This window comes from Argiope bruennichi, chromosome 7, assembly GCF_947563725.1.
Source record: "Argiope bruennichi chromosome 7, qqArgBrue1.1, whole genome shotgun sequence".
Lineage (NCBI taxonomy): Eukaryota > Metazoa > Arthropoda > Arachnida > Araneae > Araneidae > Argiope > Argiope bruennichi.
Window position 1 is genome coordinate 15919270 of NC_079157.1, and position 144179 is coordinate 16063448.

Sequence of the window (144179 nt, forward strand, 5' to 3'; positions counted from 1 at the left end):
GAATCCAAATACTGTGGATATAGAAACTTCGGATTCCAACTTTGAAAAGAGTAAGAGTGAGAGTGATATTGACAATGAAGATAATGACAATGTAATTGTAGAAGAAGATATTGCTAATGAGGATGAAATATTAACCCATCAAGAATTGCTTCCTATAATTTATAAAGTTCGAAAAATTGTTAAGATATTTAAACTTTCCCCTACAAAAAATGCCATATTACAAAAATATATACTAACTGAAAATAATATATGTTAATAATATATTCTAAGACACGTTGGAACAGTTTACTCCTAATGATGGAACGGTTTTTGAAATTTAGAAATCCAATCCAAAAAGCAATAATCGACTTAAACCTGCAAATTAATTTTTCAGACAGTGAATTCGACTTAATATCCAGAACTATATCAGCTCTACTTCCAATAAAACTGGCTGTTGTGGCATTAAGTCGGAGAGATTTTAATTTATTAACAGCTAATGCAACAATAAATTTCATATTGCAGTCACTAAAAGAACAGCACACATCACTATCTGAAGAATTACATATTACATTGAAAAATCGCACAGAAGAAAGGCATACCGAAATAGAAAATCTCTTACGGTATTTACATAATTATAATGATTTTAAAAATGAAAATAAAAATGAAAAAGAAGAAAAGAAAATAATCAATTCAAATCTGATTAAATTTATAGTAAATTTTCTTACAACTTTTTACCCACAAACCTATCCACATTCAGAAGAATTCGGTTCAGTTATCGAAGATTATGATGACACTAATGTCAATAGTGAAAAGGAATTGTCTCTTGAACAAAAATTAGAATTAGCGACAAATAAAAATAATTCAACGAACCAAAATACAATACAGAAATCAGCTATATCCAAAACCATCCGACGAGAAATCGATTTATTTGAAGATGAAGGATTTAGAGGGAAATACTTGGAAAATGTATATCGCGCATTGCTAACAGTATCACCCAACTAGCGTAGATGCCGAAAGAGCGTTTTCGAAAGCTGGCCATTTTTACAAAAAATTACTTTTCAGGCTTAATGACAGTACAATTGATGCATTAGGTTTTTTAAGATCACATTTCAAAAATTTGTGATAGTACCACAGACTGAATAGTGATATTTACACTTTTTTTGTGATTCAAATAAATAAGTTGTCCCTTTACTTTTTTGTGATTCTTTATATACTGTTATAATTTCTAAATTCCATATTATTTTTTGTGATATTTACACTCTCTTATAAAACTGGCAAATAAAACAAAGAAACACCTTGTTTTCTTCCAAAATTTCAAATACCGGTATTAAAACCGGTATCCCGGTATTGAGATCTAAAAAATACCGGTATTGAAATTTTGGTCCGGTATTGCAATCCCTAACTGCAACATTATATGAAGAGATACTTACATTTAACTATAGAGTGAATTCAGATTATTTGCGGAATAAGGAGGCCTAATACCAGTACATCTTTCTGCGTACCCCTCCTCCCCCCCTTTCCCTGACGAAATGCAAGAATCGAAAAGAGTTAGTATAGGGATCCCGAAATGGAACAGTATTTCTTATTTTATAATGCCGGAATCCTGTTTTGGAAGTTCAGAATTCTCATGAAAAGAAATTGTTGTATGGATTGTGAAACGGTCTTGATAACAGTAAAAAGCATTTATCATTTACGGAATGACTGGTAAAAAAAAACTCAAAAATGCAAAAAAAAAGAAAAAAAAATTGCCGTTTCTAGAAAATTTAAGCACTCTAGCTCTTCCGCTCGAAGGTTATCAATTAAATGATAACGTCAAACCCGAGTTGTTATCATCTTTTTTTAATGGAAGAAACGCATACGCTGCCAAAACATTTAAAAATAAACAAAGTATACACAAATAACTTATTTTTGTTTTTCAGATAAAATAAACTTTATCAGTAACTGAGATGGATAATTCCTTAAAAGAAAGAGATCTCCATTTGCTTTTAAAATTCCATTAAATCTCTGTATAAACTTGTCTTGATTATCAATATATTTTAGGAATTTGGGCTTTATCAATTTTTTTAAAAAAATATTAGTCTTGTGAGATAGAAAGCATTACATTGATCATAGAAACGTATAATGTATATACGTTTCGAAAGCTGAAAGCTTATACAATAACATCTAAAAATTCTGTTAACAGAAATCTTTATGACAGAAATATACAATTTTTTTGCACTTTTTAGAAAGCTTGCTTTTTTTTTTTATTTTCTCATATACGTAGTATAGAGAAAGCATTATAATCTTCAAAAAGTTCGAATTCGAAACTGATGAATCGCCTCATTTTAGGTCTCCCTGACTTCGAAAAACACATTTTTGAAAAATGTCCGTCCTTCTGTCTGTGACAGAGATAACTCGAAAACGCTTTGAGCTAGACGGAGAAAATTTGGTATACAAATTTTTTCTGGCAAATTTTGAGTAAACTCTGATCAAAGTAAATCCGTCTGTCCGGCCACGTATGGGAGAAAATAAAAACTATTAAAATTATAGTATTGTTACGAACCTGTGATGCGACTTCCCAGCATAGTGGGTTCCATAGGACATCCCAGAGCTTGGCAACAAACTTGGCGACTTTCCGACGAATTTGGCGACTTTGGCGCCAAAATAAATTATACCCAAAAAATCGAGAATTTTCCCGATCCGTCCGGTAGGAACGGAGATACGCCTCGAACGTTCCTGATTGGTTGAGAGGCTTCTATCCCAGCCTCCTAAGACCTATAAAAGGAGCTGCAGCTGCCGGGGAGTCGACGGTGAATTGAGTCGTGGACCAGTCGAGTCGAAGAGTAGTCGGAAGCGAAAGAGTAGTAGTCGTCGTCGTGAACCGGTGGTGAATTGGTCGTCGTAGTCGGAACCGACGGAAAAGAACTGGCCTTCCAGAGATAAGCGGAGCAGCGAATGAGTAAAGCTAGTGCTGAACTTAGCTGTGTGCTACTGTCTGCAGTAGAATCTGTTGTATGCTGCTGTTTTGTATGCTGCACGTCTCGGCTGAAGATAATCGTCTTCTGTGCTGTATATAGTTGTCGTCTTTGTGCTGTCCTGTGTGTCTTCGTGTAAATAAACGTCGTTGTTTTATTTTCTACTGCCTTCTGCTGATTGAGCGTTCTCCACACCATATAACTCCCACTATCCAAACGAACCCCGGAAATTCCGCAACAGTATCTAAAACTTTAATGTAATCCCAAAACGATAACAGTCAGTTTTCGGATCCTATTTCTTGCTAAAAACATCTTGCTCAAGGAAAAACCCACTTAATTTGTTTGATTTAAACAAGCGTTTTGTTCTTTTCAATGCAGGAAGCTGAGTGATATTTCAAAAATATTAAATGACTATGTTGTATTATCACCAAAATCAACACACAAGAAGAAAGAGAAATCGAGTTTTACGTCTAAAAGTTGGAAAATTTCTCCATCGCACATCCTGGCGGCAATCTAACTGTTTGTTTTGTTTGACTTTATGGTATTCTTTGCTATTTATTTTCATACTTTTCGATTCATTTCGAATTAATAATGCAAAACAACAATTTATGAATAGAAAATAAATTTTTCATCTTTCCAATAAAAAAACACTTATCATTCTTTGTTAGATTCAAATATAAATATAAAGTTATGATCTATTTCTTATTAATTTTTACTTTCTTGTTTGCGTAGTATACAGAAAGTATAATCGTAAGAATATATAACAATTCCAAATCAAGACTTTCACGAATTCCCATGTTTCAGACCACCCCCCGAGTTAAAAAAAAACACATTTTTGGAAAATATCCGCCCGCTTGGTTGTGACAAAGATAACTCAAAAACGCTTTGAGCTAGATAGTTGAAATTTGGCATACAGTCTTTATAACAAATTTGTAGATTTCTGTCAAATTTTATGTAAAATCTATTCAGAGGCAGTTCGTCTGTCCTGCTGTTCGAATATAAGTTAACACCATAACTTCAAAACGTAGACAGATAGACAGATAAAATTTGGTACACGGATTTAACATCTTTAGAATAAACGTCTACCAAATTTTGAGCGAAATCCAACAAGGGGTTGACAGTCTGTCGATTTGTATTTTCAGAAACATGTAAAAGCAAAAACTCAAAAATTAATTTCCACACATTAGATCTCCCTGGGTTAAAAAAAATTGGCATTAAGTATGTCTATTCGTCCATGTGTTTGTCTGTATACTGCATGGCAAAGATAGCTAAAAAATTCGATTAAACTGCTGAATTCACGTCAGAAAATCATAGTTATTTTACGCAAATGCCATGGAATCTAGTAGGGTTTGACGGTTTTTCAAATCCGGTTTTTAAAAAACCGGTTTCTTAAAGTAAATTTATCACATTTGAAAACCGGTTTTCCAGAACGTCTGGATATTCCCCTTCTTCAAAATAAATAAATTAAAATATTTTGTATTTTATCGATTGGGACCGATTCGTCTAGCAGCTGAAGATTTAGGGCGACGATATGTCAATTATTAACAAGTGAAGGTATATTTGAATTTCTGTTAAATGATCTAAAAAATTTAAACACTGAAATAAGTTTGAAACTATATACTTTAAAAAAACTAATTCAAGAAAGAAGATAATTAGAATTAGCAACTCCTTTGCTATTTTTGCAAAATCCACAAAACATTTCTAGTTCAGGGAAGAAATCTAGTGTAATTTCTTTAGCTTCAAAAACGAAATTATTAAAGTTATCTGAAAAGATATTGTCTGGAATATTTCCAAATTCTTATGTGGAAACCGATTCTGATGAAGAGCAAATCGAAGAAACTACTTATCAGAGAAATGCTTTTTTTAAAAGAAGCGATGGAAAAATCAATTCATAAGTTTCTTGAAGATCCTGAAGAAAAACTTACAAATCCAAAGACACTGAAATCTGAATTTTTATTATTTGAGACAACGAATAAAAGAACAAAAAACTTATATTTGTTATTTGATGCCATGAAAACTATAAAACCAAGCTCAGTAGCTAGTGAACGAGTATTTTTAATTTCAGGGAATATTATGCCCAAAATAAAAACAAGACTTAGCCACCGTTCAGTGGATATTTTATGTTTTTTAAAATCCCATTTTCTTAGGAGAAATTAAAATGAGTGAAAATAATATAAATATTATTTGAAATTTTCGTTTGAGTTTTCGTTATTTTGTGTAAGTATATGTAATCCTTAATTTTTAAAAAATATATTTTGACTTTGATATTGAATTCGTTTTTTGTTATTTTATATAAATTAAATTAAATATTTTTTTTCCTATTCTATTTTTTGACAAAAATTCGAAAAACTGCTGAAACCGGTTTTTTGTGTGGAAATATTGAATTTGAAAACCGGTTTTTCAAAAAATCGGTTTTTGTATAAACCCTAGAATCTAGAATACGATCTTTATACTAAATTCGTAGATTTCAATTAAATATCGAACAAACTCCGTTCAGAGGAAGTCTGTCTGTCCGACTGTTCAAATATAAATTAACATGATAACTATAAAATGAAGAGAGCTAAATAGATGATGATGTCCTGTCTTCGTTGCCACGGAAAGAGGCTGCAATAGCTTCTGAAGGTAAAGACCCCTGAGCACCCGAGGGCAGAAGTCTGACTTCTAGCTCATATAAAGATGAAACTTACACATTCGCTTGCACAACCCCTTTTTACAGGGGGGCACATTCACACACCTCACAGATAGAACACAGATGAAGAACAACCATGCCCGAACCGGGATTCGAACCAGGGACACCCAGATAGCAGGGAAGATGCGCTACCCCTATGCAAGGACGCCGGCAGCTAAATAGATAAAATTTGGCATACAGAATTAATTATCTATATATCAAATTTTGAACTAAATCCGACGAGGGGTTCACCTTCTGTTGTTCTGTATCATCAAAAGCCTGTAAACGCAACGACCTAAATATATCAGATTTCGTATGGGGTTTTATGACTACAAGTGCAGTTTTGTGTCAAATCTTAGTTTCGTAATTGTTTGGGAGAAACGCTCATTATGAAATTTCTCTTTTAATAAGACAGTTAATTCTGCTCACATTTCAGCTCATTTTTAAAATGACAATGATCTATTTTAGGTTTAAAATAAAGATAAATTTTATGGATTTAATCTGGAAGGATTTAATTTTTTTAAATTTGATATTATATATCTGCTTTTATTTATTCGTTATTACTCCTGACTTCTTGGCATCCATGTTTGTGTATTTTTCATTCTCGGATTCGAAAAGCCTTTGCGCTTCTGCACAAGCGCCATGAAGAGTTTATTTCGTCAAAAAACGGGATGAGAGGAAAAATTAAAGGGCGAGATGTTTACATTTAGCAGATAGGAAGAATTCGGATTATTCGCAGAAATAAAAGACGTAACAACTGTTACGTAAGCATGTTGCCCCGCCACTCACTTGTAACGCCCTCTAGCGGTATATGTAAAAAACGATCAGTCTTTGTAACATCATCGACGTAGCAGCACGCCGAAAGGCAAAGCTCAAACCAACTCCCGAAAGCGGAGAAACAATAAAATCTTTAAAAAACCAAAAAAAGGTCCGTCATCATTATTGAACCTCTCCAACAACTGCTCATCTTTTTTTGTGTACTACCCCTTAGTGAAGTACAATCGTAGAAAAATGATAGTTCTGGAATCCCGAAACAAATAATAATAATAATTGGTTTTATAAATATTCTAATGATTAACTGAACTTAATGACAACATATAGGAACCTGACCAATTATATTTGACAAATGTTAATTTATCCTAATATTTTATTATTAGAATTCATATTTTTTACAAACTTATTTATTTGGTAATTAAGAAAATGAAATTTTTAATTGGTGACCTGCATGCGGCTACTTCTCAGAAGAGCATTCCTAGGATGCTGCCTAGTTGGAAATGCACCACTAATATGATATAAGCTTATTTTAGATTTAAAAAAAATTATTATGCTATTGAACATTTAAGCAATTGTTCTGACATACGCTATTTTTTAAGATTTTTTTTTTTTTTACGTTCTCGATTTTCTGTTTGATTTTTTTCCCTTTGTATAATTACGATAATACTGGGATGATTAATTCTTCCAGATAGTTCGAAGGAGACAATCAGATTATTAAAAAAAAGGACCGCACGTGTTATTCGAGAAATAGAATGTTTTTTGTTTGGTTGAAAAATGGAAAAGTGTTATGTAGTGTATATACACACTTATTAAAAATTAAATAATAATAGTAGAAAAATTTTCTTATTTAAATTTAGAAAGGAAATGCACATTTTTTCAAAAAAATAAATTAGTTTTTCTTTCTGAAATTAGATGTAAAGACAGTTTAAATCGGAAAAACTCTTATAGGATAACATAATCATAGAAAAATTTTCATATTTAAAATTAGAAAGAATATTAACTTTAAAAAAAGTTAATTTCTCAACGTGAAATTTGATGTGCAGACAATTTAAATCGAAAAATGCTTAAGGGATAATATAATCATAGAAAAAATTTCATATTTAAATTTAAAAAGAATATTCTATTTTTTCAAAAATAAATTAGTTTTTTTGTGTGAAATTTGACGTACAGGCAGTTTGAATTGAAAAGCGTTTATGGGATAAATGATATATTAGGGGAAAATATGGGATAAATGATATGTTATGGAAAAATGCTTATGGTATAAATGATACATTGTCCGAGTGAAAGGATAAAGAGTTAAGTGTTAAGTTAACTTAATGTGTTAAGTTATATCTTAATATACTTTCCAAAATGGAAATACCAAAAGTGGAAAAGTGTTATTCTTTATTAGTGACTTTTTTTGAAGTCAATGAAGCCTCTGATCTAATGGTATAAATATCGATTGCATGGGAATTTATTATAATGAAAAGGTTAACAGTGCTTTTCATTTAACATTAGAAGAAAGCGACGAAATTTTCAATGAGTGTAATTCACAACTGATAGGAGGTATTAAATTAAAAAAAAACATTCGTATATGTCAACTTAATTATTAGAGATTATTAATAAAAGGGCTAAAAAAGCTCTTCCGCTTTTAAAATAAAAATTTCCTCAAGAAAAATAAAGCATATGGAAAAAAATGTTGGTTTAAAACAGAAATATGAATAAAATTGATTTCAAAATTAAACCTAAGGAACTTATTCAACGATTTTTTTAAAAAAAAAATTAGTATCTTATAAAGAAAATAATAATACAGATTTAAAAATTTAATTTTGAAACTTTTATCATATATCGAGCATTATACTGCTAATAATAAAAAATGAATATTTTCAGGGGTACTCATTTAAAGTTATAGGCATTTTCTGCTAAAAAATATGAATAAAAATATTTAATCGATTATATGGTGCTCAAATATGACCATACATCTGCTTGTTTTCAAAATTATTAAAGTTTTCAATAAAAAAAAGTTTTTTTAGTGAAACATAAAAGTGTTAATAACAAAATTAATTAATTAATAACGAAAAATACCAAAAATCATTACGAATATATTTAGTTCATTATGCGGCATGTGTTTTTCTTCTTGCATTATCAAATATCAATCATCTGTTTCTACTCAAAAAACACCAAAAAATCCCAAGACATACTATGATTAAGCTGTACTAATATGTACTCAATTTCACACTTTCAGAAAATGTGAGAAAAACCTTTCGCACATTTCCCCCGAAAAGAACGCCACAACAAATTCTTAAGAACATTTAATGTTTTTCCGGCCAATCGGTAAACGATTTTCCGTTCGTTTGGAATTCTTCCGTTGCGCAGAACAGCGCGAAAACGTAATCTGCGAGTCAGATGACCAGATCATCTGTTAGTCACAAGCGGCGATCGAAGCGAGGTAAACGGGTCACGTGTTGTTTTATCACTCATTTTATGCTTACATAAGCCTATAAAGAGCTTTGGAGATCAGCGTTTGTTTATTCCCGGTGTGTTCTTTCTGAAGTTAGTTTTTTCTTCTATTCTGTTCGCTCTCAGTTCCTTTTATTCAAAAAAATCGTTTGTGAAAAGTTAAAAAGTAAGTGATATTTTCTGTTCTTATCCTGTTTTGTCTATTTTCATTCAATTAATCAATTCTTGTGCATTCGCATTTATTTCTTCTTTATATTATCGTTTGCACTTATGGTCTAGTTGTGTTATAAACTGTTCCTTAATTCCTACTATTAGTTCACACTCTCCTTATATTTATTTATATATCTTGTTCAAATTTTCAGTCGTTAATAAAATACTTTTTATTCATCCATTCAAATTCAAATATATTTTTTAAAAATTTTAGTGGATGACACTTGATGTTAATACAGTTTTTTCAAATATTAGTTCATTAATCATTAAACTTAATTAATTTTTAATACTTTAAATAGAGTTTTAGCAGTTTGTAAAGAAAATTGCAGTCAACAGGCAGTAGCTCAATCGGTAAAATGCAAGGATTTTGGTTTTTTTTCTCTTGAAGGTGAAGGATGCGAGTTCAATTCTTGCGAAACTAGGAATTGACTTAAATTTTTTTTTTATATTACTTGTTTAATTTTTGGCATTGAATTTATTTCAGCATGAGAAATTCTTGTGAATATCAAGATTTGTTTTGTTAGAGTATCATCATGGTATTAAAGCGTGGAAAATATTGATTTTCTTAAACGTTATTTTAATATTTGGAAAAAGATTGCTTTAAACTTAACAATGTACCATATTTTATGTAATTTTGCAGTTCTTAATAAGAGTGAGGACTGAATTTTTGCACGCATAACAACATATCAGTACTTGAATGTAATATTTGGAATAATTTATATCAACGCTGAAAAAAATTTGCTTTAAACTTAAGAATGCACTAACACTACATCTTATATAATTTTAGAGTTGTTAGAAATTGTAACGACTCAATTTTTTGATTGCATTGTACTGTGTTTAATGAAAAAAAGTATGTAAAAAATTTATTTATGGAAAAGTGAAAAATTGCTTTCAAATTTCTTACAATTTGAGATTTTATTAAATCTATTGAAGCTTAAGATGTATTATGAGCTAATCTCGCTAAAAATATCAAAAAATAAAAGGAGTTTTAATATGTAACTGCCGAAATTTCCATATGATAACTATGATATAATTATCATTTATGTATGATGTGGGCAGTACAATTATATAAAAAAATTCTTATTAGTTAGAATTATAGAACTGTATATAAATTCGCCAAACCGACTTTGAGATCAAAGCTTATTCTTATTTTCAATATCAATGCAGAATTAAACAAAGAATTCGAGAAATTTTTTATGAGTAATTTTAATCACCCATTTTAAATTAAAAGTGAAATTACACGATTCATGTCAGAATAATTTTTAATATATATTGCTACAGAAAAGCATCTTGTGTGAAACAATATTATATTTTTTTCAGTTGAGACCTAGAATATTCAAGCTTCATACACATGATGTATTAACTGAAGGCAATAACAAAATAAAGAAAAGAGCTAAATTAATTCGGAGAAATCAAAATCATTTGCTCTTTTACTTAAAAATTCTGATGTGGATAATTAACAAAAATAATAAGATATTCAGAAAGAATATATTTGGAATAAAATATTTTTTAACGATAGGTAATTAGATTACTGAATTTTTAGTTTGACCTCATACCGGGTTATTATAAGCTAAAGAAATCGCTCCAATATCTTGATGAACGAGATCGCCTTTCTTTGTCTGATCTTTCAAAAGATAAAACTATTATGCCCGTATCGTATAACATTCGATATATTTTAAGTTTTCGATAGAAGATAAGGAATGTTTGCACTTCTTACTTGTCTTATCTTACAGCATAAGATTGCTTTCCTCTTGTATGCGATCATACTTCTTTATAATTGCTTTATCTATTTATCATATCTACAATTTCAAATTTTAGCTGAGGTAAATGATGCCACTCAGATAAAAAATTGTATATAAACTATTGCTTGTCGTCATTGTTAGCTGTGCGTCCAAAAATTCTATCGTTCCTATAAGTGGATTCCGCTCATAAGTACGTTATTTTATTCATCGTTAAATTAATTTTTTTAGGTTTAAGTCAGTTAAAAAAAAATCCTTTTGATCATTTTCAGGATTAAATAAATAAGTAATGGATATTTTTTAATTTAATAATAAGAAGTTTAAATAATCATTTTAATATAAATAGAAAAATAAATAAAACTCGGAATATATAAAAAATCTAATTTTAAAATTTATGGATTTGAGTAGAAGCAGGTATTTAATATACTGTGTAGGGAAAAATAAAAATGCTAATTTTTGGAATAGAATATTGTAGTTTTAGCTCTTCATTTAGTTTTAGAATATTATAGATTTAAGCTATCGTTGTAGGCTAAGATTCCATGGTAACGCAATGATTCTTTAGTACTAGTACTATATGGTGGATGTTTTTGCATTTTAAACACAATTCTCGAAGCTTAGCAATAAATGACTGCCAAAGAGCAATATAATTAATAAGATTTGTTATTAAACATTTTTATGTTTTTGCCAAAAAATTAGAATTACCATCTTCATAACTGAAATTTTATTGTTCTTAAATGATAAATTTTTTAACACCATATTAAATCAATCGAGCATAAGATAAATGCATGCAGTCATCTAAAATATACGGTATTGATGTTATGGGAATTGCAGCATTCTCGATAGTGAAAATTATTGAAATTTCAGTTGTAAATATAAGGGAATTTTTCGCAAGTAAAATTTAATATTTGATAGAAAATATAGAGACATATAGAAAGAATGATTTATTTTAATTATAAAACAATTATTATTGTTATAAAATAATGATAACTGTATAATTAAATCATATTACTGTATAATTAAATCATATTACTGTATAATTAAATCATATTACTGTATAATAAAATAATAATAATTGTATAATTAAAAATCAAACACTTAAGAAACTGATATTTTAATAATTACATTAACTGTTTTATAATTAAATTTGAAAACAGTTATCATTGTTTGAAAATAATAACTTTAATTATAAAAATATTAGCTTCTTAAAATATTTCTTTTTTAATTGCTAATCGGATATATGTTGTGATGCAATATTTTATAAGTGTATAACCACAAATCGGTACACTCAGAAAAAAATTATTGTTCTTAATATCGCTCCAAAATTAGCATAATGTGTGAGTATTCATTTAATAATTACAATGAACTTATTTTCGTTTAAATATACTATTAATAAAAAGTTCAAATAAAAAGTTTTTCATGATAAATAGCCTCTAAATAATACTATTGCGTAGGGAATAAAAATCAAAACTGTTTAACAGATAGATAATGTTTGTAAATATTATTGTATTACATTTCATTCGATTGTAATGACCAGAATACATTCTATGCATACCGAAATTTGAAGAAACCGTGTTTCAAGAAAAATGCAAATTACTTTCTTTCTATCACAGTAGCTCCTGTAAGATTCGTTGTTAAAGAATAATTTATAAACTTTTTACTTTTCAAATCTATATAAATTATACATTTTTATAATCAGTGAAATACCCCTATTTTATTACATTAAAATTGAAAAATCGTGTTTTTAAGGTCTTATTTCCCATGATGTTTAATTTGTATATATAGTATTGTCGTAAAAGAATATTTTAGGTTCGTGATCATTCTTTTTATTTATGAATGTTTGATTTTGGTGACTCTAATTAATATTTTATTCTTTGTAGGATGAAGGTCCTTCTAGTATTCGCGTTGGTACTAGTTGCTGTGTCAGCTAGATCCCAACCTTACAAACACATCCATCCTCTTTCTCAGAAAATGATAGATTATGTAAATTTCCTGAACACCACATGGAAGGTGAGTGGAGAAATTATTTCTTGGAATTTGTTTAATTTTTTTTTTAAATTACGCGATGTTTTTTAAATAATCCGCAGCACTATTGCATTGTATAAAGACATTTTTTAAAAAGTATGTTTAAAATATGTCACAGTATTTTTCATAAATATATTCGCATATTTTAATATATTACAGCGCACAGAAAAATATTATAATATTTTAGTAAAGATAAATATGCATAAATAATATCTTCAGACGCAATTAGAATCTGTATAAACTTCAGAATAAAAGAATCCATATCAGAATCTAAGAATATTTATTTCATAAATTCAGAAATCATTTTTTTTTTCATTTATATGACAAAAACCTATGGCTTGTTATTATAATTTTTGTGATAAATTATTCAGCTATTAATTCATATTTAAATCAAATTTTTTTTTTCATATTTTATAACATTGAAATAATATTATAAAATATTATTTGTCAAAAAATTAATAAAAATTACGAAATTTTTACATTAATAATATTAATAAGAATTCCGAATATTTTACATTAATAAAATTAATAAGAATTACGAATTTTTTACATTAATAAAATTAATCACACTTTATTGACATACACTTATTGGCGTAGGATTTTTATTACGGATATTTTATAAATTTCTGTGTCATTTATATACCATGCCTAATTAGTGAATAGGCTAATAATTAACAGAACGTTGAAAATTAAGAGTTTTAAAGATTCATAAAAACAAATGGAATTCTTTGAGGCCAAACGATTATGTAAAGAGAAAAATTAATTAACATTTCATGTATAAGTTAAATTATTTCAGTTTTTATCAGATTTGCTATGGAAAAATTTGTCATATTTAAATTTAAAAGCTTAAAAAAGTATTTAATAAATATGTGGATCTACAGTTTTGTTCATTACGGACACGATTAAAAAAAAAATATCGTTTCTTTGAAATTTTATTTTGTATGCGAACATAGTTATGCAAATATGTAGAATAGAGAGCAACTATTATTTTGTGAATATCGGATTGACTATTGAAAATTGTATCTGAATTAATTTAGCTAGATATTAAATATCGGATTAACTGCAATTTGTTGTACAACATATTATTAACAATGAACTACTTAATTTTGGAACTATGTAGTAATAGAATATTTTTTTGCAATGTGAATACAATTACATATCAAAATGTTGCTGTGAAATTCTTCATTATGCTTAATTATGCTCTTGTGTAGTATGTTTTTAACAAAAAATATTAGTAATCTAAAACAATACTCTAATTTATTATACTTCAAAGATTGTTTTTTCGAATTCCGTGTTAAAATTGTAATATTTTTTGTCTTATTTGAAGTTTTTATAACTTTTATTCTAATTACCCGAATAATATTTTTATTGAAAGATTTTTTAAAAACATTTCAGTGGATATAAAATATTTGAAATTGCTTATTACTATTTCAATGTCAATAATTAGATAAAATCATTTTATTTTGGATATTTTAATTTTTTTTTGTCAATATACTGGTAGTCTATTCAACTTCATAAATTTCGAACAAAATCTCTTTCGAAAATTTATATTAAATTTTCTCTAATGTTTTTCCTTAATCAAGATTAATATATATATATATATATATTCCTGTTTCTTTCAGGCCGGAAGGAACTTCCATGAAGGAGTGACCATGAAGCACATCAAAGGCCTTCTCGGTGTCCACAAGGACAATCACAAGTACAGGTTGCCATCCATCAGGCATGCTGTTCCTGGTGATCTTCCTGACTCTTTCGATGCTCGGGAGCAATGGCCACACTGCCACACAATCAGCGAGATCAGAGACCAGGGTTCCTGTGGATCTTGCTGGGTAATTTTACATTTCTTGATATTCAATTATTGTGTCAAAATTGGTCTACAACTGACTTCTTGATCTACAGTTTAGTCTGAAATTCGATAAGATTAGTGATAATTAAAAAGTATTATCCATGTTTTAATAGAATTGGATAGTCAATAACAAATCTGTTTGAAAGAGCATGGAATTCCTCAATTTAACACGATGTGTGGATATTGATAAGTGTTTCTACATATTTTAATGTTTTAGGAAGACCGTTGTGAAATTAAACAACTTCCGTTTTAAATATGGATTCTTATTCCACAATTCAATTTTAGCGATAGTCAATATTATCTATGCTTGGTTTCCATATTCAATTATATTCCATATTCAATAATAATCTCACTGAGAGAGCGTAGAAATCCTCAAATGAAATTAAATCCTCATGTGAAATTAAACATCTTCGTTTTCTATCGATTCTTATCTCGCAAAATATCTTTAAAATGAAATTAAGTTTAAATGGGTCAGTTTCTCATTAAAAATTACTTATATTAGAGAATTATAATAAGCTTTATAATACGTTGTAGAACATAAGAAATTTATATTAACAAACGATTTATAACTATATTGCAGTTTTATTGTGTTTTCCATGGAATACATTTATTTTAATAGTTTATATAGGAAAAGTGTTCTGGTAAAGGTTGTACTCTTTAGGCTTGTTGAATCAAGTAATTAAAATAAAACTCAATATAATTTTTCCTAATTGTAATGAATAGTAATTTTCAATGCATTTAATTGTTGTTGTATATGGAAAATTTTGTGAGTAGGAAAAATAAGCCCAGGTTTTTAATTATTCAAGTTTTATTAAAAAAAAAACATGTTATGAAATATCAATGCAAGCAAATAGAGAAAAAGAAAGAAAGAAATGTTAATAATCGTAAACTCGCTAGTCTGATATTATTAGAAGTATTCTTGTTTATATATCAGTTATATAAACAAACACAATATAAAACTACTATAATATAAAATAACTTTTACCATATAAAATAATAATTATTAAAAATAATGATCTATGCAAGCTGATTTAAAAGAAAATGTAAAGATATTCGAATGTCTAGTTCGAAACATCATTGGATGGCAATGCTTTGGGATTGATTCTTTCGATATTAATGTTATCTTTAAATATTTACTCTGTATATAGCGACGATAACGTACTTAACACACAAATGTATTTAACCCTTTAAAGCGCCGTTTTTTTCTAGTCATATTATGTTAAAATATTTTTGGGCTTGAAATTAGAATAAGAAAAGGGATTCCTTTAGCTTATTAGATAAATTTAATTTGATTAATTAATTAATTTGGCTCATTAATAATTAAGTAACAAATCAAGACACATCATTTTGTCTGAGATAAAGAACTGAAGCCTCTAAGTTTCTGACTTGCTAAAAAAATTTGTCAGAACTTACGCCAACCTACATCATTTCATACAAAGATTGATAAATTTGGTGGGAAGTATACTTCCCACGGCCCTAGAAAGGGTTAATATAGTCGAAACACGAATGTGTATAAATGCAGTTTTGTAGCAATAAAACATGATTTTATCAAATATCATGAAAAATTTATTAAAATTGGAGAAGAGAATTATTTGATAGTAAAAATTATATTAATAAAAAATAATTTTTCGTTTATTTTTAATTAAAATTTTGAAAAAAAAAAAACTTTTCTTAGTAATCACCTGCTATTCTAGTTTTTTCATGTCGAAATTGGCAACTCGTAAATCTAATGTTTAGTCCTGTAGAGTGTTTTAAATATTTTTTATACCATAAATGACAAATGACATAATTTATAGATATTGTCCCAACTTTTAAACATAATCATATCGGAAAAAATGTGTATATAATTTTTTTCTTGCAGGCCTTTGGAGCTGCCGAGGCTATGTCCGACAGACACTGCATTCACAGTAATGGAAAAGTAGATGTTGAAATCTCTGCTGAAGATCTGTTGTCTTGCTGCGACAGTTGTGGAATGGGGTATGTATCTGTTGACTAAATATTTATGCACGTTTCCTGTCTTTTTAACTTTCTCATAAACAAAGTATAGCGAAGGTACTGTAATCGTCACAAAATTTCAACTCGAGATTTTGACGAAATCTCCACGTTTTTGTCCTCTCTGAATTCTAAAAACACATTTTGGGGAAATGTCCCTCTGTCTGTCTATGGCAAGGATAAATCAAAACCCTTTGAACTAGATGGTTGAAATTTGGTACGTGCTGGTTCAATAATTGTAGATTTCTGCCAAATAATGAACAAGATTTATTCAGAAGAAGTCTGTCTGTCCAGCTATTCGAATATGTTAACACGATAACCAGGAAACGAAGAGAGCTTGAGGGATACAATTCGGTACATCTACAGTATAGTCACCTATCAGTTGTTGAGTCAAATTAAACGTCTGTCAGTCTGTTTTTTTTTAAATATGTTTATATTCTTAAATATTCAGCATTGGACCATGGTGTATCAAAAACAAAAATATTTGTCAGATTTTTACGAATATTTAAATTATTTTTTAAGAACACATGCAAGTAGGCTTAAATCCAAAAATTGTTTTTCGGAAGAATTTGAAAGCCTAAGCACTGAAATTCAGCAAAATCTCGGAAGACGGAATTTATACCGATTACAATATTTCCTTTGTGTAAGGGACAGTAAAAAGTCAAAAATTCCTTGTTGAATTTAAAATTTTCATTCTATTTTCATCTACCTTATTGAACTACTGACAATATTAATTTTTCTACTTTCAGATGCAACGGTGGTTTCCCCGGATCTGCCTGGGAATATTGGGTCGACAAAGGTCTAGTCACTGGAGGTCTATACAACTCTCATGTGGGTTGCCAGCCCTACACCATCGCCTCCTGTGAACACCACAGCAAAGGAAAACTCCCACCATGCGGTGACATTGTCGACACACCACAGTGCGTCCACATGTGCGAGAAAGGTTACAACGTCAGCTACCGTGCAGACAAACACTATGGTAAGTCGAATTGTTTAGTTAAATTAATGATGTAGGCTTGCCTCTAATTTGAGATATGTTCGATTTACATTAAAGCAATGTTCACACCAGGCGGATTACAGCGGCATAATAAAAACCACGTCTATCTCAGGCAGATCAGTTGACTCTGATGGGACAATGGTAAATAATTGTCTCGACTACATTGTCCCAATTGCTCACATTTGGACAATATCTGGACCACTGCTGAAAGATAGCTGTTGCGAGCAATAGTTTGGATCGTGTGAACACATTTTGAATCAATTATACATTTAAATAGGATCACGCATGTGCAGAAAAAAAATTGCGTATGCGCTGTGAGAACGAATAATTACAAGTGCTTGCCTCGCTGTAACAAGTACTTGTTACTGTTTTCTCCCTACGCATGTGTGGTCTTACTAGATAGACTGGTGTTGTTGTTTCTAATGGCATTTGTCATAGACAAGCCCACTGACTTTAGAATTCAGTGATTTTAGACCAAGGGTGCGCCTCTTGTTTTTTCAGTAGCGCCATCTAGAGCCAAGAGTACGACTTAGCTACACACACGTTATAACTCTTTTTACGGGGCGGACTTTATTCATGCATTTCATTCACTTATCCACAGACCGTAATTTAGACCTGAATCAGAGAACGATCACCCGTGATCTAGTACCCCCAGTGGTATTACTCTCGGCATGGAGGACTTTGTGACTACAACAGATTTATTCGTGCGCCAGCCACCGCACACACGGGGAACCTTCGGCCGGCGGGGTTTGAAATCGCAATCCAAAGGACTCGAATCCAACTTCCTACCAACCAGACTATCCCGGCCTCACAAGATTGACTGGTGTTGGCCGAGTGTTAACTATTTATGTCTTTTTATTCCCACTTAAATAACCTTCTACTGATAATGTTTATATCTAAATCTGATGGTCATTATGTTAAACTCGTAAAGATGACCATATGATCGTGGGAACAATGAATGTCACATCGCAACATCGTTTTATGTTTTATTTACTTACATTGATTGTAAACGTGTAAAGACATAATTTATGAAATCAACAGGGGGGGGATTCTTGTTTCGGCTTATACCAATTCATAATGGCGCGTCCTGTGTCTGTATAATGGGTAAAACTAGTATTCATATTATATGCATTTTCTTTACCCGATAGGGTCAAATTCTGAAATATATCTATAGCTGCGGTGACAGAACTATATATATTCTTAGTTTATTGCGTTTTTCGAATGTATTTATTCATATGATTTAATCAAATAGCAGTGGTTTGTTTATAACAAATATTAATCAGTAATTAATTAAACTAAAGTTCGTGATTAACTTTTAAGTATTAAAAATTTTTGAATGCTTAGATAGATACATAACAATAAAGAAAAGCTTTTGAAAATCTGTAATTAATTAAAATTTACGAGATTTTTCTCATCAAACGTTTTGTTCGAAACAAAAATGGTTTAAATAACGAAACACCCAAGAAAAGTTTTTCCCATGTTTTTTTATCGGATGTATATTTATTGATGTTTTTTTAAAATGGAATTGAAAACACAAGCTGTTTCAAAATTATTTCAAATATCCCTTTTTATTTGGACAAAGAATATTGTTGGAACTGCTGTTATGTTTAAGAGCATCAACATTTGCTTATTTGATATGTCAAATATGTCTCGCTAATTTAATTTTGGAATCGATGAACATCTCTCTGAAGAAAATAGGAATAACTTCTTAACATATATGAAACACTATCCAGATTGATGGATATGTCCAATAATATCCCTTAAAATGGTGAAGATGTCGATTGACGCTATGACAATTTAATACAGTAAGCTGAAGGATTTTCCAATATTTATTATATCTGTCTCGTACATGTTATAAAAATGAAGTATTTTCAGATTCTTAAGATAGAATACATATACCCAAATGAATCGTTTTCTTGATGTATATATATATATATATATATATATGTATGTATGTATGTGTGTGTGTGTGTGTGTGTGTGTGTGTGTGTGTGTGTGTGTGTGTGTGTGTGTGTGTGTGTGTGTGTGTGTGTGTGTGTGTGTGTGTGTGTGTGTGTGTGTGTGTGTGTAAGCATTATTTTGTTTGAAGCAGAAGGCAGGTTTGAAGACTTTGAAGAGACATTTAAAATTTTTAAATTAATTTTAATATCCATTCCGGGAAAGCATAATTTTTTACAAGCTGAGACGCGGACAAGGCACGTCCGCCACAGTGCGACACAAAAGTAGAAGTAGGGAAGAGGAAAAGAGAGAAATAAATTATATATATTATTACTTATGTAACCTGAAAAAATTGATAGGAAAAATATTTCTTCATAGTGCTAATGTATAATGAGATATCGACAGGGATCTTCGTTACACGGGCCGGCAAGGCAGGGGAAACACAGGGAGGTTTTAAAAAAGAATTTGTCTCGTCAGCGGTATTTTGTCCCTTCACGCGGAGTGTGGGAAAGTTACGCTTTTAGCCGATTCAGCAATTTTACATAGCTTTTCTTGAATTAATTAAGTAGAGACAGTGGAATTGGATCAAGAAATAACAGAATATTTTTAGAATGAAGTTACTATGGGCTAAATTAAGATAAAATCTTGGAAATTAATTAAATTGAAATTAGAATTTAAATATCATTACAAATATATATTTATCATGGTACTAATTAATATCTGTGTTTTCTATCAAGGCAAGAAATCTTATTCCGTTGATGAACAGGAAGACCAAATTAAGACCGAAATCTACAAGAACGGCCCTGTTGAAGCTGCTTTCACAGTCTACGCTGACTTCGTTACGTACAAATCCGGTGAGTGTAAATTTCATTCTCTCTTCTTCTCTGTTTTTATTTTCTCGTAAACGTAGTTTAAGGAAAGTCATTTGCGCTTTGAAATATCGTTCGATTTTTTACAATTCATTATGATTTCTTACGCAGGTGTTTACAAACACGTGACCGGTGAAGAAATGGGAGGTCATGCCATTCGTATCCTTGGATGGGGAGTTGAAAATGGAACCCCCTACTGGCTTGTGGCTAACTCATGGAACACTGACTGGGGTGATAAAGGTAAGATGAAGCCAGAATTTCTTTTTTGAGAACAATTTCTTTAAAAATTCGAAAATGAGATAAGTAAGAAAAAATACAAAAATTGTTGAAGCAGAAATGATTTTTTTTTAGAATTTCTTTGTAAAAGTCCGCTGTATAATGTGAATTGCATCTATATAATTTTTTAAAATATATTTTAGTATATACACCTTTCTGTAATTTTAGTAATTTAAATTCTATCTCGTAATTTGAGCGTTAACTAATGACTTAAAAATATCTTTTATATAGATAATTACTTTTTTCTGTAATTTAATAGCAAATCCATCTGTTTAAATAATACATCATGTCTCTGAAAATACAGGGTGTTTATAAAGGCCTGGACCCATTTTGATGTTTAATAACTCATAAAATCATAAAGATAGATTTAAATTAATAACATAAATGGTTAAATAGACTCAAAAAGTTTCATGACCCTTGTCAATGAACTTCCACGTGTGCCCCCTTCGTCGCACGGAGAATATCAAGTCGATAGTCGATTTCACGCCAGGTAGCGACAAGCATGTCGGCATCCACAGAGCCATTTGCGCACATTATGACGATTAACAATGCCAGAAACATGAAAGGATGCTTCATCGGAGAACATTATGCTCTTCAGAAAATCAGCAGCATCTTCTATCCTCCTTAGCATATCTGTTGCAAAGGCCATCCTCCTAGGCCTATCGTTCGATTCCAAAACTTGAACAATTTGAACTTTGTATGCATGCAGTCTTAATTTTTTCTTAATAACCTTGTACACCGTCGAAATTGGCATATCCAATTCTGTTGCCGCTGATCTCACAGATATTCTAGGATTGTGTAAAAATGTCTCTCTGACACGCTCAACATCAAAATCACGTGTGCAAGGACGTCTGGAACGTTTCTTATCTTCGATACTTCCAATTTCTAGAAAATTCTTTTTCCACCGCTAGATGCTGTTTTTGGATGGAGGATCTTTTTGGTAAATTCTTCTGAAATTTCTCTGTGCTTACACTATCGATTTCATTTCTATGAACCACCATAAAATCTGTGCTTTCTCTTGTGGTGTATGCATTCTCCTTAATATCCGCTCGAATAAAACATCACATACAAAAGTACTACATAGAACAAACACATCAAAAGTAAACATAACATTGCAATAGTTGCCAAAAACAAAAGAGAGAAAAATGCAATTAATAAGCAGACAATATTTAGAAAAGTACAGATATTTAGACTGGAAAATGAAATTATCTGAAATTAACCACACGCGCAGACGATATTTACAAAAGTAAAAATATTCAAACCTGAAAAGGAAAATATACGAGTTATCCCATCAATAAATGCCATAAGTGTGTTTATATCTTTATTATTTTATGAGTTATTAAACATCAAAATGGGTCCGGGACTTTATAAACAACCTGTACATTAAAGCGGAAAAATTTAGAAAGTATTTAAATTAGCAAAATAGAATCAAAATTTCAAAACATGATATTGGATGTATAAAAAGAAGTTAGACATTTTAAGCTGGTTTAAAACTTTAAAAATTAAATTCAGCCCGTTTCTTTTTAATATCTCTTAGGCTATTAGGCCTAATTTCAGCACATTTGTAAATCGCTTACCTTTCTCTGATTTTAGTATTTTAAATTCTGTCTCGTAATTTGAGCGAATTAAAATCTAAAAAAAAACAACGAAAATAATAGAACATGAATTTTTAACTAATGACGTAAAAATATCTTTTATATAGATAATTACTTTTTTTCTGTAATTTAATAGCAAATCCATCTGTTTAAATAATACATCATGTCTCTGAAAATACATTAAAGCGGAAAAATTTAGAAAGTATTTAAATTAGCAAAATAGAATCAAAATTTCAAAACATGATATTGGATGTATAAAAAGAAGTTAGACATTTTAAGCTGGTTTAAAACTTTAAAAATTAAATTCAGCCCGTTTCTTTTTAATATCTCTTTGGCAATTAGGCCTAATTTCAGCACATTTGTAAATCGCTTCTTAATGAGATGATTCAGCTGGAAAAAAAACCACAACACATCCTTTAAAATATTTATGCTTGTATAACATATTTGAAAACACGGCTCTACAATTGAATTCTCTCATCTTTTACGAATTTTTCAGTCGTTATATCGATTGTTACAAATGTTATTAGATAAATAGATTATTACGTTTATCGATTGTTTTAAATAAAAATTTTATTTATATTTTTCTTTTCCTTTATAAAAATAATTTTAAAAATAGCGACTAAGTGATTTAAACTCTGCTGTGTTGTAATTTTAGAATCATTTAAATTTCAAAATATTATTCGATAATGCAGTCATATTTTAAATAAAATTATATTTTATTGCTGATGAAAAATTCACTAAATTTTTTGAAATCTATCTGAAATTGGACAAGGTTTGAAGACATTGACTTTCTTCGTTAAATTCATTTTAAAGTTTTTGGAAGAGGCTTCTTAGAAATTAATCTAACATTAAATGAAAGCACAGATTAAGTTTATGAGATTAAAAATACATTTTAAAGAAAATCCTCTATATTCGACACATGAAAATAAATTTCAATTCTCGACGCATTAGATTTTCATGTACAAATTATCAAAATTCTTAAAACAAATCTTCAATTTTTATTAATTATTGGTTATGTTTCCTTTCTAGGTTACTTCAAAATCCTTCGTGGATCTGATGAGTGTGGAATCGAAAGTTCTGTTGTAGCTGGTTTGCCCAAAGTTTAAACTATTTCGCTTATTTTGCGTTGTGAACTTTAATTTATGTTTACGTTTTGTTGCTGTGGCACTCACCATCAAGAACTTAATGTTTTGTACAATTTTTTTTACTTCTTTTCATTTAATTGTTTAATAAAGTATTTTTTATAATTTTTAGATTTGGATGCAATTCTTTTGAATTTGCTTACTTTATTATCTGTTAACAGTTTTTTATTTTTGAAATATTAAAATTTTAATGTTTCATTTTCAAAAAATAATTCGAAGAGTGAATATACAGTAAAATTAAGCTTTAACTACACATTAAACTAATGAATTAATTATAAGCTCAATAATCAAAACTTAATTATTACATTTTTTTGGAGTAATGGAAATTCATTTTTATTTAAAAAAATATATTTAATACAATTTCATAGTAATATTTTTTTTAAAGCATATTACCGAGATACATTTTAAAAATATTTATTTGCAATGCATTCTTTTCGTACCTCTTTAGTTAGCAAAATAATTGTTTCTAAAAATAATATATTAAGATTTTTCAAAATTTAAAACTTTAACAATTCAATTCTGTTTCTCTTCAAAACGATTTAAAATCTTCTATATTTTTGCAAATTTTTTAAAATGAATTCTTAAAATTTATGCTGGAACTATTATTTTTACTGATTTTTCAAAGAATTCCTTGTTAGGATGGACACTTATTTTTCAAAGAATTCCTAAAGTTAGGATGGACACTGATTTTTTCAAAGAATTCCTTAAGCTTGATGGACTCTGATTTTTTCAAAGAATTCCTTAAATTTAATGAACGCTGAATTTTCAAAAAATTCCTTAAGTTTGATGGACACTGAATTTTCAAAGAATTCCTAAAGTTAGGATGGAATTCTGTTTCAAAAATTGCCTTAATAGTAATTTTATTTTTTCCTCAGTGGAAAGTGACGTTTTATCCCTTCAAAATAAGTACCATGTTAAAGTGAAAGGGCCAATTAATAAAAACGATTTGACACTGAAATTAATTTTGGCAGTTACGTAATTGTATTTCTGGCTTTAACTCTGTATTCTCATTGTGACGTCTGACTTAAATTAAGACCTTTGTTCCAAAAATAAACCGATGCGACCTATAAAAAAAATTGCGTAGTAATGAATAAAACAAATAATGCCTTTACTCTAAATATAAATAATTAAATATCACTCACTAAACGATATAAAAGTAATATAACTTTTTGCGTCATACAAAATAAATAAAACAAAAAAAAAAAAAAAAAGAGACGCCATTCCTAAAATCAACAACTTTTAGAGCATAAATTCGAAAAATAAAACACTAAATTTCTAAAAAAAAATCCCTTTAATTGTTACATAAATTTGTCAATTTCAAAAAGTAATTTCAAGAACAAGGTAGACTATAACAATAAGCTCATTGACAAAGAATAAAGTAAAATAAAAAGAATATACAATTCAAATTTAATAGAATAAAAATTAACTATCATATAATATAATTATATGAAATTTAGCCGCCCTTGGAGACCAGATTGCTGTATCAGATTACTGACTTGTTAGGCAGTAAAAGAATAATACGGAATGCATTTTTTTAAAATGTTCAACGTGTTGTTTGATGGAATACGAATTCAATTGAATCACTCTATTACCAATTTTAATGTGAAAATAGAAAAATGAAGGTACTACGAAATAAAAGCAGAACCGAAATCCTCATTAGGAAGTATTGTCCAAAGAAGGCATTTTTTGAAATATTTATTTTTATATTGGTAAAAGCATGCGATTGAGCGTTTTGATGGAAGAATTTGAATTTCATCCTAACATTGCTTCTGATTCAAACCAAACTAATATTTTAAAAATAAAGATAAAAATTGAACGTAGATGAAGCTAATACCATTATATAAGCATTTTTTTTAAATTTTAAGATAATGTAAAAATAACTTTTATAAGATAACAGTTTTGGAAGACATGAATATTAGTGGCAACGAATTTCCATCTGGTGTCAGTTAAGCCTACTTTCGCGTTCGATTAAATATTACTCGATGTTTGTTTCTAACATCTTGATTTCTTTTACATATTCTATCCTCTGACTGAAAGAAGATTATAGCCTACTACTGAGAAATCCTAATAATAATTTGCATTTCGATTAATTAGAAAAACGAAATGTTGAATTATGTGCAGCTGAAAAATGTTCAATGAATATTCTTTGACACTTTGTTTACATTTAATATTGTCATCCGGCAATAAGTAATAAATGCGATTTCTGTCCCATAGACTTTATATGCATAAATGATATGCGGAGTGTGTAATGCTTTGAATTGTAGGATCTTTAACATTAAGTTATTCTGGAGACCTCTGTTTTGTCGATGTGGTGTTCTATTTGCCATTTTATTTGTATAGACTTGTAATCCATGTAAATGTTATTTTGTACTCTTGTAAATTTGTGGTTGTCTAAAACCTGTGATATATACTTTTTCCTTTACTTATTTCACTGGCAAAATACCATTTGTAGTTGTCACTCTTTGGGTTTGTTATTCCATGCTCTTTTTCTCCAAAAGTTGCATTGAATTCAAGAGGAAATTTCATTCTTTAATATTTTTTGTAGACTGTAATATATGGTTTTATGAAAAGAAACATATTTTTGTTATAAAGATGAACTGATACAATAGTAGTCTTTTAGGCTTCATTTAAATTAGACTTCATGAAAATGAAAATTTAAAACAATTAAAAATATAATGAAGCGATTATATACAAAATAACTAATAATAATGGTCCAATAACTAATTTGCAAAGAGAAATATATTTCAAACCGGGGAAAATACTTTTAATGTAAGGTTGAATTATATTTTATGTTGTGTATGAGTCAATAAATGTATTTCTGAAAAATTTCGAACTCTAACTTTCTATGCTGTTTCCCAGTCCTATGAATCATATTTAGTAAATAAATGACAGTCTGAAACAAATCATATAACACCCATTGTTTTATGATAAAAATTGCCCAAGTTATAACAGTTTAAATTAAAAAGGGAAGCACATAAAAATTTATTTTAAAAGTCAATTTGGAAAAGTTAAATGCTTGAAATAAATTAAAAATGTTACTGTAATGGTTTTATTGGTTTATATATTCAACAGAAAAGTACAAAATAAGATTACAGCTTATATATAAATAATAATGCAGCTTTTTCGATAAAAAAGATGACTTAAAAATTAAATCATAACATGTTGTTTCAAGCAGATGAAATTTTGTATCAGAGAATAATTTTAATTTCCGTTTGCTCATTGACAGCTGGTGTATGATCTATTAGGAATAATTATCATTTGCATTTAGAAGCATAAATATTTCTGTTTCGCGTTTTTCCTTTTCTCTTTATCCAATGCCAATTATACAATGAGAAAGTAATGTAATGATGATTTCTCGTGATTTTAAACTCCACTTTTCAAACCGAAAAATTCATTTTTGGAATTAAGTCTCTCTGTCTATCTATCTAGGAACCGATAACTCAAAAATGCCTAGAACTAGAGGAATAAAATATGCTACATAATCTTACCGCCAAATGTATAGATTTCTATGTACAAATTTTTCTATTTCTATTTCGAACGAAATCCATTCAGAAAAAATTTGTTTGTCCGGCTGTCTGATTAAAATGAGCACGTTAAATATGAAACGAAGAAAGTTAGATGATTAAAATTTGGCACAAAGATACAAAATTCTGAAGTGTAAGCACATATCGAACTTGGAGCCAAATCCGTTAAGTGTTTGACTATTTATCGGTCTGTTCTGTCAGAAACATGTAAACGCGTTAATTGAAAATTCTGAGTGTAAAAATCTTATAATGGCTTCATTTTAAAAAGTGCTTTTAGATTACAATTCTTTCTTAGTGTATTTGATACACAACAGTGAAAAGCCTCAAGGCATTAGCAAGGTCGCATCTGATTGTATACAATTTTTGCCATTTTACAGCTCTTTATTTTTCTTTAATTAGTAATATCTAAACAGTTTATAGATAGCTAACTGTCTGAAAGAAGATTAAAGATTGCATCTGTAAATGTGTTTTTTTAAGCTCAACCTGCACTCACAATTCTTTTTTCTTAAATTTTTTCGATTATTTTGTTAAAGGTTTAATTATAACTGTCTGGGATATGGTTTCGATGCTGTTTCCTCTGAAGATCCCGTCCCCGTATTATCCTTATTAAATTGATTAGATGATTTCAGACGCAGGATAGTATTATATTTTTTAGACAATTTTATATTAATGATTGAAATGAAAGAGTGTTTTTGTGTTGAAATGAGAAAAATGAAAAGTGTTTTAGTGCTGTACGCATAAAGCCAGAAGCATTTTTTTTCAATAAACTATTAAAACAAAAGAAAAAAAAGGCAAATTAATGTTTGGGAGAAAGGGATAAGTCAGCCATCTGACTCTCCGACCCACCACGAAGGCACACGGATTTAAACCATAAAACTGAATGACCGGACCGCCGCAACAGCAACACTGGCGGGAACTGTGGTTGAGTCCTAAAGGCCATCACCGGCCACGGTACAACCCTCCCGAAGGAAGTACGTCCCGTCATCGATGGGAGGAGTCAGATCCCTCACCTATTTAAGTTCCTTCCAGGGTGGCGAGATCAAACCACCATGCCGGAAGCATCTCATCCTCATTTCGAGGTGCCCTCCCCCGGGGGTTGGAAGAAAGGGATAAAGAAAAGGTGCCAGCTCGTGATTTTGTATATGATCAGGAATATGCAAGTTTCAAAAAGCTCCTAGAAGATCGTTTCTCCCTAATTGCAGAGTCCCATGAACAGAAAAAAATCTCGATGTCCGCATATTCTCCTATTGATGGAAGTCTAAGTTGTTCACCAAATCATCGAAAGAAGTGGCTTAAAAGTTTTGATTGGCAAGCCGAATAACGCCCAGCAAAAAAGTAGTTCTTAGTTCCCAAACATAGAGCCTAAGGGATCATGACCTGCGGAAGGACAATCCGACCCACCAAACGACTCAAATTAAAACTTGCACTTACTCTTTGAAGAGTTACTGTTATTCATTGATGAAAGCTGATATACAGTGATTTTAATTTCTGAACGCTCTTATGTTCAAGGAAATCATAAAAGGATTTCTTGACTTAACTGGGATTATACAAGTTTATTATGCGATCGGTCAAAATCATGGATCATCAAAGAGAAAATTCCGATAAATGTTACAACAAATAAATAACGTCTTAAGGGAGCGCTGTAGGTCTGCAACCCCTACGAACGAGTCACCACAATCCAACACGTGTGACCTCTTGTTCTCCCTGCTGTATGATTGGCCTAATCGCCAGCTCAAAATGACCGTGGAGATTCGAATACAGATCCAAAAGGTTTTCCTGGTAAGAACAGTAGAATATTATGCAAGACCTTTGGAATTTACAGGGGCTGAATGTTGTAAATAAACAAGGAGTGTGATTGACAATGTCATAAACATATCACAAGACATTTGACACGAAAGAAGATAACAATTGATAACTGGACATTCCAAAAAAAAATGGACAAGATGAGAAAAAGTTTTTGATTAAAATACAGACATTTGATAGAGAAAAATAAATATATAATAATTCAAAACAAAAAAAAGACATAACAAAGAATGAATATGCAATATTAAATGCCCCTCCCTCCCCCAAGAAAAATACTATAAATCTCTCAGAAGATACCGAAAAACTGCAAAATAAAAAAGACAGAAAAATTACTGACAATTATGTGTGGTAAGAAGAAATGAGCCAACTTCAAAAATAAGGCTAAAATAGAGCAGCAATGTGATGCATCATGAGCGAAATAGCATAGGCACAATGGTGAATTCAGATAATCGCGAGTGGTCTCTCCGAAACTTTCTCACGTATTTTCTAATAAAGATATTATCCCTCCCCCTCCATAAAATTGTGGATCTTGGGTAAGGCCTTGAATGCTACGAGGGGTCAGTGTATTTCATTCTCAGAATCCCACACATGACAGTTGTGTGCTTCATAGTATAATAAACCGGAGGCAGAGGTCTCCCCAGAACTCTCTCGCATACTCTATAGAAACTTGTCATGTCAGTTGTTGTTTCTTATGTCACTTGCCATGGATAAGCCCGCTGTTTTGAAGGCAGCGATTTTAAGCCGGTGGGGGAGCCTCTCCTACTTTTATAGTAGCGCCATCTAGGGCCAAGAGAACGACTTAGCTACACACACTCACAACTCTTTTTACGGGGCGGACTTCATCCATGCATTTTCATTCACTCATCCACAGATCGTAATTTAGACCTGAATCAGGGAACGATCACCCCTGATCCAGTACCCCCAATGATATTACTCTTGGCATGAAGAACTTTGCGACGACGACAGATTCATACGCGCGTCAGCCACCAAGCACGCGGTCAATCTTCGGCCGACGGGACTCGAACTCGCAACCTAAGGGACATGAATCTAAAGCTCTTCCAACAAGGTTATCCCGACCATGTCATGTCTGTAAACGCCGTGTATGGCATTGGCGTACAATAGTTATTTTTTTTAATATTATTTTTTGGAGTAAATTTGGGTGTTTTTACTGAATCTATTGTGTCATCCTTGGCGAGTGTTTTGGCGATTAATCACCGGAATGGGGTTAATAGTATCCGAAAATCAAATTTTTGTTTTAGACACGTTTTTTTTCAACCGATTGAAACAAAAATTCTGCATTTGTTGTCACAAATTCCCATACCAACTTTGATCTATTTAAGTCATTGCGCTTTTGAGTTCTCGCGTTTACATGTTTCTGAAAGTACAGACCTAAAGACAGTCATCCCGTTGTTAGATTTAGTTCAAAATTTGAGAATTGCCTACACTATACATGTTAATTTTGGATACCGAAATTCACCTATGTAGCTCTCTTCATTTTATAGTTATCGCATTATATTATATTCGAACAAACGAACTTCCTCGGAACAGATTTTGCTCAAAATTTGATAGAAATATGAAAATTTGCTGTAAAGACCAAATTTCATCCGTCTAGATCAAAGCGTTTTTGAGTTATCTTTGTCACAGACAGACAGACATATATTTTCCAAAAAGGAGTTTTTCAAAATCAGGGAGGTTTAAAAGTAACGATTTGTCAAAATCTCGATTTTTTTGACGATTACTGTATTTTCTCTATATAATGTACAAGAGAAAGTAAAAAAGCCGTTACTTCTGTTAATTGCCTGACACTAAGTAACGATAGTTACAAAATACAGATTATTGATATAATTTTTTTGATCTCGTGTGCTATCTTTGACTATTTTTGGGGGACGATTAATCACTCGCATGTGGTTAATACACAAATACACAAAAAAAAAAATCAAATATTTAATTTGGATGGCTTTTTCTCCAAAAATTGCAACCAAAATTTGCTGTTGAATTGAAATTATAATCATAAGATCCGAAGCCAAATTTCATTTATTTAAATTATTGCATTTTTGAGCTATCGTGTTTGCATGCATGTGAAAGTTTAGACGGATAGACAATTCACAGTTTGACGGATTTGGTTTCAAACCTAATAAGAATCTACATTTTGGATGGACATTTTATCTAAATAAATTTTTGCTTTTTGTTATCATCGTGCTCACTTGTACTCGGGCAGATAGATAGAAAGTCCTCAACGAATTTAAGTTAAAATTTTATGGAAATGCACACATTTGATGTTAAATCAGTACACCAGATTTCATCCAGCTAGCTCAATGCCTTTTGGAATAATCGTGTTTATAAACAGGTAGAGAAACAAGCATAATTTCAAAAGATTCCACCCGGAAAACTGGAAGGTAGAGGTAGATTCCTTTACATCTGAGTTACTTTCTGGGGTGACAAACTGTGGATGTTAGAAACACTCAAAATTAGATCTTGAAAATTACTTTTCATCCCTTAACTTCTAAGATATTTCAGTTATCGGAAAACTTTAAATGCATAAGTTGTTCGTCTTAATGAGGCCCTAATTTGACTGATTTGATTTATTTTTCTATCTTCAATATAAAAAAAGTTACTGCGAAATGATAATTTCAACTCCTCACCATAACTACTCCTTTTATATATATATATGTAAACTTATTTTGGTTGAAGCAGAATGCAGGTCCGAAGACACTGAAGAGACATTTTACATTTTTTAAATTACTTTTAATATCCATTCCAGGAAAGCATAATCTATACTTATAATAAAGCTCAATGTGTGTGTGTGTGTGTGTTTTGGCGCTCTACAGGCCAGGTCATTTGACATACAGCTATCAAATTTGGTACATGTATACCTTAGAGGTCGGGAATGTGCACCTGGGGTCCCTTTTTTTGAAATTTTAATTATTAATTAAAAACTAACTTTCCAGTCCAAAAAAATCTTCCATTTTCCCAACCGCCGACTTTTCCGCCAAAAAAATCTTCCATTTCCCCCACCGCCGATGAGTAAGGCTTCAGTTATTTTTTTCTCCCAACAGTAATGAGGCTAGGGTTAATATTTTTTGGCGGATTATTTTAAACGATTCTGTTTATTTTCTTAATGTTTTATGCAATTAAAATTAAACATTGTTAATTAATCCATGTTTCAGATTCATTCTGAAGTACTTTTGAATTAAAATAACACAGAATAAAGGAAATTAAAAATGTCTAATCTGCATAGCGTTACCCCAACTGGCGTAGAAAAGTCCACGCATTTGCGTTACCGTAAGTGGCGAAGAAAATTCATGCATGCGCATTCTGATTGTTGCCATGACAACCGTTATCAACGGATGATTTAAATTATTTTTAGGTTAGTTGCATGCTTTTGTAAGTAAATTGTATTTATGTTAGTTATATATTTTTTTGTATATGCTTATAGTTTTAAGTACATCGTTTTTTATGTAGTTTTTTTAAACCTTTTTTCGACCTATTATTTTAAACGATTCATTTTATTTTCTTAGTGTTTGATGCATTTAAAATGAAACATTGTTAATGAATCGATCTGTTCATGATGAATGTGAGAAATTTTTGTTGACAAATTCTTGAGATATTACATAAATTAAGAAAGATATTCTTCAGTGACCATAAAGTTTAAACGCTCAGTGACTCTATTATCAGTAATCATATTATTAAAAAAAATGCTTTTTTCAGTAAAAAATATTATTATATTAATTGCAGATTAATCATTTACACTTTAATTTAAAGCATAATTTCTACGAGGGGTAACAGGAAATTAGAGAGATACATACCACGCTATGACTGAAGGCCTTTATAATATTATGAGTGAATTAATTATATGACTATCAAAATTTGAAGTTTTAAAATATTTTGCTGAAGAATCTATTAAAGTTGGAATTGCGTAAAATATTTAATGGTACCACCGGAGTATTCCGGTTCAAAATATTTAATTATTAAAATTTAAACGAACATTTAGATTGGCGAACCGGCTGGTCGCCAAAGGCGGCTAGTTATTAATAAGCAGAGACGCGGACAAGGCAAGTCCGCCACAGCGCGACACAAAAGTAGAAGTAAGGAAGGGAAGGGGCGAAATAAATGATCGCTAGTCTTATATAATATGGGATTTCTGGCCACGTGGCAATTGAATACATATGTTGACCTTTGACAAGGGCAACGGAGGGATCATTTTCACTTGACACGCGAAACTGATGTCGCAATAATTTTTACACCACTTCATACGTGGAATGGGATCAGGAAACAAGAGAACACTTTAGAATGACCACAACATGGGCCGAATTAGGCAAAAAATTTAGGAAATTAATTTGGATTGAATTAGATATTAAAATATCATTACATATATGAAGAAATTTTCTAGAAGTCTTGTCATGAGAACCATTGCAATAGGTAGTCTTCCTATAGGAATCTACCTAAAACGTGTTCTTTCGATTCAGGGTGGTAAAAAATTTAGGCAATTGTCAAAATCTTGAGTTCGAGTGTTTTGAGAATTTCAATACTTAATAGGTTGAAACTGCTGCAAAATAGAAATGAAATAACATAGAAGTGGTGCTTATAGAAATACGCGGCCTTTAAAGCAGAGCTATGTTCATATATAGAATATTTTGGAACTAGAAAACCTATTAAAAGGTTAGTACGAAATAAGAAAAGAATACAAAAACGGAAAATATAGAAACCAAGTGACATAGTGAAAAATGGACGGAAAGAATTGTAAGCTACTGTAAAGTAGCTGACTTAAACAAACAAACAAAAAAAAAATCGCAGAACTTGGAAAGACTTCTACAACTACGCAACATCACACCCCTGTTGGGAGTTTTCCACATTAATTTGAGACATATCTTAGTGGAAAGGAAAAGTTCAGAAGGGTTTTTAATTTCCCGCATATATAGTATATAGAATCGTTAAAAAAATCGAACGTTGAATCTTTAAAATCGTAAAAATCCTTAAAAAACTCGAACTCGGGACTTTGTTGAATATACACGTCTTAGTTCTCCCTCAGTTTCAAAAACACATTTCTGAAAAAAGTCAGTCAGTCTGTCTGTGACATGGATAATTCAAAAACCCTTTGAGCTAGACGGCTGAAATTTGCAGCTTTCTATCGCATTTTGAGTAAAATCTGTTCAGAGCTAGTCCGTCCATCCGGCTGTTCGAGTAAAAGTTAATACGATAATTAAAAAACGAAGAGAGCTAGATAGTTTTAACATTTTTAACAAACAGTTTTAAAATTTATTGTATAGACATCTGTCAAATTTTGAGCAAAAACTACGGGTTTGGCTGTTTGTTGGTCTGTACTTTCAGAAACATGTAAATGCGATAATTCAAATACGAAGTGACTACTAGTACAGTTTTTTAAAAAATTTTCAATTGATTGGGAAAACGTGTCTAAAACGTAAATTTGATTCTCGTATATTATTAACACACGCCAGGTATTAATCGCCAAATAACTCGCCAAGGATGATACGATGGATTCATTAAAAATGCCAAATTCACTCCAAAAACACACGCCAGATATTAATCGCCAAATAATTCGCCAAGGATGCGATAGATTCATTAAAAATGCTAAATTCACTCCAAAAGTTAATATATCGTAACTATTGGACACCAATACCAGGGTTGCCTCGTTCTCTGGCGTGACAAGTTTATTAGAGAGTATGCGAGAAAGTTTTGGGGAAACCGCACCTACTGGTTTCTTTAAAGAAATTTACGAGTGGAGAATAAGAGAAATGCATTTGGAAATAAAATTTAGAAGAATGTAATTACTTTTATAATATGCAAGTTATGAAAATTTTAACAGCAAATTACAGCTGAACTAACATTTTGCATCCTCTGGTAATTATCGTAGTGTTACGAATCTGTAATGCTGCTTCCCAGCATAGTTAGTTCCACCATCGGAAAGAATGTTTTACAGTCATCTGTATTGGACGGAGTCCGGTGTCGCGTCGGAGGTTCCAGTGCTTGGCGACAAACTTGGCTACCATTTGGCGACTTTGGCGCCAAAATAGATTATACCCGAAACATCGAGAATTTTTCCGATCCGTCCAGTAGGAACCGAAATACGCCTCGAACGTTCCTGATTGGTTGAGAAGCTTCTAGTCCCGCCTCCTGAGACCTATAAAAGGAGGCGGCGGCAGCTGCTAGGGAGAGTAGTATGGCCTCACTCCTGTGGTGTCATCTTAATAATCTCTCATCATCTACTAGTACCTTCAAACTAATAAGAACATTTTTATTCACCCCAAAGTTTTATTTCTTGTTAGATTTACGGATGGTGGGGCCTGCGGCCCCAATGAGCCGTAATCCCTCTCAACAAGGAAGAAGGGAGAGTAGTCGGAAGCGACAGAGAAGAGTAGTCGGAATCGAACTGGTGAAGAACTGGTCCTCCATGGATTAGCGGAGCAGCGACGGAGTGAAGCTAGTGCTGAACTAAGCTGTGCGCTACTGTCTGCAGTAGAGTCTTGTTGTGCGCTGCTGTTTGCACGTCTCGCGGCTGAAGATAATTGTCTTCTCTTTGCTGTATATAGTTCTCGTCTTTGTGCTGTCCTGTGTGTCTTCGTGTAAATAAACGTCGTTGTTTCTTTTTCTACTGCCGCCTGCTGATTGAGCGTTCTCCACACCATATAACTTCCACTATCCAAACGAACCCTGGAAATTTCGTAACAGTAGATTGCTGCCAAAATATGGGCAAGTGCAGCATCATGTAGAATTGTGTTTTTGAGGATTGAGAAGTTTAAAAGTGTAATATATGCAAAGATGGCAGGACGGTCATCATCTTTCACTACAGATAACATCATTCAACACGTTCGAGTGATGATTGCAATTCGAGTGATGACAGTCTGCAATTATTTCTGAATTGCTGACACAATCTGATTGGAGGAATAGGATCACTGATCATTATTTAGGAGGATAAGATGATAGGAGGAGCTATGATCTATTTGCGACAAAAGGAAGAAAAATGGAGTAATAAAGATGGAGTTATCATAGCATTATCACTGGTATACAAAAATAAGCTCGGACAGAAATAAGTGTGCAGAATGTAAAAATAACAGTGCTTGTGGTCTCTCTCAAACTAGCTCGCATACTCTCTAATATAAGTGAATATGTGTTTCAAATGCATTTTTTATCTACCAGTTGAAAGTAAAATTTCTCACTGAAGTTACAAAATCCATATCGAATTTGATATTGTTACGGAATTTCCGGGGTTCGTTTGGATAGTGGGAGTTATATGATGTGGAGAACGCTCAATCACCAGGCGGCAGTAGAAAATAAAACAACGACGTTTATTTACACGAAGGCACGCAGGACAACACAAAGACGGCAACTATATACAGCACAGAAGACGATTATCTTCAGCAGAGACGTGCAGCATACAACAGCATACACAGCAGCATACAACAGACTCTACTGCAGACAGTAGCGCACAGCTTAGTTCAGCACTAGCTTCACTCCGTCGCTGCTCCGCTTATCTCTGGAAGGCCAGTTCTTCACTGTCGATCCCGACTACTCTTCGACTCCACTGGCTCGCGACTCAATTCACAGTCGGTTCACCACTACTCGGCAGCGGCAGGACTGCTTCCTTTTATAGGCATCAGGAGGCGGGGCTAGAAGCCTCTCAACCAAGCAGGAACGTTCGAGGTGTAACTCGGTTCCTGCTGGACGGATCGGGAAAATTCTCGATGTGTCGGGTATAATCTATTTTAACGCCAAAGTCGCCAAATTCGTCGCCAAATCACCAAATGGTCGCCAAGTTTGTCGCCAAGCTCCGGGACCCTCCGACGCGACACCGGACTCCATCCAATACCGATGACTGTAAAACATTCTTTCCGATGGTGGAACCAACTATGCTGGGAAGCAGCATTACAGATTCGTAACAATATATTTCAGTCATTGCGTTTTTATCGCATTTACATGTAATTGACTGATTGTGACATGTGATTGAATGTAAGGACTGACAGATAGTCAACGCTTCGTTGGCTTTGGCTCACAATTTAATGGATGATTACATTACGGATGTTAAATATGCGCACCGAATTTCATCTATCTAGCTCTTTTCGTTTTGTAGTTACTATGTCTACAAATTTGGTGTAGAGACCATATAACAAATTTTCTCTGTCTGGTTGAATTCGGTTTTGAATTATATTTATCACATGCAGACTGACTGATTGACAGAAATATATTTTCCAAAAAGGTGTTTTTCGAATGCAGGGATGTCTAAAAGGTAGAGATTCGTCAAAATCTCGAATTCGAATGTTTTAATGATCACAATATTTTCTCTATACAGTACACTCCCGATTATCCGTGGATAACAAAAATCGCTGATAATCCGAAAAAAGCTAAAAACGGGTATAGCAAAAGAGAAAACAGTCATTCCAACTTTGATACATCGTTTTATGTACAATAAAACGTAAAATGAACAGCAGGAAATGTTTAACTAACGCTTACTATTTTAGTAAATCACTTAAAACTAACCTAAAAGGCATTTTGTTAATGAAAAAAGAAAAAGTGCTTTGTACTTATGAGAGGCGTCAAGGATGCACAGAAAAATTAATACATATGTACTGTTTTAATGCTGTAATGTATTATGTAATTACAAAAACATGACTGTAAAACTGTACCTTTTTGAAAAAATCAGTCATTTGTGTTTGCTTCTTGTTTTGGAAGCATTTTCTCTTTGCTTGGAAGAAAAAGAAAAAAAATTTAGTGCGGCAGGCGCGGATAACCAGCCCGCGGACAATCGGGAGTCTACTGTATTTCGTATATGAGAAATTAAAATGCCATGTCATAAGTACTGACAATTCTTGATTTACCTTTATATTTATTATTTAAATTTGCAAGGTTTAACATTTCATACGACACCACACCTCCGTTTCCAGAGCTCATGCGCCTCTTTTCGATTTGGTATAGATGTAGGTGGTTTTTGTTTAAAAAAAAATCGGAAATTACATTGCAATCTGTTGGAAAGAAACATACAAATGGCAAAATATGAAAACATATAACATAGAAAATGATGTTAGAATTTTGGGAGATTTTGGATTTCGAAATTCAACGAAAAATGTACCATAAGGTCACCGTAATATTCATTTAAATTTTGGTGCACTGTATGAAACTGAAATCTGCCTTTCCAGAAATGAGCTAAATTTTAAATCCAGAATCATCGGAGTTCTGTTCCTCTGACGTGCGAAACTACGCCAATTCCAACCCATTGCACAACGCATTACTGATTAAATTGCAACATTTCGATGTTTCCTGACAAGTTTGACGAAAACAGTTGTATCTCTAACTGATCTATATACAAATGTGGCAATCCATTTCATGTCTATTTGTCAGAAATTTATCTTCACACATACCTTGGCATGACAATATGCAGCATGAAAAGAGAAATCCTGATACTGGCATATGAAAAAAAATGTTACAAAATAACATAAGTGACTTTATTTTTGAAATAACAAAAATACTATCACAGCGGTTACAGAAAATATGCACACACACAAACAAAGATTAAAATGCAGAACGTCTGCTATAATCATGACCTAAAGGCTAATTTCTTAGCTATTAAATATATGCACATAGTTTCATCTGGAAGAGTGCCTTAAATGAGCGGGCAAACCACGCTTCTTCTGGGAAAAGATACGAAATCTTAATTTTTGTGCTGCTCATCTAAAATATTCTTGACACTCTAACACTTTTTAATAAAATGTATTCAACCCCTCTACGTCAAAAACAGACCGAATTATAGAAATCGGCCGAATACTATTATTTTAGTCGAAAGGGAACAATCAAGAGAAGATAGTTTTACTGATAAAGGAAGATTCCAGAAACAAGAAGAATCTTAAGTATATCTACATTAATACGTGAGTTATGCCGATATTTCTGGAACATTCGCTGCTCTATGATGTAATACATAAATAACCAAAGGGACAAAGCTGGAAGTGAATCAGTGGTCTGTCGGCAGTTGAGTTTAATTGAAACTGTTTAGGGTAGCAGACGAATTTAGAGGAGTGAAATAAGTGCTTAAGTGAAGTCTCTCTCCTACGAGTTTTTTCTAAGCTTCTTTTGTTGTTACGGCTGTATGTTGTTATTTATTACAAGTGCTATTCTTGCTTACATTTTTGTTGCATTTTGTTGCTAATGTGTTCCAATTTTCGTGTTGACTTCAACGCCGTTATTTGTTATTGAGTCTGTTTAACTCTGTTCACTATACAACAACAATAAAGAACTCTAATAATTTTTTTTCAATAATTAGAAAAAAACGTCAAAAATGCATACTTTTTGTAATTTACTATGAAAGCACAAAACGCTCATGTATCCAATATTCTGAAAATAGAAATATGGCTGCTTTGCCCAAGAACTACAACATTTATATCTTGGATGTGGTGACAGAACTCATTGCGAGAAAAGTTGAAACAGTTGCGAATATTTGAGCCGTTTAATTAAAAATTGCTGTCAATTTGCTATTCATATTATCGGAATCTCAATGTCATCTCTGAAACTGGAGGGGTGGTCTCGTAATTTTGGCGCATACTCGTTTATAAATGATTTTATGTATATTGTTACAAGTCTGTATAGTTGCTTCCCAGCACGGTTAGTTCTATCACCGGAAAGACCGATTTACAATCATTTGTATTGGATGCTGCTCGGGTGCTGAGCCAGTAATCCCAGAGCTTGACGACCATTTGGCAACTTGGAGACGAATTTGATAATGCTGGAATGATAGACGAAAATAGATAATGCTGGAAACTTAGATAATTTTAATGAACCATCCAATAGGAACTGAGATACGCCTGACTGGCCCAGAAGATTCTCGGCCCACTTCCCGGGAACTATAAAAGGACGGCAGTCTCAAGCTGCAGTGAATTGATTCGTAGTCGGAATCGTAGACAAGTAACGAGTCGTTGAGAGTATAAAGAAACAACAGCGGAATACTCCAGGGTTGTGTGGAGCTCAAGCGACTGCCGAACTGCTGTGTGCTCAGTCCTATTGTCTATCGTAGAAGCAGCGTCGAGTCGTGTGTGGAGTAGCCAGTCATGTGTTAGCGAGTTGGCAATTGGATACATCTAAAGAGAGAAGAGACAGCAAGAAGTTCAGTCGTTGGAGAGACCGTAGAGCGAAGCTCCGAGGATCCCCTCTCTTGCTGAATTCTGTCTAACCGCTTTGTGTGCTGTGGTCGATTACTACTTGCGGGCTACTGTTTGCTGTAGTGTGCTGTCCTGTGCTCGTTTCGGCTGGGTAATTGGTGTCTTATATTAATGTCTTGTTGTTAAATAAACGTCGTTGTTGTTTTCTACTGAGGCCTGCTGATTGTTTTCACACTATACACCCACTGCAGGCGAATCTGGTGACTTTACGAACTTAATAGTAGTGGTGAAATCCGTAACAATATTATTAACCGCATGCCTTTAATGAACAATAATGACAAAACAGCCTATTAGAGTGCGATCTTACGCAATTTTTTTTTGGCGATTAACCGCTAAGATGTGTTTAAAATACAAGCAACAGAAAACCAAAAGTGTATTTTGTGCGCTTTTTTCCTACCAACTGGAACAAAAATTTGACACATAAATCGAATTGCAGTTGCAATGTGACATGTTGAATTCCATGCATTTACGTCATTGCGTTTATTGAATTTTCCCTTTTACTTTTTTTAATTACAGCAGTCTCTCCGTTACCATAGAAACAAGCCGTATAAACAGAGATTATTGTGAATGGCTGTTATGCTCATTAACTATCCGTCTGTTATATAAGAAAACAATGGCTAACAAAAGTTCAAAGAGTTTTCAATCTTTTGTTCAAAGGCTAGAAATCTTTTCACTTATATTTTTTAAAAAAATATTTTTAAATTTTTAGGATATTTTAATATTACTTTAAAATTATTAATATCCAGAATGAGTCTTCCTCTAACTTCATCGAGTTTAATACATTCTGTCATGTAGTGCTGAACCGAGCCTATTTCCCAACATGTGTTGCCTTGCATCCTTCCGAATCTGCACACGTATCTTCTATGTTCTGATATAGTTTGCACTATCATTGAGGGAAATATTCTTTTTTATAATTTTTCGTTATTCCAGGGGGGGGGGCACCTCGAAAAGAGGATGAGATGCTTCCTGTATGGGGGTTGGATCTCGCCAACCTGGTGGGTACACAAAAAGGTGGTGCTCCTCCCATTGATGACGAGACTTACTTCCTTCGGGAAGGGTTGTACCGGGGCCGGTGATGACCCTTAGGACTCAACCAAAGTTCCCGCCAGTGTTGCTGTTGCGGCGGTCCGGTCATTCAGTTTTTTATATCCGTGTGCCTTCGGGAGGGTCGGAGAGTCAGTGATATGACTTTTATAATTTTTGGTTCCGGTTTGAATTTATATGTTATGCGTACTTTATACGACATTATCCATCTATTCTGCATAATAATCTCTCTTCTAATTACCTTCTTTAACATTTGGAATAATATTGGGTTGGTTGGTTAATGGAGTTTATTGGTGCAAGAACCATTTTTGATTAAACTGCGCCAAACATACAGGAATAATATTGGGACTACAATATCTATTTGATCTTTCTGTGCAGCCTTTTTCGCATATTCATCTGCTCTGTTGTTTCCATCTATTCCGATGTGAGCCTTAATCCAATTTAATCTAATATATTTGGTCTCTTGCTGGTGAAAGTACAGACAAACAGACGGTCAATCTCTTCGTTTACAGACAAATAGATAATTTGGTCACAAATTTTATACTGGTTATCCATTCTTTAGATGCTAAATCTATACGCAAAATTTTTACCATGTAGCTCTCTTTCTTTTGTAATTATCGTGAAATTATTATGGAATCAATCAGCCAATTATCATGAAATTATTTGTCAATTATTCAGATTGACAAATTACTTCTAGATGAATTTCGTTGGCAAAGTGCTTGAAATGTACAGATTCGAAATGAAGACCATATACGAAATTTCATCAATTCATATCAAAGCGTTTTCGAATGATCATGTTCACGAACAGATAGATACGCGTGGTTCCAAAAATACATTTACTGTCCAAGGGCAGATTTCAAAAGTGGAAATTCGTCGAAATCTTGTGTTCGAATTGTTAGACAAATATAGTAATTTTTTTTTCTCTGTCTATTACGTGTGTGAGAAAGAAAAAAAAACAATGTGAGTAACAGTGCAAATTTAAAAATTGCTTGTATTTCTTTTATCTTTGCAATCTTTTTTAGAAATTTGTTATTTCCATTGTTTTTGATTTTGTTTCTTGGGAAATGTGTGCAACTTCTGTCTCTCTCTTTTTTATGATATCTATCTGCATCATCTCAAAGTTGAAGTTCACAAAATATAGTTGCTTCCGATAACGCTTTTAGATAATTTCTGGCATATAAAAAACGGTTAGGCCTTACGATTTTCACCTTTCATTTGAGAATTCTATCATCACCGTTCGTGGTTTCTGCTTAGAAGTATGTAATTTTTCTCATTGTTACATTAATATTTAATGCTAAGCTATATAAAATATTTATCGCTTTATATATTCTTGGATTCTTTTAAATTAAAATAAAAAAATTGCTAAAATATTCATGAGAATATATCGAGTAAAATAAAGCGTTAATAATAATCCATTCACTTTTAGAGAGCAACTTGTTCACTCAAATTATTGTCGTTTTAGGCTGTTAAATATGCATATATATAAAACGCTAAAGTGGCACAGAAATCTCTCTTATTACTTATTGCGGAATGGCAACAATGAAATTCAAATGTATCGATATACGAAAGTTTCAGCAGACTGCTTTATTCAGCGTTTTTCCAGCTGCACTTAATTCAGAACTTTCTAATTAAATATAATTATTATATTATAATTATTATATTATAAATGCTGCTCGCCGTGTTAAGCCCTTCATTCAGTCAAAAGATTTTTTTAAAAAAATTAAGATATAAACTTTAATAATCGAGAGAGAAAATAGGCTTAACCATCACTATGGATATTCGATGTGATTTGCCTTCTGGAAATAGATGACTTCCAAAACTATTAATCTCCCCAAAAGGTTTTTGTATTATCTAAAATCTCAAAAAATTACTTTTTTAATGATATTGATTTCATTTCTGTATTCATTTTCTTTACTTTTAATAAATTCTTCAAGTTTTGATTTACAATGTTATGATGCTTTTAATGTTAGGTTTGGTCTGAAAAGAGCTTTTTAAGAGTAATGCACACTTCAATTGCTTTTTTAATATTATAAAATTCAAATCTCCATCAAAATATTCAATCGTGTGAAATACACTTTAAAATTTGCCCATGATAATTATTTGCAGAATGATCCAGTTTAAGTTCTATTTTTAAGTTCTATTACAAACTGAAATTTGAAAAAATGCATGCCATATTGATCTATAATAACCTAAAAAGTCAACAATCTCGGTGAGCAAGCTAATCGCCAAAAGCGGCTAATTAATACGAAATGCATATTTTTAAAGAAATTTCTTTGGATTATTTGATAAAACCGAGAAACATGAATTTAACTGAATAATAATTGTAATAGTAATTAATTGAAATAATAGAAATAGTAATCAATTAACTGTGTTAATTAACTTGGTTAATCAATTTGGTTAATCAATCACAACTACAAATTCTAGAATTTTCGATCATGAGTAAGAAGTTTAAATCAGTTGCTCTAAGAAAATTCCGCAAATATCTCGTCTTTGTAGTGTAAATCATTAGCAATTATATCCGTGGAACATATACTAAAGTTTGTGGCCAGTCATCAAGTTACTTTCTCTTATACATACTACAAAACAATATCCTCTTCAAAGATTTTTCTCCTTAGCACGGAAAGGAGTCTCGTGGCCTGTGATTTGCTAAATAATCACGTTTTCCGCCAAGTGAATTGATGAAGACTGTCACTTTGAAGACCGATTCTTGATTCATCTATGATAAGGAGGTAGATTTAATCGTTTGATCTGCTTAAGACAGGACCACAAACAAGATGGGAAAAAGACGCATTACTGACCTAACATATACTCACAAATTTATTTAAAATATCTATTGATAATTTGATGAATTATGTTTACCGTAGTGGACCCCCGAGCCATGAAAATCACGAGCAGAAGATATTCAATGTTTCTTCATAATGCGATCGGCCAGTTATAAGACAGTCAATAGGAGCTCATACGTAGGAAGGGACCAATTTATGTTTGCCACAATTTCATAAGATAGATTCAGGCATTCCATGCTTGGCTATAAATTTCCATTTTGGCGTCAATGAATTTTTCTTTTCCACTGCGTACCTTATTAAAATGATGGATATTTACACAAAAAAACATGGTAAAAAAATAAAGGTCAACATATCTAAATTTGGAAAATTGTAGAAAAAAATGGCAAACAAAATGAAAAAAAAAAACCCTCACATCATAAAGAAGAAAGAGCAAAAAATGGAATTGATCTACGATAATTGATCAATTTTTTCACTGGAAAAAACCCCCGCCAAACGCTACGAACTCATGCGCAGTAAGGAAAAAACACAATGCGGCATGCTGTTGTTTCGTCGGCATAAGTACTTACTATGGAACGAATAGCGATTTTCAGAATTTCTACGCATGCGCTGTCCACTGGCCGTCTTATAACTGGCCGAGTGTAAACCCGGCATAAATAATAGTAAGTTACTGAAAAAAAGTTACGGTTGTTTATCTCTTATGCCATTGGCCTACTTTCGTGGATGTATCATCAATCTAAATGTTTTGTTGACGTGCTGGAGATAACTTGTGAATTCACTATCATATTGTCCAGATTTCAGATGACCTTTTAATCTCTAGAGAAATGGCTGCATTTGTCATGCCAGTTCACTAAACTAAACTAAACTATTTTTATTTTCAACAACAGCACAGTCTGAAAATGATAACATTTGAACTTTAACCTTTTTCCTTTCGACTGTCTGAGTTAGATAAAATCCATTTCCGGTGGATTTGTAAGCAAAATTTTTCTTTTATATTTTTCGTATGCGTTACGATGAAATGATGCCACTTTAGGAATCTTATTTTTCGGTTTAAAATAACATATTAAATGATTAAAAACTCGAATTTTCAACATATTTATATAATATTATTACGAGCTGTTTATTCTACGCTTTGCTGTTTATTTCACTTCATGGAACATTTTCTGGTACTTATTTGTTAGCTTTTGAAAATTGTTCCATGTGATAACTAAGTTGTTGTTTTTTCCTTCTCATTTCAGTATGAAGCTTCTTGTAGTATTCTCGGTGGTTCTAGTAATTGTGTCTGCTAGATCCCCTATTTTTAGGCCGATCCACCCTCTTTCTCAGAAAATGATAGATTTTATAAATTACATGAACACCACTTGGAAGGTAAGTGATACATTTCAAAACATTTGTTCGGTTTTTTAATATTGATTGATGTATATGGCGCCAGAACTTTCATCAAATAAATCTAAATGTAATCGCGCCATTCTAATTCTATTATGTGGTTTTAATTATTTAGGATCTACATCTAAAATCTATTTCTAACTTTCAATGAATCGGGGATATCATAAAACACAGAATAACATTTATTGACGAACGCGAATTTGAACAAAAAAGATACATCTGTTCGGTAAATATAATCTAAATCTGTTAATAGACATTTAGCAGACGATTCCTTTTCAGACATTTTATAACTGCTACTATTTTTATTTTGTTGAAATATTATTAAAAAATAAAAGCAAACGATTTTTTTACTTTGATAAGCATATTTTGTTAATATTATTTCGTTTATCTTTTGTATAATAGCTGATGATCAGTTGTAAACTTTCTGGAATCTGGCAATGCTTGTGAGGTACGCTGTTATGTTGAAAGAATAAACAAGCCGATGGAATTCTAAAATACTTGGAGTATTATTTTAGTTTTGAGAATTTAAGATGCTCTGTAAGCTATAGTTTGAAGCTTAAGAAAACGGGTAGTTTTCTAGAAAGCATGCAAAAACATCGTTCTACGTTACATCTCTAATTAGACATTACAATCCGAATCGCTAAGTATAAAAAAAAGAAACGTATGCAAGTTCTACAGAAACTGCGCATGCGCCATTTTCCTGATGACTACAGCTGTATTAGGGAAAAGGCGTCTCTAAGACGGAACAAATATTATTTTCTGAATCTTTATCAGAACTCTGGAGTAGAGTTTTTATCGCTGAAGTAGAAAATTATTCATGTAAAACTGCGATATTATAAAAAAGCAAACTATGGTCCAATAATTTTTATACTTTCTCACATGCGAATCATGCAACAATAAAGTTATGTAATCATCAAAATTAGAATTGGAGGTGAACCTGTAGATTTTACATCTTCCTGAATCCGAAAAACACTTTGTTTTTGTGATTATGTCTATCTGTTGGTGAATACTTTGGCGTCCATTGCAATCATAGCTCATCAGCTAATTTTTCCACCAAGAGAAATATTCATTTCTAATTAGAAGCCAATAGGAGTCATCTCTCCGAAATTTTCTCGGATTCTCTCCAATAAAGTTCTTACCTCTCTTCCTCTACATAAAATTGAGGAGTTTGGATAAGGTTGCGAATACTTGGTGAACAATAGTTATGGAATATAAGGGCGCGAATTTAGTATTTTTAATTATTCGAGAATATACATACCTTTTGTACATTCTTAATGGCAACAAAATGTGACACAAAACTACAGTTATAATCAAAACATACCAAATTTCATTGATTTGCGGCTTTTGCTTTTATGGGTTATCGCATTTATGCGCATGCGCTGACCGATAGGTAAATCAACCGTGTGACGAATTTGCTTCAAAATTTGATAATTAATTATATTTTGGATTCTTTACCTGTGTATCAAACCTTACTCTTTGCTTTTGGGTCATACATACATACGCAATTAAGTCATATTTGCTCTCGAACTCCTAAAGCTGCAAATGGATTTCTTTCAAAATTCCATAGAAATCTACCAATTTGATCGTCGTTCCATGTATGAAATTTGAACCGTCTATCCAAGTGTGTCTGAACTATAGCTTTCAGAGACGCACAGACATAATGCCAAAAATATGGGATTCTTTTTTTTGGACTCATGGAAGTTTGAAGCATAAAGATTCATCCAAATGTCGTGTTCGAAGTTATTGAAAATATATGATACTTCATCTATACTTCAAATACGAGAAAGTAAAAATGCTGTAAATGGTTTTAAGAATTATATGCTGTTTGGGAAAGTAAAGTGAGTGATGAAAAGACAACATAATCTACATGTATATAAATGAATGAAAATAATTTACTAATATATTGTGCAACTAGCAGTACCCGCACAGCGTTGCCCGTGGCATAACATTTAAGAGGAAAAATTAGCTTTAGACTTAAGTCTAGCCTCCACCAGATATGACATGGGAATGTCACGCGTGATCAAAAAGATATTTAGAAATCCTCAAAAATAACTACAAAACCATTTTTTATAGCACACATTCAGAAATATTCAAGGCTAAGCTTTGATATACAGTCATTTGGCGCCTTGCGAGATGGGCAATTTTTCGGTGGCGCTTTGTTTGTGGTTACATGGTCACCATTTTTTTTTTTTTTTTTACTGTATGATACTGTATTTCGATCTTTCCTGTTCATTTCCCTTGATTTTTTCCTGCTGCACATACTCTTTCTGCTTACTTTCATTATTTTCGATTAAATTTTTTTTACATGCATTTCATTTTACTGCATTTATTGACTTTTTTTCTATATTTCCGTTTATTTGCTGCAGTGTTCCTCGGAACTTTTAGATTAGAAACGCTATTGTTGCCGTTCTCGCCACATTCGGCCATTTCGCTAAAATGTGGCGATAAATTATTTTTTGGCGAAAATAATTGTATATCAAAGCTGTTCCTAAAGCTGAACAACAGGGACAGACTATAGACATTTTTCCTATTGAAACCGAAGCATCATTTCTGTAATCCACGCATGGATCGAAATTCAGAGCGGTATACTCCTTTTGGGACCAAATATCAGGAACGTTTGTTCTTTCACTTCTTCTTCTGTGTCTCAAATTTAAATATCTTTCTCTGTCAGCAGACAGACGAGATTCATTTTGTCTCTGTCATTCCACTGCAGTGCGATTTAAAGAGAGAAGGTTACTTCGGTCAGCAGAAGACTCCCCTTTGAAGAAAGTATGGACATTCTTTCTCTGATATTCGCTAACCTAACGTTTCTTTCCTCTACATTTTCATTATTGAGCAACAAATGAAGCGTTTTGGCATTTAATGTGCTCCGGACAAAGTTGAATTTCCTTCTGTTGGGGATAATGAGATTTGAATCTCTGCTTAAAATCAGACGTAAACAAAGAAATGTATCTCATATGCATACTACAGCTCTTGCTATTTGCACATGCGAAGTGTGAGATTTCTGCTGACGCGCGGATAAGTGCAAAGCACATATACTGCTGTTTTGCGCATGCGCGAATCGTAGTAGGAAAATAATTAAAATCGTAATTATAACACTCCATTTTTTATTTTGATATGACTTCAATATACTAAAATCTTCCCCAATAAATGTCCTACAAAATAGCACAAAATTCATGCAAGGTGAGATGCGATAAATACTTTGTGGACAATATCTATGAATGGAAAAAAAAAAATAGAGCGATGGCCTAAATGGTGATAAGTCGTGAAATGGGCGGCTCCTCAAAAATTCGGTGTCGGCAGGTTTAAAATGTTAATTTCTTCATTATAATTTCATTATAATATAAATTTTTACTTTCTCGTATACAGAAAATACAGCAATCGATAAAAAATTCGAACTCGAGATTCTGACGAATCTTCACATTTTAGACCTCCCTCAATTCGAGAAGCATACGTTAGGAAAATATCCGTCTGTCTGTATATGACAAAGATAACTCAGAAATTCTTTAAGCAAGGCGGTTGAAATTTGGTTCACGGTCTTTACACCAAATTTGCTGATTTCTATCACATTTTGGAGTAAAATCTGTTCAAAAGAAGTCCATCTATCCGGCTGCCCGAATAAAATTTAACAAGATAAATAACAAACAAAGTAAGCTAGATTGATAAAATTCGATACATTGATTCAACATCTATAGAGTAGACATCTATGAGCCATATCCAACTATGGATTGACTGTCTACCGATCTGTAATTTTAGAAACAAGTAAAAGCGATAATTTAAAAACGCAGTGGCTTAAATATATCAAATTTGGTATGCGATTTTGTGACTGCAAGTGTGGTTTTGTGCCAAATCTTTGTTCCAATCGGTTGGAAAAACGTGTCTAAAGCTCAAATTCGATTTTTCATTACGATTAACTGCAACCCAGGGATTAAATAGCCAAATAACTCGCCGAGGATTAAACGATAGATTCAATAAAAATGCTGAATTCACGCCAAAAGTTAATATTTCGCAACTATTGTATGCCAGTGCCATGCAAGGCGTTCTTTGGAATTACAAGTTTATTAGAGAATACGCGAGAAAGTTTTGTGGAGACAACTAATGCTGGTTTTTTAAAATTATTATTATTATTTGTACCACCCAAATGCCTCCAATTATAGAGTCGAGGTACTTAGATAAATAAAATTGTATTTTTTACCCTCAAGTTATTTGATAAATAAATATCCGGGAAGTCCGGTCTGGGGCATTAAAATATTCCTGACCATTCTGAGGATGTTGGAAAATAATTCGTTGCTAATCGGTTATAGATTCTTTTTTCTATTCATTTCAGGCAGGGAGGAATTTCGATGAAGGAGTGAGCTTGAAATACATCAAAGGCCTTCTTGGCGCTCTTGACACTAAGAAATACAGGTTGCCATATATATCGCACGAAGTTCCTGCGGATCTTCCCGAATCTTTCGATGCCCGAGAGCGCTGGCCACACTGCCCGACAATCAACGAAATTAGAGATCAGGGAGCCTGTGGATCCTGCTGGGTAACTACGCTATTCTATTCTTCTGTAACTTTTGATTAGAAGCTGAAGTGTAATGAGATAGTAATAAATGTAATTCAATAAGCTAGCAGTCTTTGAAGACCAGCTTGTTCGTTCAAATTATTGACTTTTTAAACTGTTAAACTATTAATAAGGAATTCAATTTTTTAGTTTGATTAATTATTTGATAAAAATGAAAAACATAAATTTCATTGAGTCAATCAAAAAATTACTGCAAGGATAAATTAAAAAGAATGCATATTAAAAAATGATAGTGGAAGTTAATATCCAAACAAAACAATTATTTTACTTTAGTTTTAACATTAGTAAAAGCCCGAGATTGTATGTTTTGATAGAGAAATTGAATTTGAATTCCATTATAACATTACAACTTTTTTAATAAATTAAGTTAAGAAATTTTCTTAAAAATTACAGAAAAATGTAATTTATATCATTAAAATAATAATTTTGTGAGTTTTAATATAATGCAAAGATCTTTTATTTGCGATAATTATTTTGAAAGATATGGCCATCAATCTCCACAGTAAGTCATAGCCTACCATTTGGAGATAGTTAAGCCTATTTTCACTCTCGACTAAACTATCTGATGCCTATTTCTTGATTTCTTTTACATTTCTTTTTCTCTGAATAAATGAAGTGTTTGATGACCTCTCTTTAGAACATTTCTAATAATATTTTGAAACTCCATTAAATAGCGGAGTGTTGAATTAAGTGCTGGTTTAAAAATGTTTTATGTTCCATGAAAGTTTTCTGAAAATTCTGAATAAGCATGAAAGCAGTCTGAAAACTCTCATAGCTATTTGTTTATATTTGACTGTTGCCATTCGACAATAAGTAATAAGAGTGATTTCTGTAACACGAGTATTTCTGCATATATCAAAGTAAATTTGTCATCTATAATTTGTAGTCAAAATTGATATTTCTAATGCGTTAAACAATCAAACGATTGAAATTTGTACCAGTAAACATTTCCCTAAAGTATTTAAATTTATTTCTTAAAGTTACAATCATCTTTGCTTCTTTTCTTTTCGTATTTTTGATGTTTTCCGACCATAACATCTCAAAAAATGGAACAATACTTTTAATTTATGAAATTCTAAAAATATCTATTCATTGATGTGATTTTAATTGATGAGATGCTGATTTGCAATTTTTAATAGCAGCTATTATAATATGCACGCGAATTACATTTAATACATTGCTCACAAAAAATAAGAGTCATTTTAAAATGATTATAAAGTAATGTAAAGGACTATTTGATTTTTTCTTTTGTTAAACAAGGATCTGAAAAAAGCAAACGTTAATCTACAATAAAATTATTCTCTTATGCGAATACAGTTATTGTGACTGAATAGAAGTCATTTACGGAAATGTTAAATAGATGCATATCAGATCATACAAAAATGCATGCATCGAACAGTGTACTTGTACTTGAATGAAAGAAAAGAATTAAAGGATGTACTCTTTTTGTTCCTTCATGTTAACAATAATATTAGTCTACAGTTAATGTAATGTTGATAATGAATAGACACAAAAATTCACCACTTTTCAGAAAACTTCAAATAAAATATCTCTATTTCGAATTCTATTTTATTTGACACGAGCCAGTGATCAACATCAGATATCGGAAAGTAGGAGAGATATTACGAATCTAATAAATAAAAATGAGATGCATTTTATTTTGTGGTTTTTCCCCCTTGGAAAGTATTTGTTTTGGTATATCATATTGACAATAGTTATGACTAATGCTTGCTATTTCATTGAAACTGAATCAATGAAATCAATTCGTCAGTTCCTTTTCACCGACAAAAATGAAGTGGTTTACTTTATTACAATGTTAAATGATAATTCTATTTATTATGTTAAGAACAGTTTTATGGAATAAAAGCAATACGAACATAATGAAATAAAAGCAAGAAATTAAAATAATTGCTTTTTTTTCATATTTTCTTAAAAATATAATTTAGTTCTTATATTAGAATTTTTTAAATTTTATTTTTCATTTGCTGTGGAACATCGTATAAATTATTTTTAATTATACTGGGATCCTTCGTTTTTGTTGTTAAACTGGAGTAACATTTTTCAGTTTTTGTGTTATGTTCTTTGAATTTTGTGTTAATAGATTTTTTGTTATCTTTCCGAAATAAATTAATACTAATGCATCCTAATATATAGGGAACAAAAATTTATATTTAATAGATCTCAGTGCGGTATAAATTAAAAGAAGAAATAATTTTTTTTTATTATCTCAAATTTTTACATACGGAATCGATAATGGAAGTTGGCATAGCAAAAATGACAAATCGGAATTAGAATCCTGATTACCTAATCAATTACCTTTTAATGGCACCATTATTAAGGTTCATTTACATATTAAACAGAATAAGTGTATGGCTTTTAAAATAACACGCCTTAATATGATTTTAATGGCTGTCACAATTTACTACTTAAAAATTCTCTATTGAGAGAATTGTTAATATTAAATTATACATAAGATGCTTACTAAACATAACCAAAATTCCCAGTGATCGAAACAGTCGTGAAAAGCGGCTAGTTTGAAATAATATAAGCATCATACCATAGACAAATAAATATGAATTCATTTGTATATATTACTAACAGTACCTGCGCAGTGTTGCCCATGGCATAGCATCCAAGAAAAAAAATTAACTTTAAAGTTAAGTCTAGCCTCCACCCGATATGACGTGAGCATGTCACGCAACATCAAACAAACATAGAACTATATTTAGAAATCATCAAAAATAACTACAAAACAATTTTTAAAGCGCACATTTAGAAATATTTAAATTCTTAAAAAAGTAAAAATCTGATATGTTCACAGACAAAAGAACTCACTAAATAGAAAAGCTGTTTTAAAAATTTTAAATATACAAAAAAAGTCATTGTACCCATTATTCTACACTTCTTTATGCACAGATACTGCTGTTTTGCGCATGCGCGAATCATAGTAGGAAAATGCTTAATATCGCAATTATGAAACTCCGTTTTTTATTTTGATATGACTTTAATATACTAAAATCTTCCCCAATAAATGCCTTACAAAACGATACAAATATCTCCAATATCAGTTAAGCATTTCTCGAGTTTTTCTCATTCAAGCATACAGACGCTTTCAGGAGAACTTCATTTTATAATGTATAGATTATATTTATCATTTGAATACGTTGTCAATACAACTTGTCTTTTAATGCTGTAACATTCCCCGTTTCCCAGTACTGATAGGACATTGTGTTGTACTGATTCATTGTGTCGTCGCTGTTACTTACTAAACTCCTCGAGATAGCCAGATGGTAGATCTTTCCACATGGGTGGTCTCGCATCTGTTCAGTAGCGACTACAATGAAAGACCACATATGGAATTCCTTGTCCCAGAGGTATTGATAGTACCTTCAAAGAGAAAGGGGTGTTCAAACGTCTGGATGCTAGATGTTTCTCTTCGTGAAAGGACCTACCCACGACCCACTAGCGCCGCTGAAAGAGCATATGGCTGAACCCCGATTGACCGAAGGAGAGCTCAAATGACCAATGTAAATTAAGAGGCCGAGATTGTCGCCTAAATAAAGCGCGAAGATTTTTTTAGAGAGGAGAGAAGAAAGGAATTGCAGGAACTGTTGGACTACGCCCACGAGTTTGGAATCTGAGAAACTACCCCTGGAATGGTCGTGTTGACGAGATAAAGAACTGAGTTTCAAGAAAAACCTTCGATTTTGACTGTTGTATCTCCTACTACAGATGTAAATAACTATGTATTTAACCAAGATTAGAACAAGTTGTTTTTTGTATATATAGGGCTGTAAAATAAAGAATTGTCTGGAAATTCTGCTTCGTTATTTGATCAGTCTAGATCAGGACATTACAATGTATATAAATACATCAACAGTACGGCACGCACAAAGAAATTTATGGGTAAGAAAGAATAAAGTTTAGCAAAAAGAATCATGCTCAGTTAATTATCGTAAATATAAATGTAAACTTAAAAATTAAAAAAAAGTTGGAGCTGTAATAGTGAATGGCAACCGTATAGCATATTTTTTTGCTTCTTTTGGTTTTTTATTACTTTATTAATGAAGTGATGAGTTTTTTTTTTAAGAAAAAAAATAACAATCTGTTTGTTGCAGGCCTTTGGAGCTGTCGAGGCTATGTCCGACAGACACTGCATTCACAGCAATGGAAAAGTGAATGTTGAACTCTCTGCTGAAGACTTGGTGGACTGTTGTAAGACTTGTGGATTGGGGTATGTGCGTGAATTTACTGTGTTTTTGACAGATTTATTCATTTCAGTGCCAATACTAGTATGAATTCAGTGTGTTTTTGACAAAGATATTCATTTGAATGCCAGTGCAGTATGAATTCACTAGGTTTTTGATTCAGATATTTATTGAGTGTTCGAAAATCTCGGAAATTTTCCTAAGGATTAGTTTTATTCTGGCTACAGAACCACTTACAATAAGGTTCAACAATGGTTCTGGAATGTTTTGGCTAATTTTAAAGTTGCAATTAAATATTTTAGTCGAAAGAATTCAACTCAGTTAAACTTCGGAGTTAATAATTAATTAAATATCACTAATAAAAGAATATTCGCCACGAACATTAAAGATGATTCGCGAAAATGACTTTAATGCATATTTTGAAGATTGGATAGAATTTTGTTGGAAATGCATAACAATTGAAAAATATTACTTTGACAGTAATGTAATGAACATTGGCAATAATATAGTATATTTTTTTTATTGTTGTCACTAGTTCGTTTACTAGTTTGTTGTTTACTTTGTGTAAATGACCCCGTAGTCGACCCTCGGTTTTGCCCTTTGGTGGCTAGTGATTTTTTTTTTGATGTTTTCGACTGGATGAGTTATTCTAACTGGAACACCTCAGACGGCACTCTCAGGGGGCATCTTTTCAGAGAGGGGGCACCTCAAACTGGGGATGAGAAACTTCCGGTATGGTGGTTGGGTCTCGCCTTCCTGGTGGGTGCAGAAATGGTGTGAGGCCGTTGACTAGATGTGCCTCCTACAGGAGAGGCTGTGCCGTGGGCGGTGATTGCCCTAATGATTCATCCTCAGTTCTCTCCAATGCTATCGTGGGGATCCGGTCATTCAGACTTATCCGCATGCCTTTGTGCGCAACGGCGTAGCTGTTTTTGATTATCAGACAAGTTACTCCGCGACAATCTATCTTTTTCCATTTGGCATCGATTTGGGAAATATTTGAATTTTTTTATCCCTTGTTTTATGATAGCACAGTCGCCTTTTACGACCAGCTGGTTCGCCGGGATCAATAGTTGCTGATAATTTTAAATGTTTCTTCAGCAAAATATTTTTAAACTTCAAATTTTGATAGACATATAAGTTACATTATTCCAAAAAATTTGCACAGTTCTGTTCACTGTGCTTTGCATTTCCCTAATGTTCTATCTACATCTTTACACATTCGATTACTTCATTGGAAAAAGCAGCAGTATTTTAAAATAGATGAATTAAAAAAATTTCACCGTTGTTTGATTTTGAACTTAATTTTAAGTACAAAAAATATCAAAAATTTATTAAAAACACGCCTTATTCTGAAAACTACTAAACATGGAAAAATAAGACGAATCTTCATATCTTCATCACGACAATTGAAAAAAAAAGGCAAGATGAGATGTTAGTAACAATAAGGAAAACGGTTTGTTTCACTTTAAAAATGTCTTGTTTTAAATACGCTTAAAATATTTTAAAAAATTAATTGAAAATAGAAAAAATTATATGTCAAAAAATTCTTAAGTCTTAAAGAACTTTAAGATGCTGTAAAAGTCCTTTTTGCATTGTAATTATTAAGAAACTTATTGCTGAAAAACACAAAATCGCTGAAAAACACAAAATTTTGATCAAAATTCTAATTAAAATATCCCCCCCCCATCTCTTTATTAGCAGAAGATATTGAACGATATTCCCTGGAAGCTGTTCAATATTTTGAAAGCCAGACAATATCGGGAAGATATCATAACAATGTTTTGAGGCATTTTGTTCTAATAGGGACAGGCTAAGCCGAGGCTCACATTTTCATTCTTGATGGTGTATATATACCAAATATTTCAGTTTTAGCACAAACGCCAGAGCTATTAGATTGTCTGTAGAGCGCCAACCTTATCCTGCTATTAGTAAAGACAAAGAATGCTTTTTAATCATAAATCTATTCTACTACTTCAGCCATTTAACTGAATGCTCTGGCAGTACCCGCTGGTGGAAGAGGCGGGGGGGGGGGAGGCTGCCAGCTTAGGTGTCGCCTTCGTCATCCGATCACGGCTCAAAATTAAAAAGTCAAGGTCCTTTCCCAAATAGTTCTAGTGGTGCTTTAAATCGTGGTGTTAAAATGAATAAACTTAGTTCTAGAACTAATGGCAGCTGTTTCATCGTCATTTTTTTTCAGATGTGAAGGCGGGCACCACGAGGCTGCGTGGGCATATTGGGTCGACAAAGGCATCGTCACCGGAGGTCTGTACAACTCCCACGTGGGATGCAAGCCTTACTCCATTGCTTCTTGCGAGCACAACGCCACTGGAAAGCTACCTCCGTGTGGGGACATTGTTGACACCCCACAGTGCACCCACACTTGCGAGAAAGGATACAAAGTCAGCTACCGAGCCGATAAGCATTATGGTAAGGTCTTTGGATAAGGCTCAGATAAATACATGCTGTAAGAAATAGCGTTTATTCAATTCAGAAATCGGCATTACAGGGGAAAATATACAAGAAATAACAACTTCTATTGTCCGGATTTCTCAATTTTAGTATCATGTTTTACAGATTTCTGTTGTTTAAGAGCATAAATATTTTTATGGCAGTTATTTAATTTGTGCGGCTATGGAATTTTAATTCTAACTGCATGCCCTCACCTAAATGTTAATGCGGAATCATCAACGAATGTCACGAACGAAAATAAATAAATAAAATAATTAAAAAAAAACTGAATAAATTTTTAAACATAATTTCAGTGGTTTCTGCAGCTATAATAAATGGCAGAAGTATCTCTTGCTTGGATCTCAACTTGTTTGCCCAGTTTTTACTTTCCCGTACACGAAGTACACAAAGAAAAAGCATTGTAATCACCATCATAAAAAAATTTATCTCACGATTTTGCTCGCGAAATTTGCTCGCGATTTTGTCGAATCTTTATGTTTCAGCAGAGTACCCTCGAATCTGAAAAGATTTCACATTTTTGTGTCAAATAAAACAACATTTTTAAAGTTAATTCAACCAAACTCTGCAACACAAACCGCCGAACTTAGAACAACCAAATATGTTGATTTTACGGGCAAAATTACGATTTATATTTTTCAAAATTTTAATAAGATTTATAATTAAAAATTAATCAAAATTGCCATTTTTATGTTTCAGACGTCTCTGAGTTCGAAAAACACGTTTCTGGAATTGTGTCTATTTGTTTATGAGCACCATAATACAAAGAGTCTTTCAGTTAGGTAGTTGAAATTTGGTCTTTATAACAAATTTATAGATTACTCTCAAACTTTGAATTATTCAGATGAAATCTTTTTTGTTTGTCTGTCAGAATAGATGTGAAAAATTTAACTACAAGCATAAAGAGCTACCAGTTTAGCATCTAAAGAGTAGATCCTATCAAATTTTGAATAAAATCCGTCAAGGATAAGCAAGTTAAATGAGGTAACTCAAAAATGTAATGACTTAAAAAATAAAAATAACAATCGCCTTACAGCGAATGAATCGCCAAATACCGCATGCTAATGTATTTTTACTAATTATTATTCGTCGATGGCATACTATTAATGAAAAAGTAACGTTTTTCTATACTACAGTATGAAGCACACAACTCCTGTTTATAAGAGACCAGCGGGAGTTGGCTTCCCAAATCTTGGTATTGGCGTACAATATCAACTTTTGGCGTGAATTTATCACTTTTTGCTGAATCTACCAAGTCATACTTGGCGAGTGTTTAGGCGATGGATCCCTTGCATGCAGTTAAGAGCATCCGAAAATCGAATTTGTGCTTTAAACACGGTTTTCTCAATCGATTGAAACAAAGATTTGACACAAAGCTGCAGCTGTAGTCACAAAATCCCACACCTAATTTGATACATTTAAGTCATTACGTTCATAAGTTATCTCGTTTCCTTGTTTCTGAAAGTGCAAACTAAAAGACAGTCAACACTTTGTAGGTTTTGTCTCAAACTTTGACAGGCGTTTACACTACAGATGTATAATCTGTGTAAGCCTATTTTGTTCTCTCCGTTCTGTACTTATCGTGTTAACTTGTATTCGAACATCACGACACACGGACTTCCTGTGAATAGATTTTTTTACTCTAATCTGATAGAAATCTGCAAATTTTATTATTTGACACAAAATTGACATTTGGCATTTAAAAAAAACCTCCCCATCAAAATTTGACATTTTGAAGTTGTGGCCAGAAAATAATATTCCGAATTTCATTGACTTAAGTGTTGACGTTTAGGAGTTATTGTGTTTACATGCATGCAAAAGATTGTTGACCGACAGATTGTTGACCGCTTGAGAGACTTGGTTCAAAATTTGAAAAGGATCTATATATTAGATGCTAAGCCACCGTATCAGTTTATATTTACCTACTTATATTTAAACATCTAGTCAGACTTCCACTAAATGGATAAGAATCTACAAATTTGGTCGTAATTTCGTATACCGAATTTCAACCGTGTATCTTAAAGTATTTTTGAGTTATGTTTATAGACAAACAGACATCAGGTCAAAAATATGGTGTTTTTTAGACTCAGGGAGACTCGAAATGTGGAGATTTGACAAAATTTCTAGTTCAAATTTTTGATGACTACAGTACTTCTATACTTCGTGTACAAAAAAGAAAAAAAAGAAAAAAAAAGTCTAATTTAATAATTAGATTATGCATGAAACAAAATGTTAAATAATTAGCAAAAGAATTCTTCTTAACCTTATAAGCAGTAATGACACTGTGCCCCATTTTGATTATTAGTCGTTTACTGTTGTATTTACTGAATTCTACGGATTAATCGCAAAAAAAAAATGCTGAAGATCGCACATTAGACTTAATAGATAAATTGGGTTAGATCGCCAATCTTACCCAAAAAACAGGTATTTGGTGTGAACTGAGTATTTTTATTAAGTCTAACGTGCGATCTTCAGCATTTTTTTTTGCGATTAATCCGTAGCATTCAGTAAATACAACAGTAAACGACTAATAATCAAAATGGGGCACAGTGTCATTACTGCTTATAAGGTTAAGAAGAATTCTTTTGCTAATTATTTAACATTTTGTTTAATGTATAATCTAATTATTAAATTAGACTTTTTTTTGGGTAAGATTGGCGATCTAACCCAAAGTATACAGCTTTGCCTATTTGAAGCATGGGGTAAGGAGTGCGTGAACTCGAAGTTCTTAACCTCCAGACATAGCGAATGATAAGAATGGCAATTGGTTATGGTCACAGTTTTATTCGGGAGGAGGCGACAATAATATGGTTATAAGTGAGTTTGCAAGAAAGTTCAAAGAGACCATCCTCATTAGTTTATCGACGAATGATTTGTATTTAAATGCAATCAATAATCGAATATTTTGCAGCAAATAGGATAATAATTCCATTTTTTTTCTCTTATTTAGGCAAGGTAGCTTACTCCGTTAGCAGGCATCAAGACCAAATTAAAACCGAAATCTACAAAAATGGTCCTGTGGAAGGAATTATAATAATATACGAAGACTTCTTGACGTACAAATCAGGTGATTATGCATTTCGTATATGATTTAAAGTAAACGTGCCATTGCATGCCATATTAGAAACTTCGAAGTATATCAGCACATATATGCTTATACTCTTGTATAAAACAGATTGATCTCCATATTCTACTTATATTTATTAAATAATATGCTTCAGAAATATCTCAGTTTAACACGAACCAATAATCCAATAAATTCAAACTAATTCTTTATCGATTTATTTGTTGGATAAATTATCCAACTCATTCTTTCATCCGATGAATTTTTCAAAATAATTATTCAAAGAGCAACTCAATGGATTTTCAAAATAATATTTAATTTCGGTTTAACACATTTTCACATTGTAATGCCGGGTTTACACTCTGCCAGTTATAAGACGACCAGCAGGCAGCGCATGCGTAGAAAGGCTGAAAAATGTTGTTCGGGCCATGACAAGTAATTGCCCCGACGGGACAACAAATATGCCGCTGTATTCTATTTTTTTTCTTACTGCGAAAGCGTTTGAGAATTTGGCGGGTTTTTTTTGGCGTGAAAAAAAATAATCACGTATCGTAGATTAATTCCGACATTTTTTACTCTTTGTTCTTTCTGATGCAATGTTTTCTTTTTTTCCTTCTTTTTTTTCATTTCATTTGCCATTTTATTTCTATAGTTTTCCAGATTAGGTATGTTGACCTTTTTTATTCTTTTTTTTATTTTGCCATGTTTCTTTGTGTAAATATACATCATTTTAATACGATACGCTGAGAAAAAGAAAAATTCATTGACGCCAAAACGAAAATTTATAGCCAAGCATGGAATGCCTGAACCTATCTTATGAAATTGTGGCAAGCATAAATCAGTCCCTTTCTGCGCATGCGCTGCCTACTTGCCGTCTTATAACTGGCCGAGTGTAATCCCGGCATAAAGATCAACAGGAACATAAAATACATCGCAAATTCTAAATTCATCCTTTCATTTCAGTTCATTTTCGACACAGATGTCTTCTTTTTATTATTTATACATTCATCTAAATAATTGTGTCTCGTGCTAAAATAAACAGAGAATCTGAACAACCAATGGGAAGGGCTTGATATTTCTTATCTAGTAGCAAAAATAAATAATATTTCTATTACTATAATTTTATTTCTTTTTCTTTGGGTGGCAACAGTTTGCATTAATCTAACTTTCTTGTATGTAAAATACGAGGTTATTATAATGAAAATTCGTCTATTCAGTAGGCTCCTTGGCCAGTTTTATAGCTCCCAAGAAATATAATTTCCTTAATGTATAATTCTAGCCGCCTTTGGCGACCACCTGATTTGTCAAGGTAATTAGGTAATTGTTTGCTAAAGTCCTCAATTAAATACATTATGCCGCTTGATCTAAATAGTATCTTAATAATAGCAAAATATTTTCTTAAATAATAATAAAAAAATGTCTTTAAGCTTCGAATTTTGTTAGATATGTAATTCACATTACTTTTACGCCGTTCTGTTCATTTTACTATGCATTTCTCTTATTTTTTGACAATTTTCCAAAAATTCATAAATAACAGATACACTCCTATTTCTAACCTTTTAATAGTATAACCTAATTTGTAATCTAAAACAATGCATAATGCAGCAATTTTTCCAATTAATTAATGGCATCTTAAATGTAAATGCAAATTTTTTATAAATTCTTTTTTAGAATTAAGTAGATATATCGCTAGCTTCCCAGAAAAGATTTGTAAAGACAGAAGTAGGCTCTTGGGCCTGTATTTTTCAATATTCATTATTTTTTTCCTTCTTTTTTGCATTAATATCGAAAATAATTGGGATTGTAAAATAAAAATAAAAAAAAAATCGTTCAGAGGAAGGAACCGTTTGGAGGAGCGCCAAAATTATTAATTTTTATTAATTACTTTGGTATTCCTCCAGAATTTTATGTTTTTGATGCTTTTTTTAGTTTTATTACTAAAAAGATACATTCAAAATCAAACATTCGAAAGATACATTTATATATTCAAAAGATATACATTCATTTGTACATTCAAAAGAAATGTACATTCAAAAGATACATTTATATATTCAAAGATATACATTCATTTGTACATTCAAAAGATACATTTATATATTCAAAGATATACATTCATTTGTACATTCAAAAGAAATGTACATTCAAAAGATACATTTATATATTCAAAAGATATACATTCATTTGTACATTCAAAAGAAATGTACATTCAAAAGATACATTTGGATTCTACAACTGATGCATTCAAAATTCTTAGGTATCTTTGTATTTTTGATGCAAAATATGACTAAAATATTAATACAAGAAAAGAAAAAAATCGACAAAAAATTGGCATCATTAAAAAGATAATATTTAAAATTTTGAGATGAAGTAAAATTATTTTTGTATTGTATTGTAATATTTCGGCAATTATAGTGGAGAAATGCCAAAATTTTGCTTAATTTTTTAAATTAAAATTTTAATTAAAATTCAAAATATTCTTTCCGAGGTGTATATGTGCCACAGTGTATATTGTAGACTGTGGAGCACTAACATACAGACACACATAAACATTCATTCAATTTTGTTAAAAGTAAAGATAAAAACAATTGATGCCCTCTATGAAAAATAATAGCTTTATTTCTCGTTAATAGGTGACACAGCAGATTTTTCCGTATTTGCTGATAAGTAAATTTTAAAAAAAATTGTTTCTCATTGTTGTTAAAACTGATATTCAATAATTTAATAAGTTCTAGAACTAGATTTATAGTTCTAAACACATAGAAAAAAAATGAAACAATGTCATAGGAATGACTCTGCAAGAACAAACAAAAATAAAAACAAGTAGGTAGAAACAGCATTTCGTTTCTCCATTCTTTTTCCATCCCCATTCGTTTTCTGTCACTCATTCCATTTTGAAAACTGTATTTTCTACTGCGCAATGTCAAGTGTTCTATGTGATTGAGTGGGCATGAAGCGTAAAACCGTCGTTCAGATCAGAAATAGTCTGACATCCGTTTTAGGAGCAGAGTTTTTATTTTTTTTTTAAACCCATGGCCAAAAATCACATGGTGTAAGATCCGCCGATAATGGTGGTCATGTTGTTTGAAAATAATAATTTTTTTTTACATAGTCTTGTGCGAAATGTTTAAATAAATGGTTAAGGTAATGGAATTACCTTAATAACATTACCTCCTTTCTACTGCATAGTATGGAATCTTTGAAGGATTAGTCGATAATTGGAAATAGAGAGCCCAAAATTATCGAAATTTAACAATAACAAGAATGAAAAGTATTTTCCTTGATTTTTTTGTTACAATAAATATGGAAGGAGATATTTATTTAACAATAAATAATTCCTTGAAGCAACACTATTTATTAATAAAAACTGAAACTAATGTTTTTCTTTCTTTTTATTAATTTTTACAGAGCAGAGTCATAAGTGTTACATGCTAGAGCAATTATGTTTCTTTGGGAGCTAAGAATCGGTCCAAGAGCTTTCTGAATAGGCGAAGTTTAATCTTAAAAACCTTATATATAAGGAGAAAGTATTGTATTTGATAAAAAAAATTGACCACGTGATATTGATTCTTTTTTTTTTGTTTCAGACCTCTGAGTACAATAAAGATAATTTTAAAACTGCAACGGTTATTTTTATTTCTCTCTTCATTTCTAATTTTTTGTTAATATTTTTATTATAATTTGTCTAAATTTTGTAATCACAAACAAACTGTAAGTCTGTTTATGTAGATTAGCATAAGTTTTCAGTCTGTTTCTGATAGTTTGCTTTATAAGCCAAAGCTACTTTCCATTTTTTTTATTTCAAATAGCTCATTGCTTTCGGCTTTCTTTTGTCCAGTATTAAAATTCCCTTACCAAATTTCAATCAATAAATGTCAGACGTCGAACAATAGCCTCAGCGTTGGATAGAACAGGAGAATTGTTCGATGTCCCTCCCACTTCATGTTCCTTACACTGTTTAAATAACCAGAGGGCTATAGTTGCAGGGGCATGAAGCGGTGTTGTGTGAATCAGTAATTGAAAAATGTTTTGTGTTAGTCAGAGAAAATATGGTATGTGGTCTTTGAAATTTAAAAAACGTGAAGATTTTTTGAAATTTGGAATGAAATCGATTCACCAGAAGTTTTCCTGACTCTCTGTTCAAATGTAAATGAACATAATATTTATGAAACTAAGTGCTAGATGGATTAAATTTGATTTATAGTTTTAGGCAATTTTATAATTTAGGCAACACAAAGCCACTTGAACCAAAGACATCAAACTCTGGATTTTTTTTGTATAGAAGGGAAGGATGTTAACCCTTATTACAAAGTAAGAGCGAAAATATTTGTGAAACCATTCCTGCTAATTATGACTCATCGACATTCCTCTATAAAAATCCATTACTTCGCCTGCTTTAATTCGTTAGGACTGGATTTGGCAAGGAAGCAATTAAAAATCTTCTGAGGATATTAATACAACTTTTTTTCAATTAGTCAACATACATATTTAAATAATTTTAATATAATAATAAAATTGTATTTATTTGATAATTAAATAATGAATTTGGAAACAAAAACATTCGCCGAATTATGATATTTTAGGAACACCGTTCATTTTCCAGAGCCCATTCCCGGATTTTATTCTTTTTTTTTCTGTAGGTGTTTATCGTCACATAACCGGTGAAGAAATGGGACTTCACGCTATCCGAATACTCGGATGGGGAACTGAAAACGGAACACCTTATTGGCTTGTAGCTAATTCGTGGAATACCGACTGGGGTGACAAAGGTAAGATGGAACCACATATTTTTCTAAGACAAGCAGTTCATTTTTTCTTTCTTCCTTTTTTTACATAATCAGAAAACGTTTTGAAAGATGTATGACTTTTTAGAATCTAAATTGGTTGCATTTTAAAGTTATAGATTCTTCTATTAATTTTTTTAACACTTACAGCCATTGCCAAAATAATGAGAGTAACCTATTAATATTTAGCAATATATTTAGTTTGAATTAGTTTAGATGTATTAACCCCCATTTTGAAGCAACGCTAGGGCTATTTTATGTCCGAAAATTGTTGTAATTTCGTCGAGAACAACGCCTGATCTGGCAAGCTTCAGCACTATGAATCACTATGCCTACTACAGACGAATATAGTCTGTCGTAATCGATAGCACCGACGGTCCGATGAATGGCTTTGAAATCCTACAGTTCCAAAAAGTGGCTAGGATCACACTGATACGTATGAGGCGTTAAGTATCTCCGCAATCAAAACTCTACTGAGGTCGAGTCTGGTGATCGTGAGGGTCACTTATTCTTAAGATACACAAGAGGCGTTAAGTATCTCTGCAATCAAAATCTACTGAGGTCGAGTCTGCTGATCGTGAGGGCCACTTATTCTTAAGATACACAAGACGCGTTAAGTATCTCCGCAATCAAAACTCTACTGAGGTCTAGTCTGGTGATCGTGAGGTTCACTTATTCTTAAGATACACAAGACGCGTTAAGTATCCCTGCAATCAAAATCTACTGAGGTCGAGTATGCAGATCGTGAGGGTCACTTATTCTTAAGGTACTCAAAAAGCGTTAAGTATCTCCGCAATCAAAACTCCACTGAGGTCGAGTCTGGTGATCGTGAGGGCCACTTATTCTTAAGATACATAAGAGGCGTTAAGTATCTCCGCAATCAAAACTCTACTGAGGTCGAGTCTGGTGATCATAAGGGTAATTTATTCTTAAGGTACTCAAAAGGCTTTAAGTATCTCCGCAATCAAAACTCCACTGAGGTCGAGTATGCAGATCGTGAGGGTCACTTATTCTTAAGATACACAAGAGGCGTTAAGTATCTCTGCAATCAAAATCTACTGAGGTCGAGTCTGCTGATCGTGAGGGTCACTTATTCTTAAGATACACAAGACGCGATAAGTATCTCCGCAATCAAAACTCTACTGAGGTCTAGTCTGGTGATCGTGAGGTTCACTTATTCTTAAGATACACAAGACGCGTTAAGTATCTCTGCAATCAAAATCTACTGAGGTCGAGTCTGCTGATCGTGAGGGCCACTTATTCTTAAGATACACAAGACGCGATAAGTATCTCCGCAATCAAAACTCTACTGAGGTCTAGTCTGGTGATCGTGAGGGTCACTTATTCTTAAGATACACAAGAGGCGTTAAGTATCTCTGCAATCAAAATCTACTGAGGTCGAGTCTGCTGATCGTGAGGGCCACTTATTCTTAAGATACACAAGACGCGATAAGTATCTCCGCAATCAAAACTGTACTGAGGTCTAGTCTGGTGATCGTGAGGTTCACTTATTCTTAAGATACACAAGACGCGTTAAGTATCTCTGCAATCAAAATCTACTGAGGTCGAGTATGCAGATCGTGAGGGTCACTTATTCTTAAGGTACTCAAAAAGCGTTAAGTATCTCCGCAATCAAAACTCCACTGAGGTCGAGTCTGGTGATCGTGAGGGCCACTTATTCTTAAGATACATAAGAGGCGTTAAGTATCTCCGCAATCAAAACTCTACTGAGGTCGAGTCTGGTGATCATAAGGGTCATTTATTCTTAAGGTACTCAAAAGGCTTTAAGTATCTCCGCAATCAAAACTCTACTGAGGTCGAGTCTGGCGATCGTGAGGTTAACTTATTCTTAAAAATCTAGACGTGTCACTTGGTATTCAGTAAAACTGTCCACTATAAACGACTCGATTTCGCGTGCAGAGTGGGGTAGGGTGCTACACTGCGTGAAGATGAGCGCAGGCAACGCTTCTCTTTCCTGCAATTCAGTCATAAGGCAATCATGCAAAAGCGTAACATACCATTCTGCAGTGACTATACAGATTCTTACAGCTGGATATAGGATAAAGTTCTTGAAAAAAGAAAGATCTCAGAATGAAAGACGCGATGAAATCAAACCAAACAGTCACAGGAGGAGGATGCAATAGGCTTGGTCAGGACCACATGAAGGTGTGACGTCGTCCAGATATTATTGTTCTGCGTATTGATGTTGCCATGCAGTGAAAAATGGGTTTCATCCATCTGTATAATGTTCAGCAACCACTGTGCTTCAATTTGTGCCAGCAACCTGAAGCAAAGTTTCATTTTTCATCTGTATCTAATGATGATAGATGGTGAAATACCTGAAATATCGTGTTTTAGCGGATTTGTTATGAGCGAAGGTAGAACCTGGGACCTTCCCAGTAACATGACCACAATACAAAAGCAATTGCTCGGCTAGCGTAGATGTTAACTGGCTTATCAGCTTTCACCACAGACTGTCCCTCCAAAGAGTCGGAGGTGAGACGAACGATATGGCTGTTGAGTGGTGATGTTTTTATTAGCTGTTGAGTCTAATGCACCTGTACTCATTTAAGTATCGCCGAGTTTTATGGCGAACGTGTATGTAGTTGCTGCTGCTGCGTCAAGTGAGTATGACGACTTTGGTTTGCTGTGGGTAGATGGCGCCACAACAGCTGTACGAAGGTTGAAGGTTCAATGTCCGAGGTCACCAATGTTGGTGAATTGGGATGTGCGAGGATAGAACCTGGGATCTTGTGGTTCGCAGCCCAGTAACATGACCACAAAACAAAAGCAATTGCTCGGGTAGCGTAGCTGTTAACTGGTTTATCAGCTTTCACCTCAATGTACAGATACATACTCATAGATTCCATGTAGAATATGTTGAATGGACGATTCCAAATTTCAGCTTCACAAGCACTGCTACTCATTGTTGATGAATAGGCTACCAATTCTTCCATGGCAATTTTTATAATATGAACATGATCCGTGCTAAAATGGTTTGCCACTGAACGATCCTCCAAATTCCCCATTTCCTCCAAACGTGTTTCCAAATTCAGCATCCCATTCAGTTAAATAGTTATTTTATTTGCCTTAATTCCTTCCAGAGTGCAAAATTTCCGCAATGCAATAGTTGTGGATTTACCATTCTTGTAGAAAGAACCATTTAATCGCCAATGCTCAATCAATTAATTATAGCATGCTGCCGGAATCGAATCACAGACCCATTTGCAGCTTTGTGTTTTGTTGCTAACCTGATTTGCGTAAAAAATCTTTGTATGGCGTATGAGCGCCCTCTTTTGGTTACTTTTGGAACCATTTTTTATACATGGAAAAGAAATCCGAAGTCTCTCTGTTCATATTCACGCAAAGTGAAATTTTTTCAGAGCATTTGTACTTTCATTATGGATTTTTAAAGTTGACACAGATTTATGACGAACTCTATACGTTATATGAATGCATTTTGTGATCATATTATTCATCAAATCTTAGGAGAAAAAGAATTCACGGTTTTAAAAATTTTGCTTGTTAAAAAAATTCGGTATCATTTAAATTCAGGGGTATAAATATTGAAAAATATACTTATTCTTTATTAGCAAATACGTCATGATTAAAATGTATATAATAGTTTAATACATATAATAATAATAATACATAATAATAAAAAAAATAATAATTTAATACATATAATGATATTAATGCATAATAATAAAAAAAATAATAATTTAATACATATAATGATATTAATGCATAATAATAAATAATCACTTAATACATATAATGATATCAATGCATAATAATAAATAATCACTTAATACATATAATAATATCAATGTATAATAATAAATAATAATTTAATACATATAATAATATCAATGCGCAATAATAAATAATAATTTAATACATATAATAATATCAATGCGCAATAATAAATAATAATTTAATGCATATAATAATTCAGTACAACGTAAAATGTACAAATAATGCATTAATTTGACAGAACAACCATGAAAATGATAGCTTTCTACTTAAAAACGCTTTCTACTTATAATTTCTTTTTAAGTTTATGAAAGAAGGCTTTTAAAAAAAAATAATGTGATAATGAACGAAATAGAGCAAAATTTAGTTTCATATGTCTAAAAATAAAAGAATTTTTAAAATACTACAAAATATACTCCCGAGTATCGTGGCTATTTGGCCTTGTTTCCTTTTATCGCAATTAAATAAAGAAGGCAAGGCTTGTAGAAGCAAATAATCTATTAAGGACTGTTTCGAAACCTAAAAATCGTAAGTTTTGACTCTTATCTTAGGGTTCCCTTTTCATAATTTTTTTTTCTTTGTAATCATTTATCAGTGAAAAATAAAATCAGATTGAGTCAATTTTCTTAAGAATGAGGCCTACGATTTACTTTAACATTTTTGGTTTATGTTTCGTGCATTTAAGTTAGCTATTACACAATTTGTGTTAAAATGTGAACAGTTCATATCCTTTTTCTGTAATAAATTCTTGAAACGTGTAGAATAGTATTACCAGTACAGAGCCTCCTATTTTAAGTTGACACGTTACCGGTAACAGCTTCTATGATTCACCGGACAGCAGCCGTGTTCACTTTGAGATAAATGGAGGGTTTGGTACTCAATAAGAAGTGAGAAAATACGTATTATAACAGTGAGTTTTGGAATAAAAACTTTGTTATCTGGTATTGGTGAACAAAGAAATGAGTTATAGAACTGCAGCTTTTTTGTTATCGGGCCTGTCCTTCCGCCACATTAGGTCAGATATTCGGGAATGTACTATATAGTAAAATATCCATAACTTCTTCAATATTCTTTAAATATTGAATTGTTTTAACTTCCAGGTTACTTCAAAATTCTTCGTGGATCGAAAGAATGTTCGATCGAGACCGAAATCGTAGCTGGATTGCCCAGAGTTTAAATAGCTTTGCTCATCCGGCTTTGTGGACATTTATATTATTGTTGAAGCTCAACATCGAGGACTTTTATATTTTATGTGTCAATTTTTTACTACTGCCGATTTGAATATTTAGTGAATTGTACTATATTTAATTTAATAAAATGTCTTTATATATTTTAGTAGAAACATTTTATTTATTATGGTGCTTTTTGTCAAAGAATTTATTGATATATTGCTATTAAAGTAAAAAAAAATGGATTAATATAATTAAAATTATAAGTATAAAACTGAAATATTTAAAGTGTTTCTGTCTCAACTTATATTAAAATAGAATGTGCGTGTGCCTCTGTGTCTGGAAAAGCTGAAAGTGATGGTGTTCTACAGACTGGAATATTTGGCACAGAATCATAAAATTTGGCTCAAATATTTTTGCATGTTTTCTAGAAAACTACCCGTTTTCTTAAGCTTCAAACTATAGCTTGCAGAGCATCTTAAATTCATAAAAACTAAAATAACACTCCAAGCATTTTAGAATTCCATTGGCTTATTTATTCTTTCAACTTTACAGCATATATTCCAAACATTGCCATATTCCAAAAGGTTTATAACTAATCATTGGCTATTATACAAAAAATAAACGAAATAATATTTATAAAATATGTTTATCTAAGAAAAAATCGTTTGATTTTACTTTTTAATAATATTTTAATTGAAATAAAAATAGTAGCAGTTATAAGATGTCTGAAAAGGAATCGTCTGCTAAATGTCTATTAACAGATTTAGATAATGATATTTACCGAACAAATTTATTTTGGAAGGCAAGAATGTGTACTTCGAAGAAAATTGTTTGAAACGTTAATTAAAATTTTAATTAATTAAAAATTAAACAATATTTTCGTTAATAACTTGAAACAATATTAGTTTAGACATAAACAGTTGTGTGGTTTCTGCGGCGCTCACACGCCGTTACTCAAGGTGGACGATAAGTTGGCGTAGGATGAAGTGGTTTGGACTTGAGTGCGTGAGCACTTTGTCATGATAACTTCCAAAAATATTTTTGCACAAAAACGAATTTTACTCCATTTTAAAGTAAATAAATGTTTTTTTTAATGTCAGCAATTTAACGACGCAGATTTTTTTTTCTGAATTTTTGCAATTTTGTTTTGAAACAAGTAATATATAAATTTTTTAAAGTCAATTCTTACTTATATCAACAAAACTTTTTTTTTATTTTAGTTACTTTTTATTAAATAATTACAATTAATATAAATATGTATATACATATGATAGAATTACAATATTAAGTTTCAAGATTTTTTAAATTGAATTTCTATTTATTTTCTTATTTTATTTATATATATCTTATATTATTTATGATTGGGTGTCACGTCAGTAATCTCAGAGCTTGACGACCATTTGGTGACATCCCAACTGATTTGTCGACTATTTGGGACCAAATAGAAATTACTTGACAAATTTAATTCATAAATTAATATTTGAAAAAAAACTGTATTAACATCAAGTGTCATCCATTACAAGTTTTAAAAAATGTATTTGAACTTGAGTGGATAAATAAAAAGTATTTTATTAACGATTGAAAAGTTAAACAAGATATATATATATATATATATATATATATATATATATATATATATATATATATATATATATATATATATATATATATATATAAATTCCCCCGCTACAAGCGAAGAGAAAGAGATATGTCATCTTTTATGCCCACGACATGACTTCCAAAGATACTTAAAACACGTTAAAAATTCCCCTATAAGAATTTCTTAGTAAAAACTCTAAGGGGAAGATTTCACACTCTTTTATCCTCTTGTATCTTAATGTAGACACGTTATTTTGGTTCTCCCTGTGTACAAACCATGTCTTTTTTGTAAAAAAAAAATTGAAGTTCAATTTCCAATCTCTCTCTCTCTCTGTGTGTAATAATATCTCTTAATCTAATTTATTTTAACTAATTTAAATCATAATTATCAATTTATCCCATAATAACTTTATTCTTAAATCTCCTATCTCCTGATCCAACTCCCACTTTTTTATTCTATTAATTATAACTCGCGTATAATAAAAATACTGATTCCGTGGTTCGCTAAGGGATAAAAATCTCTAGCATTCACACATACTTTTCAAAGATACCTAAGATTCTCTTACATTAATCGAGACGCAGCAAAGAAATCCCTATCAGAATCTCATAATAAAATCAATGAAGGGAAAATTTCTTATACTTCAAGCTTGTATCACGATGTAGATTGACGCTTTCCTTATCGATTTTCCTTTGTACATATCATAATTCCCGTGGTGAAATAAATCGAAGATAAAATTTCTGCCATGCATCTGTGAATTATGTTTTACACAGAGCCATGATAAGGAAATTAATTTGAAAAATATAAAATTTTAGTTTCTCATAAACTATATAAAAGGCTTTTATGAAATATGAAAAAGACTAAAAATATCGAAAACCAATGGGAGTAGTCTCCACAATACTGTCTAGCATATTCTCTCATAAAGGTGCTCTCACTTGCAAGGCTCCCTCCCTCCCCCCCACACACCTGGGTGGCGAAAGAAGAAACCCCTCTATTCAGACCGGTCTCATGCGAGCTGGACCAAGCGATAGATGCTCCTCTACTGAGCAGGAGACGAAATTCTCTGATTTATTATTGCTCGCATTTATCTCCTATTAAGCGAGGGTTAGATTTTGGTTTAGTTAGTTATATCAACGTCCCATTTTAAAGCAACATTCGGGCTATTTTGGGACGGAGCTCGTAATTTTGAGTCTCGGTCAGATGACGAGGACGACATCTGGGAAGGCATCCCCCTCTCCACACCAGTGAGAGGACGTTTGGTCCCGGCAGCTTTAGCACGCACCAGACCCGCTTACACGGCGGTTCTTTAAGGGAATCGGGTCTCGAACCTGAAACACTCCGGTTTCGAAGCCGAGACACTAGGCCACCACGGCTTTTAAAAATAAAGATACCACTCGAATCAAGGACCCACAACACACGTGTCAGTCACGTTGTTCTGACCACTATATTGCACTTTCCACATTAAGTGAAGGTGTGATCTAATATTGCAATTTTATGTTTTTTGATCATTTATTAGTATTAATCAAATCATAATTTGATATAAATTTTGTGGAGTCTCACAATAAACTGTTTAAATAAACCACAGTCCACTTCATTTGTTTGAGTTATAGACAACGTTGAAGGATTTACGATGCCTTGAAATCAGAGATTTTATTTTTAATAAATCAGCTTCCGGGTTTTTTGTTTTTGTTTTTTTCCCATGTTGTTATGTTGATCAGATCTAGGTCTCGATATGGGAGGAGGTTAGATAATGCTGGTGTTGAAATGAAGTTATCAGATCAAATAAAAAATAATTTCTGAGAAATCTCTTAAGTACGAAACGGAAAAAGTATGCTTTGACAAAATAAATAAACAAAATAATCTTCATGCAATATTTTTAAGGTATAATGAAAAAAAAAAATCAATTAACTCATTTTTGTCAAAGAATTAGGTAATAGTTTCAATAATATTTATTTAATAATATTTTTATGTTATTTTTAGTTTAAATATCTATATATTTGAAATCGAATAAAAAGAGCTCAAAAACAATTATGTTTTATAAATTAATAATCACTTTATAACTATTAAGTACTCCTAATATATAATCTTAAATATAATTGAATTAAACATACGTTTTGTTATTTAAAACAGCGTTATAATTTGTTTAATGTTCGCAATAAGTTGAAAATCAACATTCCCACATTTATAATTAATATGTACTGTGTTTATATAACTGCGAGCTTTTCATTGAATATGCATTCTTAATTTACATGAAAAAATTATTAAGCCAAAAGAAAAAGAAAAATAAGTTTGTTGTTTTAAAATATTGTATTAGAAAAAAAAATGCTCATATAAATATACAAGAAGTCGCATGTAATATTACTGATTATTTATTGATTTACCCAGTTTTTTTTGTCTTAGGAATAAACTGCAAGAACACATTTATTTATTTTTCTTTTAGATTTAATTTGCTCATTTTTGGATGTATAGCGATAGCATACTTTCAATGGTTCTAAATTAATTGCCATACTTATGTAAAAGGTAATAAGTTCTTACACTGGATAATCTCAATATTGCAGTCTAAACGGAAAGAACGTTACAATAGGAATGACGCTTAACGTGCTGAATTTAAATAAAATTACTCCCATATTTTTATTTTGTCGTATACGAAATATAAAGGAAGTATTGTTATTCAAAAAAATTCGAATTCGAGATTTTGACAAATTTTCTCGTTTCAGATTTCTCTGAGTTTGAAAAGCATGTTTTTTGGAAAATGTCCGTCTCTCTGCCTGTGACAAAGATAACTCAAAAATGTTTTGATCTACGCTCTTGAAATTTCGTGTGCGGTCTTTAGACCAAATTTGTACATTTCTATCAAATTTTGAGAAGAATTTGTTCAGAGGATGTCCGTCTATCCGGCTGTTCGAATATAAGCTACCATGATAACTACAAAACGAAGATATCTAGATTGTAACGTCTTGATCTAGACTGATCAAATAATGAAGCAAAAGTTCCAGACAATTCTTCATTTTATAGCCCTATATATACAAAAGAACAACTTATTCTAAACTTGGTTAAATAAATAGTTATTTACACCTGTAGTAGGAGACACAGTCGAAGTCGAAGGTTTATCTTGAAACTCAGTTCTCCATCAATACGGAGAACAACACCACAGGGAACTAACAGGTTGTTAGTCAACTCGACCACTCCAGGGGTAGTTCTCGGACTCCGAACTCGTGGGCGTAGTCCAACAGTCTGCCTGCAATTCGTTTCTTCTCCTCTCCCTAAAAAAAATCTCCGCACTTTATTTCGGCGACAATCCCCGCCTCTTAATTTACATTGGTCATATGAGCTCTCTTTCGGACAATTGAGGTTCAGTAATATGCTCCCTCAGTGGCTCCAGTTGGTCGTGGGAAAGTCCTTTTAGAGATGCACCTTTAATAATTGACTATTCTGGAACACGGAGTTATCATAGTCCTTTCCCAATGAGAAACATTTAGCATCCAGATGTTTGGATACCCCTTTCTCTTTGTTCACTATCAATTCTAATGTTCACTATCAATATCTCTTGGACGAGGAATTCCCACATGTGGTCTTTCACTGTAGTCACTAATGAACAGATGCGAAACCACCCAGGTGAAAAGATCCACCATCTGGCTATCTCGAGGAGTTTAGTAATTAACAGCGACGACACAGCTGGCTGTAAATGTCTTATCAGTACTGAGAAACTGGGAATGTTACAAGATATATAAGATATCTAGGATAACTCAAACATTACTCAAAATCCCTTTCAGCTAGACGGCTGAAATTTAGTAGTTACCTGAAGACCAAATTCACATCTTTCTATTAAATTTTAAACGAAATTTATTCGCAGGAAATCTATCTGCCTGTCCGATTGCAGTTGAACTCTTTAACTCCAAAACGCAAAGTGCTAAGTAGATGAAATTTCGTACACGGGTTTAACATCTCAAATATAGATTCTTATCCAATTTTGAACCAAATCTATCAAAGGTTTGAACCTTTGCCAGTGAGTGCTTTCATATGCATATAAGTGCAATAACTCATATACAGAATGACTTGAATCTATTCAATTTGGTAATTAATCTTATGACCACAACTGTAATTTCCTATCAAATTTTGGTCTTATTCAGTTGGCAAAAAGTCATTCAAAATGCATATTCGTACGACAGATTAGTATAACTGTTAGAATCATGCCAAAGATCTATATTTCGTCATATTTGTTTACTAATGGCTAGCAAGGTATTTATAGTCTGACACAAGGTCCATAAATTTATACGGGTAGGAAAGTGGGATAAGATCTTAATTGGAAAGTATGCGAGAAAGTTTGGAGGAGACAACTCCCATTGGTTTAATTCTTTTATTGGCCTATTATTTAAGCGGATAAAAAGACTTTCTACTTCATTTCATGGATTAATGGATTCAGATTATATGATTGCAGTGAATGCATATAGATGTCTATTTCTTATTTATAATAATTGCATCTAAATGATTTTATCAGCAGCAGTAGTCCCCCTAAAACTTTCTCGTATACTCTCTCTTAAAGGTTTCATCGCTGAAAACGCTTTACATGGCATTAGCGTACAATAGTTACGAAATATTAACCTTTGGCATCAATTTAGCATTTGTACTGACTCTTTCGTGTTATCCTTGGCGAGTTATTTGGCTATTAATCTCTGGCATGCATTTAATAGTATCTAAAAACCGAATTTGTGTTTTAGACACGTTTTAACCAAATGATTGGAACAAAAAATTGGCACAGAACTACAATTGTAGTCACAAAATCCAGTATCAAATTTAATATATAGTTACGGAAATTTCCCGGAGGTTCGTTTGGATAGTGGGAGTGATATGGTGTGGAAAACGCTCCATCAGCAGGCGGCAGTAGAAAATAAAACAACGACGTTTATTTACACGAAGACACACAGGACAGCACAAAGGCGACAACTATATACAGCACAGAAGACGATTATCATCAGCCGAGACGTGCAGCATACAACAGTATACACAGCAGCTCTACTCCGTCGCTGCTCCGCTAGTCCCTGGAAGACGAGTTCTTAACCGTCGCTTCCGACTACTCTTCGACTCCACTGGTCCACGACTTTTAATTCGCGGCGACGACTCTGGTTCACTACTACTCTGCTCTGCCGCTTCCGACTTCTTCTCAATTCACCGCTCCGGTTCACGACTGCCCGGCAGCTGCGGTTGCTTCCTTTTATAGGTCTCAGGAGGCGGGGCTGGACGCCTCTCAACCAATCAGGAACGTTCGAGGTGTATCTCCGTTCCTACTCGACGGATAGGGAAAATTCTCGATGTTTCGGGTATAATCTATTTTGGAGCCAAAGTCGCCAAATTAGTCGCCAAATGGTCGCCAAGCTCTGGGACCTCCCATGGAACCAACTATGCTGGAAAGCCGCATCGCAGATTCGTAACAATATTTAAGTCACTGAGTTTTGGAGTAATCATGTTTACATGTTTCTGAAAGTACAGACCGATAGACAGTCAGATCTTTGTTGGATTTGGCTGAAAGTTTGATAGGTGTCTATCTATAGATGTTAAATATGTATACCAAATTTTATTTTTCTTATTCTCTCTGTTTCGCAGTTCTTATGTTAACTAATATTTGAATAGGAGGACAGACAGGCTTCCGGATTTTACTTAAAATGTGCAAATTTGCTGTGAAGACCATAGACGGACCTCTAGCCGGCTTCCTGGCCTAGGGGTAAGTTTAGTTTAGTTATATTAACGTCCCGTTGTAAAGCAACACTAGGGCTATTTTGGGACGGACCTCGTCATTTTGAACCGCGATCAGATGACGAGGACGACACTTGAGCTGGCATCCCCCTCTCCACACCACACCACACCAGTGGGAGGATGTTTGGCCATGACGGGTTTAACGTGCAACAGACCCCCTTACACGCCAGTTCTTCGGTGGAATCGGGTCTCGAACCTGAAACCCTACGGCTCGCAAGCCGAGACCTTACCACCAGGCCACCGCGGCCTCTGGCCTAGCGGTAAAGCGTCTTCCCCGTGATCTGGAAGTCTCGGGTTCGAGTCCTGCATGGTCACCATGGTTGTTCTTTATCCTGTGTTCTATTTGTAAGGAGCTGTCTCGGCGCAGCATATTTTGTATCAGGATCTTGCGCCAGAAGTCCAAATTCAAATCTATTTGTAAGGTGTTTGAAAGAGCTCCTCCCTCTGTAAAAAGGGGTTGTGCAAGCGAGTGTGTGCGTGTCATCTTCACACGAGCTAAAGTCAGACTTCTGCACTTGTGTGCTCAGGGGTCTTTACCCTCAGAAGCTACTCCACCTCCTTTTCCCCGATCTTTAAACTAGGTTTGAATTGGTATTCAATCCAAGGGTGATAAACAACAACAACAACAGACCATATACTGAATTTCAACCGCCTTTCTTAAAGCGTTTTTTTATTTATTTTTGTCACGAACAGACCGACATTTTCCAAACATGTGTTTTTCGAACACAGGACGGCCTAAAACTTGTAGATTCGTCGAAATCTTGAACTCGAATTTTTGACGATTACCATACTTTCTCTTTACTTTCAAAAACAATCAGCCTCAGTTATGATCGATTATCATATTTCGCAGAAACAACTCCATTTCCCGAAGTTTTGTTTGAACCCTTGCTCCGATATAATCTCAGAAAATCGTGTCTTCCTTCGATGGCTATCAAAACACTATATCAGTCCGTAAAGAACGATCCGGTGATTGATTGATCTGTCCGCTACATCTACATCAGTCTACTTTCTCCACGAGACTTTGGATCAGGCTTTCTTCTGTGGTAATTCGGTCACATCTTCCACTAAGCAGCATCGGTATGGCGGCGTTACTCAGGACTGGACTCGGCGTTTTGACTATTTTTATGGCTTGTAGCGCGCTCGGGAGCTGTTTTAATCTGACTTTGCTGCACACGAACGACGTGCATTCTCATTTTATTGAATTCAATACTCACGGGGGAAGATGTGTGGATAAACTGAAGGAAGAAAAGAAATGCTTTGGGGGGTTTGCAAGACAGGTTACAAAGGTAAGTGTGCTGTTGTTGTTGTTATTATTATTATTCAAAACATTTGTTCTAAGGGTAAGTCAGTACCAGATTTCCAACCAGGCAGCTGCCTAGGGTCGCATAATTGAAGAGGGCGGTTTAGGCAAGTTTTAAAATAAAGTTATAACAAATTAAATTCTGATTTTTAATTTTTTTGATTTTATAATTTTTTGATATTAATACTAAATTAACTAAAACTTATTTAATTTATCCGCTTATATACATTCACTCTATTATTATAGAATTTTTAAACACGAAATACCTGCTTAATTCTTTGAATCTAGAAATTATTTAACTTTCTAATTGGATTACACATCGTATATGGAACACTTCTTGTTATTTTAAAATGACATATAAATAACATAATAATAAAAATATAAGAGTATTTGATATATCGAAGCGTTTTTAAGTGATTCTTGAATTCTTACCTACTTAATATTTTCATCTAATTGCAGATTTAATCCTTTGCTCTCGGAAAAGTAATTTGATTCATAATTATTCACCTAATACAAAGATATGTATATTGCTTTGAAAATTAAATATACATAATTATTTTAAGTCGAATTTCTTTAAAAAATGAATCTGCACCTTTTTACCATTCGGTTTTTAACCGCTTAGCTGTATTGCCCGAGTGCCATACGTGCATCGATTTATCGAATTTTGATAGTTGTAAGCAAAAAAATAAACCATTCATAACGATTATAATTCAATATTAAAATTACTTCGAATACATAGATAAGTCAAATATTCAATGGATTTTCATTTGAATCAAAATAAGAAAATATTCCTAAATTAGAAGGTGTCATCTTATTAGATAGTAAAGAAAATAAAACAGTTAAAGGGTTAACAATTAAAATTGAAAAATAAATAAATAAAACGTCAAAATAATGCATCGTCTTAAATGGTGAGTGACAGTCACCATCCGAGTGCAAAAGTTTAAAATCAAAAATTCGGTAATTCAATTTCCGAGTCACACTCGTCATTGTATTCAAAAGCTTTAAGAACTTCTTTTAAGAGAAAGTCGGAAACGGATATCCGATCAGGCAAATTGGTTGGGATGGCATGACTGAAGGGGTGACTCAGGTAAGTAGATTCATACAAACATACACATATTGCTAAACGTAATATGTTACATACATTTTGTAAATAAAACATATTGTTAATCTAATTTCTAAATACCATTTTAAAAATTAATTTTTTTTTATTTATAAATTAATTTTTTTAAAAAAATAATAATATAATTTAAGTAAAATGTGTCAAATTCCTATCTGTTTCATTACTTTCACTCTAATATTACGGTATTTTTAAACACGAAGTATCTGCTTAATTCTTTCGCATACAAGTTTGAGTTTGACTCGAGCATCGAATTACTTTAATTAAATGAAATTATTAAATTAAATGAAATTTATTAAATGTAATTACTTAAATTAATAAATTGTAAAACACGTAAAGTATTAAGCAGCTTAAAATGCAAATTACTTAAAAAGGCTTAATTTCTTAAATATATTTTTATAGAAATTGTCATCTAATTAGAAAGTTCAGTAAATTCATAGAAAAAAGAGTTAAGATATTTGTTGTAATGACTCATGATTATGATTCGAATTATCTATCTTATTAGACTCTCTTTCTGCTATCTATTAACTATAGCAGAAATGGAGCTATCTAATTAGAAAGTAGGTGTGAATCACAGGCGATTCACGTGATAGTTAACGCGTAAGAATCAATGTGCACAAATGTGGATACTACACAGTCGTCATAGTTTTTTTTCAGTTATTTTCACAAATAACCGACCTAAATAACCTATTAACCGTAGTAAAGATGGGAGAGGAGCATCTAATTAGAAAGCAGATGTAACTCATTGGCGATTCAAACTCCAATTAACGCTTAAGCATAATTGTGTACAAATGTGGATGTTGCTAAGTCATGAGTTGTAATAAATAAATAAAAGCTTACATTTTCACAAAAAATACCGAAATGAAAAATAACCCAATTGTTTTAAGTAACCTATGAACTATATTAGAGACAGGACCACCTAATTAGAAAGTGCATGTGAACCATAAGTGAATTCATGCGTCAGCTAACGAGGAAGCATAATTGTGTACAAATGTGGATGTTGCTAAGTCATGAGTTGCAATAAATAAATACAAACGCATTTTCACAAAAAATACTGAAATGGAAAATAACCCAACTGACATAAGTAACCTATGAACTATATTAGAGATTGAACCACCTAATTAGAAAGTACATGCGAACCATAAGTGATTCATGCGTCAGCTAACGCGGAAGCAAAATTGTGTACAAATGTGGATGTTGCTAAGTCATGAGTTGCAATAAATAAATAAAAACGCCTTTTCACAAAAAATACTGAAATGGAAAATAACCTAATTCACATAAGTAACTTATGAACTATATTAGAGATAGGACCACCTAATTAAAAAGTACATGCGAACCATAAGTGATTCATGCGTCAGCTAACGCGGAAGCATAATTGTGTACAAATGTGGATGTTGCTAAGTCATGAGTTGTAATAAATAAATAAAAACGCATTTTCACAAAAATAGCTAAAATGGAAAATAACTTGTAATAAATTATTAATTGTTGATTAAAGTTAAAAATATGTTGAAATGTGAAACTTCATTGTATGCGAAGCCTAGGGTAACAAAAATGTCTAAATTTATCACTGGAAGAATTCAATAAAAAAAAAATTATAACAGTGTAATAATACGCTTTCGTTGGTGTATTATAAAGTATTAAATATTTTTATATCAAATATATGGAGGTTAAATCTCAAAGAGATATTGAAGACTCTTGAGACATTGAAGAAATATCCTTATTAAACTGATATTTTATCTTATTAATAGTTACTTATGTTTAATTTTTCAGAATTTTTTTTCTTATATTAGGCATTGTGGCTTAATTTCTCTAAAATATTGTTTGCAGAATTACGTGTTTTTTCGATTTTGTTTTTACTTCTAGATTTTCGTTAAAACTTTATTTCTATTTCAAAACAAGCTACCAAAAATAGGGATAAAACTTTTTTTTGTATTTTTTAAAATTATTATTATTATTATTGCTTTTAGTATATTTCATTATCCATTACAGAAACATTGAATAATGTTGTAATCCAGTTTTAAACAAAACCAGAACCAGAGTTGCCACCAAATAGAATTAAAATTAATCTAATATTTTAAATTTAAAATCTGAATATGTTAAAATATATTACTGATGTTATGAGTAAACATTTTTACAAAATTTTAGAATTCCAGTATTTTATGAAATAAGTAGAAAAATCTATAAAAAATTCTTAATTTGTTTTAAGCATAAAACTATAGTCAAGTTTAACTAAAACGTGGAAAAATCATATGAGTTACAAACTTGCAGGTCTAACGTTATTTAGTAACTAACTGTTGGCTCCTGATTAGAGCGGAATCCTGTATATATTAAGCTATGTATGCCTTAAATGGAAATGAATTATTGAATTAATAATATAACTCTTTTAAAACATCAGAGAAAACTCTTTGTCTCATTTACTTTTTATAGAAAATGTTTCATTTCATATTTATTCCATGTCATGCAAACACCTGCTGAATATTACACTTTTCTAAGTATAGTTTGCACTAAAGGTGGGTTTACACTCTTCCAGTTATAAGACGGGTCAGTTAGACAGCGCATGCGCAGAAAGGGACTGATTTATGTTAAACACAATTTCGTAAGATAGGCTTGGCTATAAATTGCTGTTGTCTTTCCTGAATTTTTTTTCACTGCATATCGTATGAAAATTTTGGATATTTACACAAAAAACATGATAAAAAAAGGTCAACATATCTAAATTTGGAAAACTATAGAAAAAAAAAATACCAAATGAAATAAAAACACACACACGCAGCACACACAACCTCGCATCAGAAAGAACAAAGAGTAAAAAAATATCGGAATTAATCTGATAAGTGATCAATTTTTTCACTCAAAAAAAATAAATAAAACCGCCAAATTCTACAAACACATGCGCAATAAGGGAAAAACAACAACAACAAAAAAAAAACAATACAGCAGAATGTTTTTGACCTGTCCGGACAAGTACTTGCCATGGATCGAACAGCATTTTTCAGCCTTTCTACGCATGCGCTGCCTACTGGCCGTGTTATAATTGGCCGATGTAAACCCACCTTTAGTTTGCAATAAGAGTTAACTTAATCTTTCAATTTGAACTTTTGTCAATGTGATGGCCTCTCGTTGATAAAAGCTAAATTTTTCCCATGCACGCGTAACGTTTCACGCATATAGGTTAAATTCTATTTTAATTTTGTGCGAAATAAATTTTTGAAAAATATAAATAAAATACTTTTTTTAAAAAAATTCATTAAAAATAGAAACGTATTACATATTTTAAGAAATTGGTATCACTAAAAAGATTATTTTTTGAGATTTAAGATAATGCAAAAATCAGTTTCGTGTGCAGAAATATTTAAGGAAATTAATGCGGAAAAACGCCATATTTCGCTTAGTTTTTTAATTCATTAAAATTCTAATTAAAAATTAAAAAAATATATATCGCTCTGAGGTGCATATTGTCGAGCCCCAAGATATATATGTGCCAGTTTTGGTAACTGTAAGACAAACTTCTGACCTGCAGAACGTCAACACACACACACACACACACACACACACACACACACACACACACACACACACACACACACACACACACACACACACACACACACACACACACACACACACACACACACACACACACACACACATTATATATTTTCAGAAATTATCAATAAATCTACGGTCAAATTTGTTTTTGCGATGCCCTTTTCTACGCGATTTGTTAATGCGCTATGTGAATTTCAACGTGTAGCCATTATAACACCATTGTAATGTATTTTATTAATGCAGATTGTAATTCTCTTAAAAAAAAACTCATTTCTTTCTGTTTGGTGAACGCTGTTTTATTTTCGGACACATTTTTTTGTTCCCCTTCAGGTAGACTGATACAGATTAGGACACCTCACAATTGGATGCCACGTCTAGGTCATAGAATCTTTCTTACACACTAAACGTTCAGATACAAAAACAATTAACAAAAACTTCTTACTCGACAGATACGCCATCTATCGGCGTGAAGCTGTAACACACATATGCACACTAATGCAATATGTGTGGTATAGAATGTATGCACATATCACATCAACTAATTCCAATATTCCAAAATAAAATAAACAATATATTCCAAAAATAAATCAACTTTAAATATTTTTAAGCGATGAAAATGATTTTGAATTAGCTCATCCCAAGACCCTCGATTTGGATTACGATGAGTAGTATTGAATTATGCGCACTGTGAAAATTTCTCCATGTTTAAAATGAGAAATAAAATTTTTAAAATGAAGTTTCCGTGTGTAATTTAATTATTTATTTTATTTGTAATTTACCTTCTTATTATTTAGTAAAATTTCGACTGATTTTCTTAGTGAGACTTCTTTTATAAGGCTTCCTACACCGCATAGAAATTTTTTCTTTAAAATATTGAAAAAACTATTTGTTATAACTATTGATGAAGTTTCAGAATTTTATGTGCGGTTTTTTTAATACAGCACTTATCGCACAAACACAGGTTTGACTGTATTTCGGATTCAATATGAGAAGCGCTATCTGGTAGAGAATTTTAAAAAAAGTGATACAAATATTTCTAAGCGATAATGATTTTTAAAATATATAAATACCAACAAATATTAAAAATTAAAAAGATTTTAAAAGCTTGTTTTTATTTTGTATATAAAGTAGAAAGGAATATTTAATATATATATAACCAATAGAAGAACGATTTGTAAAAAAAGTAATATTATTTTTTTTAAAAAATGAAGTCTACGATCGTAAAAGCAGGTAAAAAATAGATGCGATTAAAAGATGATGATGAAAATTGCCATTTATGCTTTATTCATTGCCTACGCGATTTCGAGCTTCAATATTCATTGCCTACGCGATTACGAGCTTCAAATCCCTTAACCAAAACAACATCATGTGCTCGAATGATTATAACGAAATGGTGGCGAGGTTGCAATTTCAATGAAGGAAAGTCAGTTAAGAAATATGCTGTTATTCCTTAACAAAATATCAATTATTGTGTTTAAAAAATGTTATGTAACTCTAAATTTCAATAAAATAAAATCAAGGCAAAATATGATAAAAAAATATACAAATTAAATTTTTCTTTAAATTAAATTTCTCTTTTCAATACTAATAAAATTATTAATGTTCGTTAAATTAATTTCTAAAAATTATTCGTTCGAATTTACCAAATTCTTTATTGTTGGAACAAAATTGGAATTTTTTGATAGTTGAATATTCCAAATATGTCTATAAGTCTTAACCTATTTTTTTCATTCTGATTTTTGGTTTAATATACGATTCTCTATTTTTTTTTACAGGCGAAAGAAATCAGAGCTAGCCGAGACAACGTTCTTTACCTAAATGGTGGCGATTTCTACCAGGGTACAGTTTGGTACACCCTACACAGGTGGCAAATAGTTGCAGAACTTGTCAACACACTCGGGATTGATGCCATGGTCTGATCATTTTATTATGCTAGTATAAAATATTCATACGTAGTATGGAATTTTAATTATTAAAATTTATAATTGTTCAATTGTTATGTAAAGCACGAAGCTTTATATAGAAATATTTCTATATAAAGCTTTTATTATAGAAATATTTCTTGTAAGTGATACTCCAAAATATGAATCATAAATATGTTGAAAAAATATATTTTCCTATATTTATTCATAATTACGAGAATAAACTAATTATTTATAATTTCTTTAATAGTGGCAGATGATTTTTATGCGCGTTGCCGTTATAATAAGCTAAAAGTTTAAATAATTGATTGGCATCATTTTATTTTTCGCATACAGCTGTGATAAAACCAGCGGGAGTTGTCTCCCGAAAACTTTCTAGTATACTCTCTAATCAATTTGTCATGCCACAGAACGCCTTATATCCCATAGTCACAATAGTCACATAGTCACAATATCACAATAGTCACGAAAGATTAATTTTTGTTGTGAATTTATCAATTTTACTCACATCTTTTGTGTCATCCTTGGCGAGTTATTTGGCGATTAATCAATGGCATGCATTTAGTAGTATCAAATTTAGTAGTATAGAATTGAAAATCGAATTTATTTTTTAAACACATTTTTCTTAACCAATTGAAACAAAAATTTGACATAAAACTGCACTTCTAAGCATAACATACCTAATCAAATTTAATTTGATACATTTAAGCCATTGCGTTTTGAATTATCGCATTAACATGTTTTTGACAGACCAACAGACGGTCAACTACTTGTTGGATTTCGCTCAAAATTTAGCAGGTCTCTGTATTATAGATGTTAAATCTGTGTTCCACATTTTATCTATCTAGCTCTCTTCGTTTTGTAATTATTGTGCTAACATATTCGAATAGTCGGATAGGCGGATTTTCTCTGAGCAGATTTTGTTCAAAATTTTATAGAAATCTGCAGAATTAGTGTAAGAATCTTATACCAAATTTTAAAAGTCTAATTCAAACAGCAACCAACAGTTTTTGAGTTATCGCTGCCATAGGTAGACAGACGGACATTTTCCAAAAATGTCCAAACTCTGGGCGATCTAAAACGTGTTGATTCGTCAAAACCTCGAGTTCGAATTTTTCGACGATTATTAATCTTTCTCTATGCTACAAATACGAGAAAGTAAAAATATTCAGTATTTCATTTAAAATAGATTTTTGGAAAAAATCGTCTGCAAACATTTAACAAACATTTTAATGACTTCTTTGAAATTCTGCAAACAGTCAAAATTTTATTTCACCAGAAAATAACTTTTTTTAAAGAAAAAAAATATTTTTTCTTTAAAAAGTTGTTGAATTTCAGTTAAAATCTTTGTTAAATTCTTTAAAAAATATTTATTTTCTATCTTAATTTTATGCATTTATTTTTCTTTCTCCTAGCGCAGTCTCTCGGAAACCACGAATTTGATGACGGCCTCAAGGGTCTCTTTCCTTTCTTGAGGAACTTGAAACCGAAAGTAGTGGTGTGCAATATAAATGCATCGAAGGTGCCCGAATTTGCAGAATTAGTTCACCCTTCCACCATAATAGAAGTAGGAGGAGAAAGAATAGGCGTCATCGGATATCTCACTCCAGAAACAAAGTATTTATCGTCTGCAGGTGAGAGGATATTGTTTGTAAATTAGATTTTTCACCTCTATTCTCACCTCGATCTAAGTACTTTTAAACAACATTAACTTATAACTGATTAAATTTTAGTATCCCAAAATTTGGTTCGCGACTATCCGGCTTCCGTACTATCCGACCTAGTTTTCTTTTATCAAAATTAAATGAGAAAGGCAAGGCTTCTATTAAAGACTATTTCAAAACCTAAGAATTATAAGTTTTGACTCTTATCTTAAGGTTACATTTTTATATCTGTGTAATCATTTATCAGTGTAAAATAAAATAATTTTAAACCAGTTTAGTAGTTTCCCAAAGAATTAGGCCTACGATTTACGTTAATGTTTTGTTTATGTTTCCTGCATTTAAGTTGTGCATGGCAAAATTTATGTTAACCCTTTAAAGGGCCATTTTTTTCTAGTCATGTTATGTTAAAATATTTGTAGGCTTGAAATTAGAATAAGGAAAGGGATTCATTTAATTTATTAGATAAATTTAATTTGATTAATTAATTAATTTGGTTAATTAATAATTAAGTAACAAAGCAAGACACATCATTTTGTGTGAGATAAAGAACTGAAGCATCCAAGTTTCTGTCTTTCTAAAAAAATTTGTCAGAACTTATGCCAACCTACATAATTTCATACAAAAATTGATAAATTTGGTGGGAAGCATACTTCCCACGGCCCTAGAAAGGGTTAAAATGTGTATATCCTTTAACTTACTTTTTCTTTAATAAATTCTTGAAACGCGCAGTGCAGTATATAAGCATATATAAATTACCAGTACAGAGCCTTCATATTATAACTCGATACCTTACCGATAACTGCTTCTACGATTACTTACTACTACTTACCGATAACTGCCTCTTCACCGGGGTGCGGCTGCGTTCACATTGATATAAATGGAGTGCTTAGTACTCAATCAGAAGTGAGAAAATACGAATAATAGAATAAATTTTAACAGTGAGTTTTGAATAAAAAATGTGTCTTCTGGTATTGGTGGGCAAACAAAGGAACTCCGGCCTATATACTATGTATACGAGAAAATTAAAAAAAACTAAAAGGCTAAAACAATCCATTCTTTTCAAACACGAAAGAGATCAAGTTAAATAAATAAACTTTGATTTATGCAGATGATTTGGAATTCGAAGATGAAGTCGAATGCATCAAGAGAGAAGCCCGACGTCTGTCCACCGAGGAAGGTTTGACAAAGATCATGGCAGTGGGTCATTCCGGTTTTGCCGTGGACCAGAACATCGCCAGAGAAGTGCCAGAAGTAGACATAGTGGTCGGTGGACACACAAACACTTTCCTCTACACAGGTAAATGGAGAATAAATCTATAATAGAATTAAAGATTTTTCTTAACATTCATTTATTGCTTAAATAAGTTTGCTCACTTATATTTTTTTTGTATCTTTTTAAATTCTCTTTCTCTTTAATTTTATATCTTTGTTTTTTATCTTTATATAAATTTTTATCTAAATATAAATATTACATTTTTATCTAAATATAAATATTACATTTTTATCTAAATACAAATTATTCGTTATTTTTTTTAATATTTTTATAAATTATCGTTTGGTTTAAAGCAATTTTGTGTTTGAAGTAACAGTCAGCTCATATTTTAAATTATCGTCTGATATTATAAAGTTTTCTCTATCTGCAAAATATGATTGTGAATAAAACAATAAAAACAAAAAAGAAAATAGAAATTTAATAAATGCATTTCGCGTTAACAGTTTAGAAGTTAAAAATTATTCCGAATGAACAAGCTGGTTGCCAAAGAAGGCTAACAAATTATTAAATAAATAATAAAAAATTAAAAAACAAAAATAATAAAAATATTAAATTAATGATGAATAAGCAGCACCGATAAGAAAAAAACCCTTTTAATTACCATAAAAGAAAAGAAGTGAATCTGAAAAAACAATAGAGTAATTTTAGCTAAACATTTATCAAAAGAATTAAATTTTAGTAAGAGATTTGCGATTATTGTCGGTTTCTTATATAATAAAAAATTAAAAATGGGGAGAATCGAGAAAAATATAAAGTCAATTCCTCGTATCATTTAAATTCCCTTTTATTGCCAATATTTAAGAAAGATATAGCATATTTTTACTTACATCTTCAAAAAGCAGAAGAATGCCTTCAGAACAAAGCAAGCACCTATGCATCTAACTGCAACTGTTTTTCTGGAATGGGTTTGGGGGAATTAAACAAGAACATTTCCCTACCTTTTACTAGCATTCCCCCCCACCTTGCGGAGGGGGGCACCAGTAGTACTTGGCCGAGAGGTTAACGTATATATAAGCAGGCTTCCGCTTTCCTGTAGGGTAAAGGACGCGGTGGGCTAATGATAAGGTCTCGGTCTTGGGGCTGGAGGGCTCGATCCCGCTAAAGATTCTCCGTGTATGTGGACTTGCTGCACATTAAATCTGACGTCGTGGACCAAAATTCTTCCCACTAATGGCGAGCGAAAGTTTGGTGAGCAGATCCCACCTCAGGTGTTGTTCTCGTCATCAGTCTGAGTTCAAATTGCAAAACGGTTAAAATAATCTCTTTTGCTAATTTGTCTGGGGTTTGAAATTAAAAAAGCCGGTTAAAGTAATCCTTTTCAAACACTGAAGAAACCAAATTTAATAAAATTGCGTATTAAATAATTTTATTTATGTAGATGATCTGGAATTCGAAGTTAAAGTCGAATTTACCTTCAAATTTACAAGGTTTGTCCCTAAATTGCCTAGTGTTGCTTTCAAACGGGATGTTAATGCAATTAAACTAAACTAAACTGAACCGAAATAAATCAAGAACAGTTGGGTAAATTTATTTGTGTGGTCGAGTTATCTCTACTTCTTTAATGGAATGTGCTTCTTACAGGTGGATTTGTACCGAGATCAGTGATGATCCTTAGAGCACAACTTCAGTTTTCTGCTTTATTCTGTTACTAGCCACTTTTGGCGACCAGACGGATCGCCAATATTACCGCTCGCTATAATTTTGAATTAAATATTTTAAGTAACTGGTCTCTTAATAGATTCTCAAACAAAACATTTTTAATCTTCAAATTTTGATAGTCATACCAAACTTATACTGTTATTTAGATCGTTTCGTTCAATTTACTATATATATTTTGCTAATCTGTTGTCATTTCCGGTAAAACTTCAACTTTAATTTAAAGTGGAAATGATGAAATTGCAATTAATATAAAGATATTTTTTAATAAAAACCAAGCGTTTTATTTTATTTATCACCTTTATTGTTATTTATTTATTATTATTATAATTGAATATGAGTATTGCAAACAGAATCGCTCGGTATATAAGTCTTATGTGAACTACAAAATATTTTTCATAATTTGCGTAATATCTCAAAGAATAATTCAACAAAAATTTCTCAGATTCAGCATAAAATTCAGTTTCTAGTTTTGCTTTCAAAAGGATTGAAATGAAATCAATAAAAATATTTTGTTCCGGCCTATAAATATATTTCAAAAATCATGAAGTCTAAATTTAATGCTTTAAGGTATCATATTCTGAGAAATATTCTAGACACACCAAATTTTAAATAAATAAATGAATGAATGTTTCTATTTTCCACTATCAACTAAAACTTATTTATGAAGTTTTGAATGTTAAAAATTTAGAAAAACTAAATATTTTCATAATCTTAGGCCAATTAATCTTGAGAAACCTGCGCGCTGATTGGCTATTTTCTTTGAAACGATCGATGGAAAATCTAAAATTATCATTTTTTTATTGAAGAGTGATATTCAAATTTTCATAAATCAGTCAGTTTAAGTGATTGATTTAGTTGATTGGAAATTAACTCTTTTTATTTAAAATATTAGTGTTTCAAGAACATTTTGTTAATCGTGATTTCCACAGCAGAAGCTTTATGTAAAATCAAAAATTCGTTATTTATTAGAGCATTTATTGAATCAAGTTACATAAAATATAATCATTTTCCATTTAGACCATTTTAGCAGATCTGTGTCTTACTAAAGGTTTACAAATTAGCTGTGTGGCCCGCGAGTTCGCAAATTGTACAGACTAAGTCTATGGCAAAGGATACCGACGTGCTCTGATTGGTTTAAGCCTTGGCATCTTTTTTGCAATGTTTTGCCAAAAAGATGCCATACCGAAATATATTTTTATAAAAATAAATAAAATTTGTGAATTTATCTCCCTCCTATTTTTTACGGTTTACATGTAATATTAATCTGGAACGCATATACAGCAGAAAAGATCAAATCCTGAAACCTAAATTCAGGAAATATAAAAATTACAATTCATTAAAAAAAAATTGTGTGCGTTTCTTAATATTATTTTGATATAACTAAATAAATTAGCTACGAAATAACATATTCCGTTAAAGCTTACATATTTATGCATTTTGGGCATTAAATAATCATCTCCCCATATGTAGTCGTTGGGAAAGTAACAAACGTTCAGCAACAAGTTTCAATGACTGCATAAATTATCTAATAAAGGCACGAAAATCATAGAAAAATAAGAATTATTTCATTGCTGCATCATATGTTGAGTAATTACTTTCATTAAGTTTTTATACATCTGTGCATAAACAAAATTAGTTACTTGTATTACTAGTATTATTAGTAATATTTATTATTAATTTTTTTAATTAGTATTAGTAGTATTACTAGTAATATTTAGAGAAAACAATTATATTAATAAAAATTAAATCGTGTTGATATTCACTCGTATCTTCCATAAAACTAATGAAAGGTACAAGGTTTGAGCCAAATAAGCGAAAACTTCACTATTATGAATGCAAAACATTACCAAAACGATGCCAAGGCTTAAACCAATCAGAGCACGTCGGTATCCTTTGCCATAGACTTAGTCTGTACAATTTGCGAACTCGCTTGTGGCCCTGATTTGAATAGATATCCTGTTCATATTAAACAAAACTTGCCTAAAATGAAACTGATTTATTGGATTAATAATATAGAGAGCGTAAAAGATCATAAAATAATTTTTCTTGAATTTATTTTTTAGAAAAAATAATATTTCATATTTGTTTCATTTCCTACAGACACGTGCCGAAAATTATATTTTTGTAGATTTCGTTTCCAAAAAGATTTAATTTATTTTTAATTGGAGCTTTAATCAATGTGATGGCAACACAATTTGAAAAAAGCTAATTTTTCCCATGAATGCGAAACGTGCTCGTGAAGCTTAAATTTTATTTTTATTTTGTACGAAAAAAATTGTTGAAAAATATAGATAAAATATTTATTTAAAAATTCATTAAAAATATAAATTTAATTTTAAGGTTAAAACATTGGGATCATTTAAAAGATAAATTTTTGATCTTTAACTTCATGTAAAAATCTTTTTTGTGCGGTAATATTTTTGGAAGTTATAGTAGAAACACTCCAAAATTTCACTTAATTTTTAAATCAATAAAATTCTAATTAAAAATTCGAAAAAATAACCCCCAGGTGCACATTCCCGGCTCCAAGGTATACACGTGCCTAATTTGATAGCTGTAGGTTGAATGGTCTGGCCTGTAGAGCGCCAACACACACACACACACACACACACACACACACACACACACACACACATTGAGCTTTATTATAAGTATAGATAATGATAATTCGAAATACGTTGGAGGGAGATAATTCTTTTCTGAATACTTAAATTTCTGCTCAAACACCAGATGCATCACCCACGGACTTTTAAGAGTATAGATTATTAAAAAATAAAATTACAAAAAAATAAATCTGGGACCACACCAGGATATCAGAGGTGGCTGTTTATATTTTATTCCTTCGCAATTTTTTTTCTGAAGTCATTAATTTTTCTTTACACACTTTTGCTAGTTTGATTCAGCATATAATTGCTTCTATTTAACTTTTAGATACATTTTATTTAATAGCTCATTTTGGCAACAGATTCATGAATAAGAATCTCCATCATTCTAATAATTGCAAACTTCTTATAGGTTCTTCACCTTCGATAGAAGAACCCCAGGGACCTTATCCAGTGGTTATAGAAAGGGAAGACGGCTCCAGGGCGCTTGTGGTTCAAGACTTCGCTTTCGGGAAGTACATGGGTTTCTTGGAAGTCGTGTTCGATGATGAAGGAAAGGTTACCAGTTGGCAAGGAAATCCTATACTGTTGGATTCATCAGTGCCTGAAGGTAAAGAACAGCATAAATTACTGGGAAATCTTTTAATCCATTTTTATTTCATTTCAGTATCTAAAATTGAAAAAAAAAACTACCTGGGATAGTGGTTTCACCAAAATATGCCGGCATACTCTCTAATCAACTTGTTATGCCAGAGGCACCTTACATGGCAGTGACCTACAATTTAAATATTAACTTTTGGCGTGAATTCAGCATTTTTATTGAATCCATGGCGACATCCTTTGCGAGTTATTTGCCGATAAATCCCTGGTCTATAGATATTACGGAAAATCATTCTGGGATGACAGCCTTTGTAGCTAAAAATCCCTTAATCCCCTTCATTCAAACAAACAAACAAACAAACAAAAACAAATTTGTGTTTTAGAATGCGTTTTTTAGGAAAGAAATTAAATACATGTTACCATCTTATGAAATCTTGCCTAAAATAAAATAAAATTATGTTACAGTTGTAACAAAGAACCAGGAGAGTGGCCTCCGCAAACCTTTCTCGCATACTCTATAATGAGCGTGTCATGCCAGAGAACACCTTATATGGCATTATTGGCTTACATTAGTTAAGAAATATTAACTTTTGGCACGAACTTGGCATTTTTATTGAATCTATCGTGTCATCCTTGACGAATTACTTGGCGAATGCCTTAAAAATATCGGAAAATCGAATTTGTGTTTTATACATGTTTTATTCAACCGATTGAAACAAGAATTTAAAACAATACTGCAGTTGTAATAACAAAATGCAATATCAAATTTGTATTTAAACCATTGCGTTTCTGAATTATCGCATTTCCATAATCTTGAAAGTACAGACATACAGCAAGTCAACCAGTTTTGGCTCTACTATATATTGCTATATATTGGCTATATATTTGGCTATATATATATATCTACTATATATTTGGCTCTACACTATAGATGCTAAATCTGTGTTCCGAATTTTATTTATCTATTTATTTTCGTTTTGTAAAAATGGCATTAATATATATTTGAACAACCGTACAGACCGACTTCATATAAACGATTTTTGCTCACATTACAAATTTGGTTTAAAGTCCGTTTAGCTCAAAGCATTTTTGAATTATCTTTGTCACAAACGAATAGACAGACGATCTCAGATAGGTCTAAAATGGGGAGAGTCGTCACAATGTTTGTTCGAATTTTTTGGCAATTTCTTTATTTTCTCTATACTAGGGATATGAGAAAGGAAAAAAAAATCCTTTGAAAATGTAAAATGTCATTGAAAGTGCATGAAAAATTATGAAGGTATGTAACTTGTATATTATGTAGGTATGAAGTTTAAATTGTTAATTGCTCAGTGAATAGTTATTTAAGGTATGAATACATGTTTCTGGACACATACTGTTGAATGTACTGGATACTGCACTTTATTAGAATTTTAAAAACTATATTCTGTATTTGCTAATTATTCATTTCATTTGACTGCAACACTTAAGAATTAATTCTTATCCATTTTAGCTTGCATTTAGAAGTAGAATATAGGTGATTTCTATCTGTCTATATAATATAATTAAATGCGTGCGTTTGCCCGATATTGTGTGTAAATCTATGTCTAAAATACGCATTGCTAGATATAGAATTATCAAATTTTACATATATTGGGTGTCTCAAAAACCTTCTATTTTATCAAAAAAGCTTTTATTCCTTAAATATTGATCGTAGATATATACTGTAAATTACAAAGTTGCGTTAAATAAGGTGTAAAATGTTATGAAATCAATTAAAATTTTCAGGGAATTAAATTTTAAAAGATACAAAATTTAAATTTTTATACGGACCCCATACAAAAAAAAATCCCGCCTTTGTGTAAAATGTGCCCCATCTTCTAATAAGGTCATGTACAAAATTTCAGAATTTTATCATGAAAACTCTCAAAGATATGTTAAAACAAAGTTGGTGAAGGGTCAATCACAAATTGAAATGTAAATGTTTACAGCTTCAGTGCAGATGACGCGACGCAGGAAAGCATCACAAGGAAATTAAATATGCTTCATATGTTTAGTTTTAAACACAGATTTTAAAATCTATGCTTCCTGAAAAATACTTTAACATTTTATATCGTGAATTACAGAATATAACTTAAAAATGGCAAAGTCAATGAACTTGTAAAAAAAAACTTATGTAATCTTCCTTTAAGTAATCTTTGCTTATGTAATCTTCCTTTAAGTAATATTTGCTTATGTAATCTTCCCTTTGTGTAATCTTTCCTTTAAGTTATTATTTCTACAAATTTTTAATTCTTTTAAACAAATAAAAAGCAAAATTATTATTTATGTGTTCAATCATTACTTTCTTTGTTAATTTGTGTACGACCCCTAAAACACGAACATCTGACATGATTTTTCCTCTTCGCGAACTCATATCCAGGCATCGAAAAGTGGTTTAAGTCAGCATTTATGCAATTTCACATCATGAACATTAAGCTGTGAGTAAGAATTTTAGTTTAAAGTAAACATAACCAATTCTCCCAGTGAACCCGAGGATGTATGATTTAGTTTTCCTCAGGATATAAAAGATTATAATTAACTTTTTGTTTGTTTGTTTTCTGTTCTATAGAGCCAGAGATTTTGGAAATCTTGCAGCCTTACGGAGAGGAAGTGAAACGCAGAGTAAGGCAAAAAGTGGGCCAAACGAACGTTCTACTCAAGGGAGATCGTTTGACGTGTCGCATGAAAGAATGCAACCTTGGAAATTTCTTGGCCGATGCCGCCCTCGACTATTTCATCGAACAGCCAACAGAAAAAGGCTGGAATTTTGTGGCTGTGTCACTATGGAATGCAGGAGGCATTCGATCGTCGATTGATGAAAGAATGAATGAAGGTACTGAATTTCTTCTCATGCATTTTTTAAGTAATATTTTACACGAGAGCTTATTTCCATGAAATAAAAATATGAAAGGAGAAAACTAAATTAATAGGATTGGATTGATGCCTGGTTTTTCTGTACCAGACACAATCTGAAACTCGTATTCGTTGTTGTTGTTACTTATGGCACTTGCCATAGACAAACCCGCTGATGAAGTCAGCGATTTTAAACCGAGTTTGTGCAGTAGCTTCTGAGGGTAAAAGCCCCTGAGCACTACGTCTAAGCCAAGACGCCGGATTTGATTGTACCTGATCGATACATTCATTGCCTGCCGGAAGGAAACTGTGAGTTCAATGAATATCAGTTCTGCCATTTGGGCCGAAGACTAATAACTGATACAAACCAAATTGGGATTTCGCTTCATAGAAAGAGTTACTGACGACTCTGTGCCAGTTGCCTTAAATTTGAGTGCCCAGTGCCAAGTATATTGATAGCCGAGTGGGTGAGAGGAGAAAAGGCAGACGTTTGTCGATAGAGTTAACACTTTGCCTGCCGAGGGCGTATATATATGTCTCCCTAAGTCAATGTGTTAGCTGCCCCTGGCGTATATACATGTCTCGCAACCCTATATACGTATATATATACTTGGCACTGGGGACCGAATCTCGCAAGTTATCCTCGGCAGGTAAGGGGTTAATATAGGAACCAGTGGGACTCGTCTACCCAAAACATTATCACATACTCTCTAATAAAGGTATTATTCTAAAGAACGCCTTGCATGACATTGGCGTACAAAAGCTACAAAATATTAGCCTTTGGCAGAAATTTTACATTTTGCTGAATTACCGTGCAACCCTTGGCGAGTTATTTGGCGATAAATTTCTGGTATGTTATTAATAATATCCGAAAATCGAATTTGTTTCAGACATGATTTTCCCAACCGATTGACACAGGGAGACAATGGTAGTAACAAAATCGGATATTAAATTTCAGATATTTTGGTTATAGAATTTTTAAATGATCGCGTTTACATGTTTCTGAAAGTACAGACGGTTAGCCGCTTGTTGGATTTGATTCAAAATTTTGTTGATATCTATATTATAGTGTTAATTCTGTGTACCGAATTTTAGCCATTTTCTTTGTTTTTGTACTTATTGTGATACCTTATATTCGAACAGCTGGATAGCCAAATTTCTTCTGAACGGATTTAGTTTAAAATCTGACAGAAATCTGCAAATTTGGTGTAAAGGCCGTATATCGAATTTCATGCATCTAATTCAAAGCGTTTATGAGTTGTTGTTGTTTATAATGGCACTTGCCATGGACAAGCTCGCTGACGAAGTCAGCGATTTTAAGCCAAAGGAGCGTCTCTTGTTTTAGTAGCGCCAACTAGGGCCAAGAGTACGTCTTAGCTACTCACGCATCATATTCGCTTGCACATTTTCTAGAAAAACTTTAAGTAATAGATCAAAAATTCTGTAATGCTGTAATTTCGGCTTTTTTTTTTCAAAGTGTGTGAGAGATGAGGACTTGAACTTTTCTCCGTAATTTAAAACGAGATTCGAAAAGAAATGTTTTTTTTATTATTATTATGGATGAATTAGATATTTACTTCTTTATTCCATAGTAGGGGGGGGGGTATTTCTTCCCTAAAGTGACAAGAAGCCAAATAAAATCATAATCGATCCTCTAAAATTCACAAAACTTATTTCTAGTCTTAATTGGGTCATTTAAAAAATATTCCGGTTTCTTTACGTCTTTCTTTTTTAAAAAGAAACATATCTCCGTTATTAATTATGTGTTTCAAATTTTTCGTCTGCAGCTATAGACGCGACATCATAGTCACGAAGAAAAATAAACATATAAAATCAATTCTCCCTATTTTTAAATTTCGTTTTCATAACTTCATTTTTGTTTTATGGTTTTGATTTCTCTGGCTTTAGTTATATCACGGGCAATGCAATGCAGGTATTGCTAGTATTCAGATAGAGATGTTTTATTAAAAAATTACAGATAAATTTTGATGCAAATTTTTTTCGTATAAATTATTGGATAATCAATAATTATTGATTGGTTTAGTTTAACAAAACAAAATTAAACATACTTAGATACAATTTTTAATAGTAAATTCAAAATACATAAAGTTGGTGATTAGTTCTTGACCCATTTATTATTATTTTATCAGCGGTATTTGTTATTTCAATTTTCACGAAAGAAATATAACACGGGAAAAGAAAATTAAAACATAATAAAAGATAATTTAGTTTAAGTTTAATAATGAGAAATATATAAAAATATTCAGAAGTTTATTCTGTAAGCTTTAAAAATTAGATCCAGTGTCTGATTTGATAAATTCATTTTGTTTAATGGAGAGTTAAGAATTGACTTTTAACTTTTTATATCTTTAAATAAATGAAGTTATTAATGATGAATTATAAACTTGCAAATATAAATTTCATTTCTTTGTAATTTAATTTAAAGCTAACCGCCTTCAGCAACTAATGGTTCTCTCACCATATTAATAGTATTCGCTTAATTACGCGAATAATTTTTATAAACTACATCTTATTGTAGTGAAGTAATGTTTTTGAAACAGAAACTGATGGTGGTGGCAGTAAAAGATTGTTAACCATTCATGATATTATCTAATGATCATGAGCTTCCATAAGAAATAAAAATCTATTCTCTAATAATTCCATAAGAAATAAAAATCTATTCTATAATAATCTAAAGCTCTGAGATTAATTCATTGATCGTCCTAGTTATTTTAAATATATAAACTACTATATAATAATGATATCTCAATGAAATCGGTGATGCACGTCAAATTCTCGGTACCATGCTAATTTCGGTTTAAATTGTGCATCTTGCTGAGGAAAGTGACCTGTCATTACAATGCACTTTTGCATGCTTTCTAGAAAACTACCCGTTTTCTTAAGCTTCAAACTATAGCTTGCAGAGCATCTTAAATTCTTACAACTAAAATAATACTCCAAGCAATTTAGAATTCCAACGGCTTGTTTATTCTTTCAACATAACAGCGTATCTTACAAGCATTGCCAGATTCTAGAAGGTTTACAATTGATCATGAGCTATTATACAAAAAAATAAACGAAATAATATTAACAAAATATGCTTATCAAAGAAAAAAATCGTTTGATTTTACTTTTTAATAATATTTCAACAAAATAAAAATAGTAGCAGTTATAAAATGTCTGAAAAGGTATCGTCTGCTAAATATCTATTAACAGATTCAGATTATGATATTTACCGAACAATGCACCATAATCCACAATTTATCTGACAAGGAATTGCAAAGTCACATAGGTTGAATCTATTATTCTGTTTTTATTTTTCGTATATTGTATTGATTGGTCTAATTTTGTAGAATCATTGTCAAATCATTCGCTAAATATTTAAAATAAGTAACTATACGTAACGCAATTGTAGCTACATCATTAAGAATGATTATTATACTTTATTTTTATAGGAAATGTTACCTTCGAGGATATTATATCTGTTGCACCATTCGGCAATACCATGGACGTTGTAGCTTTGAAAGGAAAAATTTTAAAAGAAGTTCTGGAAAATTCTGTGAGAGAATATGACTTGGAAGCGATCGATCCACCTGGTAATTTCCTACAGGTTTCAGGTAAAATTTCGTTAACTTTTAAATTTATGTAATTTTTTTTATTTAATTGTGAAATATCAATTAGGAATTCAATGCCTTTATAAGTATAATATGTGAAAAAGTGAATTCCTACTATAATAAGATGTATAGTATTTGATGATGTTTCAACTTTCTTAATTATTAAGAATTGTATTATTAGTCTTATTATGTCTCGTAAAAAAAATTTGCAAAAAAAAAAAAAATCAATTTTTAAAGTGCAATTCTTTTTATTTTATTTCTTTCTCAAAATTAGTATAAATTCTTCTTAAAAAGAATTTTTTTAAGAAGAAGAAAGAAGAAAAGAAATAAATAAATAAAAATCTTTTGTTTAATATTGGAAATAAATCTCATTTACAATCTCTTTTATTGTAAAATTATTTTTAAATTTTATAAATTAGCCCCAACAATATATTTTGTATTATTGTTAAATTTTTTGCATGTAGAGTTTGAAGTGTTTAAGTTGCAGTATGGTATCTATTAATATTGATAATGCCATTTGTGGTATGGAATCCATTATTATTGCATCATTGAATTCAAGTAAAATAATCTTCGATTGGCTGAATTATCTTATTAATTTAATTTCGCCAATTAATGTGTTGTGTCCGTGCGTCAACAAAAATAAACTGCAGACAAACTTACTATAAAACTAAATCTTATTACATTATAGATATTATTATCAAATTTACATCAACTTATTTTCATTCAAAATTCTAGCATCGTTTTTAATACAACAAATTAAAAGTTCCAAAAATATCACTGTTGCCAATCTGAATTTTTCAACTATTTACAAAATTAAATTTATAATTATTAAAATAATCGTTAGCTACTTTTAAATAAAATATTTACGATTTATGCCGCAACATATACAAATGATCTTTTAAAACTTTCAACTGTCTGTTCATTGCAGCATCTTTTCCATAAAGATTATTACACTTACGTTAGCTTATTGTGAAATTATTGAAAAATTTACTTTTAAAAATCTTTATTTGTGATAATTCCATTCTATATTCGACTATACATTTTTAGATAAATTTCTTAAGATTTTTTAAGTTGTGAAAGTCATCATCATTAATTTAATTATTATATAGAATATTTTGTTAACTTTGAATTTCGAAAATTGTAGATAGGTTATCAATTTTCTAAATAATAAGGAATTCGAAGTTCGAATTTAAGTTACTATTTTCATAAGGATAATTTGCATGAATAAACTTTTGGGCGTATTAAAGCACAAAATTCCATTAGAGTTATAAGTAATAAACTGATATATTCCTTCATTTTTTAAACAGAATTAAATTCAATACATCGCAGAAAATTTCATTTTTCTCGATTAATTCAAAAAATTGAAAAGGAAATGAATAATGCCCAGACGATTTCGGAAACTTAGATTCTAAATTATATTTGAATAAGCAAATTTATTTATCGTTTGCTGTGTGTCAAACATTAAAAATACTTTATTCTTCAAATATACACAGCTCTTTTTTTGTTTGTTCTTCTTAGGTCTACGCGTGACATACAATGTCTCGCGGCCAGTTGGTTCGAGACTGGTCGAAGCACTGGTGCGCTGTGCTGACTGCAGGGTACCGAAATTTGAGCCAATCGATGATGAGAAAGTGTACTGGGTCGTGATGAGCACATACATGACGAAAGGTGGAGATAATTTCCCCGCTATAAAAGAGAACTCGTTAGGGAACAGAAATACAGGTTGGTAGCTATAAGTAATATAATTAACACCGAAATTATAACTATAAATAACATCGAAAAAGATGTAACCATAAGTAACATTGAAAATATAGCTATAAATAACATCGAAATTATGACTATAAGTAACATCGAAATTATAACATTGAAATCATAACAATAAGTAACGTGAAATTATAACAATAAGTAACGTGGGATTATAGCAATAAGTACCATCGAAACTATAAGTAACGTGAAATTATAACAACAAGTAACGTGAAATTATAACAATAAGTAGCATCGAAACTATAAGTAACGTGAAATTATAACAATAAGTAGCATCGAAACTATAAGTAACGTGAAATTATAACAACAAGTAACGTGAAATTATAACTATAAGTAGCATCGAATCTATAAGTAACATTGAAACTATAAGTAACGTCGAAGTTATAACTATAAGTAACATTGAAACTATTACTATAAGTAACATCGAAAGATTTTAAAATAGTGCAATTCTGACTTGTAACATGTTCAATGAGTGCAGATATTTTTTTATGGCTATATTACTCTAATATTACAGGCTTCATAGATTACTTAAATATATTTCCGAATTCAAGTCAAAACGTTTTAAAGTCATTCAACGTGCGATTTCTAGAATATAGCCGGACTACAACGAGCACAAACTTAATCGAGATTCGAATGTTTAGTCCAAATTGCCTTGAATCCTTCTATCCTTTATATATATATATATATATATATATATATATATATATATATATATATATATATATATATATATATATATATATATATATATATATATATATATATATATATATATATATATATATATATATATATATATATAACGGGCCGCGGTGGCCTGGTGATAAGGTCTCGGCTCGTGAGCCGTAGGGTTTCAGGTTCGAGACCTGATTCCACTGAAGAACCGTCGTGTAAGGGGGTCTGTTGCACTTGAAATCCGTCAGGGCCAAACGTCCTCCCGTTAGTGTGGAGAGGGGGTGCCAGCTCAGGCGTCGTCCTCGTCATCTGACCGCGGTTCAAAATTGCGAGGTTCGTCCCAAAATAGCCCTAGTGTTGCTTTAGAACGGGACGTTACTACAACTAAATTAAACATGTGTATATACAATATAAGTGAATGTCCATTTGTTTGTTTGTTTCTTGAAATTTTGCACTATTCCACACTCTTTGAAAGATTTGAACGAAATCTGCCACACTTGTTTTTTAGCATTTTTAACTGTTGAATTAAAAATTTCATGTGCCATTTTAAAAGAACTGAAAAGGACGTAAAAAGAATTTTTCAGAAGTGTTCTGCTGTAACTTTAAAATATATCATCACCCAAAATTTATCTTTACACCATCTATCTATACTTACATAAAGCTCAATGTGTGTGTGTGTGTGTGTGTGTGTGTTGGCGCTCTACAGGCCAGACCGTTTGACCTACAGCTACCAAATTTGGTACATGTATTCCTTGGAGGTCGGAAATGGGCACCTGGGGTCTCTTTTTTTGAATTTTTAATTAGAATTTTAATTATTAATTAAAAACTAACTTTCCCACCAAAAAAATCTTCATTTTCCTCACCGACAAATGAGTAAGGCTTCATTTTTTTCCCCCAATAGTAATGAGGCTAGGCTTAAGATTTCTCGGCTGTTTATTTTCTTAATGTTTGATGCATATAAAATTAAACATTGTTAATGAATCGATCTGGTCATGATGAATCTGAGAAAATTTTACTGACAAATTCTTGAAATATTACATAAATTAAGAAAGATATTCTTTAGTGCCCATAAAGTTTAAACGCTCAGTGACTGTTTTCAGTAAGTTTTAAAATATTTTGATGAAGAAGCTATTAAAGTAGGAATTGCATAAAATATTTAATTATTAAAATTTTAACGAACATTAAGATTGGCGAACCGGCTGGTCGCCAAAGGCGGCTAGTCTTAAAATATAGAAAAGAGAAGCGTTTTTCACTAAAGTCAATTCCATGCAATTTTTCTTCATTTTTCAATTAAATTTTCGAACTAAAAATATTTCTATGAATTCCATTTTTTTTTTTTTTTTTTTTGTAAAAATATTAAACTTATTTTGCTGTTCGCAACATTTTCATTAACATTCGCAAGCTTTTACTAATGTTAAATTTCAGTCACTTTCTTTAGACAATTTCATTTTTCTTTTTAATAAAAGCAAAAATTTTATCTTTCATGTGCAATAATTTACTTTAAGCCATGTCTTTTTGACATTAAATCGTGTCTAGATTTTAAGACTATTACAATTTTATTATATCCAGTTGGCATATTAATTAATAATTAATTACATTTGAGTGTCTTAAAAACTTCTGTCTAAAATTATGAAACATAAAAACAAATGCATTTTGCACGTTTTTGCATACAGAAGAGATAAACACAGGTGGAGATTTTGTTTTGGATTTTGTTTATGGATTTATTTTTTACTTTATTTTTTATAATATTTTACAATTAATATATTAAATATAGTTTTATTAATTTATGACTGGGAAAATACTACATAACTATAACGATTAAATATAAAGAATAATTGCTAGAAATTATGTTGTTGTTGTTGTTTTTAATGGCACACTTGTCATAGACAAGCCCGCTGATGGAAGTCACCGATTGCTTCTTTTTGGTGCCCCTGAATTTTTCTATTTCTCTACGTATTGTGTTAAAAAGATGGATATTTACAGAAAAAAACATAGTAAAATAAAAAAATGGTCAACATACTAAAATTTGAAAAACTATAGGAAAAAATGGCAAATAAAATAAAAACACACACAAACTCGCATCAGAAAGAACAAAGAGCAAAAAATTCCATTAACATAATTTATTGAATTTTTAGAAATTTTTAAAAAATAATCCTTTTTTTACAAAGTTTTAACCATTAAATTTTTTGCATTCAACATACAAATTCCCTTGTCATTTTTTAATATTTTAAATTTACTATTGAGTCATTTTTTAAAGCAAGTTTGATCGATTTTGTTTGAACATTTTTCATCGATTTTTAATTAATTGTTTTCCTGATGTGTTTAGTTATTTTCCTTTTTTGCTTTGAGGAAAAAACGCTGATCCTCGGATAAACCGCTGACTTCTTCGCTGATTTGGCAAGGCGCCAATTTAGGGAAACAAGAATTATGAAAATTGTTTTTGTGTAATCTAGAATCTAATGGAATCGTCTGCATTAATTTTTTTAATTTCGCTTTTCCCCTATATATCTATTTTTCTCTTTTTAATCGCATCTGTAATTTTAGTTATCTGTTTTAATTTTTAACGTCTGTCGTTCATTTGGTAATATCATTGTCACATAGCTTATTATTTTTTATTCATATTATTTTATAGCTTATTATTTTTTGTGTCATTGTGGTTTTGATTTTGCTCGCATTCATTATATCGGGCATCGCAGTGATGGTTATAAAGTAGAAATAATAAAATTATTTCTTAGTAATCACTTTAATCGGGTAATTTGGTAATCTGCCTCTCTCTTTTAAAACTCATTTGACATAATAAATGACATTTTGTCATTTAAAATTAAGGTGCATGTCTTAAAGGTCTAAGTTCGTTTATTCTAGGTAAGTCATTAATTTCTTAAGAAGAATTTTAATTTATATACATGCTTTTTGGAAAGAAGCTAACACTAGTAGGCTAAAAAAAACCCCTCATGATCGGAAAAGAAAGAAGTTACTCTATGATTTTTTGCGACGTTTATGTCCAATTTTCAAATAAAAATATTCGTCAAACGCATTAAACTTTATTGCGGTGTTGGCATACCTATAAACATCGTAAAAATAAAAAGTAATCAAAAAATAAATGAATACTTCTTGAAAAATAAATAAAAATCTCGAATATTTTTGTTCTTTGTTTGAGTGTTTTTTTTTTTTAATTGACCTGAAAATCTTCAGGTTTTCAGGTACCTGTTTATATTCTTTATTATAAAGTCTTAATCTTCTTCTTCTAAAAGGTACTATTGTGATTTTATTACCCTTACGGGGTTAATCTGTATTTTCTCTATTTATTTTATAGATATTATTATTCTCTCGACGTTTTAGATTAGCATTACATTTGTAATAGCAAAGATAAACATTAATAAATAGCTATTTGTCACTAGAAATTTATATCTTCCAGTTATAAATATAATGGAAAATCCTGTTTCTTTGACGAAGTTCTCGTTTATAAAGGTATTTTAATGTTTCGATCATCCTTAAATTTTTTCATTCTGGAGAATTAACATGAAATTATGATAACTTTCGATCTTATTCTCATGGAGACAAGGAAAAGCCTTTTGCTCTTAACTTGCTATTTGCAAATCTCGCTCCGTTTGAGACCATGGGACTTCTAATTGGGTGTAATATTTTCAGTTTAGAGGCGATATCTTTATTTCCATGAATGAAACTGGTTTCACCTATGAATCAAAATGAGTCACAGGAAACAGTCGAGTACCTCAAAGTCGTCAGGAAAACTTTTTTTTTGACATACTGGTTCTAATAAAGAAATCAAACCAGAATATAACGTTTGATATCAAGTTCACGCTGATTTTCCGAATTCATGTAACATGCAAATGATATAATTTTTGTTAATATTACTGATTAAAGTAATGTAATATTTGCATGAAAGAACTCGGTAAGCAACTTAACGTTAATAAAAATTGGCCTTAATTATTTTGTTCATCAAATATGCCATCAGTTTCAAAATGGGCTTTTTTAGAACATCAGTCAAATTGACTTAATTTTTCTATTAATGGATCATAGTAATGATTATCTAAACCAAAAACAGGATAATCTCTCCGATCTTTCACACATTCTCTCCTTCGTCTTATCCTTCTTTCAATGCATAAAATTGTGGACCTTGGATAAGGCCATAACTGTTTTGCAAGGCATATGCAATCAATAATTACGAAATATAGATCTTTGGTGTGTATCGACCATTTTTCACTGCATCTATCGTACGAAATGTATTTTGAACGCTTTTCTGCTGACTGAATAAAACCAATATTTGAACAAAACAACAATTATAATCACAAGGTTTCACTGATTTTAGTAATTGCGTTTGCACCGACACATGGTCAACCGTTCGGAAGATTAGGAAGATACTGTAGTTGTTTCTTATGTCACTTGCCATCGACAAGCCCCCGCTGTTCGAAGCGAATTTAAGCCTGAGGGGGAGTGCCTCTTGTTTCTATAGTAGCACCATCTAGGGCCAAGAGAGCGACTTAGCTACACACACGTCACAACCCTTTTTACGGGGCGGACTTCATTCACGCAAACACAGATCATAATTTAGACCTGAATCAGAGAACGATCACCCCTGATACAGTACCCCCATTGGTATTACTCTCGACATGTAGGACTTTGTGACCACGACAGATTTAACCCGCGTCAGCCACCAAGCACGCAGGGAATCTTCGGCAGGCGGGTTTCGAACTTGCAACCTAAGGGACACGAATCCAACGCTCTACCAACCAGGCTATCCCGGCCTAGGAAGATACTAAACATGTGTACCCAATTTTCTCTCTCTAATTCTTTGCGAGTTCATTTGTGATCGAACAGCCAGACAGACAGCCTTTCCGTGAATAGATTTCTTTCAAAATTTCATATAAATCTACAAATTTGGTCCTAAATTCATACACCAATTCATTACCGTTGAGATATCATCTCCACAGATAGACATAATTCCAAAAATGTGTTTTTCGAACTGAGAGAGGTTTGAAATGTGGAGAGTCATTAACATTTCGATTTCGAATTTTTTGACAATTATAATATTCTTCTAAACTTCGTATACCAGAAAGTTAAAACCTTATCTAAAATTTTCCTTATGTTAAAATTTCTCTTTTTTTTTCTTTACAGATGAATTGGACATAGATATAATCATCAAGTATGCACAAAAGAATTCTCCCATCATCACCGGGCTGGAGAACAGAGTGACCGTTCTGTCTTCCAAAGATGACAAACCCCCAGCTGAAGCAAACGACACGAATCCAAACAACGCCGGCGAATCTCCAGATTCTCACATAGAAGCAAGCAGCACAGAAGCAGGCAAGGCTGCACCTGAAACAATAACAGAAGCATCGCTGGTCGATAGCCTGATTAGTGAAATCAATGCCGGCTTGGAAGCGATGAATACAGGCTTGGAAGAAGCAGGCAAGAAAGCGAATAAAATCTTCCAAGTGGACTTCCCAATATTAGGTTGAACATGCGAATATTCATGAAAAATTTCTCAAGCGTTTTATCATAAAGGAAAAGAGCCATTGTGAATGGAATAGTCATTGGAGATATAAAATTGTTCTTCGAGTTTGTTATGTAATATACTCAGAATAAATTTTATTGTCTTTCAAAAGAATGCTCTGTTTTTTACATTTGCTCAAATTTTGGTGTTGGCCTATTATATTTTGTAAAATAAAGTAACAATAAAACAAACATTTACTTTTATTCAATCAAAATTATCTTTTCGACGTATCCTGTTAAAAATTGTTTATTAAATACAAATACAAACTGAATTTAAATAAAGTGAAATATTTTGTATTTAAAACTGTTAGCAAAAATAGGATGCTCGTTTCATATTTTCTTTCCATCCGAATGCGTGTACACAAACTGTTGATGATTCGAACCTCGTTCGAATCGATTTCTCAAATGAAGTGAAATGATGCTTCCAATTATATATGCAAATGTTTTTCACTATATATATAAGAGCGGAACCACTCGTATGGTAGTTACTTAGATGCATAGATAATGCTTAGACGTAGATGTTTAGACATAGATTCAGATTTTTTTTTTTTTTTACTTGTGTTCGGAGCCTGTGTCGGTGTGAAATTTTATAATGTATTAAATGTTTGTTTGTTTGTCTCAAGAAATAAAAGTCTGTTTTTAAGAAGTCTTCTCAACCTGCAACATTTTATAAGAACCAGTCACATGCATTTTTCACTGCTATTATTAGAACATTTTACTCTGCGGACCTTACAGACGATTGATCTTGGCAATTACAGGGTTTGAACCCAAATATCGTCTGACAAAAACATTAATATTTTATAGAATCTTCCACAATACTAGTTTTATTTTGTTTATTACAACGGCCCTCGAGTGACATATTCTATAGAGCTAACAATATCACACAAAATGTGTTTTTTTTAATTTAAAGGTAATTAAATATTAAAAAGACATTTAAAATATGAATTTTTATTTTTTGATATAGATAATGTAGGAAAAGTGTTGTAACCTTCAAAAAATTCAAACTCGAGATTTTGAAGAATTCACATTTCAGACCTCCTAGTACGGAAAAGCACACATTTGGAAAATGTCCATCTGTCTATGACAAAAATTACTCTAAAATGCTTTGAGCTTGACAAATAATATTTGATATATGGCCTTTACACCAAATTTGTAGATTGTTGTCAAATTTTAAACAAATTCTATACGAAAGAAGTCTGTCAGTCCGAATATAAGCTGCTATGATAACAACAAAACAAAGAGAACTAGAGGGATAAAACTCGGTACATAGATCTAACATCTATGTTGTAGACACCTGTCAAATTTTGAACTAAATCCAACTAGAAGTTGAACGTCTGTCTGTCTGTATTTTCTTAAGCATCTATACTCAATAAACTCAAAAGCATAAAGATTTAAATATGTCTAGTTGTATAAATGATTTTTTTACTACAATTGTAGTTCTGTGTGAAATTTTGGTCTTAATTAGTGAGAAAATCGCGTTTAAAACACAAATTCGGTTTTCGAGTACTATTAAATGGGCGCCAGGGATTGATCGCCAAATAACTCGCCAAGGATTACATAATAGATTCAGGAAAAATGCTAAATTCACGCCAATGATTAATATTTCGTTGCTATCGTGCGCCATTGCCATGCAGGGCTATTTCTGCTTTATTCAAAGTTCACAATTTTTTGCGGCGATTAAAAGAGAATATACAAGAAAGCTTTGGCGAAACCACTCCCGCTAGTTTTCCGTAAAATCCCACGCATTTGAAAAATTCAAAAATTGATTAATGGAACTCTTTTTATAAAAGTTTATCCGACGTCAATTGTTTGATGGATCTTCATTTAAAATTTGGTCACTCAGTCAAGATGAGTTTGACGGATATGGAATATCCGACCGATTCTCAACCTGTGGGGCACGCCCCCCTAGGGGGGCGCGAGCACACTAGAAGTGTGGGCGCGAAAATATCCAAGAGAAAATATTATTTAAAAGAGAAAAAGAGAAAATATTATGACTGAAAGGAAAACACACATACACATAGAAAACAAAATACATTTCGACATATTTAATAACTTATTGAAGTAAAACAACTTACTTAATCAAAACTTACTAAATTAAAAACAAATTTAATAATTATTAGTGACTTCCTTGGGCCTGTCTTACAGAGCAAAGTTTTTCGAAGGAAGGCTTAATATTAGAAATAGCCAGTCTCAGTTCTCGAATATGTCCACCAAGTACCTAAATTTCATCACAAATAAACCATCGCGAAAATTCTCGGCCTCCTGTCTGTTTTCTTCATCTAGGAAATGGCGATTTCTTCTCTTAATTCATAAACACGTTGCAAAAATTTCCCACGTGATGACCATCTTGCCTCGCAATAAAATAGTAACGCTGAATGTACTGAACTTATGTCTTCACAAAGTGCGGAAAAGATTCTCGATTTCAGGGGTCTCATTTTTATATAATTTACTACGGTTACAACTGTAGTTAACACAATATTCAAACAAGGACTCATTTCTTTCGAAGCCAAAGTTTCTCTGTGGATCATGCAATGTGTGCACTGAGGCGATTTTTGTTTTAAAAGTGCTTGTATATCTTGGAATCTTTCGCATTGAACGAGCACCATCGGTGCGTATTCCGACGCAATTTTTCCATTCTATGTTTGCCTCGTTCATAAAATCATTTAAAATAGCAAATAATGCGAGTGCTGATGTTTTGAATTCTATTGGTTTGCAGAAAAGTAGTTCTACTACTGACATATTACCACAAATTCGAACATGGCAATTAAATGAGCATCTTTATTACTATCTGTTGCTTCGTCAAGTTGTATTGAAAACAATTTGTCACGCAAATTGTTATGATTGTCATTGCTTGTTATATGATTTTAATTTTAATTCGAAGAATTCTCTGGGTTTGTTGAGTACTCACTATGAAGCGTTTCCGAATGTCGTTTAAGTTTATTAGGTTTCATGCTGTCTGCGGCCAACAATTTTGAGCAAATGATACACAGGGGCCTTTTTTCTTCATTTACTTCAGTACTGGTAAACCCAAAATTTAAGTATTCTTGAGAATATTTCCTTGGTTTTATTTTCGGAACCACGCTCGTCTGTGTACTTGTTGATCCTTGACTATCGTCTAATGCTTAGTTACTTCCGCTTAAAAATTTATTCATGAGTCTGCTGCCGTGAATATTTTATATGGTGAATTGCAATTAACACGAAAACATATATAACATACAAATTCACAATTGATTCGATAGCGATAAAAGGATCGACTCGAATGAGACTGGCTAGAATTGAAACTTGCGTATCGAATATTTTCCTTCTTCTTATGAGAAAACATTTACTCCTCGTATGCTCGAGACGACCTCGGTCGTGTGGATTCCCTTGCACAAACATTCCTATTTTTTTTCACTTTCGTTTTGTCATGCTTCTGTTTTATTTCTTTTATTATTCTAAAAAAATGTATTCCCCGTTTCTAAATTTAGCTCACCCCGTTAACGTTAACTTTCATTGATGAATTTTTCTACTTTCATATTCTTTTAACGTTATCTCCCTATTTGGCTTTCATTTCAAATATAATATTTAAATTTTCTCCTCTTTCATTCGCTTCATCTGTTCATCTGTTGTCCAAAACGCAAGATGTGGTTTTTCGCCAACGTTGGCTCGCTTTTACTCTTGTTTTGGCAGTTAATTAAAAGTAATTTAAAAACAGAATCCAAAATACTCAATATACATTATTCTTGTATACATTTTATTGTAAGGGGGGGGGGGGCGATGAAAGTTCTGATTGAAAACTGGGCCACGAATACTGAAAGGTTGAGAAACGCTGGAATATCCAAATATATAAAAAGATAGCAAGAATAGTATTTCGACGTACATGCAGCATGTATGATCTATGAGTATATGATCATGTGGAAACTGTTTTTATTCAGGTAGAGTTGGTGCGCCAACTGCATTTGGCGTTTTAATGGTATGCTTAAGAATATGATAGAAAGAGTAGACAAATGAGTTTTTAATCAGAATGGTAACGAAATTTGTAGAACTGGATTCAATGGATTTAATGACTGGTGTAATATGTAAATAGATTCAATGATTGATTACAATGGATTCAATAATTGGTCTCAATAGATTCAATGATTGGTTACAATGGATTCAAAGATTATTCTCAATGGATTCAATGATTGGTTACAATGGATTTAATGATTGGTGTAATATGTATATGGATTCAATAATTGGTCTCAATAGATTCAATGATTGGTTACAATGGATTCAAAGATTATTCTCAATGGATTCAATGATTGGTTACAATGGATTTAATGATTGGTGTAATATGTATATGGATTCAATGATCGATCTCAATGGATTCAATGATTGGTTACAATGGATTCAAAGATTGATCTCAATAGATTTAATGATTGGTTGCAGTGGATTCAAAGATTATTCTCAATGGATTCAATGATTGGTTACAATGGATTTAATGATTGGTGTAATATGTATATGGATTCAATAATTGGTCTCAATAGATTCAATGATTGGTTACAATGGATTCAAAGATTATTCTCAATGGATTCAATGATTGGTTACAATGGATTTAATGATTGGTGTAATATGTATATGGATTCAATAATTGGTCTCAATAGATTCAATGATTGGTTACAATGGATTCAAAGATTATTCTCAATGGATTCAATGATTGGTTACAATGGATTTAATGATTGGTGTAATATGTATATGGATTCAATGATTGGTCTCAATGGATTCAATGATCGATCTCAATGGATTCACTGATTGGCCTCAACGAATTCCGTGATTGGTCTCAATGGATTCAATGATTGGGCTCAATGGATTCAATTATTGGTGTAAATGGGATTCAATGATTGGTGCAAAAAGATCATTTCAGAAGAGCTTCAAAAGACGAAAAACTTTTTTCACTCCATTTCTGATTGTCAAACAGATATATAGGATGCAAAACATCGTTTGCTAACTTTAAGAATAATCTATGTTTACAAATGAAAACAAATTTTACAGTAGAATATATGATCAAAAATTTAAAAACCATCATTTACGGAGATGCTCTTTATCAATAAATTAAGAATAAAAAAAGATACCGTTCTGCGCATTATCTGGTATATCTATAAAACGTACCGAAACATATAATTAAATTCATATATTTAAAACGTATAGTTACTCTTTTTTAAAAAACATAGATAAATTCTACACGAATTAAGTCAATATTTTTCAAAATATTCTATGAGGAAATTTTATATAAAGTTTTTGAGTATTTTCAAGCAGGTTGTTTTTTAATATGTGGCATTTGAAATCATAAAATTTATTTATAAAATAAAATTTTCAAAGAAAACAAATATGTGATAGACCATAGTCTAATGTGCAAAATCAGAAAAAAAAATGTTCATATAAAACCTTTGAATATTTATTATGAATTCAACTCTAAAATATAAGTTTTGAAGTGCCTGAATGCGAAAGAAAAATTGTAGTAGATAATTACTAGTTTTTAGCATATATATATATATATATATATATATATATATATATATATTTGAAATAATCAGAAGTACCAAAAGATCTGTTTCTCAACATCAACTACTATATCGAGTATGCCAATTTTTATTTCATACTGTTCTTTCTAGAATTATGAAACCCTTCACACTTTTGCGCATTCATCAGGAAGATTTTATTTCGTCAAAAAACGTAAGAGGAAAGATGAAAGTGTGGTGAATTGCATATAAGCCAGTTAACAACTATTCTTCCCGAACGATCGTTTTGGTATAACTGTTAAGTTACTGGACTGCTAATCACAAGGTCCCAGGTTCTATCCTTCGCGCATCGCTCACCGCCTTAAAAGAAGAAGATGTTTACGTTTAGCAATAGGGTGGATACAGATTATTTGCAGAGTTAGAATGTATAATAACAACTCATTTTTCTACGCTGCACCCCTTAACGAAGTAATATCGTCGACCAGTGTTAATCTTGGGAACCCAAAACGAAAAGTATGAATGCTGACGACGCATAGATAAGTTATCAGTGGACGCTTGCTCCTGGCTATTTTCAATAGGAATCAAAAACACTACCTCACCATACATTCTCAAAAAGGGGGGGGGGGGAGATGGTCGAGGAAGTTAATATAACCCCTCAGCTATAATAAGTGATCTGATTTCCCCAATTTTTATTTCATCTGAAAGCACATAACCTTAAGGTATGTTTTCAATTACCATGTCTACCAGCGCCTTACGATTTTGAGATAAATCCCTAAAACATCATTTTACTCTATATTCTGCCGGCGTCCTGCCTTGGGGTAGCGCATCTACTCCGTGATCTGAGCGTCCCGGGTTCGAATCCTGGTTCGGGCATGACTGTTCTTTATCTGTGTTCTATCTGTGAAATGTGTGAATGTGCCCCCCTGTACAAAGGGGTTGTGCAAGCGAATATGTGAGCTTCATCTTCATTTGAGCTAGAAGTTAGACTTCTGCCCTCGGGTGCTCAGGGGACTTTATCCTTTGAAGCTACTGCACCCCCTTTCCGTGGTAACGCGGAAGACACCATCATCACTCTGTATTCTGTAAGGGAAGGAGATCATTGGCAGAATACCTAAGCCACAACCACTGGATCTTTTCGGCAAGATTTATTATCATATAAACGTTCAGTATCCGCAGTTACGTCATCAATGACTGCCTGCCACCAACAGACTTCCGGTTTTGATAAAAATCTCAAAAATTCTTCGTCACTATATTTTCTGTATCCAAGAAACGTTAACAGGATTTTCCAGCTACAACCATTGAACCAACTTTTTTCCCTTTCCTATTTCATATTAAACTTTATGAACTCTGTATAAGCCCCCTTCCATTTCCCAAAAATATTGCAAAATAAAATAACTTTACAGGGTCTTTAATTAAAAAAAAATCACTAACCTCAATCACTGTACAAGTTTCTTATTTCATTTAAAAACTCATGACGTCATCAATTGTCATCTGTTCCCTTCCGCTATCCATTTTTAATGGATACTGCAAAATTAAACCTTGACACAGAGATCAGCTTTGATAATTGGATAAATTTCGCCAATTTTACTCGCCAATGAATTTCCTTTCTTGAGTGCACAGGTAAACAATCACCATTCTCTACTTTTGTAGTGCCAATGTAAAATAGTACTTTCATTTATATGATAAGATGTAATTAACAAAGAATGTTGATATTCCTAGAATTAATCTATCTATACTTATAATAAAGCTCAATGTGTGTGTGTGTGTGTGTGTGTTGGCGCTCTACAGGCCAGACAGTTTGACCTACAGCTACCAAATTTGGTACATGTATACCTTGGAGGTTGGGAATGTGCACCTGGGGTTCCTTTTTTCGAATTTTTAATTAGAATTTTAATTATTAATTAAAAACTAACTTTTCCACCAAAAAAATCTTCCATTTTCCCCACCGCCAACTTTTCCGCCAAAAAAATCATCCATTTCCCCCACCGCCAAATGAGTAAGGCTTCAAATTTTTTTCTCCCAACAGTAATGAGGCTAGGGTTAATATTTTTCGGCGGATTATTTCAAACGATTCCGTTTATTTTCTTAATTTTTGATGCATTTAAAATTAAACATTGTTAATGAATCGATCTTTCAGATTCATTCTGAAGTACTTTTGAATTAAAATAAAACAGAATAAAGGAAATTAAAAATGTCTAATCCGCATAGCGTTACCCCAACTGGCGTAGAAAAAAATCACGTATTTGCGTTACGTAACTGGCGTTGAAAATTCACACATGCGCATTATGTTCTGAATTCCGCATTCTGTTGACAATTATTATCAACAGATGCGGACTGGATTTAAATTATTTTTAGGTTCGTTGTATGCTTTTGTAATTAAAATGTATTTATGTTAGTTATATATTTTTTGTATATGCTTATAGTTTTAAGTACATCGTTTTTTAAGTAGTTTTTTTAAAACCTGTTTTCAACCGTTTATTTTAAACGATTCGTTTTATTTTCTTAATGTTTGATGCAATTAAAATTAAACATTGTTAATGAATCGATCTTTTCATGATGAATCTAAGAAAATTTTGTTGACAAATTCTTGAGATATTACATAAATTAAAAAAGATATCCTTTAGTACCCATAAAGTTTAAACGCTGAGTGACTCTATTTTCAGTAATCAGATTATAAAAAAAATGCTTTGTTTCAGTAAAAAATATTATTATATTAATTGACGATTAATTCTTTCCACTTTAATTTAAAGCATAAATTCTACGGGTGCTAACAGAAAATTAGAGATACATATTACGTTATAACTGAAGGCCTTTATAATATTATGAATGAATTATATGATCAAATCAAATTATATGACAATCAAAATTTGAAGTTTTAAAATATTTTGATGAAGAAGCTATTAAAGTAGGAATTGCATAAAATATTTAATAATTAAAATTTTAACGAACATTAAGTTTGGCGAACCGGCTGGTCGCCAAAGGCGGCTAGTACTTATAATAAAGCTTAATGTGTGTGTGTGTGTTGGCGCTCTACAGGCCCGACTGTTCGACCTACAGTTATCAAATTTGGAATGTGTATACCTTGGAGACTGGGAATGTGCACCTGGGGTCCCGTTTTTTGAATTTTGAATTATAATTTTAATTATTAATTAAATACTAACTTTCCCGCCAAAAAACCTTTTCATTTTCCCCACCGCCAAATGAGTAAGGCTTCAGTTTTTTTCCCCACGCTAATGAGGCTAGGCTTAATATTTTTCGGCCGATTATTTCAAACGATTCTGTTTATTTTCTTAATGTTTGATGGATTTAAAATTAAACATTGTTAATTATTCGACCTTTCAGAGCCTTTTTTTGAATTTTTAGTTAAAAATTTAATTAATTAAAAATCAAGCGAAATTTCTGCGTTTTCTGCTATAATTTTCGAAACTATTACATCATAAAACTGATTTTTGTATCGAGTTAAAGCTCAAAAAATTATCTTTTTAATGATACCAATGCTTTAACCTTTGCATCAATCTATGCTCAAAATATTATCTTTTTTAATGATACTTATGCTTTAACCTATAAAATGAATTTCGATTTTTAACGAATTTTTAAAGAAATATTTTAATATTTTTAAACAATATATTTCGCACAAAAATAAAAATAAAATTTAGTCTGCACAAGCACGTGAATGGGAAAAAAAATTAGATTTTATCAACGCGTTGCCATCGCATTTACAGAAATTCAAATTAAAAATAAATGAATTATTATTGCAAGTTAAATAAATAAAAGTGTAATTTTCAGCACGTGTCTGTATGAAGTAAAAAAAAAAATTGAAATATGATATTTTCTAAAAAGTAAATGGAGGAAGAAATATCTATGATATTTTACAATATCTATATTATTAATTCAATAAAACAGTTTCATTTAAAACAGATGTGGTTTAATATATATAGGAAAACCCCTCTAATTAGCGCCCGTCAGCTAATTTAGGGCATACATCTGCTAACAAAATGGTCTAAATGAACTAAATAATTATATTTTATGTAACTTGAGTCAATAAATGCTCCGATGAATTACGAATTTTAAATTTTTACATAGGTCCTTTGCCCTTTGAATCATATTCTTGAGACACCCATATTTTAAATAAAAATATGGGTTCCAACTCCAATCAATTAAATTAATCTCTAAAACTGACTAATTTATGAAATTTAAATATCACTTTTCCATAAAAACTGGCGATTTTAGACCACTTCATCGACCGTCTCAAAGAAGATACTGCAATCTTCTTCCAGGTTTCTCGACAGCGATTGGCCTATGATTATGAAAATGTTGATTGTTCTAAAATTGATAAGTAAAAATTTCATAAATGTGTCAGATTTGATTTCAGAAGATAAAAACGTTTATTTATTTATTTAAAAGTTGAAGTGTTAAGAGTATTTCGCAGAATATGATTCCTTAGGACAAAAAGACTGTGTAAAATTTAAACTTCATAATTTTTACATAAGTACATTTATTGACTGAAATAAAATATTATTATTTACATCTTTTAATATTTTGAAAGTAAAACTATAAACTGTATTGTAAGATGAATCAAAGAAATTTTTGTTAAATAATTCTTTACGGTATTATATAAATTACGAAAATTATTCTGTAGTGCACGTATAACTTCAATGCTGAACGACTCAGCTTTCAATTTTCATATTAAAGAAAAAGACATGGTTGGTTTCGGTAAAAAAACTTTTTATATTAATTGCAGTTTAACGTTTCCATTGTAATTTAAAGTTGAGATTTATGGGCGCTGACAGAAAATTAAAGACAGAGATAAGTATTATAATGAAGAGAAGTGTTTAAAACCTACATAATAGTATAACTGAATTATATTACTATCAAAATCTGAAGCTTAAAAATATCTTGCAGAAAAAGCTATTAAGAGACCAATTTACATAAAATATTTAATTAAAAATTTTAGCTATCATCAATACTGAAGAACCGCTGGTCGCAAAAAGCGGCTAGTGCTAAATAAAGTATTAAAACGCCTTACTCATCGCCGATGGTGGTAAATATTCAATTATTACAAATTATTATCTTTAATGGCATTAAATTCGAAACAGCAGATTTACATTTTTCAATAATATTAAATTTTAAAAAACTGATTTTCTCTTATTCTATATTAGATCCTTATTATTATAGATCCGATACGCACTTCGATAGCTAATTATTCACTCATAACATATTTTAACTTATATTTTGCAAGAAGAAAATTCAGAAAGTTCTTTTTAAAAACAAGAAGCAAATGCTTAAACGAATAATTTTAGAATGGTAAAATCTCTTGATGACGTTATATAAAACACCTTTATAAGAAAATATTCTAATTAAAACTATTCCTTTTCAATTAATATTATTGATTCATTTTTTAACTTTAATTAATTTGAATAAATATGATTTTTTACTTACGTATTTGTGTTCGATTTCATTACCAAGGCGATATTTTTTCAAATGAGATATTTCATTTTTTTTTCCTTACTAAAAATTTATTTGGAATTACTGCAATTGTTATATTACATACAAATTATTATTATTTTTTTTAGTTTGAGATTAAAACGATAATTCTTTTAGATTGAAGCTGACAATTATAAATGAAAAAAAAAGCTTAATAAGAAATGAATAAAAAAATGAAATTTGTTCATATTTTCTTAAAAAATATATTTTTTTAAATTTTATTTTTGAAAATATTCTCTTTAAATGGATTCTTGAATTATTTCTTCAAAATTTGAACAATCATTAAACTCATTCTTTAATGCTATTTTAAGATTTTCAAGCTTTAAATAGTCGTTGATAGAAAAATATGTTTATAAATCAGAATGTTGACAGAGCTTTTGACAGTTATTCCAAATAAAACTACTGATGAAACTGATTGAATCAGTAATTACGAAGAAATGTTTTTCCGAACGGACGAATTGAATACATTGCTCACAAAATACAGCTGAATCAAGTTTCCTGCGAAAGATGACTAACAAATGATAGCCTGTGGAAAATAAAGATAAAGATATTTTTTGCATTGCGATTAAGAAAGCGAACACAATTCTCTACCGGATGTTTGAAAGCATTGCATTCCGAAGTGGCAACATCTGCGTTTTTTCTTTAGTAGCTATGCAGCTGTCGATCTCCGTCTTTGTGGTTCTCATTTTTTTATAAACTAATACAGAATGAATGATGGAATATTTCTTCCTGGGCTTTGATCAGAAAAGTTCAATGTCTATTGTTTAAATACATTTGCTTGAAAAAATCGCGTAGGAACATTAAGCAAATAATCAAGAATAAGAAAATAATATTATAATATTTATTTATATTTTATCTTTTATTCTAATTACACAATCTATCATGATAACTCAGTACAATCTTTTTTATTTTTTTAAAGTATGGTTTTATAGCAACCAAATAAGAAACATTAAAATGGAAGAAAAGAAACAGTGTGAATTCTGTCTTAAAATACTGAAAAAAAAAATGAATAACAAAGGAAATTAGAATAAATTTTTTTTTTCATACCTTTTCACAATATAAAATTTAAATATTAAATTTTATATTGTGGAATTTGTTTCTTATTAAATTTTATTCCTATGGAAATTGTATTAATATATAAACTGAAATATTTAACTTTAAACTAATTTTAATGTTTAATGTTTTTCTTTATCAAACAGTAATAATCATAATAGTTAATAGAAAAAATGTCTATCTTTATTATGAAATCATTTAAATACTTATAAAATAAATATTTCTTCAATATGTAAAAAAAAATTACAAGCATTATTTCTAGATTTGCATAGTCCATCCTATAAAATTGTGTTGATTAGAGAAATTTTTAAAATTATCTTATTTAAATTTTTGATGCTTATATTTTTTAAACTTTTTTAATATTCGTCATTTAATTAATATGGTTATAAAAAGAAAATATATATATTTATCTATGAGAATTTTCTAAAGCGTGTTATATTAGAAATTACGAAGAGTTTTAACTTCAAAATTTTCGAGTTGCGCAAATAAAATTTGGACGTTTACTTGTGAAAACAGAAGTAATAATAGAAAGTTATCGAAAGCAATGAATTAATTGTTTATAAAAATATAATGAGATAAAAATGGCAATTTATCGAGATCCAGTTATATAATATCGAAATTTTAAAATTCATCAAAAATAAAATCTGTCAGGAAATGAAAAATTCTCATTACTATTTGGAAAAAAAAATTCATTATTATTATCATACAAGAAGAAAAATAATCGCTTGGTAAATGATTAATCTTATAATGCGAATGAACTCAACTATTTAGCATTTGATTTCAAAATAGATTAATTAAAAACTATGAACTCTCATGAGAAATTAGCAAAACTCGTCATATCTAACAGTAAAAGATTTCATCAAAATTCGATAAAAATTAATGCGTTTCTATTTTATTTCAAATTGTAGTTTTGATTCATGAATAAGCCTATTTTTCCATCAACAGCCGAATTTTTAGAACAAGAAAAATTGTCGCTGTTCACTTCAGACGTTAATTAAAAAAAGAAGCTGATAAGAAGTAAGAATATTATTTCTCTGGCTTGAAATATATGAGATTATTAATTACTATTTTGTATTTTCTTTGACAATAAAATTCTAATTCGTTTATTAGGAGAGGTTTTTTTTTTATCATTCATGAAACTTTCTCTAATTTAGTGAATAATATTTTCTATTTACTTTAGAATAGTTCGTGTTGGTTAGAATTATTAGAATGATCGCTATCTACAGAACATTGACATTTTTTGAATTAATAAATGTATTTAATTAGTTTTATTTAAAACGATGTTCATAAGTCAACTCAAGCGATTCAATGCAAGCGACATGTTAGAAAAACATTTAGGTATAAAAAGAAAACGTGAAAAAATACAAACTTGTCTTTGAATTTTTAGTCATTTTTAATCAATGCTTTTAATAAGGTCAATGCAGGTCGTTAAATAGAACTTTGAAAAATTATTAACTGCAGTCTTCCCTTACATAATATCAGACAAAAGAAAAACAACAATGCATTTTTACTAGCTTTTATTTAATTTTATTTCATTATAATTGATTTTACAAACAATACCTGATGTGCTAGAATTTTAACTTTAGAATTAGTACTTTAACATTTCATACACTTATGTATTTTCGATGTAAATACCTTATTTTAATATTTTCACATATAAATTATCACTTAATCTAATTAAATTTTGAAAAGTATAAGACAGGGCGTGGCTAATTGCAGAACAATCGCTCTCGAAATTGTAGAGCACTTTGTCATGAGTTAGATAGCTATAGCAGAAACCACTGAATACTTAGATATATCACTTTTTTGTTAAAACCAAGTCGTCGATTTCAGCAATTTTAAATTAATAATATATTAATTTTATGATTCAAGTTTGCTATATTTAACAAATCTGCAAAAGATATTTTACAGTATCCGTATGACATCTCATAATATTACAAATATTATATTTGTCTTTATACCACTAAACTGGAACATATGTATGATGGGAAAAATTATTTTACATTAATATTATTTCATTTTCATACTCTGATTTGTAAAGCTCGTATTGAATAGATAAAAGCAGATGCTAATTTATTATGTTGCTTTTAGGGTGATATACTTTCTGTAAATTGCGTGATGGATTTCATTTTATACACTTCAAACAGTATTATTTATTTCTTGTAAAAACTCTTAAATCTTTTACAATCAAGCTCATTAATACATAAAGATTATAATACATTAATCGATTAGTTTAACTTGAAAATGCAACATGATAATGCTATAAGCTAGTGAATGAAATTATGAATTCAAACACGAATGTTCAAAAAACATTCATAACTACACTACAAGATAGGCTATTAGTTATTAACTAAATTTGAATGTGTACTATTTGAGAAGTAGATGTTGCTTAAAGATGATTTTTTCCCAAATTATGAAATGATTTTAATAAATTAAAAGTTAATTGAATTTATAATGTCTATTCTTAATAAACTTGGAATATATTATAACGAAGAAAACAACAACTTTATTTTAAAATTCAAAGAATTTACTTTTAAGTAATATCAATTCTTTTCCCATGCAAATTTCTTCTCTAAATTTGATAAGCCTTTTAAAATAAATATTAAATACAATTTATAACAATGCCTTCAATTGCTGCAATCGAATTCATACCAGTTTTGTTGTTTCTTCAAAAATTTACTCGTTTGCTTTTGCGAATGTCAAAATTATGATAAAAAAACTTTTCCTATGATATTAGCCTTTCCTTGGATATTTTTCTGCAATCGAATTCGTACCAATTTTTTTTCGTCAGTTATTTATTCGTTTGATTTTAATCTTGCATCAAAGTTATGATTAAAAATCTTTTCCTTGTATATTTTTCTGAAATCGAATTCATACCTATTTTATTGTTGGCCAATTATTTATTCGTTTGATTTTGCCAATGTCACAGTTATGATTGAAAAAATCTTTTCCTTGGATATTTTTCTGCAATCGAATTAAATTTGTTTCGCCAATTATTTATTCGTTTTCATTTACTACTGTCAAAGTTATGATTATAAAAATCTTTTCCTTGGATATTAATTTCTAAACAAAATTTTCTCTCTTGCTTTAATCAACGTGATAGTGATTTTTTTTGTTGTTTTTTAGATCAGCATTCTTTTTTTAAAATAGAGAATGATAGAATTATTAAGAATATAATGCAAAGCTGGTCCAATCAAGCTAGAGAAAGACAAAACGGATGGAACGAGCTTACAACTTCATCATGCTACAATATTTAGGGCTAGAAGTTCTAATTTCCTTTAATCCTCCTTCTCTTTCAAAATTTCTGATTTTTCAAATTGAAAATTAATCCGCATCTGTTTACATAAAGAAATTTAAACCCGTGGTTTGAATTTGCTTGTGTTTTGTAGCACCATCTTTGGCTAAATTGTGCAACATTTCTGTGGTTTAAATTTTGGTGGCATGAGGTTTTGGGTTTAATCTATTTGTCATGATTATATCAGTTGCTGCATTTCTTACATGTCGATTTTCGTATTACAAATTTTACCCTAAACACATTGTCAAAAAAAATTCAAACATGTTAAAGCATTTTAAATTAGATATAAATTGAACAATCAAATATTTATCTACTTCAACGTACATGTGCTATTTGAATATCAAACTGATTATTTTATTCTCAATCTTGATATTTTGTTGCACGATTATTGTTATAAAAGAAAAGCAAAATCATAAAATTGTAAAATTAATTGAAAAATTTATTAAAGAAAAAAATCGTTTTCTTTTTCCTCGCTAATATCTTTCGAAGTTATCGAGAAAAAAATGCACTAAATTTTGATTAATTTTCAATTAAATAAAATATTGAAAACTTCTTTTTACTTGCTCATATGCAAAGTACAAAAAGAGAAATTATAATAATTTTAAATATATTCAAATTCGATTCTTGACGAATTTCTAGGCCTCAGAACTTCCTGAGACAGAAAAACACATTTTTGGAATTATTTGTCTGTAAACATGATATCTAAAAACTGTTAGACTGTTAAAAGTTGGCATAATGACTTTATTCCAAATTTGTAGATTTCTATCAAATTTTCAACAGAATCCACTCACAGGAATCTGTTCAATTAAAAGTGAACTTGATAGTCACAAAACGAAAGATGTCAGATGAATAAAATTTGTACACATTTTTGGCATCTAAATTCTAGATTCTCATCAGATTTTAAACTAAATACGTCAAGTGGTTGAATGCCCGTTGATCTGTACTTTCGCCTGCATGTAAATTGCAATAATTCGGAAACGAAATAACTTAAATAAATGAAATTTGGTATGTGGTCATGTGACTAAAAGTGTAGTTACCTGTCAATCTCTCGGAATAAAGGCATCCAAAATATTTTATACGACATTTTTTGTATCAACCATAGTCTAAAGATTAATCACAACAAAACTAATGAAATTTAATAATTTAGCCTGCATTGATTCTTACATTTTACTTTTGCATTGTAGACTACCATAAACTACAGTAGACTCCCGATTATCCGCGCCTGCCGCACTAAGTTTTTTTTTTTTTTTTTGCTTCCAAGCAAAGAGAAAATGCTTCCAAAGCAAGAAGCAAACACAAATGACTGATTTCTTCAAAAAGGTGTAGTTTTACAGTTATGTTTTTGTAATTACATAATACATTACAGTATTAAAACAGTACATATGTATTAATTTTTCTGTGTATCCTTGACGCCTCTCGTAAGTACAAAGCACTTTTCTGTTTTCATTAACAAAATGCATTTTAGATTAGTTTTGAGTGATATACTAAAAAATAAGCGTTAGTTAAACATTTACTACTGTTTATTTTACGTTTCATTGTACATAAAAAGATTTTTCAAAGTTGGAATGACTGTTTTCTCTTTTGCTATACCCTTTTAAGCTTTTTTCGGATTATCCGCGACTTTTGTCGCGCCACCCAATTCCGCGGATAATCGGGAGTGTACTGTACTACTTTTCTACGATTCTATCTCGTTAAGGGGTGAGAAGAGGAAGGATGAGCACATTTCCGGAATTCTTCCTCGTTCTTTGACCTTGATTTCTCCTTTTTCTAATAAATACTTTTTCGTTTAATTTTTTTTAAGTGTGTGTCGTTTCTGAAAACATTATTTTATCTAATTCGAAATTGCATATTGATTGTTTATATGGCTAAATCAAGTGCTGGTTCAAATTCTACAAATTATTTCATATAATATATTTAAAATAATACTATTTTTAAGGTAAGAAAATCGATATTATTAATATTTTTTTTTAAAAAAATGCTATTTAAAAATAATATTTATGATATTCTGAAGTCGCTCCATATTTCCAGCAACTCCTTAAATGAAAAAAAAAATGAAAAAAGAGTGAAATCTCGATTATCTTAAAATATTGTCAAAAAATTCAATAACATATAAAAAAAAAGAAGTAAACATAAAAAAAATTCATTATTATTTTCTAAAAAAGCAAACCATTGTTTTAACATGATCTAATAATGAAGTAATGTTTGTGCCTCTTACAGTAAATAGAAAGTGCTCTAAAATATTTTATTGTGAATCAGTGTCTTTTTGTAACAGTGTTGCGAATTATTTGCAATATTTAATCCTCGTAAGACCGCGAGTAATTCGAGTTCACTTTGTTGTTTATTATAAACACCTCCTTTCATCTTTCCTCTCACCCCAATTTTGACGAATTGGACCCATCCTATCCCCTTCCCGCAAAAGAGCGGAAGGTTTTAGAATCGTTGACAAACAATAATTACTCATGGTTTCGAAGAAACTGCAAAAATTATAAACATTTAATCAGATTAGAACATGCTCTAAAAGTATACTAAAATATATTTCCAATTAGGTTATATTACCATATTAATTTGTCCATTATAATTTCATAATAACAACCACAACATGAATTTTTTTGCAAACAATGATATTCAGTAATATACTCTGTAATTGAAAAACGGACACAAACTACAATAATTTAGTAAACACATTTTAATTTTGTTTCTTTTCTTAAATTCTGACATTCTGAGATAAATCCTAAAACAAACTTAATGTACATGATAAAATACTTGGCGAAAATCTCATCAATCCTATTTGCACAGAAATATTAAATATCTATAATTCTTCCAGGGATATTTGAATGCTGCATTCATCTCGGGTATCCATTTATCAAATAGCATGATTTTGTTTAAAGTAAAATAACTAAGTGTAAAAGTTAATTTTTTTAAAATTATATTCTAATATTTGGACAGGTTTCTTTTTAAAACAGAATAAATTTTGTTTTTAAATCTATTTTTCTAGAAGCTACACTGCTTTTTATATTTCCATTTACATGTGTTTTAATACTGTTTTGCATGTTTAAATGTTATTTTTCAAATTCTAATTTTTGGTACAATTTTCTTACGAAAAGCTTCATTAATTAGAATTTAATGCATATTTTTTGTTGAAGTTTGGTTATATAACTCTTCAAATATGTTCTGCAGATTTTGAACTGGATAATATATAATCTATTAATATAGAAATATTTTATAATTGTTTAATGCAGTGTAAAAAAAATTGTTATTTATCAGCCAAAACCCACTATTTAAAAAGTGGTCAAAATACAGCTTATTTTCTAGTTCAGGAACTAAATAATATATTTCTTAAGTCACCTGCAAAATTTTAAGTAAGTCATTTGATAAACTTCTAAACCAAGAGATTTTTGCTTTATACCTCTTGTTAGCAAAAAAAAAGAAAAAAAAAATCCCTTCTTACCAAATTTAAAAAAAAAACGTTGCCGTTTAACTGTATATTTCGGTTGCATAGATATTTTTGTACTCACTTTTTGGCAAAAATTCAAAAATATAACTGTTTTAAAGCCCTTTCAAAAAAAAAAAAAAAAAAAAAAAAAAACATTTTGAATCTAGTAATATATCTTAAATATTTAATTTCAAATGAAATGCTCTCCCAATTTTTTTTTCGTGCGTTTAAAGATTTGGAACAATTGCCAAAGAATAATCACCTGATTATGAAGTGCAACACTAAAACATCCTTTTAGCTATTAAAAAAAAGCATTTTTTTTTTAATTAAAAAAAAAATCCTTGACTTTTTATGGTATATTTTAATTTTATACAATCTATTTTATTCAAAAATTCAAAAATATTACTAATTTAGAGTGTTCTTTTCAAACTTCATGCTAAATGTAAGCACATGCCTTAATAACAGACTAGAAATGCAATTTTATTAATTTAAACTATCCTTCGGATGTAATTTCGTTATTCAAATACCATAATTTGATATTAATAAAAAAAATCGAAAATATTAATCAAAAGTTTTTTTTTTTTTTTAGAAATTGACAATTTCCAAATTGTTTACTATTAAAAAATATATTTTGTTCTTTTTCTATTCACCGATACATTCCTAATATCCCAGAGTAATTAATGTTGACCCATTTTTGTATGCTAATAGAATATAAATGTTGCTTGGAAATCAATGAATTTTCTATCTAAAGTTAGTAATTAAATAGGTGAACTATGTGCATTTTCAGAGGCATAGTAAAATGAAAAGCTGTTTACGAATTTTTACAATTGTCAGTCAAAAACAAAATCCTGTACAATGCCCTTGCAACCCCAAAATAACTGCTATGCTACATCCATTCACCTATCTCTTTGTCGAGATTCATAATTGTAAGTTCTTGACAACATTTCTGTCCTATAATCGTCTTCATTTTCACAGCACATTTCTTCTTCATTTAAATTATCACTCGAAGTAGCACAGCTCACTACAGATAGTATCATCTCCATAATATTGGCAGCTACCGATTCTGTTGAATCTGATGAGCACTCACTTTGATTTGCTGCGCTCGTGTCGCCATCTGTTGTAAAAGTAAGAAAACTTTCTTCCAAATCTATACCAGAATCGTTGTGCAATGTACCTGCTAGGTGGCACTGCTGTCTGACCAGATGTTCGTTGAGGCCTGCAGGTAAGGGATGTTCAGGGGAGAGTCCTTCCTCCTCTAGCAAAAAACGCAAGGCTTCTTTCGCACAAGCGCGGAAGCCAGCTAGAACCAGATCGGCATATCGGTCATCTTCGGCAGAACTCGCTTCTAGAGCGATTTCATCCGAATGTTCTGAAACATCCGGCATGGCTCCCTATCCTGAAGAAAGAAATGAAATACATGTTAACATCTTATGAAAACTTACCTAGAATAAATTAAAAATATGTTACAGTTGTAGCAAAGAACCAGCGGAAGTGGTCCCCCCAAAACTTTCTAGCATACTCTCTGAAGAAGGTGTCAGGCCGGAGAACGCCTTATATGGCATTGGCGTACAATAGTTACGAAATATTAACTTTTGGCACGAACTTGGCATTTTTACTGCATCTATCGTGTCCGTCTTAGTGAATTATTTGGCGATTCATTCCTGAAATGCCTTAATAATATCCATGAATCGAATTTGTGTTTTTGACATGTTTTTTTCAACCGATTGAAGCAAAAATATGACACAAATTTCCATGCCAAATTTGATATATTTAAGTCATTGCGTTTTGGAGTTACGTACAAAGTACAGACGGACAGACAGTCAACCCATAGTTGGATTTGGCTCAAAATTTGAAAGGTGTCCCGGACTATAGATGTTAAATTTGTGTACCAAATTTTATCCATCTAGCTCTCTTCGTTTTGTAATCATCGAACAGCTGGACAGATATACTGGATAGCTCTATTCGAACAGCTGGACTTCCTCTGAACAAATTTTACTCCATATTTGATAGAGATCTGCAAATTTGGAGTAAAGACCGTATATTAAATTTCAACCGTTTAGCAACAACCATTTTTGAGTTATCTTTGTCACAGACAAACAAAACATTTTTCGAACTCAAGGAGATTTGTCAAAATCGCGAGTTCGAATTTTTGGACGATTACTATATTCTCTCTATACCACGTATACGAGAAAGTTTTAAAAAAAAAAAAAAAAAAAAAAAGAACGAGAGAAAGTTAAGGGAAAATTATTGTGTTCCAAATATAACTGACATTCAAGAATTTTCACTTTATCAAATGCAAATTTTCCATGCATGAAAAACAAAGATTTATTTTTGTTTATATATAAATAATCTTTAAAAAATAATCTTAAAAGATTAATTGTATGGGGACCGAATATAGTATATCACTGTACATTGACAGTCAAGATGTTCCTAATTATCTGCAATTGTTAATTCAAACTACCTAATAAAAGAACTTGAATCACAGATTTAAAAAAAAATATTTTAGTAGAAAAAAACGAAATATTTTTTTAACAAAATACAAGTTACAAAACTTATGAAGTACAAAAACCTAATTTTTTTTATTAAGTTTAATTACACATATAGCTCTTCCCTAATACATATACAATGTATGTACACATAATTTGCAGATACGAGGTCGAAGAGAAGAAACTTTTTCAATTTTAAGTTCGATATAATTTCACCTCGGGAATCATAATTTGTACATACAAAAAGCAATAAGCGATACGTCAGTCTACATCACGACGCAAGAGCAAACGAGACGGAAATTTGTCCCTTCAGTGATTTTACTATGAAATTTTGATTGAGATTTCTTTGCCACGTGTTGATTTAGGCAAGGGGATCTAAGGTATCTTTAAAAGAATGTTGTAAGCATTAATGATTTTTATATCTTCTCTCTGAGTGTGGGAAATGATTAAGTCAAAAAATTTCTAGAGCTTATGTAGAATAAATGAAATATAGAAGTGGTATTCGGGTCAGGAAATAAGATAACATTTTAGAATGAACTTAACATGGGCTAATTTAAGATAAAAATTAGGAAATTAACTAAGATTTAAAATAGATTAAAAATATCATTACACACACATAACAAAACAACAAAAGTTTTTTCCGTCTTGATTTGAGTTCTATTTAGTCCATAAAGTAATCATAAGATCATAGAGAGATTTGGAGCATTAGATTTATACTATTTATACGCGGTATAGTAGTAAAAATATCCAAAATCTTATTTATTTTGTTGAAAAAGTACTCTGTATATTACTAAAATTACATAATAATTAATAAAAATTTCAATAATGTTTACCTTTTGTGCTTAAAAAATATACAAACTATATCAAATATCTCATAAAATTTACCATTTAGAAAAATCAATAGGAAAAAAAAATTTAAGATATTATATAACAAAAACATTCAGGTGCTTTCAAAAAAAAGTTTTTAAAATCAGAAGCCATTGTAATATTTTCAAAATGAATTATCTAGCACTGAGCATCCATAACAGCTTTTAAACATCTGATAAAAAAATTCTTTCTCTTCTATGTTCATTTTTGTATTCATTTCTTCAGAACTTCTGTCAACATTAAACACTTTGTTTTTTTATGTCGTATTTTTAGATTTTAACCTCCAGTTTTCTTTAAATGTTTAAGACAAATGTTACCGATGAATTTACTTGGAAATATTTTGGCTTTCAAACATTTTTGGATGCACCTTTTTTCTGCCTGTTTGTATTTCTGTTTTTGTGAAAAAGGAATAAATATCTAAAATGTAAATGTTTCTATATTTTATTGGGAATCAAATGAAGATAAAATCGAAGGGGAAAAAAAGATATAACTTTTTTTTAAATTCATTTCAAACGACAGAACTTTTTTTTTTATAAGTTTCGTATCAATTCAAATAATTTTAGGAGCCACTGTATAATTAGAAAAATTATTAACAGGAAAATTAAGCATTTCTAAGTATTCATTTAAAATACATTAAAGTAATATCATATTTTAATATCTTCATATTAAATGTTTTAGATTAAATGCAACTAATAAAATCACAGCAATGAAAAACAATTTGCAGCCTTAAGTGTTCATATAAATAACTAATTAGAAAAATTAAGTATTAATCAATTATTAATAAACAAAATAACTTTAATTAAATATGTTATTTTATAAATTGAAATTGCTAACCCATCGAATAGATGTTAGTTCAAAATTTGAAACTGAATGTTTCATATTAAGTTGCCAGTTTGAAATATTTTTATTTGCTAATATTGGAGAACATATCAATGATTCTGCAATCCCAAATTTTATGCAAGTTTAGTTTAATTTAGTTATATTAACGTCTCATTTTAAATCAACACTAGGGCTATTTTGGAAGGGATCTCGCAATTTTCACCCATGGTTAGAGGACGAGGACGACACCTGAGCTGACACCCCCCTCTCCACACCACACCAGCAAGAGGACGTTTGGCCCGGACGTTTAACGTGCACCAAACTAGCTTACAGGACGGTTTTTCGGTGAAATAAGGTCTCGAACCTGAAACCCTCCGGTTCCGAAGCCGAGACATTACCACCAGGCCACCGCGGCCTCCAAATTTTACGCAAGCCCGATCGAATATGTGAATCCTATTGAAGATGGGATGCATAGTTTAATTTTATTGCTTTTCTAGTGAATATTTTGAAACGTTATATTTGAATTCGTTCATTTAGATATCAAAAGATATTGAATATATTATATCTGAAAAATGAAGACTTTTCAAGTAAACAAATCCACTGATTTTTTTTAAAAGAAAGAATTGATATATTTTATAAAACAATAAATTTAATTATGAGTCTTTGCAGCCCATACGAAATCATAAGATATTTAGTGTAAATGTATTATAGAAGAACTTTCTATAAAGATTCTAAGTAGTTATGGATTTAGGACATAACCTCAGGTTTAGGATTAATTTTAATTAAAGAAATAAAGTCTAATAGTAAGTCAACCTTCTAACTCTCCGACCCGCCCTAAGGCACACGGATTTAAACCATAGAACTGAATGACCGGACCGCCGCAACAGCAATTGGCGGGAACTGTGGTTGAGTCCTAAGGGCCGCCACCGGCCACGGTACAACCTTCCCCGAAGGAAGTACGTCCCGTCATCGATGGGGGGAGTCAGATCCCCCACCTATTAGTGTACCCTCCAGGGTGGCGAGATCCAACCACCATGCCGGAAGCATCTCATCCTCATTTCGAGGTGCCCCCCCGAGGGTCAAGTCTAATAGTAAAGACAACTACTGTACAGAGTAATAAGGAACATCCCCTCCCTCAAATGTTGATTCATTTTGATCAATAATCTACTTTTATGACAAACAACAAAAGTATGAGCATTAGTTTCGAAACTAATTAATTTATAGAAATGTCGAATTTTATTAATTATCCAAAGAGCTCAAATTGCCCTGTTAAAACCGACCGATGAAATTATAGGCTGTGCTAAACTTGTCAATTGGCATTTGGGAGCAATCTTATTAAATAATTGTGTGATTATTTTTTTGTCTTGAGTAGTAAACATCGTTTAATGAATATCTATATAAAAGAAGTCCCTTAAAAGAATTTCATGCTTCTTTTTTCGAATATTCTACTTTTCATGATAAGAATAAAAAGATGTTCCATCTTATTGGGCGTATTATTCTTTATTCTGTAAGTTAATATTCACTTTTTATTTAGATGTAAAATTTTCTAACTGCTTTTTCTCTAACTGCATTAACCGCCAGTTCTTTCCAAATTTTATCAGGTGGTTTAAATTCGCTGGTTACGGTGGATTTGTAGAACTTCTAGACAGTTATAAAGATAATCACAGACGAACTTTGTGAATTGAGTTGTTTAGGATCTTTAACCTGATAAGAGAGGGAAAAAAAAAGAACCGTTTCGAATACGAATTTTTAGGATTGGTAATTCTAAATTCTGTTTAAAAATATTTTAAATATCAGTAATGATTCTCCATGCTATTAATAAACAAACTAAAACAATTAGTTTAACTATTAATAAAGATGCTAAATTGGCAATACTTAATCCAAATACTGACATGCACCCAAACAAAAGAACGTGTCCATTACTATTCTTTAATGTTCTAACAAAGTTCTCGAAGAATTCCAGATTCGAAAACTAATTCCGTTGAAAATCTGCCATGTGTATATGTTTGATGCTCGATAAATCTGATGTAAATGGCAACTCTCCTCATTTTGGTATAACACTTAAGTTTTTAAGGTGTCATATTCGTCGTCTGATTTAGGCACAAAATTACAAAGATCATTCCAAAATAGCCCTCATGCTGTTCTCATATAATTGCAAATATGCTAAACTCTTAGAATTAAGTTTATTTTTATTCTCCTTCTTATTATTACACCATTATTAGCTTATAGTAATTAAAAATGTTGAATTTGCTCTCATCTACAAAGAGAATATCATTAAATTCAGATATTTTTCCGATAAAATAATAATTAATAGAAAATGTTATTCCAACAAGATACGTGTTTATTTACCAGTGATTTGGCGAAGAAAAATTCGATCATTTATCATAACATTTGTCGGACAGCTTTTGGTTACATCAAAGAAAATGTTCTCTAAATTTTGTAGAAATTCTTACAACACTCACCTGTAGATTCTTCGAAATGTTTTCAGGGAAAAAACTTTATTACGTTAAATTAGCTTTACCGGACGATTTTTTTATCTTGTTTCCATTCCGCTTTCCTTTCCAAAGTATTTTATCACTGAGTAAATAATCGAATACGATAAATTTATTAATTTATCACATTTCAAACACTTTTAGGGGGAAAATAATCACATTCCGAATGTCATTTGTTGTTCCTTTATGTTTATGAGTCATTTAATAAATAGAATACTTTTTGTAAAATTTATAAGCAAATATTCAGATAGAACGATGCCAAATTGAAGATAGGCTTTTTTTATGAATTCGGAAATGTTTTGGTGGCTGATCATTTTTGCGACTTACTTTCACATTTCCATTTCGGAAAAAAAAAAAAAAATCCAAAATTCATGTAAAAATTTATATTATGTTTTATTTAGAATTAAAAAAGAATGAAATGAAAAAAAAATATATATTGAGCATAGCCTTTGAAGACATTTTTAAAGTGTCCGATCGATTTTGGGAGCTACTATTAATGAAATGATTAATTGTACCCCTAGAAAAGTGGTTACCATTTTTTATTCATTTCACTAGACCTTGACTAGTCTCTGTTAATTTTAATTACTCCCTAATCATAATACATCTAAAACTTATTCATATGTTCGCTCAAAGAATCTCTTTGAGCGAACATATGGCTTCAAAAAGCTTTGACAGATTTTTAAAAATTACTTAACTTAAATCAAACTTAAAAATCAAAGGATTCGAATTAATTTAGCATTTGTAGTTCTGATTTTACATTTTATTCCATTTCTGCTTTTTCTCATACACGAACTATATAAAGTGAAAGTTTTTTTTTAATCGACAAAAAGTTTGAACTCGAGGTTTTGACGACTTTCTGCATTTCGTACTTCTCTGAATAAGGAAATCGCATTTTTGGAATTATGTCTATTTATCTGTGAAAACGATAATTCAAAAACGCTTCAAGATGGTAAGTGAATATGGTCATTACTCCAAATTTGTATACTTCTATGAAATTTTGAAAGGGATCCATTCATAGGAAGTCTATCTGTCTTGCTGTCCTAGCACAAATGAACATAATAACTACAAAGCGTAAAGATCCAGATAGATAAAATTTGGTATACAAAATTAACAAACAAAATGCATATTCTTATCAAATTTTAAATCAAACCTGTCAAAGTGTTGACCATCTGTTGATCTGTATCTGTTCAATGCATGTAAATACAATAATTCAAAAACGTAATGATTAAATAAATGAAATTTTGTATATGACCTTAAGCAGCATTTGTAATTCCTACCTACTAAAACAAAATTTTTGTTTTAATCGGTAGGAAAAAGGGTGGACAAAATATGTATTCGAATTCCTGATACTTGCGTATTAACCGCATACCAGTGATTAATTATCAAATATTCAAGCTTGATTCAGTAAAAGCCCTGGATTCACGCTAAATATTGATATTTTTGTTTCGCTAATGGTATTCAGTTGATTCATAAGTATCAGTTTGCATTGGGTTGCACAAGTCTTAAGCATGAAAATAAAAATTTGAGCATTTTTGGTGTTGACGGCCTTGTCAAAAATTTCCAATTTTACGCGGAGCTAGGGGAATATAACCTTTATTTAGAGAGGCGCGAGAAAGTTTCGGAGAGACTGCTCTTTCGTTTTAAAATGGTTTTAGTTGCATTTCGTTACAAATGGAAGCGACAATGAAATAATTTCGAATTAATTTTTAGTGAAAGTTAACAATTATTTATTGTAATAATCAACAATTCAAAAGGGTGAATATTTCAGTCCAATTCATGGAGCTGGTTTTTTATAAATCTAGTTTCAAATGAAAATATATATAATTTCATGTTTAGAACTGCATTTTGTTGTAAACAGGTGCTTATTACAATGAGTAATTGTTAGCTTTCACTAAAAGTTAATTTTTGCCATATTTGTGATTAATATACGCATCATGTTCGTTCTTCTATGTCCTTGAAATATTTTAAATATCTTATTGCTTTAACTTCGAATTCTCAGTAGTTTTATTGCTGCTTAGAAGGCTTCATGAACATGCAAAAACAAAATTTAATAATCCTTTTTTTTTCTTTTAAAAAACTATTACTAATTTTAATTACACTTATCTGTGACTGGTCATGGGTTACATAGACCAAAGATTGGGAATTTTCTGTTTAGAGTATTGCTTTTTAAACTGAGATCGCAGAGAAAAATTTAGATCGAAATAAACTCTTAGAATTTTTTTTTTTGAACAGGAAACAATTCTACTTATAAGAGAAAAAGAATTATAAAAACAATTTTTCAATAATTTAAGAAAAAAATCTAAGTGAATGATCTTAAAGGATTTTATTGAAATTTCTTAATAACCGTTTTTAATTATACATATATTTTTTAATTTAGCATCTATCATTAGCATTTTTTAGAATATTGTGTAAGAGCAAAATTTTACCGTTAGAATAAAATTTGTGAATCTCTGATTTGGAACAAACAGGAATAACATAAAATTTGGAAAAATATTATCTTACACAAATATGAAAATATAATAAAATGTTTTGTTTCTGTAAATAGATTTAAATGAAAATAATAAAATTTTAATTCGTAATTACTCCATAGGAGATTTCCAGAAGATATTTTCAATCTTGTTTTTAATGATTTACATACAAATCGCAAGATAAAATTCTAATAAAATGTACATTAAAAGAATGAAAAGCGTATGTTTAAATATTCATAACTATTTACGATTTTGTCAAAAGTAATTAAGATTTGGAATATGAAACACTTCGATCCTTTTGACTTAAAGCAACAAAAGAAAATTATTTTATTAACTAGATATTCTAATTACCTAATTATATTAATTAGAAAATGTTTACTTAATAAAATATGTTATTGAATGAAAAAATATCAATGAAGAATGTTATTAATTGAAGAAATAAATATAATACCTTGAATGAAGTACATTTTTCACTTTTAAACAACAAAAAGGAGGAAGTTTTCATAAGATAGTAAATAATAAAAAACTTAGAAATAGAATATTTTCCCATCATATAATTTTATAAAGTATGAATACATTTTAAAAATAGGAAACATTTCATCGATTTCTGTTGTAAACAGTAACATAAAAATGCAAATTATTATTCGTTATTATATGCATTTATTTATCAAAGGAAATAGTAGAATTATGAACTCATAATTTAATTCAAAAAGAAAAAAAAATCAAACCTTTTCATTTGTGTTTCTTCGACAGTAAACCAAATCCGTTCTAAATTATTCATATTATTTATTCTTGGATACCAGTATCGTCTGAATACTTCCACTCGAATAAGAAATGGCGCGAAGAAATAAAACGAAGGAAGGAGATCATAAAAAACATAAAGAAAAGGAAGGAAGAAGAAATGTGGAGGCCGGAACGCGTGCAGGGTCGAAGTGGCAGATGGTCGCCGCAGCTGTCGTGTTACGCCTGTTTGGAGCGGCAACAAACGGGAGAACCGATTTTCGAACGTAACAGGACAAGGTCTTGTCCGAAAGCAGCAGCTGGTTGAACGATCGCTGCTTATTTTATATTATTTTTTCCCCCTTAGCCTCAAAGTTGAAATTCATTATGAAGTTCAAACAACCTTGAGTAAAATGCACCAGAATGTTCTGATTTGCAAACACTAAGGCTTAATCTTTTTATGGAGCATTAAAATATTTCTTAGATGTAAGAAAAGAGAAATTAAAATTAATTAAATGAATTTAAAAACTTTACATAATTTGTAGCCTGATTATATTTTCCATTCTTTATTTTAAGATATTTAATGTCAAAAGAATTCTGAAACTAATTGTTTAAACAATTTCCCCTTTTTCACTTAATTAATGCAATTTATAATATGGAAAATAAAATTTAGCATTGAAGGATGTTATATTTTATTAACTGTAATTATGCACTTAAAATATTCTGCTATTCTTAAAAATATGTTGTTTGTGATTCTTAATATAGTATTATAAAATAAGTTCTATTAAAAAACGTTAATTAAAAAAAGTGTTAGTATTTTTTTTCTGATGATTAAATTCGAAAAAAATTATTCATGATAAAAACTTATATTTTTATTTTGTTTCTATTCCTTTTTTTCCTGCAAACAATTCACTTCCAAATATGTTTTATTCTCTGTTGCGACAAATGCAATCCATTGGCTATGACAGTATGTTTTCCAAATTAGTTAATTTTAAATTTTAGTCTTAAAGACAATCTTTTTTAACCATTTCAGCGTCTTTTATTTGAGAGTTTAAATCTTAAAAATTTTCAACAATAATCATGGCAAAACAGATGTTAGATATTATAGTTTTAAGTTAAAAAGATATTCGATAAAATAACTTTTTTTTTTCCCCTCAGACTTGCTCAATATGAAAATAGTTTCCTTAAAAAAATAGTTTTGACTAACCTACCCTTTCGAGAATTCATTCAGAGATAATCCATATGTTTTTTTGAAACACTTTTCTTTAAAATAATTCAGAAATCGCTTTCAAATAACAACAAGAAAAAATCTAAAAAATGTGCTGCATCAGTAATACTCTTGATTTAGGTCTTAAAACGAATCAAATCCTGCTTGCGTTAATATTAAACATTGCTTTTAAAATACCACTGTAGAAAAATTAAGTTTTAAAACCTCATATAATACGAAAAGATATGCATTAGAACTTGCATATATTATCACTTTTTTGCTAAACTTTAAAAAAATATCATAAAAATTACACTAATAAATTTAAGATAAAAATTATCGTTATTCTCAAAACGAAAAAATCTTTTTACTTTCTTTTAGCATTGTCTTAGACTTTTAATCAAAAATAGCAGAAAACTTTAGTCTAACAATAGTGAATATTATATAAATACATAAAAATATTTCAAATGAAAACAACGCTGTGCAGGAGGATATTCAAATGGTTTCTTGCATGAATCTGTACTCCAAAATTAAATATTTCAAATAACGTAGCATAAAGGACACTAAATTAAAAATAAAATTTGAGCTCATATGTTTGAAAAAGTTTCCATTCTCATTACGAGAAATATTCTTAAAAAATTAATTAAAGCGACCCTAATAACTTTGAGGTTTTATTAAAATTACGAAATGCATTCATTCTTCTATAAAAATTACTTAAATATATCTATCATTTCATCTAATAATTAAATTAATTGAAAATATAATTTTTTTCGTTCGATAAAAAAGAGACGAGGAAAAATATATTAAAATTTAAAACAAGATATAGATAGAAACAGATTAATGAAGTTTTTAAATTTAGCTTTGTATGAGAGGTTATATTTTTCCTATTAAATTATTTAATTATTAAAGACAATTAAAAGCATTTGGTAGGATTCAAATCAGGTTTTAATTTCTGAATGGGAAAGGAAAATTCAAAAACACATTCGAAATTCTGGAAATCATACACGAATCTTTATATTTTCTAGAAAGATGATATTTAAATTATTAAGACGAAATATTCTTGCAATAAAAATTGTGCTTTTGACCGTTATAATTTAGTGAATGATTTAAATGCTGAAAGGAAAGTACAGCACATAAAATAATGTAAATAAAAAGAATCAAAGATGGATTTCTCACGAATAATTTTATAGCCCTACTTTTTTTTAAAAAACCATTCGTATTACCTGAAAGAAGTTAAAAAAAAAAAAATCGTTTTGTGGAACTGCTTCCTCGAAATAAATGTTCTGATTCATGAATACAACATTCTGCAAGAACAATAGAAATAAAAGTGCATCTTTTTTTCCGACAAATAATGTGCAGTGCTGATACAATTTTTCCGTCTTACCATTCGCACATAAGCACCGCGGCAATGTGAACTATCTCTGTCGACACGTGTCGTTCGGCGTTCAGAAGTCCTCTGATCGCGTGTCGGGCACGCGCCGATCGTTACACTCCATGACCCTCTTTCTTGCGCCCCCTCCCCTCTTCTCTTGAAGTGGTTGGCTCTATACGGTTGGCGGGAAAGTGAAGAAATATTAGGTTAGCTTCGAAGAAAAAAATGGCTTTGACATAATCTTACAATAACTTTAAAAAAAATGTTGTGGTTTAAAAATTTTTTCCTAATTTTCGAAAATTTGATTCGATACAAATATTTCGAAATAATTTCTTCAAGAAAAAAAAAAAATGTGCTTTTTTAAAAAAAATTGGTGTAATTTTTAAATTTTTTTTCTTGTATGTCTGTAAGTCTTACAAAAGTATTTGAGAATTAAAACATAAAAATCTCAGTTATCTAAACTAGCATATTCTTTTTTTAGTTGAACTAATTGTGTTTAGAAGATTTTGATACTTTATTGATTTTTTTAATTCAGATTTTTCTTTTAAAATTATTCTTTTTGTTATAAAATGACATGTGAACTTGTAGGAAAAACATCTATATAACTAGTGGGAAAAATCGTTTAAAAATAAAACTTTTTGAAACTTTAGAAGGTTTTTATTTTCGATGGAAAAAACTAACATAACTGTTAAATTTTTTTAATAAAATTCGTAATTTTTAAAATTTCTGAGTATAAATAAAAAGAAAACAGGAAATGAAATGCAAATAGATTCAATACATAAAAAGTATCATCTTGTCAAACGCATTTATTTAATTAGATTCGTTTCGCATTTTATGACATTTTGCAGTCAATTTTTTTTAATTCCTTCCATATGTGTTAGCAGTTGAAAGTTTGTACGCATGAATATTCCCGATGACAATGCACTATTTCAATGCTTTCAGAACTTAATTACCAATGTCGTTAATTTAATTAAATATTAATTACTTAAGAGCTCTACTATCTGGCAATGAAACAATTGATCTCAATATTTAAATTTATAAAATATTTAAATCAAAATATACTCTAAATGCTAATGCACTAATAAAAGTGTGTTTTTGAAAATTATTCACAATTTTTTTTATTTATTGTTTTGCTTGCAATAAAATGCAGTATAATCGGTCCTTAAATAAGAGCATGTAAAAACCGCCTGTTCTATTATTTCAAAAATATTTTTTATTACCACATTAAAATGATATCTCAGATCTATAAAATTATTAACTTATAAGCATTCATTCAGTGTCGTAGCGAAAGTTAATAGCACTTGCGGTATAATAAGATTTTCTACATATACTCTATCAGCAATGGCGTTACAGGGATAAATAGGATAGTACAATATAGTACAGTTAGTACTATATTATACATTTAGGCTTCCAGCAGTCATTAGTGACATAGCAAGGACACACGGTGTAAGTGGACATTATTAATGTATTGTTACGAATCTGTAATGCTGCTTCCCAGCATAGTTGGTTCCACCATCGGAAAGAATGCTTTACAGTCATCGGTATTGGGCGGAGTCCGGTGTCGCGTCGGAGGGTCCCGGAGCTTGGCGACCATTTGGAGGCGACGAATTTGGCGACTTTGGCGCCAAAATAGATTATACCCGAAACATCGAGAATTTTCCCGATCCGTCCAGTAGGAAGGGAGATACGCCTCGAACGTTCCTGATTGGTTGAGAGGCGTTTAGCCCCGCCTCCTGAGACCTATAAAAGGAAGCGGCCACAGCTGCTAGGGCAGAGTAGTCGGAATAGACAGTAAAAAAACTGGCCTTCCAGAGATAAGCGGAGCAGCGACGGAGTGAAGCTAGTGCTGAACTAAGCTTAGTGCTACTGTCTGCAGTAGAGTCTGTTGTATGCTGCTGTGTATGCTGTTGTATGCTGCACGTCTCGGCTGAAGATAATCGTCTTCTGTGCTGTATATAGTTGTCGTCTTTGTGCTGTCCTGTGTGTCTTCGTGTAAATAAACGTCGTTGTTTTATTTTCTACTGCGGCCTGGTGATTGAGCGTTCTCCACACCCTATAACTCCCACTATCCAAACGAACCGGGAAATTCCGTAACAGTATTAAGGATAAAGGGCGTCCTAGTCTTAATTTGACTTTTTAGTCCCTAATAAATTATCAGTGACATAACACTATGGCCTCCAAATTCAGATATTATTTTCCCCCCTCAAATTCATTAGTTATCAGTTTTATATCAAGGTAAATATGTCTCATACAGCCTGTATTTACGCCCCATCTAATAGCACAAGTAAATGGCGGTCGGGATATGAAATTAATTTTACGCCCCTTTATTAGATATGGCTTTAGAAAGTGAAATAAATGCACAAATGATATGCTCTCTTTGTGCCTTCATTCTATCCCATGCACTAAATTAATTGCCAAAATTCAAAAAATTTGCATTCAAAATTAGTTATTCGCCAGTAAAATGTTTTATTATTCTGAGAGCATTTCAAAAACATGCTTTGAATAGCTTCTAATAACCCAAATCGTCTATTCAGGTCTATTCGAATATTGTCTAAAACAGAATAAACACTTTAAACTCCTATAACATGATATTAAAATTTAACGGGTCCCAATAAATTCCTAGAATATTACGTCTTTCACTAGAATTCGACTTGCCTTTTAGAAAAATTGGTCATGTTAATAGATGATTGTAGAATCAATTCATTTTTCTTTTTCTTCCTTTTACTTTCTCGTTTACGTAATATAGAGAACATATATTAATGGTAAAAAAAAATTCGAATTCGATATCTTGATGAATCTCTACTTTTTAGACTTCACTCGGTTCAAATATTTTGGAAAATGTCCGTCCGTCTGTCTGTGACGAAGATCACTCAGAAAAGCTCTGTGCAAGACGATTAAAATTTGGTACACGGTCTTTACACCAAACTTGCAGATTTCTATCAAATTTTTAATAACTTCTGTTCAGAGGAGGTATGTCCGCCCTGTTGTTCGAATATAAAATAACACGCTAACTGCTGGGGTTGGAACTTTAATAGTGGCAACACTGCTGTAAAAGCGCCACGCAACAAAACCAAAGATTGTCACGTATAAAACACGTTAGCTACATACCTACCTTACCTCTCCAAAAAGACTCGTCCTTCCTACGTCACGCGCATGCGGAGTGACGCGAAGAACTGATCCTTGTATTAGCTTGCTGTCTAAAGTAAGTGTTGTCAGGATGTTTACAAAACAAGAGCAACGAAGTTGGATAAAAATTGAATGTGCCGGATAGCGTACAGCACGGCAATGTCATCTAGGGCTTCAAGAGGCTTGCGGGGAATCTGCTTTGTCTTACAGAACTGTTGCAAGATGGGTAAAAGCCTTTAATGAAGGACGCCAAAACTTGGCAGACATGTATCGGCCAGGTCGTGGACATGGATCTGCACTAATGGACAGTGATCGATGCCAAACCATTCTTGAGCTGGCCCGACAGGTAGTTTTTGCGCATACGACTGTGCTGCACATTCTGAAGGAACGCCTGGGCATGAGAAAAATTTCTTCACGATGGGTTCCACATCATTTGACGGAAATACAGAAATGACTACGATACGATTCTGCTCGAACCCACCTGGAGTGCTTTGAGCGCGAAGGAGAGGCATTTTTTACGCCGTATCATTACGCTGTATGAGAAATGGGCCAGATCGTACCAGCCAAAACTGAACGCCAATCAAACGAATGGCGTCATTACGGGTCGCCATCAAGTTTCAGGTCGCCAATTTCTTCAGAACCCCAGCAATATGAAAGTTATGCTGATTCTCAGTTACGACTGTGATGGTGTTATCCTAATGCATACCGTTTTTCCACAGCAGACCGTCAATGCGCAGTATTACTGCTCATTTTTGGAGCATCTTCTCATACCAGATTTGAGAAAAAAAACGGCGACACTTTCTGCAGAACGTCCCTATCAGTTTACATGACAATGATCGGCCGAATGCAGCGCAAGCTGTGGCTGATTTGCTCGATCGATGAGGCTGGGAAGTATTTTACCATCCACCATAGTCCTCAGATCTAAGCCCTTGTGACTTTTACTTAATTCCTAAGATGAAGGAACCACTTCATGGCATTCGCTTCAAAACTGTTCCAAGTATTCTTGTGGCAGTAGATCGGTCCTTTCGAGCTATCAACAGAACAGGAGCTGCTACAGGTGTTCTGCGACTACCACATCATTGGAAACGGCTTGTACACAATGCTGGCGATTATATTGAATGACTGTAAAACATGGCGACATGAATCAATTTTGTATTCCATGTAAATAAATAGTTGCCACTAATAAAGTTCCAACCGTCGTACAAAACAAAGTGAACTAGATAGATAAAATTCGGTACACAAATTTAACATTTATAGTCTAGATATCTATCAAAGTTTGAGCCCAAACCAACTGCGGGTTGACTATCTATTAGTCCATACTTTCAGAAACATGTAATAACGATAATTAAATAAACGCAATGACTTAAGTATATCAAATTAGGTATGGGGTTTTGTGGCTACAAATGCAGTTTTGTGTCAAATCTATAGTTTCAATCGATTGAGAAAAATATATCTAAAATAAAAATTCGATTTTTGGATATTGTTAACCACATGCCAAAGATTAATCGCCAAAAATGATAATATAGATTCAATAAAAATGCTAAATTCGCACTAAAAATATTTCGTAACTATTCATGCGAGGTGTTTTCTGACACGACAAATTTATAAAATAGGGTGCGAGAAAGTTTTAGAGAGACCACTCCGGCTGGTTTGGTACGTAAATTGTGCAGAGAGAGTGCAACTACTATTTATCCTTTCTGGAGCTTGCATCTAATTTGTAAACTACAGAAGATTATGTTTCCTTGAGTTGGGATTCACAGCCCAACGCAACACAAAGGGACACAAATATGCAAAGAAGAATGTTCTTTTGAAATTATTTTAGTTTTGATAACTGATTATTGCATTATTTTCAGAGCCAATTCCAAATTGAAATCTATTTTTAAATAGACCCCTTATACTGACCTACCACCACGAGAAAAACCCTAGTGACCCTGTTGTTGTTTCTTATGGCACTTGCCACGGACGAGCCCGCTGTTCGAAGACAGCCGATTTAAGCCTAAGGGGGAGCGCCTCTTGTCTTTATCGTAGAGCCATCTTAGGCCAAGAGTACGCCTTGACTACTCACGCATCACTCATTCGCTTGCACAACCCCTTCTTACAGGAGGACACATTCACACTTCTCACAGATAGAACAACGGAAGAACAACCATGCCCAAACCGGGACTCGAACCCGGGACGCCCAGATCACGAGGAAGACGCGCTACCCCTATGCCAGGACGCCGGTATAGTGACCCTAAAAGTAGTGATCAGTCGGCATGGAAACGAGATATTCTATTGCATTTTAGGCGTGAAGGAAAGCTCTGCATTTCATTTGACGCCAATAGAACCGGTTAGAAGTCTCATTTTGCTTTGTACTTCGGTCGATGCCTGACGCACATATTTTGTGATTTTCTGATCAATTCTATTTCTTGAGGATATTCTTTATATGTAATGTACCTGTAAGAAGTGCTATGGATGACTGGATAACCAATGATGGAGAGTAGGTGTTATCCCAAAGATTGTGATAAATATTTCTTAAAAGAATATGAAATGAATAAATATCTTTAATTTTGTCTGTTTATTAATTTATTCAGATTTTAATTTTTTTTTTTTTGAATTTCATGTTTTTATTTAGATTAAACAGTAATAGCTTTATCATTAACTAAACAGCAATACTTTCTAATTTTTTTTTCCTGACCCTAAGTTTATTATTTGAAACTATCATTTTCATCTAATTCAAAACTTAGAAATTCTAGTGCAAAGCGAAACAAAACAAAAAATTCCAACCTCAAAACGAAAGCTTTCCTCTCATAATGAATCTTCAAGAAAATATCAAATTATTTTGTTATTATCCAATGGTTTTTATTTAATTGATGACAGCCTCAGGTCTTAAAAAAAAATTCAACACAAAAGCAGTAGAAGAAATGTCGTTGAAGGCATTCTTGTGCAAGACATTATTTTCAAACTTAAATAACAAGAAATTTTTAAGTTTATCTATAATTTAATAACAAAATTGTATTCAACAGTCATATCTGCATTATCACAGGCGAAATGCATTTCTCGCCTAATGAAGTGCGTTTAGTTAGCAAAATGTTGTGGTCAGTTTTAATGCCCACTTCCCTCCTTTCTTCGACTCGTTTACTTACGGCAACCATATTCAAGGTTTTTCTCCTGCCGGTAGGTCAGTAGGAAGCCCACATATTATCAAGACACGAATTCAGGAAAAATTCTGCAGATTTTCACTTATCCTGGCCATTAGAGCCCAAAAATATCCA

The 144179-nt window shown here is 31.3% G+C and overlaps 3 protein-coding genes across 4 annotated transcripts; 2 read left to right on the top strand and 1 right to left on the bottom strand.

Moving 5' to 3' along the window:
* The first annotated feature begins 8821 nt into the window (after positions 1-8821).
* LOC129975292 (uncharacterized) lies at positions 8822-69319 on the top strand. The gene is made up of 16 exons (XM_056088346.1): positions 8822-8980; positions 12641-12770; positions 14408-14614; positions 16493-16608; positions 17373-17602; positions 20296-20412; positions 20539-20667; positions 23328-23398; positions 44703-44722; positions 44989-45118; positions 49464-49667; positions 53825-53940; positions 56115-56344; positions 59334-59450; positions 64085-64213; positions 69085-69319. The coding sequence occupies exons 2-16, from the start codon at positions 12642-12644 to the stop codon at positions 69159-69161; spliced, it is 2022 nt and encodes a 673-aa protein (XP_055944321.1). The 5' UTR covers positions 8822-8980; position 12641; the 3' UTR covers positions 69162-69319.
* An 8192-nt stretch (positions 69320-77511) lies between these two features.
* Positions 77512-106766, top strand: LOC129976048 (protein 5NUC-like). The gene is made up of 9 exons (XM_056089397.1): positions 77512-77790; positions 84246-84383; positions 85813-86026; positions 87165-87353; positions 92004-92201; positions 94782-95045; positions 98521-98682; positions 100198-100401; positions 106252-106766. Exons 1-9 carry the CDS (start codon positions 77584-77586, stop codon positions 106593-106595), a joined length of 1920 nt encoding a protein of 639 aa, XP_055945372.1. The 5' UTR covers positions 77512-77583; the 3' UTR covers positions 106596-106766.
* Positions 106767-125509: 18743 nt separating this feature from the next.
* LOC129975913 (uncharacterized) lies at positions 125510-137875 on the bottom strand. 2 transcript variants are annotated; one of them, XM_056089199.1, is made up of 2 exons: positions 137812-137875; positions 125510-126767 (listed from the first exon to the last, which is right to left on the bottom strand). In XM_056089199.1, exon 2 carries the CDS (start codon positions 126754-126756, stop codon positions 126268-126270), a length of 489 nt encoding a protein of 162 aa, XP_055945174.1. In that variant the 5' UTR covers positions 126757-126767; positions 137812-137875; the 3' UTR covers positions 125510-126267. The 2 variants fall into 2 exon arrangements, with proteins under 2 accessions (XP_055945174.1, XP_055945173.1); XM_056089198.1 differs by lacking the exon at positions 137812-137875 and adding an exon at positions 135232-135523.
* Positions 137876-144179: the final 6304 nt, after the last annotated feature.

Excerpts from the sequence above, each read along its gene's own strand:
- LOC129975292 (XM_056088346.1), top strand. The coding sequence starts at position 12,642 with ATGAAGGTCCTTCTAGTATTCGCGTTGGTACTAGTTGCTGTGTCAGCT. Across the intron at positions 16,609-17,372 it reads TGCGACAGTTGTGGAATGGG|ATGCAACGGTGGTTTCCCCG; the intron begins GTATGTATCTGT and ends TTCTACTTTCAG. Across the intron at positions 53,941-56,114 it reads TGTAAGACTTGTGGATTGGG|ATGTGAAGGCGGGCACCACG; the intron begins GTATGTGCGTGA and ends ATTTTTTTTCAG.
- LOC129976048 (XM_056089397.1), top strand. The coding sequence starts at position 77,584 with ATGGCGGCGTTACTCAGGACTGGACTCGGCGTTTTGACTATTTTTATG. Across the intron at positions 84,384-85,812 it reads CACTCGGGATTGATGCCATG|TCTCTCGGAAACCACGAATT; the intron begins GTCTGATCATTT and ends CTCCTAGCGCAG. Across the intron at positions 87,354-92,003 it reads AAACACTTTCCTCTACACAG|GTTCTTCACCTTCGATAGAA; the intron begins GTAAATGGAGAA and ends AACTTCTTATAG.
- LOC129975913 (XM_056089199.1), bottom strand. The coding sequence starts at position 126,756 with ATGCCGGATGTTTCAGAACATTCGGATGAAATCGCTCTAGAAGCGAGT.